Below are 142137 nucleotides of genomic sequence, written 5' to 3' on the forward strand. Positions count from 1 at the left end.
GCAGAAAAATGAATCGTTCAACTACCCACTCATTTGCATTTTTTTGTAAGTTCCAACTCTTCTCTATGCGATGGCATCAAATTTAGTTGCTGAAAAAGTGTCAATGCCCTCCCCCAAGGGCTGGGTATACCCCCCTGTTGGTCATATGATCTTCCAGGAGGCCCAAAAAGTCCTTGCTCTGTACAGTCTCATCCAGGAGCAATTTTTTTTTTTTCAACTTTGAAGAATTCCAGGTCCCTATGTAAGTCACAAGACCCATCAACGGTCATTGGGAAACAAGCGGAACAGTCGCTAGGTGCATTACAGCCGAGGGCCTTGAACACAGGATTTCTCCTATCTAATACCCATATAGGTCCTTAAGGCGAAATGTCAAATTTTTTAAATGGTGAAATAGACATTAAATTTACACTGAAATATGTTTATTTATGTAAGTTAAACATCATAGGAGGATTTTAAACCAGCTCCAGTCATCAGTCGCCACCTAGTGACAAAAATGAATTTTTTCAATGCCCTAATGTACATAAAGTATGGGGTCTGTTGCTTGACTTTCAGCTTTCAAACAACTTGAAATATAGCTTAAAATGCATGCATTTCCTCTATTGTCATTCCGCAACACATTTTGAGTCATTTATAACACATAGTTTTTGCAATGTATTGTTCATTCGTCATGGCATTTGTTGCATGTGCTGTCTTTCACAGCATCCATTCTTTTGTTGACCTATTTTGCAAAATCTTGAATTAAAGGCTTTTTCATCTTGTTTAGTCATAATACATGAAATATAATTATTTTGTGGCCTAAGTACTGTATTTATTGCCACAGAAAGAAGTGGTCCAATGCCGGTGGGTGATACTTCAGACGAAAGGATTCCAATAAACCCACTGCTGAAACTGCCGCAACCAACAATGTATTTCCTGTATGTACTGCACTTGTTGACATGTACAGTAGTTCCTATTTGTGTTTGGGCCATTAAATTTCAATACAAAACACTTTGCAAGGTCTTGTGGGCCACTTAACAGCACTTTTTTCATGTCATTTTCATGCTTTGGAGATAGCCATGATTTCTTACCATTATGCATGTGACTAATTAGCCTCGAATATTGATTAATTGAAACTTTTGTTGTGTCATTGAGCATGTGTGCATACAAATGGGTGTTGCCATGACTGGTGCATGATGTTTCGGTGTAATTTATGTGAACCGCTTAAGGTCGGTGGCATCATTTTCTGCCTATTAGCTGTACTGCTTGTAGCCCTGCTGATAAGGCCATTTTCTGTTGTTTAGGGGGTGTTGGCAAAAACAGCCATAACTCTGGGATCGATGATCAACCAGGTGTGAAACTTCACATTGTGATAGGTGAATGTCCCATATACTTTGCGGCTTAGGCCAATTGGGAATCTGGTCCATTGACCTTCTATTGAAGGACGCATATTGGTATTTCTATGAAAATTAGTTTTGGTGCTGGGAAATGCCCACCGTGTAGACCTGTGTCACAATGCAAAGTCATGCATCACCAAGCAAAGCAGTGACGCAATTAAGTTAAATTTACGGTTGAATGGGCGCACATGTGCGTGCTGTTGTCATGGCGAATTTTAAGGTGTTTGGGGCAGTTTTAGTGTGGTTTTGAGCTATTCCAATTAGGTAGTAACTTGCTGGTGGGTGCTGCTGAAATTTATGTTGAAAATGGAGCAAAAAAATCAGGCTGTGTTTGTGGCAAAATGAATCGTTTAAGTGTCCAATCATTTGTGATTTTATGAAAGATCCATTTCATATCTACAAATTTTGATCAAAATTAGTCTCCGAAAAAATGGTTTAGCCACCCCCCTAGGGCCATTTGCCCCCCTGGTTACTCAATATTTTGGTTAAAAGAGCAAGCAAAAATGGAACTGGATTTTGCAGAAAAATGAATCGTTCAACTACCCACTCATTTGCATTTTTTTGTAAGTTCCAACTCTTCTCTATGCGATGGCATCAAATTTAGTTGCTGAAAAAGTGTCAATGCCCTCCCCCAAGGGCTGGGTATACCCCCCTGTTGGTCATATGATCTTCCAGGAGGCCCAAAAAGTCCTTGCTCTGTACAGTCTCATCCAGGAGCAATTTTTTTTTTTTCAACTTTGAAGAATTCCAGGTCCCTATGTAAGTCACAAGACCCATCAACGGTCATTGGGAAACAAGCGGAACAGTCGCTAGGTGCATTACAGCCGAGGGCCTTGAACACAGGATTTCTCCTATCTAATACCCATATAGGTCCTTAAGGCGAAATGTCAAATTTTTTAAATGGTGAAATAGACATTAAATTTACACTGAAATATGTTTATTTATGTAAGTTAAACATCATAGGAGGATTTTAAACCAGCTCCAGTCATCAGTCGCCACCTAGTGACAAAAATGAATTTTTTCAATGCCCTAATGTACATAAAGTATGGGGTCTGTTGCTTGACTTTCAGCTTTCAAACAACTTGAAATATAGCTTAAAATGCATGCATTTCCTCTATTGTCATTCCGCAACACATTTTGAGTCATTTATAACACATAGTTTTTGCAATGTATTGTTCATTCGTCATGGCATTTGTTGCATGTGCTGTCTTTCACAGCATCCATTCTTTTGTTGACCTATTTTGCAAAATCTTGAATTAAAGGCTTTTTCATCTTGTTTAGTCATAATACATGAAATATAATTATTTTGTGGCCTAAGTACTGTATTTATTGCCACAGAAAGAAGTGGTCCAATGCCGGTGGGTGATACTTCAGACGAAAGGATTCCAATAAACCCACTGCTGAAACTGCCGCAACCAACAATGTATTTCCTGTATGTACTGCACTTGTTGACATGTACAGTAGTTCCTATTTGTGTTTGGGCCATTAAATTTCAATACAAAACACTTTGCAAGGTCTTGTGGGCCACTTAACAGCACTTTTTTCATGTCATTTTCATGCTTTGGAGATAGCCATGATTTCTTACCATTATGCATGTGACTAATTAGCCTCGAATATTGATTAATTGAAACTTTTGTTGTGTCATTGAGCATGTGTGCATACAAATGGGTGTTGCCATGACTGGTGCATGATGTTTCGGTGTAATTTATGTGAACCGCTTAAGGTCGGTGGCATCATTTTCTGCCTATTAGCTGTACTGCTTGTAGCCCTGCTGATAAGGCCATTTTCTGTTGTTTAGGGGGTGTTGGCAAAAACAGCCATAACTCTGGGATCGATGATCAACCAGGTGTGAAACTTCACATTGTGATAGGTGAATGTCCCATATACTTTGCGGCTTAGGCCAATTGGGAATCTGGTCCATTGACCTTCTATTGAAGGACGCATATTGGTATTTCTATGAAAATTAGTTTTGGTGCTGGGAAATGCCCACCGTGTAGACCTGTGTCACAATGCAAAGTCATGCATCACCAAGCAAAGCAGTGACGCAATTAAGTTAAATTTACGGTTGAATGGGCGCACATGTGCGTGCTGTTGTCATGGCGAATTTTAAGGTGTTTGGGGCAGTTTTAGTGTGGTTTTGAGCTATTCCAATTAGGTAGTAACTTGCTGGTGGGTGCTGCTGAAATTTATGTTGAAAATGGAGCAAAAAAATCAGGCTGTGTTTGTGGCAAAATGAATCGTTTAAGTGTCCAATCATTTGTGATTTTATGAAAGATCCATTTCATATCTACAAATTTTGATCAAAATTAGTCTCCGAAAAAATGGTTTAGCCACCCCCCTAGGGCCATTTGCCCCCCTGGTTACTCAATATTTTGGTTAAAAGAGCAAGCAAAAATGGAACTGGATTTTGCAGAAAAATGAATCGTTCAACTACCCACTCATTTGCATTTTTTTGTAAGTTCCAACTCTTCTCTATGCGATGGCATCAAATTTAGTTGCTGAAAAAGTGTCAATGCCCTCCCCCAAGGGCTGGGTATAGGACGCATATTGGTATTTCTATGAAAATTAGTTTTGGTGCTGGGAAATGCCCACCGTGTAGACCTGTGTCACAATGCAAAGTCATGCATCACCAAGCAAAGCAGTGACGCAATTAAGTTAAATTTACGGTTGAATGGGCGCACATGTGCGTGCTGTTGTCATGGCGAATTTTAAGGTGTTTGGGGCAGTTTTAGTGTGGTTTTGAGCTATTCCAATTAGGTAGTAACTTGCTGGTGGGTGCTGCTGAAATTTATGTTGAAAATGGAGCAAAAAAATCAGGCTGTGTTTGTGGCAAAATGAATCGTTTAAGTGTCCAATCATTTGTGATTTTATGAAAGATCCATTTCATATCTACAAATTTTGATCAAAATTAGTCTCCGAAAAAATGGTTTAGCCACCCCCCTAGGGCCATTTGCCCCCCTGGTTACTCAATATTTTGGTTAAAAGAGCAAGCAAAAATGGAACTGGATTTTGCAGAAAAATGAATCGTTCAACTACCCACTCATTTGCATTTTTTTGTAAGTTCCAACTCTTCTCTATGCGATGGCATCAAATTTAGTTGCTGAAAAAGTGTCAATGCCCTCCCCCAAGGGCTGGGTATACCCCCCTGTTGGTCATATGATCTTCCAGGAGGCCCAAAAAGTCCTTGCTCTGTACAGTCTCATCCAGGAGCAATTTTTTTTTTTTCAACTTTGAAGAATTCCAGGTCCCTATGTAAGTCACAAGACCCATCAACGGTCATTGGGAAACAAGCGGAACAGTCGCTAGGTGCATTACAGCCGAGGGCCTTGAACACAGGATTTCTCCTATCTAATACCCATATAGGTCCTTAAGGCGAAATGTCAAATTTTTTAAATGGTGAAATAGACATTAAATTTACACTGAAATATGTTTATTTATGTAAGTTAAACATCATAGGAGGATTTTAAACCAGCTCCAGTCATCAGTCGCCACCTAGTGACAAAAATGAATTTTTTCAATGCCCTAATGTACATAAAGTATGGGGTCTGTTGCTTGACTTTCAGCTTTCAAACAACTTGAAATATAGCTTAAAATGCATGCATTTCCTCTATTGTCATTCCGCAACACATTTTGAGTCATTTATAACACATAGTTTTTGCAATGTATTGTTCATTCGTCATGGCATTTGTTGCATGTGCTGTCTTTCACAGCATCCATTCTTTTGTTGACCTATTTTGCAAAATCTTGAATTAAAGGCTTTTTCATCTTGTTTAGTCATAATACATGAAATATAATTATTTTGTGGCCTAAGTACTGTATTTATTGCCACAGAAAGAAGTGGTCCAATGCCGGTGGGTGATACTTCAGACGAAAGGATTCCAATAAACCCACTGCTGAAACTGCCGCAACCAACAATGTATTTCCTGTATGTACTGCACTTGTTGACATGTACAGTAGTTCCTATTTGTGTTTGGGCCATTAAATTTCAATACAAAACACTTTGCAAGGTCTTGTGGGCCACTTAACAGCACTTTTTTCATGTCATTTTCATGCTTTGGAGATAGCCATGATTTCTTACCATTATGCATGTGACTAATTAGCCTCGAATATTGATTAATTGAAACTTTTGTTGTGTCATTGAGCATGTGTGCATACAAATGGGTGTTGCCATGACTGGTGCATGATGTTTCGGTGTAATTTATGTGAACCGCTTAAGGTCGGTGGCATCATTTTCTGCCTATTAGCTGTACTGCTTGTAGCCCTGCTGATAAGGCCATTTTCTGTTGTTTAGGGGGTGTTGGCAAAAACAGCCATAACTCTGGGATCGATGATCAACCAGGTGTGAAACTTCACATTGTGATAGGTGAATGTCCCATATACTTTGCGGCTTAGGCCAATTGGGAATCTGGTCCATTGACCTTCTATTGAAGGACGCATATTGGTATTTCTATGAAAATTAGTTTTGGTGCTGGGAAATGCCCACCGTGTAGACCTGTGTCACAATGCAAAGTCATGCATCACCAAGCAAAGCAGTGACGCAATTAAGTTAAATTTACGGTTGAATGGGCGCACATGTGCGTGCTGTTGTCATGGCGAATTTTAAGGTGTTTGGGGCAGTTTTAGTGTGGTTTTGAGCTATTCCAATTAGGTAGTAACTTGCTGGTGGGTGCTGCTGAAATTTATGTTGAAAATGGAGCAAAAAAATCAGGCTGTGTTTGTGGCAAAATGAATCGTTTAAGTGTCCAATCATTTGTGATTTTATGAAAGATCCATTTCATATCTACAAATTTTGATCAAAATTAGTCTCCGAAAAAATGGTTTAGCCACCCCCCTAGGGCCATTTGCCCCCCTGGTTACTCAATATTTTGGTTAAAAGAGCAAGCAAAAATGGAACTGGATTTTGCAGAAAAATGAATCGTTCAACTACCCACTCATTTGCATTTTTTTGTAAGTTCCAACTCTTCTCTATGCGATGGCATCAAATTTAGTTGCTGAAAAAGTGTCAATGCCCTCCCCCAAGGGCTGGGTATACCCCCCTGTTGGTCATATGATCTTCCAGGAGGCCCAAAAAGTCCTTGCTCTGTACAGTCTCATCCAGGAGCAATTTTTTTTTTTTCAACTTTGAAGAATTCCAGGTCCCTATGTAAGTCACAAGACCCATCAACGGTCATTGGGAAACAAGCGGAACAGTCGCTAGGTGCATTACAGCCGAGGGCCTTGAACACAGGATTTCTCCTATCTAATACCCATATAGGTCCTTAAGGCGAAATGTCAAATTTTTTAAATGGTGAAATAGACATTAAATTTACACTGAAATATGTTTATTTATGTAAGTTAAACATCATAGGAGGATTTTAAACCAGCTCCAGTCATCAGTCGCCACCTAGTGACAAAAATGAATTTTTTCAATGCCCTAATGTACATAAAGTATGGGGTCTGTTGCTTGACTTTCAGCTTTCAAACAACTTGAAATATAGCTTAAAATGCATGCATTTCCTCTATTGTCATTCCGCAACACATTTTGAGTCATTTATAACACATAGTTTTTGCAATGTATTGTTCATTCGTCATGGCATTTGTTGCATGTGCTGTCTTTCACAGCATCCATTCTTTTGTTGACCTATTTTGCAAAATCTTGAATTAAAGGCTTTTTCATCTTGTTTAGTCATAATACATGAAATATAATTATTTTGTGGCCTAAGTACTGTATTTATTGCCACAGAAAGAAGTGGTCCAATGCCGGTGGGTGATACTTCAGACGAAAGGATTCCAATAAACCCACTGCTGAAACTGCCGCAACCAACAATGTATTTCCTGTATGTACTGCACTTGTTGACATGTACAGTAGTTCCTATTTGTGTTTGGGCCATTAAATTTCAATACAAAACACTTTGCAAGGTCTTGTGGGCCACTTAACAGCACTTTTTTCATGTCATTTTCATGCTTTGGAGATAGCCATGATTTCTTACCATTATGCATGTGACTAATTAGCCTCGAATATTGATTAATTGAAACTTTTGTTGTGTCATTGAGCATGTGTGCATACAAATGGGTGTTGCCATGACTGGTGCATGATGTTTCGGTGTAATTTATGTGAACCGCTTAAGGTCGGTGGCATCATTTTCTGCCTATTAGCTGTACTGCTTGTAGCCCTGCTGATAAGGCCATTTTCTGTTGTTTAGGGGGTGTTGGCAAAAACAGCCATAACTCTGGGATCGATGATCAACCAGGTGTGAAACTTCACATTGTGATAGGTGAATGTCCCATATACTTTGCGGCTTAGGCCAATTGGGAATCTGGTCCATTGACCTTCTATTGAAGGACGCATATTGGTATTTCTATGAAAATTAGTTTTGGTGCTGGGAAATGCCCACCGTGTAGACCTGTGTCACAATGCAAAGTCATGCATCACCAAGCAAAGCAGTGACGCAATTAAGTTAAATTTACGGTTGAATGGGCGCACATGTGCGTGCTGTTGTCATGGCGAATTTTAAGGTGTTTGGGGCAGTTTTAGTGTGGTTTTGAGCTATTCCAATTAGGTAGTAACTTGCTGGTGGGTGCTGCTGAAATTTATGTTGAAAATGGAGCAAAAAAATCAGGCTGTGTTTGTGGCAAAATGAATCGTTTAAGTGTCCAATCATTTGTGATTTTATGAAAGATCCATTTCATATCTACAAATTTTGATCAAAATTAGTCTCCGAAAAAATGGTTTAGCCACCCCCCTAGGGCCATTTGCCCCCCTGGTTACTCAATATTTTGGTTAAAAGAGCAAGCAAAAATGGAACTGGATTTTGCAGAAAAATGAATCGTTCAACTACCCACTCATTTGCATTTTTTTGTAAGTTCCAACTCTTCTCTATGCGATGGCATCAAATTTAGTTGCTGAAAAAGTGTCAATGCCCTCCCCCAAGGGCTGGGTATAGGACGCATATTGGTATTTCTATGAAAATTAGTTTTGGTGCTGGGAAATGCCCACCGTGTAGACCTGTGTCACAATGCAAAGTCATGCATCACCAAGCAAAGCAGTGACGCAATTAAGTTAAATTTACGGTTGAATGGGCGCACATGTGCGTGCTGTTGTCATGGCGAATTTTAAGGTGTTTGGGGCAGTTTTAGTGTGGTTTTGAGCTATTCCAATTAGGTAGTAACTTGCTGGTGGGTGCTGCTGAAATTTATGTTGAAAATGGAGCAAAAAAATCAGGCTGTGTTTGTGGCAAAATGAATCGTTTAAGTGTCCAATCATTTGTGATTTTATGAAAGATCCATTTCATATCTACAAATTTTGATCAAAATTAGTCTCCGAAAAAATGGTTTAGCCACCCCCCTAGGGCCATTTGCCCCCCTGGTTACTCAATATTTTGGTTAAAAGAGCAAGCAAAAATGGAACTGGATTTTGCAGAAAAATGAATCGTTCAACTACCCACTCATTTGCATTTTTTTGTAAGTTCCAACTCTTCTCTATGCGATGGCATCAAATTTAGTTGCTGAAAAAGTGTCAATGCCCTCCCCCAAGGGCTGGGTATACCCCCCTGTTGGTCATATGATCTTCCAGGAGGCCCAAAAAGTCCTTGCTCTGTACAGTCTCATCCAGGAGCAATTTTTTTTTTTTCAACTTTGAAGAATTCCAGGTCCCTATGTAAGTCACAAGACCCATCAACGGTCATTGGGAAACAAGCGGAACAGTCGCTAGGTGCATTACAGCCGAGGGCCTTGAACACAGGATTTCTCCTATCTAATACCCATATAGGTCCTTAAGGCGAAATGTCAAATTTTTTAAATGGTGAAATAGACATTAAATTTACACTGAAATATGTTTATTTATGTAAGTTAAACATCATAGGAGGATTTTAAACCAGCTCCAGTCATCAGTCGCCACCTAGTGACAAAAATGAATTTTTTCAATGCCCTAATGTACATAAAGTATGGGGTCTGTTGCTTGACTTTCAGCTTTCAAACAACTTGAAATATAGCTTAAAATGCATGCATTTCCTCTATTGTCATTCCGCAACACATTTTGAGTCATTTATAACACATAGTTTTTGCAATGTATTGTTCATTCGTCATGGCATTTGTTGCATGTGCTGTCTTTCACAGCATCCATTCTTTTGTTGACCTATTTTGCAAAATCTTGAATTAAAGGCTTTTTCATCTTGTTTAGTCATAATACATGAAATATAATTATTTTGTGGCCTAAGTACTGTATTTATTGCCACAGAAAGAAGTGGTCCAATGCCGGTGGGTGATACTTCAGACGAAAGGATTCCAATAAACCCACTGCTGAAACTGCCGCAACCAACAATGTATTTCCTGTATGTACTGCACTTGTTGACATGTACAGTAGTTCCTATTTGTGTTTGGGCCATTAAATTTCAATACAAAACACTTTGCAAGGTCTTGTGGGCCACTTAACAGCACTTTTTTCATGTCATTTTCATGCTTTGGAGATAGCCATGATTTCTTACCATTATGCATGTGACTAATTAGCCTCGAATATTGATTAATTGAAACTTTTGTTGTGTCATTGAGCATGTGTGCATACAAATGGGTGTTGCCATGACTGGTGCATGATGTTTCGGTGTAATTTATGTGAACCGCTTAAGGTCGGTGGCATCATTTTCTGCCTATTAGCTGTACTGCTTGTAGCCCTGCTGATAAGGCCATTTTCTGTTGTTTAGGGGGTGTTGGCAAAAACAGCCATAACTCTGGGATCGATGATCAACCAGGTGTGAAACTTCACATTGTGATAGGTGAATGTCCCATATACTTTGCGGCTTAGGCCAATTGGGAATCTGGTCCATTGACCTTCTATTGAAGGACGCATATTGGTATTTCTATGAAAATTAGTTTTGGTGCTGGGAAATGCCCACCGTGTAGACCTGTGTCACAATGCAAAGTCATGCATCACCAAGCAAAGCAGTGACGCAATTAAGTTAAATTTACGGTTGAATGGGCGCACATGTGCGTGCTGTTGTCATGGCGAATTTTAAGGTGTTTGGGGCAGTTTTAGTGTGGTTTTGAGCTATTCCAATTAGGTAGTAACTTGCTGGTGGGTGCTGCTGAAATTTATGTTGAAAATGGAGCAAAAAAATCAGGCTGTGTTTGTGGCAAAATGAATCGTTTAAGTGTCCAATCATTTGTGATTTTATGAAAGATCCATTTCATATCTACAAATTTTGATCAAAATTAGTCTCCGAAAAAATGGTTTAGCCACCCCCCTAGGGCCATTTGCCCCCCTGGTTACTCAATATTTTGGTTAAAAGAGCAAGCAAAAATGGAACTGGATTTTGCAGAAAAATGAATCGTTCAACTACCCACTCATTTGCATTTTTTTGTAAGTTCCAACTCTTCTCTATGCGATGGCATCAAATTTAGTTGCTGAAAAAGTGTCAATGCCCTCCCCCAAGGGCTGGGTATACCCCCCTGTTGGTCATATGATCTTCCAGGAGGCCCAAAAAGTCCTTGCTCTGTACAGTCTCATCCAGGAGCAATTTTTTTTTTTTCAACTTTGAAGAATTCCAGGTCCCTATGTAAGTCACAAGACCCATCAACGGTCATTGGGAAACAAGCGGAACAGTCGCTAGGTGCATTACAGCCGAGGGCCTTGAACACAGGATTTCTCCTATCTAATACCCATATAGGTCCTTAAGGCGAAATGTCAAATTTTTTAAATGGTGAAATAGACATTAAATTTACACTGAAATATGTTTATTTATGTAAGTTAAACATCATAGGAGGATTTTAAACCAGCTCCAGTCATCAGTCGCCACCTAGTGACAAAAATGAATTTTTTCAATGCCCTAATGTACATAAAGTATGGGGTCTGTTGCTTGACTTTCAGCTTTCAAACAACTTGAAATATAGCTTAAAATGCATGCATTTCCTCTATTGTCATTCCGCAACACATTTTGAGTCATTTATAACACATAGTTTTTGCAATGTATTGTTCATTCGTCATGGCATTTGTTGCATGTGCTGTCTTTCACAGCATCCATTCTTTTGTTGACCTATTTTGCAAAATCTTGAATTAAAGGCTTTTTCATCTTGTTTAGTCATAATACATGAAATATAATTATTTTGTGGCCTAAGTACTGTATTTATTGCCACAGAAAGAAGTGGTCCAATGCCGGTGGGTGATACTTCAGACGAAAGGATTCCAATAAACCCACTGCTGAAACTGCCGCAACCAACAATGTATTTCCTGTATGTACTGCACTTGTTGACATGTACAGTAGTTCCTATTTGTGTTTGGGCCATTAAATTTCAATACAAAACACTTTGCAAGGTCTTGTGGGCCACTTAACAGCACTTTTTTCATGTCATTTTCATGCTTTGGAGATAGCCATGATTTCTTACCATTATGCATGTGACTAATTAGCCTCGAATATTGATTAATTGAAACTTTTGTTGTGTCATTGAGCATGTGTGCATACAAATGGGTGTTGCCATGACTGGTGCATGATGTTTCGGTGTAATTTATGTGAACCGCTTAAGGTCGGTGGCATCATTTTCTGCCTATTAGCTGTACTGCTTGTAGCCCTGCTGATAAGGCCATTTTCTGTTGTTTAGGGGGTGTTGGCAAAAACAGCCATAACTCTGGGATCGATGATCAACCAGGTGTGAAACTTCACATTGTGATAGGTGAATGTCCCATATACTTTGCGGCTTAGGCCAATTGGGAATCTGGTCCATTGACCTTCTATTGAAGGACGCATATTGGTATTTCTATGAAAATTAGTTTTGGTGCTGGGAAATGCCCACCGTGTAGACCTGTGTCACAATGCAAAGTCATGCATCACCAAGCAAAGCAGTGACGCAATTAAGTTAAATTTACGGTTGAATGGGCGCACATGTGCGTGCTGTTGTCATGGCGAATTTTAAGGTGTTTGGGGCAGTTTTAGTGTGGTTTTGAGCTATTCCAATTAGGTAGTAACTTGCTGGTGGGTGCTGCTGAAATTTATGTTGAAAATGGAGCAAAAAAATCAGGCTGTGTTTGTGGCAAAATGAATCGTTTAAGTGTCCAATCATTTGTGATTTTATGAAAGATCCATTTCATATCTACAAATTTTGATCAAAATTAGTCTCCGAAAAAATGGTTTAGCCACCCCCCTAGGGCCATTTGCCCCCCTGGTTACTCAATATTTTGGTTAAAAGAGCAAGCAAAAATGGAACTGGATTTTGCAGAAAAATGAATCGTTCAACTACCCACTCATTTGCATTTTTTTGTAAGTTCCAACTCTTCTCTATGCGATGGCATCAAATTTAGTTGCTGAAAAAGTGTCAATGCCCTCCCCCAAGGGCTGGGTATACCCCCCTGTTGGTCATATGATCTTCCAGGAGGCCCAAAAAGTCCTTGCTCTGTACAGTCTCATCCAGGAGCAATTTTTTTTTTTTCAACTTTGAAGAATTCCAGGTCCCTATGTAAGTCACAAGACCCATCAACGGTCATTGGGAAACAAGCGGAACAGTCGCTAGGTGCATTACAGCCGAGGGCCTTGAACACAGGATTTCTCCTATCTAATACCCATATAGGTCCTTAAGGCGAAATGTCAAATTTTTTAAATGGTGAAATAGACATTAAATTTACACTGAAATATGTTTATTTATGTAAGTTAAACATCATAGGAGGATTTTAAACCAGCTCCAGTCATCAGTCGCCACCTAGTGACAAAAATGAATTTTTTCAATGCCCTAATGTACATAAAGTATGGGGTCTGTTGCTTGACTTTCAGCTTTCAAACAACTTGAAATATAGCTTAAAATGCATGCATTTCCTCTATTGTCATTCCGCAACACATTTTGAGTCATTTATAACACATAGTTTTTGCAATGTATTGTTCATTCGTCATGGCATTTGTTGCATGTGCTGTCTTTCACAGCATCCATTCTTTTGTTGACCTATTTTGCAAAATCTTGAATTAAAGGCTTTTTCATCTTGTTTAGTCATAATACATGAAATATAATTATTTTGTGGCCTAAGTACTGTATTTATTGCCACAGAAAGAAGTGGTCCAATGCCGGTGGGTGATACTTCAGACGAAAGGATTCCAATAAACCCACTGCTGAAACTGCCGCAACCAACAATGTATTTCCTGTATGTACTGCACTTGTTGACATGTACAGTAGTTCCTATTTGTGTTTGGGCCATTAAATTTCAATACAAAACACTTTGCAAGGTCTTGTGGGCCACTTAACAGCACTTTTTTCATGTCATTTTCATGCTTTGGAGATAGCCATGATTTCTTACCATTATGCATGTGACTAATTAGCCTCGAATATTGATTAATTGAAACTTTTGTTGTGTCATTGAGCATGTGTGCATACAAATGGGTGTTGCCATGACTGGTGCATGATGTTTCGGTGTAATTTATGTGAACCGCTTAAGGTCGGTGGCATCATTTTCTGCCTATTAGCTGTACTGCTTGTAGCCCTGCTGATAAGGCCATTTTCTGTTGTTTAGGGGGTGTTGGCAAAAACAGCCATAACTCTGGGATCGATGATCAACCAGGTGTGAAACTTCACATTGTGATAGGTGAATGTCCCATATACTTTGCGGCTTAGGCCAATTGGGAATCTGGTCCATTGACCTTCTATTGAAGGACGCATATTGGTATTTCTATGAAAATTAGTTTTGGTGCTGGGAAATGCCCACCGTGTAGACCTGTGTCACAATGCAAAGTCATGCATCACCAAGCAAAGCAGTGACGCAATTAAGTTAAATTTACGGTTGAATGGGCGCACATGTGCGTGCTGTTGTCATGGCGAATTTTAAGGTGTTTGGGGCAGTTTTAGTGTGGTTTTGAGCTATTCCAATTAGGTAGTAACTTGCTGGTGGGTGCTGCTGAAATTTATGTTGAAAATGGAGCAAAAAAATCAGGCTGTGTTTGTGGCAAAATGAATCGTTTAAGTGTCCAATCATTTGTGATTTTATGAAAGATCCATTTCATATCTACAAATTTTGATCAAAATTAGTCTCCGAAAAAATGGTTTAGCCACCCCCCTAGGGCCATTTGCCCCCCTGGTTACTCAATATTTTGGTTAAAAGAGCAAGCAAAAATGGAACTGGATTTTGCAGAAAAATGAATCGTTCAACTACCCACTCATTTGCATTTTTTTGTAAGTTCCAACTCTTCTCTATGCGATGGCATCAAATTTAGTTGCTGAAAAAGTGTCAATGCCCTCCCCCAAGGGCTGGGTATAGGACGCATATTGGTATTTCTATGAAAATTAGTTTTGGTGCTGGGAAATGCCCACCGTGTAGACCTGTGTCACAATGCAAAGTCATGCATCACCAAGCAAAGCAGTGACGCAATTAAGTTAAATTTACGGTTGAATGGGCGCACATGTGCGTGCTGTTGTCATGGCGAATTTTAAGGTGTTTGGGGCAGTTTTAGTGTGGTTTTGAGCTATTCCAATTAGGTAGTAACTTGCTGGTGGGTGCTGCTGAAATTTATGTTGAAAATGGAGCAAAAAAATCAGGCTGTGTTTGTGGCAAAATGAATCGTTTAAGTGTCCAATCATTTGTGATTTTATGAAAGATCCATTTCATATCTACAAATTTTGATCAAAATTAGTCTCCGAAAAAATGGTTTAGCCACCCCCCTAGGGCCATTTGCCCCCCTGGTTACTCAATATTTTGGTTAAAAGAGCAAGCAAAAATGGAACTGGATTTTGCAGAAAAATGAATCGTTCAACTACCCACTCATTTGCATTTTTTTGTAAGTTCCAACTCTTCTCTATGCGATGGCATCAAATTTAGTTGCTGAAAAAGTGTCAATGCCCTCCCCCAAGGGCTGGGTATACCCCCCTGTTGGTCATATGATCTTCCAGGAGGCCCAAAAAGTCCTTGCTCTGTACAGTCTCATCCAGGAGCAATTTTTTTTTTTTCAACTTTGAAGAATTCCAGGTCCCTATGTAAGTCACAAGACCCATCAACGGTCATTGGGAAACAAGCGGAACAGTCGCTAGGTGCATTACAGCCGAGGGCCTTGAACACAGGATTTCTCCTATCTAATACCCATATAGGTCCTTAAGGCGAAATGTCAAATTTTTTAAATGGTGAAATAGACATTAAATTTACACTGAAATATGTTTATTTATGTAAGTTAAACATCATAGGAGGATTTTAAACCAGCTCCAGTCATCAGTCGCCACCTAGTGACAAAAATGAATTTTTTCAATGCCCTAATGTACATAAAGTATGGGGTCTGTTGCTTGACTTTCAGCTTTCAAACAACTTGAAATATAGCTTAAAATGCATGCATTTCCTCTATTGTCATTCCGCAACACATTTTGAGTCATTTATAACACATAGTTTTTGCAATGTATTGTTCATTCGTCATGGCATTTGTTGCATGTGCTGTCTTTCACAGCATCCATTCTTTTGTTGACCTATTTTGCAAAATCTTGAATTAAAGGCTTTTTCATCTTGTTTAGTCATAATACATGAAATATAATTATTTTGTGGCCTAAGTACTGTATTTATTGCCACAGAAAGAAGTGGTCCAATGCCGGTGGGTGATACTTCAGACGAAAGGATTCCAATAAACCCACTGCTGAAACTGCCGCAACCAACAATGTATTTCCTGTATGTACTGCACTTGTTGACATGTACAGTAGTTCCTATTTGTGTTTGGGCCATTAAATTTCAATACAAAACACTTTGCAAGGTCTTGTGGGCCACTTAACAGCACTTTTTTCATGTCATTTTCATGCTTTGGAGATAGCCATGATTTCTTACCATTATGCATGTGACTAATTAGCCTCGAATATTGATTAATTGAAACTTTTGTTGTGTCATTGAGCATGTGTGCATACAAATGGGTGTTGCCATGACTGGTGCATGATGTTTCGGTGTAATTTATGTGAACCGCTTAAGGTCGGTGGCATCATTTTCTGCCTATTAGCTGTACTGCTTGTAGCCCTGCTGATAAGGCCATTTTCTGTTGTTTAGGGGGTGTTGGCAAAAACAGCCATAACTCTGGGATCGATGATCAACCAGGTGTGAAACTTCACATTGTGATAGGTGAATGTCCCATATACTTTGCGGCTTAGGCCAATTGGGAATCTGGTCCATTGACCTTCTATTGAAGGACGCATATTGGTATTTCTATGAAAATTAGTTTTGGTGCTGGGAAATGCCCACCGTGTAGACCTGTGTCACAATGCAAAGTCATGCATCACCAAGCAAAGCAGTGACGCAATTAAGTTAAATTTACGGTTGAATGGGCGCACATGTGCGTGCTGTTGTCATGGCGAATTTTAAGGTGTTTGGGGCAGTTTTAGTGTGGTTTTGAGCTATTCCAATTAGGTAGTAACTTGCTGGTGGGTGCTGCTGAAATTTATGTTGAAAATGGAGCAAAAAAATCAGGCTGTGTTTGTGGCAAAATGAATCGTTTAAGTGTCCAATCATTTGTGATTTTATGAAAGATCCATTTCATATCTACAAATTTTGATCAAAATTAGTCTCCGAAAAAATGGTTTAGCCACCCCCCTAGGGCCATTTGCCCCCCTGGTTACTCAATATTTTGGTTAAAAGAGCAAGCAAAAATGGAACTGGATTTTGCAGAAAAATGAATCGTTCAACTACCCACTCATTTGCATTTTTTTGTAAGTTCCAACTCTTCTCTATGCGATGGCATCAAATTTAGTTGCTGAAAAAGTGTCAATGCCCTCCCCCAAGGGCTGGGTATACCCCCCTGTTGGTCATATGATCTTCCAGGAGGCCCAAAAAGTCCTTGCTCTGTACAGTCTCATCCAGGAGCAATTTTTTTTTTTTCAACTTTGAAGAATTCCAGGTCCCTATGTAAGTCACAAGACCCATCAACGGTCATTGGGAAACAAGCGGAACAGTCGCTAGGTGCATTACAGCCGAGGGCCTTGAACACAGGATTTCTCCTATCTAATACCCATATAGGTCCTTAAGGCGAAATGTCAAATTTTTTAAATGGTGAAATAGACATTAAATTTACACTGAAATATGTTTATTTATGTAAGTTAAACATCATAGGAGGATTTTAAACCAGCTCCAGTCATCAGTCGCCACCTAGTGACAAAAATGAATTTTTTCAATGCCCTAATGTACATAAAGTATGGGGTCTGTTGCTTGACTTTCAGCTTTCAAACAACTTGAAATATAGCTTAAAATGCATGCATTTCCTCTATTGTCATTCCGCAACACATTTTGAGTCATTTATAACACATAGTTTTTGCAATGTATTGTTCATTCGTCATGGCATTTGTTGCATGTGCTGTCTTTCACAGCATCCATTCTTTTGTTGACCTATTTTGCAAAATCTTGAATTAAAGGCTTTTTCATCTTGTTTAGTCATAATACATGAAATATAATTATTTTGTGGCCTAAGTACTGTATTTATTGCCACAGAAAGAAGTGGTCCAATGCCGGTGGGTGATACTTCAGACGAAAGGATTCCAATAAACCCACTGCTGAAACTGCCGCAACCAACAATGTATTTCCTGTATGTACTGCACTTGTTGACATGTACAGTAGTTCCTATTTGTGTTTGGGCCATTAAATTTCAATACAAAACACTTTGCAAGGTCTTGTGGGCCACTTAACAGCACTTTTTTCATGTCATTTTCATGCTTTGGAGATAGCCATGATTTCTTACCATTATGCATGTGACTAATTAGCCTCGAATATTGATTAATTGAAACTTTTGTTGTGTCATTGAGCATGTGTGCATACAAATGGGTGTTGCCATGACTGGTGCATGATGTTTCGGTGTAATTTATGTGAACCGCTTAAGGTCGGTGGCATCATTTTCTGCCTATTAGCTGTACTGCTTGTAGCCCTGCTGATAAGGCCATTTTCTGTTGTTTAGGGGGTGTTGGCAAAAACAGCCATAACTCTGGGATCGATGATCAACCAGGTGTGAAACTTCACATTGTGATAGGTGAATGTCCCATATACTTTGCGGCTTAGGCCAATTGGGAATCTGGTCCATTGACCTTCTATTGAAGGACGCATATTGGTATTTCTATGAAAATTAGTTTTGGTGCTGGGAAATGCCCACCGTGTAGACCTGTGTCACAATGCAAAGTCATGCATCACCAAGCAAAGCAGTGACGCAATTAAGTTAAATTTACGGTTGAATGGGCGCACATGTGCGTGCTGTTGTCATGGCGAATTTTAAGGTGTTTGGGGCAGTTTTAGTGTGGTTTTGAGCTATTCCAATTAGGTAGTAACTTGCTGGTGGGTGCTGCTGAAATTTATGTTGAAAATGGAGCAAAAAAATCAGGCTGTGTTTGTGGCAAAATGAATCGTTTAAGTGTCCAATCATTTGTGATTTTATGAAAGATCCATTTCATATCTACAAATTTTGATCAAAATTAGTCTCCGAAAAAATGGTTTAGCCACCCCCCTAGGGCCATTTGCCCCCCTGGTTACTCAATATTTTGGTTAAAAGAGCAAGCAAAAATGGAACTGGATTTTGCAGAAAAATGAATCGTTCAACTACCCACTCATTTGCATTTTTTTGTAAGTTCCAACTCTTCTCTATGCGATGGCATCAAATTTAGTTGCTGAAAAAGTGTCAATGCCCTCCCCCAAGGGCTGGGTATACCCCCCTGTTGGTCATATGATCTTCCAGGAGGCCCAAAAAGTCCTTGCTCTGTACAGTCTCATCCAGGAGCAATTTTTTTTTTTTCAACTTTGAAGAATTCCAGGTCCCTATGTAAGTCACAAGACCCATCAACGGTCATTGGGAAACAAGCGGAACAGTCGCTAGGTGCATTACAGCCGAGGGCCTTGAACACAGGATTTCTCCTATCTAATACCCATATAGGTCCTTAAGGCGAAATGTCAAATTTTTTAAATGGTGAAATAGACATTAAATTTACACTGAAATATGTTTATTTATGTAAGTTAAACATCATAGGAGGATTTTAAACCAGCTCCAGTCATCAGTCGCCACCTAGTGACAAAAATGAATTTTTTCAATGCCCTAATGTACATAAAGTATGGGGTCTGTTGCTTGACTTTCAGCTTTCAAACAACTTGAAATATAGCTTAAAATGCATGCATTTCCTCTATTGTCATTCCGCAACACATTTTGAGTCATTTATAACACATAGTTTTTGCAATGTATTGTTCATTCGTCATGGCATTTGTTGCATGTGCTGTCTTTCACAGCATCCATTCTTTTGTTGACCTATTTTGCAAAATCTTGAATTAAAGGCTTTTTCATCTTGTTTAGTCATAATACATGAAATATAATTATTTTGTGGCCTAAGTACTGTATTTATTGCCACAGAAAGAAGTGGTCCAATGCCGGTGGGTGATACTTCAGACGAAAGGATTCCAATAAACCCACTGCTGAAACTGCCGCAACCAACAATGTATTTCCTGTATGTACTGCACTTGTTGACATGTACAGTAGTTCCTATTTGTGTTTGGGCCATTAAATTTCAATACAAAACACTTTGCAAGGTCTTGTGGGCCACTTAACAGCACTTTTTTCATGTCATTTTCATGCTTTGGAGATAGCCATGATTTCTTACCATTATGCATGTGACTAATTAGCCTCGAATATTGATTAATTGAAACTTTTGTTGTGTCATTGAGCATGTGTGCATACAAATGGGTGTTGCCATGACTGGTGCATGATGTTTCGGTGTAATTTATGTGAACCGCTTAAGGTCGGTGGCATCATTTTCTGCCTATTAGCTGTACTGCTTGTAGCCCTGCTGATAAGGCCATTTTCTGTTGTTTAGGGGGTGTTGGCAAAAACAGCCATAACTCTGGGATCGATGATCAACCAGGTGTGAAACTTCACATTGTGATAGGTGAATGTCCCATATACTTTGCGGCTTAGGCCAATTGGGAATCTGGTCCATTGACCTTCTATTGAAGGACGCATATTGGTATTTCTATGAAAATTAGTTTTGGTGCTGGGAAATGCCCACCGTGTAGACCTGTGTCACAATGCAAAGTCATGCATCACCAAGCAAAGCAGTGACGCAATTAAGTTAAATTTACGGTTGAATGGGCGCACATGTGCGTGCTGTTGTCATGGCGAATTTTAAGGTGTTTGGGGCAGTTTTAGTGTGGTTTTGAGCTATTCCAATTAGGTAGTAACTTGCTGGTGGGTGCTGCTGAAATTTATGTTGAAAATGGAGCAAAAAAATCAGGCTGTGTTTGTGGCAAAATGAATCGTTTAAGTGTCCAATCATTTGTGATTTTATGAAAGATCCATTTCATATCTACAAATTTTGATCAAAATTAGTCTCCGAAAAAATGGTTTAGCCACCCCCCTAGGGCCATTTGCCCCCCTGGTTACTCAATATTTTGGTTAAAAGAGCAAGCAAAAATGGAACTGGATTTTGCAGAAAAATGAATCGTTCAACTACCCACTCATTTGCATTTTTTTGTAAGTTCCAACTCTTCTCTATGCGATGGCATCAAATTTAGTTGCTGAAAAAGTGTCAATGCCCTCCCCCAAGGGCTGGGTATACCCCCCTGTTGGTCATATGATCTTCCAGGAGGCCCAAAAAGTCCTTGCTCTGTACAGTCTCATCCAGGAGCAATTTTTTTTTTTTCAACTTTGAAGAATTCCAGGTCCCTATGTAAGTCACAAGACCCATCAACGGTCATTGGGAAACAAGCGGAACAGTCGCTAGGTGCATTACAGCCGAGGGCCTTGAACACAGGATTTCTCCTATCTAATACCCATATAGGTCCTAAAAACTGTGCAAAGTAATACAATACAATGGCTAACCTCCTGCTAAGGACCAAATGTGGCACATTATGTCTTTGTATCTGTTCTGCTAGGAGTTTGTACAAATGAGACACTTTACAAACAAGGTTTATACTGCAGTTTGATGTAATTTTTGTACACGTCACTTACCTAGGCCACATTTTAAAGCATTGTTGTAAATAGGTTATAGTTTACCTGTAATTGTCCGCTTTATAATGGTTACAAAAGCTGCATGCCAAATTTTTGATTATTTCCCGTCTGGTAATAGAAAAGTGTGCCCAACCCTTTCAGGGCAGAATAACCTTACCAACCATTCCACATGTGCAAGGTAAAAAACTTTTCTGTATGCTATGCAACCAATAGTTCAAATTACAACTGGTTACTATAGTTGATTCCGCTACGAATGCATGTTGATTAAAAGAATGCATTTCCATCATGGGTACTGCATATATCAACCCAACTTTTTGGAATGGGAAACTGTTGAAGATTTTTGTGATAAATCTACTGATATCAATCAGAGGCCTTTTGCTTCGGACTAATTGATACAAATCTTGGTTGTGTTGGTTAAACAAATACCTGACAAAGGTTTGAGGACATGGTCAATTATATTCTAGTAAGTTCCAGTGTTTACGTTCTAACAAGCCAATTTTCTCATTTTGGGATTTTGACATCCAGCACCATATTTGCAGTTTGCACCAGAAGGTCCTGAAACGTTTCAAAAAACTTATTACACATCTTGAGACTTTTTTGGTGAATATATTGTGGATTGAATCAGTACGATAAATCGAGCATACATTTGAGATAACAGCAGTGCAGAGTTAGTGAGATTCGCTGGGGTGAGAGAAAGGAGAAATTTCCATGTTTCTATTTCTACTGCTGGTCCTTGCTATAATTCCTTAATTGAAGTCAATTTATTTTACAAAAGTATAATTTGCACAACAATAAATGGCCAAAACGCAGCACAGTAAAACTTGATTTGCAGTGACAAGCTTTTTTTTTTGTACAACAGTTGCACGTTCTTGTTTTACAACTGCAAACGTCACTAAACCACAATGGCTCATGACGTCACTGTTTACATGTTACGGATGAGTAATTTTCTGTGCAGGTACCCGGGTTTGCAGAGAGAAAACACGCCGTGTATCTGACTCCTATGACTTTTAAAAAAAAACACCCGCACGGGTTACCTTTACGAACTTTTAATTAGCGCAAAAACAAACGACAACACATACCTTAGATAACTACGCGTAAGCACTCAATGCAGCCTTCTCCCCACGGTTTTTCTTACAGAGCGCGTATAACTTGGGCCTTTTCGCTCAGTTCTCTATATTCCTTCTGTGGCTTACGGCCATCGATATATATACGGTTATTGAGATTACACAAAATAATGAATTCGACAGGATTAATAAAAATGTCGATGTGAAATTAAAACCCAAAGCCGAATTGCACATATGTCAGAGATTAGCCGATATGTCGGAGTGAGCGAAGTGATCAACCCAAAATAACATATGCGCACGTACGCGAACTAATCAAATTGCACAATTTAACACAAAATGACATTTAACAATCAAGTTTTGCTGCATCTGTACTTGCCTGGGTTTTGAGTTCCAAAGTATTTTTTTGCATGTTATTCCGCGTCTCAGTGGTTAAAGATTTTTGGAAAACACGACTTTCGCTCTGTTCAATTTCTTCTGTAACATTGCCACCAATGACAAAATATTCTCTGAATTGTCAATGTTAAATGCTCGCTGTTCGTAGTTTTCTATTTAACATTTGTATTTTAAAGGTAATTCAGCAAGCGTTCCAATCAGAACAGGCACCAATTTAGGTGACAACTAGTATATTCGGCGAATTGTGTCGACTGTAGCTTGTCTATATTTTTTGGAGACTGTAGACGAAAGCGCCAATCCTACGTCGTACCAGGGTAATCAACTATTGAAAGGTCACAAAGTTAACTCCTGGCGTATGCAAGTGTGTAGAATTATCAACTCGCGGCCAAAAATAATCGAAAAATCGACAGATAGGCCAACAGACCGCATAAGAGAAACAAAAGAATGCAGTTTAATGAATAAACCCAACTACATTATTTAATGAAAATTTAAACACTGTAACCGAAAAACAATAAAAAAACATTCAACTGCAGCATGGAGAATTTTCCGAATGACAATAATTGATACCAAGCCCTGGCGCGCCAAATTAACAAAAAAACGAACCAGGCATAGTCTTCGCTGTGGGCCACAAGTTTGCCAATATCTGAGATATACATTACGATTGCAACCGTCTTATTTCAGTGTTATGTCCTCAGCGTTGAAGCGTCATCATGGGTTAAGAAGCTCGCGAAAAAAAGTTAGGCAGCGCGCGGAGCCCATTGTCATTTTTGTTCATTCTTCGACGGGATTTTGGCCGAAAACATTACGGAAAAGGCTTTTGTTTATTATCTATGACACCCAGTCTTAGTGTTGATCGAAAGCATCCTGTCGCAATCACCGTAGATGAAGTAACATGCCTCTTTGTAACGAAAATTCAAACTAAATCTGCAAGAAGTTGTGTTAGCTTTTCAGAAACATGCCAGGCACAGAATTATTGCAGTTTTTCGCTGCTACGTTTTTTTAACCCTGAGAAAAATCAGCGAAGAAACGCGGTCTATAGCCTACTGAGCTATCAAACATACATTGCGTTTTGTTCTCCAGTGAAAATTTTGTGTCCATTTCGTACAATACCATTTTCACCTTCTCCTCCACCCTCGAAAAAAGCAACTTCAATTATCCTTTGCAAGGATATGCATTGGAACCGCAGTTTCTATGAACGTAAAGTCCATCTCCGTGGCGCGATTTGTTGCAGTTTCCTGTTGAAAAAACCCTCGTCTTCCAGCAAGAGGCATCAGTGTACCGCTGTGTGTAAACCGGCAAAATGCACATAAATAACTAAAACCCTAACCAATCCTGTCAATGCGTGATAAACAAGCTCTCGGTGAGGTTTAAACTCACGACCCTGGGCTAACCAGGCCCAACGCTCTGCCAACTGAGCTCTCAGTGGTTTCACGGGGTATATTGTGGCCAAAGTACACTGATGTGCAAGCGCACAACTTGTCAGGCAACCTTCATATATACGTAGGGAAACCTGTGCAGTTGGGCAATCATGCCATTCAAATCTCGCTCCGACTTTCCAGGAAAAGTTGCTGAAACATTAGCCTACTGCATTATATTATGCAATGATGGTTGAATATTAACATTAATTTGTTTGATTCTTATAATCCGGGCATCGATTTTTGCCTTTTTCACCATTCTAAGTGTTCAAAATTTGACGCCACTGTTCGACACAGGCGGTGTAAAGAAGTGTTTAGTTACCGCGTTACCGGTATGCAGTACCACAAACATGCCAACTCTATTGTTATTAACCAAAGTCCATAAATTAAACTACTACTGTATATATTCTTCTACACAATAATTGTGAATTTATGGAGCCTAACATATCCGTTATACAAATCCCGCTTCTTCAACACCGATCTTCTCAGTTTTAATTTTTTGAAGGTTTGCCACCAATATGCTAAAACTGACCATTGTTTCCAAACATGGAGCATTGTTAACGAACACATGGTATTGTTACCGAACATTGCCCAGTTGAGAGATTTTATTGCCATTAACGATTCGTCCACCATACGGTGAGACTTCCTCAAGGTTATGTTACAACGATAATGCATCATACGTACAATAAAGTTTTGATGTCGTTATGTAAGATGTTTTTTTTCAGGATATGTTGGAAGACGGCGAATTACGACACTTGCATGTTGATATATACGGTGAATGGAGGATGCTGGTTTTCGAAATACCTTCGTGTGTTGCGTTGCTGACTATTATAGTTTGAACGGTATTTACAACAAACATGTCCGAAAACGCTGATTTAAAATACGACGCATTCGGTGTAACAGCTCCGTTCCAGTGCAGCAGCGACATCATGCGGAAAACGATCCACTATGCACGGTGTGGTGATAAAAAACAAATGTAATGAATTTTATAAGGACAACAGTTACATTAGGTTCGCGAATAAAAGTTACGTCAATTCAATATCAGCGTCAAGTTGTAAGTGCCTCAAAAATGTATCAGGATTCAAAGAAGGCACAACAGCTCACGTAAAAAAATTTACATCGAAGGGCATAGCTTTTTGGTTAACGTTACAGTTTTACAATAGTGATTATGAGTAAAAAGCTGGAAGAACTGTTGACAAAGTTTGCATATGAAGTTTGTTGGTTTAGTGGAGGAACTGTTGCCATGTTAGGCATCATCGTCAGTGTTCACATCAGATTCTGGGTGTATAAGGGGATTCCCAGCGTATGTTGTAAGTTCGACGAAGGCGCGCAACTCCTCGTATCTGAAGATCAGACTTCCACGTTCGTCTCTGACGTCCACAACCAGATAGGTTTCTCGGCCGCGAGTGACGTAATAAATGTCTACAGGCATACTGTTCGAGCAGTTCAACAAATAAAAGTCTGAAAAAAATCAAAGTTTTACTTGTTGTATCTGGAAGGAATCATAGCTGGCTTTAAGAGGTAAAAAGTTTCGTGTGAAGTGATTTTGAAACACCGTGACTTGCTTAACATTTAGAAATAATGCTGCATTGTTCGACCTCCAGACAATGAATAAAAGTTTAATCGAGCCCTCGTAAACCACGTGACTTTATAGCCAACGTCATCTAAACATACTTCTGTCGCCTTGAACTTAAATCCCACACCGGCCGTGGAACTTAAAACATGATTCATAAACAACGTCAAACCGTAACTTTTGACAACAAGCCATGCCCTATAACAAATGAAACACTCTCGAACATATGTGCTTTATAATCTGGGTTGTTGGAATGGTGACCAACGTGATGCACTACGGCGGGATAATAAAGACTGGCCAGGATTTTTGGGCCAAATTCGGTTCCGAATTTATAAGCTCACATTTTCGTTGTAATCTAATATCCTTTACACTTCAGCTACAAATGGCGCTACTAACTTAAATACACTGTATCACCGAAGCAATATATAGTATACTGATCAGGAATATCTCAAACAGCAAGTTGTTGTGGTAACACGAATTTTCTGCATCTGTCCTGTACTTTCTGAAGTGACTCGTTTCAAATTGCTGGGGCAGCCTTCGATCTACCTTATATATGGCGAATCGAGGCTCCAAACGCTTACGTTTTGCGCTGCCGTCTAACGTTGCCGACTAGCGCTGCCGTCTTGCGCCGCCGTCTTGCGCCGCCGTCTTGCGCCGCCGAGCAGCGCTGGCGAAATCCATTCCCAGTTCACAAGTAGCGTTGAGGGAAATTCCGATTGTTACGTCACACAGTGGTTTGTGTAGTAAAGGGCATCATCAAATGCTTTTTCTCAGATAATCGTTTTTGTTTCATCCATTCACAATTGGTCTGAGCTTTAACTTCAGAGACAATGTGGGTGACTGACTGTGAAGCAGAAACAAAAAGCCAGGGCGAGTTGGGCACCAAGCGAGAAACAAACATGCAAAGTGCTTAGCGCCATGATATTGGCCTATGTGCAAAGGTTGTTTCAGGTCGATGTGCCTTTTGTTGACATAGCGAAATGGGGATAGTCATCACGCAGCTATAGGATGTGGGCTTGATTTCGCAAGACCTAACGGAACGCGTCGTTTCTAACATCTAAAGAAAATTGGTTTCGGTTCATTCATAATGCGCTTATGTTCATTTGGTCGTTTGGCTTAGGCCTACACTAGCACTTCCGTTTCCATTGGTAGCAGTGTCAGTTCAGGTATTTGTGACCAAAGCAAAATAAGTTTTTGAGTTATAGAGCAAGGTTGTGGCGCTTTTTCTAAATACCAGGTTTGTCAGAGTTTGGAATTAGTGTTATATTTATATATACCCTATCTGCCCAGAAGCCCTAACCATCCCTACTTATACAGGTCATTGTATGGTAATGGAAATACAGCTTATGATATGTTTAGTAATTAGCAACTTAAATCTTGTGACATGTTGTAATTCTCATTGATTTATAAGGTGTGCTTTTAAAAGTAAACCTAATTTAAAGGGCATATAAGCATTGTTTCAATAGTGGATATCTGTTTTCAAGGTATATCAGGTCAATGTTATAATGGACTTTAATAAAGAACTTATAAAACTAGTCAAAGATTCACCATGTTTGTATGATTGCAAGCAAAAACAATACAGAAGCGTCAAAAGTAAACAAGACAAATGGACAGAAATCAGCCAAAAGCTTGGTCAAAGAGGTAAACCTGAACAGGGTTATCCAGGATTTTTAAAACAAAGAGTTTTGAATGTATTTGAGGAGTTTACGTTTTTTGTTTTTTAAGTTAGAGAAATTACTCTAGGCCATTTCGGATGCCTATGTTGCTTAGACTTACTTGTGAATCTCATACACGACCTACTTGGTGGACAGTTTTTGTGCATCTACCTTAAATAAATACACCACAAAAGTTAATGTGACATAAATACTAAATTGATCATTCCTCCTGTAAAAAAAACAACAAATATAGGCCTACACCTTGTGTTTAGGAAGGTTGTATTTTCTGACATTGCCTGCACGAACGACCAGGCTTTGAGTCATAATTAGTTACAAGCAAAGTTAGTTACCGGCGGAAATACTTAAATTTGTGAAAGTACTTTTTCCATCATTGTGATTAGGTAGAGAATTTTGCTCATAACTATTCATAAGTCCTGTTTCCCATGTTTGGACAATTGACTGGTGATTGGTGCTATTGTAACGTTTTTTGTTTTTTTTTGCTAATTTGCTATGCATGGCTAATAAATTAACTCTGTAAAGAGACTTTGAATAGAAAGATGCCTGTGATATTAAGCGTCATAAATCAAATTGTTCCAGACGCGTTATTGACTGAGCGAGTATATAACTGCTACTTCTGTTAGTCTGAGTGAGTTACAGTTAGTTAGATGAGGTCGGGTCATCAGAAAATACAATCTTTTCAAACAAAAGGTGCAAGTTACATTTGCTGTTTTTTTTTTCGAACATAAGAACGAACATAATTCATCATGCTACAAAACCATTTCACAATGGTTGAGGTCCGACCCCTGGCTCTGGATATACCCAAATTCAAATAAAATACAAGTCACACCAGCTGCACTGAGGAGACCTTTTAGGTCAAAACAGTGGCCATCTGTCTGCAGCTTACACACAAAATACAAGTCATTTATAATTATTTAAAATTTTAGTGGATGTGTGTGAAAGAAGATGGAAAAGTTTGCGTGATCGATTTAAGAAAGAGAAAACGAAGTTGGACAGCTTTCAAAATGATGAAGGGACCACAAATGAATCTAATTGGGAGCATTATAAGGATCTCCACTTCTTGCACGATCATTTAAGACCTAAACTGTGAGTGAGAGGGTAGTGGTTGTAGTCGGTGTGGGATTCACATGCACCTGTAAGAAAATATATAATTCTGAAGTTTGTAAACAAACCATGCTTATTGGTCTTTTATATGCAAGTGAAATGGTTTATCTTTGTGTTACTCTTGTAATTAATACAGCAAACTGGCATTTATAGTGATTTACACAAAAATTATAGCTGATTGGTTTACCTTAGTATTGTATGTCAATCAGTGATTCAAAACTGTAATCTTGTTGTGCAGAATGGTTGCCAATTGTACTGCACACAACACTTGGTCACAGAAAACAGGTAGTAATAACAGTAGTTAAAATTCGTGATATTCTTTGTCAAAAAATATGTTTTTATTCATGTTTCATTTAAGTAGATACAAGTGATGTTTTGGAGGAAGAAAGTACTTCATCCTCTTTTGACCCTTTTGTGATTGGTAAAAAACGAACAGCTTCATACCAAGATTGTGGGGTATTATGGTTTAAGTTTATTAAGGAAATTGTTTTGCAAATTTCATTTCTTCCAGGAAAATCAGCAAAACAAAAAAAGCCGACAATCTGTGGAATCAAAAACCACTCAAACTCTACAAACGTTTTCTACCTTTTACAATTTGATCTTAGAAAAACTTGAAGCTATGCCCACTATTTCTGCCTATAAAGCAATTGGCGCAATGTTAAAGTGTTTGGAGCAATATTGTACTAATCCTAATGAAGTTTCAGGTATGTAACATCAATAGTTATATAATCTTTCTTTTTGTGGATACATTCATTAATGTAGGGGTTCTTAAACTGGTGGGTGTGAGAGGTTGACATGTATTGGGTGGGGATATAAAAGATATTGGAATACCTGACTAGCAACCTGTCAGCCATTTATGTTTGGTTTTTCTATGAAAAGGAACTTGTGACAAATCTTCACAAGCAAGCCTCAAAAGCTCCTTTTAATGTCACTTTTGTTGCAATGGTAACTGTAATGTGATAATGATCATTACATTGACTGAAGTAGTTCTGGCATTCTGACTAGTTGTTTGTTCATATAATATTAATCAAGGATTTAAGGGCATGTGTGTTAAATCCAATTGGATATATTAATAAATAAAGCTATTCTAATAATGTTGTTGTTGCTGGACTGGATGAACAACAACATACAGGTAGCAAACTATATGGAGCATTAGATCAAGGGAATTTGTAATGTTTCAATACGTTTTTTTTTATTTAAGGAAACACAACATCAGCTGAGGTTAACACGGATGGTGCAAAGGAAGAACATGCAGCCACCAGACTCAATCAGCAACATTATGAAGGTACAAACAACATAAACACATATTTTCGTGACTAGTGTATAAAGATACTGATATCAAGTTGCAAAAATACTGTGCAACCCACAATAGCTTCAACATCCACCTAAGACAACACAGAAATCATGTATTTTCTTTTAAATGGTAAGGTAGGACTGCTTGCGGCAAAGACTTCTGTTTGGCGATGTAAAAAATAAACATGTTTAGTATAAATTAACTCTTTCATATTTTTAATACCCACTCACAAAACTAAACAAATGTTTTTGATGATGGAAAATAAATGTGGTCGTCTGGCAATTTGTTTGTATTAATACATTAATTAATGTAACTGGCCTAGGATCTTAAGTTCACACTTTACTGAGATCTATAATTGTAACGTATTTAGACTTTTACAAAGCTTAGTTTTAACATTTTTATACATATATGTATATTATACATTGATTGATAGGGCCCAGAAAATAGTTTGCATTGCCCCAAAAAATGGACACTGTATTATACAGTTGTATAGGTTTTTCCCATTATATTTTTTTGATCTTGTATTGTTTAGATTGCTTGAATAATGGTAAAAGCCTTCAACATCCTTTGAATGGGAATGGTCATGTTTTGCATATCACTACAGCACAGCAACGTGCACAAACCATACCACAGAAGCAACAAACAGGTATTTTAAAAGCTGAAAATAGTATTGTGAAGTTGGGACAGTGTTAAATCATGTAAGTCTGTCCATTTAGCTGGAACCTGTGGGTAGTAGTTCAGTGTGGATAAGGCCTGTCGATCAAAAAATGTCACTTTCTGCAACTCAATTATCATAAGTGGTTGCATTACTTTTTTGCATTACAATACGAGTTTCATTAAAATAATAGTTATGCAAGTGTATTTCTTATCATAATCGGTATAATAGTTATTGTGTAGTGTTACTTTGCCTCTAAATATTTGTTTGTTGTGTACTTTTGCCTCTAAATATTTACTTCTCAAATGTAGACACTGCTTTGAACACAGGTGAACCTGAAAGATACCACAATTTTGTCAGCAATGCTACAGAAAACTTCATGCCAGCAAATCAATCTTCAGTTAATGGTAATGTTTTACCACCACAAACAGGTATTTCACATTGCTGCATTTCCATATGTACAGAAAGGACATTTTGTATCATAAGCCAAATTGAACAACGCTAGACCTTACAGTTGGTTAACATTGAAAATCATGCCAGCATAAACAAGATATGCAAACTGGCTCATTTCGATCTGTGCTTGTTTGTTTTTTTATTGTTGTGTTCACAGACACAGATAATATTCCAAAAAAGGAAATTAGCTTATAAGTTTGTCTGCAAATACAGCTATGTAATTTTTCTAAAGTGTAAGATCCATCTTGATTTTAAATTTGAATTGTTTTTTTATTGAAGTTTTAATGCAGGTTTTACTTCAGTGGGCAAAAATTTAAATCTCTTGACTGGAAACGATGCCTTTACTGCAAACAACTTAACACAGCAACCACAACTTATGCAATTTCTTCCATCAACAACAGGTATTTTAAAAAATCTTGGAAATTTGGCTTGGTGGTAAAAGAAGAATTGAACAATTAAGGCTTAATTTTTGCCTTTTTTTGCCATTCTAAGTTTTCGACATGCAAAGCCACTTTTCGACATGGGCGGCGTGAAACAATGTTGAGTTACCGATATTCAGTAACATGAACAGACCAACGCCATTGTCTTTAAAGACCATAAATTGAATTACTTTAATAACTTAATTATCGGTCATGCCAATCTTGCAGCATTCACTCATCAATCTTACTAGTTTTCTTTTTTCAATGATTGGCATATAGATGCTGGTGGCAAAGTGGTTCAAAGTCATTTAATTGCAAACTGCAAATAACTATTTGGGGAGAAATTTGTATTTTGAGTCACTATTAAACAACAGCATTTACCTGAATAGTTATGTAGTGTTGAAAACTTAATGCAATCATCGTTTGCTATGCCGGGATCCTCATCCAAATTAATTTTGTCTCTTTAGATGGCTAAATAAATGCAACCGCAATAAATTTTAGACAAAATCCATGTAAACACCAGCCAACACTTGCTTTAACGTTCTGTTATGTTTAAAACTAACCATTTACCAAACACGTGCAATGGTTGCAGAACATGTTGCTTTGTTACGAAACAAGTACCGTTTTTTGTTCAATTGGACCTATTTAATGAGACATATCAGCCTACAACATGCAGGTTATTCTTTTGTTTTGTTGCTATTTCAACATGTATTCTAAACTTATTTAAGTACAAGAATCCTATAATGGAAATAAGCCTGGTCGTTCTCATACGTTAGTTACCACATACGGCATTTTTACTATTCAACACGCACGACAATTTTTCTCAAGATGTTTGACACGCAATAAAAATCCGATGCCCTGAACAATAAAGAAAATAATCTGCATTATTAAAAGCCTTAACTTTCAAGTTCCTTATCGCCAATTTAATCCACATGCTAGATATGTATATTTTTTTGTGAGCCTTATCAGAGCACTTAATCTACAAGTTAATTTTTGGTAAAGCTTAAATTATAGAAACTACTTCTATCCACATGTCATTGTATACATATTTGAAGAGTCATAAATTTCTTTTTTGTGTAGATTCTACTTTCTGTAATGGTGGAAGTTCCTATAATACTGTCACCAGTGTCCCAACCAGAAATGGTACTTTGATTACCGCTAACCCAACACAACAACATCGGAATACTGTGCAAACTTTACAAACAGGTATTAACTTAAAATTATTAAGCTTAAAACATCAGAATACTGTGCAACATCGGAATACTGTGCAAACTTTACAAACAGGTATTAACTTGAAATTATTAAGCTTAAAGCCAAAAGTCACACAGAAATGCAAGGAAGAAATTTTCTCCAAAATGATATAAAAATATGCAGTGAATTCATTGCAACTTTGTGACACGAAAAAATCTTTGTGTTAATTCATTTGTGCAACACCTTTTTCTCATGTCTTTTTTTCGTGTCATGCAATGAGGCCATCAGTCCATCCTAGCAAATTTGTTAATATCAAAAACTACGCGAAGAGTATTGACATAGAAAGAAGTTTTTAGTCCCTGTTCACCATCTTTTTTTGTATTGATATGATGTAACATTTATTATGTTTCCAAAAACAGAATTCAGTGCAAACCATGTTGAAATTACCAATAACCCAACAATCTTTGGTGAATACAAAACAAGCAGTGATATTTCTACGAGGCAGTCAGATGCTGCAATGGTGTTGATGCAACTTTCCGGTAAGTTTTCTTGCAAACAAACACTGATTAGTAAATGTGACAAAATTTAACGTTCTTTTGTTTCTTTGGGTTTTTTTGCACATGAATCTTTATGTGACCCTACCTAGGCCTAAATCTTTTCATTTTTTTTGAAAATCTGTGAAGTCTTGTACCGTATTTACTTAATTGTAAGCCACAGCTTGTAAATTTTTTTAACCTACTGTTTCTGCGACGTTCAATCGAGGGCGGCTTATATTCGAGGGTGGCTGTGGCTCTGAGTTTCAATAAAATTCATGTTTAACTTGCTCTGCCTTACCAGTACTTTTTATCAAACACAGTTATCAGTGTACCCGACAATTTCAATGGACAGATTTGTTGACAATTATTGTTATAGGGTACCTAAGGTTGCCTATGACATTTACATGTGGCTTAAATTCGAAGGCGGCTTATATTAACTTTTGAACACCGTCACAATTGAATAAATAAGGTTGTACATTCTCAAGCTCATTTGGAAGTAGTTATTTCAAAAAGTCACCAACTTGCTTAACACTAACATGACAAAAGTATGAAAATATATTTTTGTAAAACCTATTCAAGGTATTGAAGAGCCTGCAACTACTCCCTATAGCCCAAGGTTCACTGAACTATTAAATAGTCAACAAGTATATACTGGGAATATTATCCAGGGAGCAATACAACTAACAGGTAATTTCATTGTTTATTACAAGCCCATTGATTTACATAACACATAGGCAAAGTTATATTTTTTTAAATTACAAAACATCACCAAGGGTGTAGCTTAGATTTATTTTTGTTTAATCACTTTCAAGGCACTGAACAGCATCCAACCACCCCTTATGATGTAACCCATGATCCTTTTTCAAGTGATGAACAGATAAATGCAGGAAAAGTTATGCAGGGACGACAGCAGCAAACAGGTAATAAAAACAATTTGGAAAAAACTATCTGTTGTTGGTAATCCTTAGGAACAAACTGCTAGCACCCCTTTTTGAAAACTACTAGTATTGAAACATGAATAAATTGTTATGTAAGAGGAATGTAGGAATACCATTCAACAGAAATGCAAGCAATGTAAAATGCTTCGAAGAAAGCTGTTGATTATACAGTGGATACAACATTTCATAATTAAATACCACTGTATCGGGAAAGTTCGGGAAAAATGAACATTTAGGACTTTCAAATATCACGTATATCGTGACAAAACATACATAGGTTTTACAGCACATTTGTTGTTTCATGACTACAAATAACGGCGTTGACGTGTATATTCTGTGATTTTTTACGAAACCTAATCAAAATCCCTTTTCTGATAAATTGTAAAACATTAAAAGTACGAAATCTTAAATTTATTTTTCCAATATGTCCCCCTTTTAAAAAAATACACGTTTACCACTCTTTAGCGCCACCAAAAAAAATTCCCCCGAAACACTGACACTTTGAATAGACCGCCAGGGTATGTGATGGTGGGAGGTTGGGTTTATTTTTGTTTAAATTAAATAAATTGTTTTTATTTCAGATGAAAACATCGATTCAACTTTTTTGATCCAAACTTACGTGAATTTGTTGAAAAAACATAAATATTCTGAAGCAAATGAAACAAAAAACCAACTTTCAAGGTTGCTTGAAGGTCGTGGGAAAACTGCGGAAGATTTGGCAACAACTGGACGTGAAAAGAGATTAGAGGGAAAATGTTTGGAATCGATTTTATTTTACGATGTTGCGTCTGAACTTTATGTCAAACGTGATGGAGATGAAGCGTTGAAAGGTGTGTGGAGTTGTGTTAAGGGTTTGAGTCTGACACGCGAAGATTTGATGGAAACATGGGATTCGAATCAAGAACTTGGAAACAAACGAATAATTCGTGATCATGTGATCCCACTGATGGGAACGATGAGACTCAAAATACAAAATATTAAAAACGTGGAAGAAGATATTAAATGCGAGAAGCAAGTGTGGTGTTTGTACTGGATTGAATTGAGTCAACATTCAATCAGAGATTATTCGTCCCAGGAATCAACAATTAAACTTGGACTTGAAATGATGAAGAAACAGTTTGGTGAAAACTCAGCAAAGCATGAAGTGTTAGGAGGTTTGTTAAACGACCTTGGTGTTGTTTACGAGGAAACAAATCGACTGAATGAAAGCGTGGATTTTTGTAAAAAAGCAATCCAAGCTTACAGAACGGCAACAGACATAACTGAAATGGGAAGGAAGGAGTTGATTGAAAAAAGTAAAAACAATTTAAGTGTTGTTGAATCAAAACTTGCACAAAGGAAATAATTATGACATCACAAACACAAAATGTGTTTTTGTTAAATATGTTTGAATTATGCATTGTTTACGTAATTTGTATGAAAATGGAAGGTAGCTACCATGCACTTGAATGAATTTTGTGATTATTCTTTTCATGTCGCTGATGATTTGTAGCTGATAATAAAGAATAAGTAAATGATGTTGACTTCAAGATTAAGCTTTGGTAAAGTGAATGCAAGGTATTATGTAAAAATGCAGAATATTATATGTCAGCTTAAAGAGAAACCAACTTTAGCCAAAGAAAATTAGTGTCCTGGTAAGAGTTTGCTTTTATCTTTAATGAAAGTGCGTAATACCCCCAAAAAAACTATTCAAGCATGAAAAACTTACCAATATATTGGGTAATTTTGTTTGATAAATACGTCATTCGAATGTGCCATAGTTTTTAAGTAGCTTATTTCACATTACTAGCTTTTAGCACATGCATTTGGTGCACCCAATAATAGGTATTACAAAAAAAAACTTTAAACAGTGCCAAAAACTGTGCAAAGTAATACAATGGCTAACCTCCTGCAAAGGACCAAATTTGGCACATTATGTCTTTGTATCTGGCCTGCTAGGAGTTTGTACAAATGAGACACTTTACAAACAAGGTTTATACTGCAGTTTGATGTAATTTTTGTACACGTCACTTACCTAGGCCACATTTTAAAGCATTGTTGTAAATAGGTTATGGTTTACCTCTAATTGTCCACTTTAAAATGGTTAAAATATGTCAAATATTTGATGATTTTTGGACTGTCAATAGAAAAGTGTGCCCAACCCTACCAGGGCAGAATAACCTTACCCACCATTCCACATGTTCAAGGTAAAAAAATTTTCTGCATGCTATGCAACCAATAGTTCCAAATTACAACGGGATACTTTAGACGATTCCGCTACGAATGCATGTTGATTAAAAGACTGCATTTCCATCATGGGTACTGCATATCAACCCAACCTTTTGGAATGGGAAACTGTTAAAGATTTTGGTAACAAATCTAATGATATCAATCAGAGGCCTGTTGCTTCTGACTAATTAATACAAATCTTGGTTGTGTTGGTTGAACAAATACCTGACAAAGGTTTGAGGACATGGGCATCTCTATTGTAGAAAGTTCCAGTGTTTACGTTCTAACAAGCCAATTTTCTCATTTTGGGATTTTGACATCCAGCACCATATTTGCAGTTTGCACCAGAAGGTCCTGAAACCTTTCAAAAAACTTAATACACATCTTGAGACTTTTTTGGTGATTATATTGTGCATTGAATCAGTACGATAAATCGAGCATACATTTGAGATGACAGCAGTGCAGAGTTAGTGAGATTGGCTTGGGTGAGAGTAAGGAGAAATTTCCATGTTTCTATTTCTACTGCTGGTCCTTGCTACAATTCCTTAATTGAAGTCAATTTATTTTACAAAGGTATAATTTGCACAACAATAAATGGCCAAAACGCAGCACAGTAAAACTTGATTTGCAGTGACAATTCTGGTGTGACAAGTTTGTCTTTCTTTGTAAAACAGTTGCACGTTCTTGTTTTACAACTGCAAACGTCACTAAACCATAATGGCTCATGGCGTCACTGTTTACATGTTACGGATGAGTAATTTTCTGTGCAGGAACCCGGGTTTGCAGAGAGAAAACACGCCGTGTATATCTTCTATGACTTTTAAAAAAACACCTGCACGGGCTACCATCACGAACTTTTAATTAGCGCAAAAACAAACGACAACACATACCTTAGATAACTACGCGTAAGCACTCAATGCAGCCTTCTCCCCACGGTTTTTCTTACAGTGCGCGTAACTTGGGCCTTTTCGCTTAGTTCTCTATATTCCTTCTGTGGCTTACGGCCATCGATATATATACGGTTATTGAGATTACATAAAATAATGAATTCGACAGGATTAATAAAAATGTCGATGTGAAATTAAAACCAAAACCGATTTGCACATATGTTAGAGATTAGCCGATATGTCGGATAGAAACGAAGCGATTAACCGAAAATAACCTATGCGCACGTACGCGAACTAATCAAATTGCACAATTTAACACAAAATGACATTTAATAATAAAGTTTTGCTGCATCTGCACTTGCCTGGGTTTCGCATTCCAAAGTAATTTTTGTATGTTCCGCGTCTCAGTGGTTGAAGATTTTTGGAAAACACGACTTTCGCCCTATTCAAATTCTTCTGTAACATTGCCAACAATGACAAAATATTCTCTGAATTATCAATGTTTAATGCTCGCTGTTCGTAGTTTTCTATTTACCATTTGTATTTTAAAGGTAGACGAAAGCGCCACTCCTACGTCGTACTCGGGTAACCAACTATTGAAACGTCACGAAGTTAACTCCTTGCGTATGCAAGTGTGTAGAATTATCGACTCGCGGCCAAAAATAATCGAAAAATCGACAGGTAGGCCAACAGACCGCATAAGAGAAACAAAAGAATGCAGTTTAATGAATAAACCCAACTACATTGTAGATTCCCAAACCAAAATTTCTTTCTTTTTGTTACTGTTTTCGTTATGTTTTCTATGTTTGGCACAACTCTCGTTATTATGTAACAAAGGCTGCGCAGTAGACGTGCGCGTGCAGACCGCATGGTTATGTTTTTCATTGCTAGTTGTGTTGCCAGTTATTGTGGTACATGTAATAATACTGATTCTATTTGAATAAGGATGTTAGTTGCAAAACGCGAAATAGTTTGTTGACTGCTTTGCAACAATTGAAAAGTTTACTGGATGTTGTCACTACTGATAATTTACGGAATAAGATCGGTCGCAAAACAGTTCGGTAAGTGCGATTGAATTTGCCACAGTGTGAATTTGTCTATGTATTGAATGTACAATTGTGTTTCTTTAACTAGAAACCGTTCCATTCCTGGCGCGTTGTTGTGTCGGTCGTTCCTGTATCGAATACAAGTGTCTGTTGTGTTTCGCGGGCTCGACTACCTAGAAGATTGGATGGGACGCGTTTGGGCTAAAGGCCAAAAAACTGCTGTGTAGCGTGTAGCGCCGCCGATCCGCAGAAAAAGCACGTTACATACAAGTTTCGAACTGTCATTGTTACAACCGTTTGTGACGTCACAACATGCCTGTCCTGGGAATCTACGGTTGGCAATGCAAGAAAGCGCAAAAAAACATGTTTCAGGTCATTCTGATGGAATACGTGGGATCTCTACCGATTTTTATTACTTTCACGCTATTCTGCACTCTATCCTTGACAGATACTGAGATTTTAAAAAAATCCTATGAAGCGGAAAGTGGTTTGGCACTTGATTGAAAGTGACGTCACCGGGAATGCAAAAAAGCGCAAAAACACCCGTGTTTCAGGTCATTCTGATGGAATACGTGGGATCTCTACCAATTTTTATTACTTTCACGCTATTCTGCACTCTATCCTTGACAGATACTGAGATTTAAAAAAAATCCTATGAAGCGGAAAGTGGTTTGGCACTTGATTGAAAGTGACGTCACCGGCAATGCATTATAGCGTAAAAAGATTCGTATTTCAGGTCATTTTGCATGTAAACTTGGGACTTCTACAGAGGTATTGGTACGAATTGGTTAACAAGTGAAATATTTTGCAAAATAATGCTTACTGGTATGATATATCCCCACAATAAACTCCTTTGTATAAGTTAAACCTTTTTGTGCAATGCTGCTCATTGATGCGGAACGGATTTCGCGAAACAATAATTTTGGATTCTGCCAGGATGACAGTAGTGAACCCGCCTCATGTTTCTTCTGCAAATTTTAGCAAGAACAAACGTAAAGTATAATTCAGCTGAATATCTATGTTATTCGCAATTTTTTTCGCGGATGCGAAGGACATTTGGTTACCCTTGAGCGATGGCGCGGGTGGAATCACCCCCAAGCAACTCTGTTTGTTGATTTTGTTGGGTTCCTCCTTTTTTCCTTTGTTTGGTTCCTGTTCGAAACCACCAGCGCCATTTTGAAAAGGGGAAACAAAGAGAAACAGTTCTTGTGGAATTCGTTTGCAGGTGTCCTTTCTGTCCTGATTATATAGTGGTAGTATGTCTTCTGTGGAAGAGGTATGTGGAGTTTTACATTCTAATCATACTAGTATTTTCCAAAAAAATTTACTATGCGCCCTTTTCGAAACGTTACCAGGTTAGCCTACCCCACATATCCTCATGTTTTTGATCAGCAATATTGGTAATAGTATCCATCTGTTTATATATGTTTTGTAGTTTCATTTCATCAAAGCCGAGGATATTTTATGTGACCAATGGAATTTTGTTGCTGGAAGTGGTGGATTCAGTGATGTAATAATTGGTTACCATGTTGGTTGGAAGCAATTTGTTGCCGTCAAAGTAATCAAAGCTGGTGGCCGACACAGTGAAGAACTCTTTAAAAAAACGTAAATCCAGCATTCATGATACACTACTGTAACTGTTTTTATTTAAATAACTTTAATGTTGCAGAATTGGTGAAGAGCTGGAAAACCTGCAAAAACTAGATCATATCAACATAGTGAATGTTTATGGTTGGACTAAATGGCCCTTTGCCATTGGGATTGTCATGGAGTTCTGTGAAGGGGGAAACCTATTGGAACTGCTGCTGAATACCTCGATCATTTTGGGATTCCCTTTGCGTGTCCGGTTTTTACTGGATGCTGCAGAAGGTCTCAAAGCTTGCCATGGTTTACCTCTGAAGAGAATGGTTCACGGAGATGTCAAGCCGGAAAATTGGTTGCTTACCAAAATTCTGCGCCTCAAATTGTGCGACTTTGGAAATGCAGAACTCGCAACTTTAACTGGATTGACAACAAAGGATCCTTCAGCAAGAAGCAAGAAGGAAAGACCTCAATACACACCGATGTACACAGCACCTGAAAAACTAAAAGATCCCACCATGAAACCCACCAAAGAACTTGATGTTTATGCTTTCGGTGTGATGGTCTTTACTCTCGTGGTGAGGGCATTGCCATATCCGACCGACAACCTGAAAGCTTTACAGGATTCCATCAAGGAAGGAAGAAGACCAGATTGTTCCATAATAAACCAAAAAAAGTCTCTTCTCAGTTACAGTGACAGAGCAATCGTTGAAAACCTCGAGCAACTGATGAAGCTATGTTGGGATCAAGATCCATCTGTTCGACCAAACATGATCGAAATCTGTGAGAGATTGCAGCAACTTCTTGACCAGCAAAGTCAAGAAGTTATCGAGCAACAATTGGAAGATGTTGCTAGGCAGATGAACATGAAAGATCCCTTTCTTGTCAACAATGCGAAGCTGGTTTCCCTTCCATCATTTTGCACAAATGCCCGAAGATTCCAAGGTTTGTTCTCAAATTTATACAAACTAGCAAAAATTTCCGATCATTAACTGTGACTGTAGAAAAATTGACTCAAATTTGCTTGCTTGTCTCTGTTTGTGATATACGATCCTTCCGCCAAGTACACAATCCTCCAACCTATAATGATGCCAGAAAAGATCATTCATAGCACCAGCAATTACTAAACCTTTAACAAATTTTTCTTCAATGCACAAAAATGTGTGAATGAGAGTATATTCAACTAATACTTCTTAGAAATGATATGTAGTGTATGATGTTGTTTGTAGCAACCATGTATAAATAGAACTCACTGTAGACATAATAAATATAGCACTGTGGTAAATACAGATGCCATAGCTCAGGGCTCGGCAACCTTTTGAATGCTACGGTCAGTTTACAATTTATGTTTAAACTTTGATGACTTTGTGTGCCAACCTATGGTGCACACCAAAGTATGTTGGCCTTTTTTTAACCATTCTCTGCATAGTGACTGCCTAATCATATGGGAATATATGAAGAACTTGTAAAGCACTTTGCACTTAAAAGAAAACTAAATCCTTTAAACATTATTTAGTTCGTTCTCCTGCACTTGGGGATGTCACCCGAACTCATTCTTCCACTGATTCAACTGAAGACCAAGTGGTTTCTGGACGAGCAGGTAGTGTTGGAAGCTGATGTATGCAGAGATTATGTCTTTATATAATGCAAACATAAAATACTGATCACTTTAGTTAAAAACCCATCTTCACTTTAAAGTGCTGATCCCAAAATTTTTTAAAGCAGGTCAAGGATTATCCAATGTGAGGTCACAACAGTATGACTTGAATGCTGAAGAAATAGTGGAGCAACAGCCAGGTATTTTCAAAGATGTATACCCTTTGTATGTTTTGGGTTGGTTTTCTGAATGAAAGTTTAACACTTAACATCAAATACCTTACATTTTGACTTATGAAAGAATACCATCAAATTAGTTAAGTTTTAAAGTAAAATATTGTTGCCATATTCCAGAAATCATACAAACCAGAAGATCTCCAGAGAAAGTTCTCCAACCTTTGGCAGAAAATATACCAGCACAGCATGATAACAATGAATATATTGAGAAACAACTAGGTACTTAAAAATGCTGTTAAATTTGCTAATACAGGTTCCAAAACAGTGTGTCAAAATGCACTAGTAGCAAACTGTATGACCTCTCAGCTGTTGCAGTGCTGAAAAAACGAGTCATTATATTACCAAGTGAATTAGTAACTAAAAAATATTCATCGCTGTAAATAAAGGTATTACTATTACATTTTGCAACAAATAAAGGTATTCTCTTATGTTGAAGTTGGAAGCCACATTGCCTAATGCAAAATTACTCTTAAATAATTTCCCCCTCACAAACCCTCCTTACACATTCGCTTCGTTTACCATCATGGTAAATTCTTTTTCATTGTCTATCTATGGATGAAAAGTATTTATTTAAAACACCTGGAACATTTGCCTTTTATTGAGACAAACCAGCTCTACAATTTGGCACTACCAAACAATCCATATAAAAATTCTCTCAAAAGCATTTCTATTAATATTTATTTTTTGGCCTTTCAAAATGACAAAATTGAGTTTATCTGTTATATGATGTTTGCAATAAAATAATAGTTGACTTTAGCAATCCATTCTCATTCAGCTTTGAAAAGAAAATCAAGCAATGACATTCCAAGCGCTTCCAGTGACAGCAAGAAAATTAAAAAAAATACTGAAGATGGAACATCACGAAAAGAACAAGCAGGTGAAAAAATAAAACTTACGACCTCCGTCATATATATTTTGATATTGTTAATGGAGGGCACTTGTTATGACGTCACAAACTAGTGATTGTGGTAAACATAATAAAAATAAATGTAAATTCATGTTATATCACTTCCAAGACACTGAACAGCATCCAACCACCTCTCATGATGAAACCCATGATCATTTTTCAAGTTATGAACAGATAAATGCAGGAAAAGTTGTGCAGGGACGACAACAAACAGGTAACGCTATGTGTGTAAAAGGTTTTTTACTGAAAACAATTTGAATAAACTGTATCTGCTGTTGGTATGCTACTGATCAGGGGCGCAACTAGGGGGGCTGGTTTGTCGGCATGCCAGGTCCCTTTGTTGTCTGCGTATGTTGGTACAGCGCCAAATCATATTCGCATTTACTAAACGGCGATAATCTTTCGATTGTTACTAAGGATTTACTCCATACGTCACCACAAAAAATGACGTAATTTTTCTCATTTTCTTCGGTGGACAAGACATTGTTATTGAGGCTAACTGTTGTAGTTACAGAAGAAACTGACGCGAAAGTTGGTCAAGCAGAGTATACTATAGTAACCTATATAGACACGTCGAAAAAACGAAACGCGAGAAAATATGCTCAAGCGTGCTAAAGTGTAATTGTTACAAAACAATACCTCTAATAATGGAACTGTTGCATAAAAATGTAATTTCTGGCTCACAATGGAACTATTATTTTTACGTTTTGACCTATTTAAGCGTCGTTTTACTTGAAACAAATGATATCGGTGGTCGTTGCCTGTCCCCTTTAAATACCGCTAGTTGCGCCACTGCTACTGATAGTGGTAAACATTGCATTACAGTGAAGCAATTACTTTCCTAAGGTTTTAAGTTAAATTTATGTAAGACAATACATTGGCAATCACTTTTGAAAGAAGCCTTTTTCCTTGCCAAGCCTTAAAAGCTACATAAAACACTTTTTGGTACAATGTTATTAACAGCTTCAGTTAGTTTAGTGTTTCCCAACCGGTAGTACCACTAGTGGTACGCAAAAGCATTCCAGGTCGTACGCAAGTGCCTTTCCGTAATTTGCGGATATAGTTCAAATTAAAAAAATTGCAAGTGATCTAAAAATGTTTGTTACTTCATCCCCTAGGATACTTTGTAAATTTGTTTTACCTCCAAGTGGTATGCAACCACAAAAATGTTGGGAATCACAGGTTTATGGTGCAGAGTAGTGATGTGGAGCTTCGGTTTGCAGAATTTATTTGGCCAAATCTGCGATTTTGATGAAGATTCAGTTTTGGCCGACTTATACGCTCATGAAAACGTTATGAGATACCAACAATAGCATGTGAACTGTATTAATAATTTCCAATACTTTGAAAGATGATATTATTTTGGGCGCACATCTTATCTTTTCTGTGTAATTGTGCATCACACAAATTTACGAACTGGTCTAAAACTAATGCAGAATCAACAACTCCTTTGTATTGTTCAGTGACATGACAATAAAACTGTTACAGCGGCGGATTGCTATTGTGATACAAGTCTTAGCATGTACGCTCGCTAACAACATAACCTTTAAAAAATGGGAGCGATGGTCTTCAATGAAATATTATCGTTGTGCCCATGCCTGGTACAGAATCGTCAATACAACTTGAAAACTACCGCAAAAACTGAATATTTGGTTTCGACCAGAACCGAATTCGGACAATTCCATGCATCACTAGTGTAGAATGTCAGATTTTGTAAATTTTTAAAATATTGATGTGTTTATTTTATTTAAGGAAACACAACATCCGCTGAGGTTAACACGGATGGTGCAAAAGAAGAACATGCAGCCACCAGACACAATCAGCAACAGTATGAAGGTACAAACGACATAAACACATATTTTCGTGACCAGTGTATGATCATACTGATATCAAGTTGCAAAAATATACCGCTGAAGCAACAAACAGGTATTTTGAAAGCTGAAAATACAATTGTGAAGTTGGCACACTGTTAAATCGTGTAAGTCTGTCCATTTAGCTGGAAACTGTGGGTAGTAGTTCAGTGTGGATGAGGCCTGTCGATCAAAAAATGTCACTTTCTGAAACTCAATTATCATGAGTGGTTGCATTACTTTTTTGCATTACAATACGAGTTTCATTAAAATAATGGTTATGCAAGTGTATTTTTTATCATAATCAATATAATAATTATTGTTTAGTTTGCCTCTAAATATTTGTTTGTTGTATACTTTTGCCTCCAAATATTTGCTTCTGAAATGTAGACACTGCTTTGAACACTGGTGAACCTGAAAGTAACCACAATCCTGTCAGCAATGCTACAGAAAACTTCATGCCAGCAAATCAATCTTCAGTTAATGCTAATGTTTTACCACCACAAACAGGTATTTCACATTGCTACATTTCCATATGTACAGAAAGGACATTTTGTATCATAAGCCAAATTAGACAACTTTAAAGCTTACAGTTGGTTAACATTGAAAATCATGCCAGCATAAACAAGACATGCAAACCGGCTCATTTCGATCTGTGCTTGTTTTTTTTTTGTTTTTTTTTGTGTTCACACACACAGATAATATTCCAAAAAAGGAAATTAGCTTATAGGTTTGTCTGCAAATACAGCCATGTAATTTTTCTAAAGTGTAAGATCCATCTTGATTTTAAATTTGAATTGTTTTTTATTGAAGTTTTAATGCGGTTTTTACTTCAGTGGGCGGAAATTTAAATCTCTTGACTGGAAACGATGCCTTTACTGCAAACAACTTAACACAGCAACCACAACTTATGCAATTTCTTCCATCAACAACAGGTATTTTAAAAAATCTTGGAAATTTGGCTTGGTGGTAAAAGAAGAAATGAACAATTAAGGCTTAATTTTTGCCTTTTTCGCCTCTCTAAGTTTTCGACATGCAAAGCCACTGTTCGACACGGGCGGCGTGAAATAATGTTGAGATACCGATATTCAGTAACATGAACAGACCAACGTCATTGTCTTTAAAGACCATAAATTGAATTACTTTAATAACTTAATTATTGGTCATGGCAATCTTGCAGCATTCACACCGATCTTACTAGTTTTCTTTTTTCAATGATTGGCATATAGATGCTGGTGGCAAAGTGATTCAAAAAAATTGGTGCCAGTAGAAGTCATTTAATTGCAAACTGCAAATAATTATTTGGGGAGAAATTTGTATTTTGAGTCACTATTAAACAACAGCATTTACCTGAATGGTTATGTAGTGTTGAAAACCTAATGCCATCATCGTTTGCTATGCGGGGATCCTCATTCAAATTAATTTTGTCTCTTTAGATGGCTAAATCAATGCAACCGCTAAAAATTTTTTGACAAAATCCATGCAAACACTAGTCAACACTTGCTTTAACGTTCAGCGAATAAGCGCGTTATGTTTAAAACTAACCATTTACCAAACACGTGGCATGGTTGCCAAACATGTTGCATTGTTACGAAACAAGTACCGTTTTTCGTTCAATTGGACCTATTTAAAGAGACAAATCAGCCTACAACATGCAGGTTATTCTTTTGTTTTGTCGCTATTTCAACATGTATTCTAAACCTATTTAAGTACAAGAATCCTATAATGGAAATAAGCCTGGTCGTTCTCATACGTTAGTTACCAGATACAACATTTTTACTATTCAACATGCACAACAATTTTTCTCAAGATGTTTGACATGCAATAAAAAACCGACGCCCTGAACACTAAAGAAAAAAATCTGCACTATTCAAAGCCTTAACTTTCAAGTTCCTTATCGCCAATTTAAACCACATGCTAGATATGTATATTTTTTGCAAGCCTCATCAGAGCACTTAATCTACAAGTTAATTTTTGGTAAAGCTTAAATTATAAAAACTACTTCTATCCACATGTCATTGTATACATATTTGAAGAGTTATAAATTTCTTTTTTGTGTAGATTCTACTTTCTGTGATGGTGGAAGTTCTTATAATACTGTCACCAGTGTCCCACCCGGAAATGGTTCTTTGATTACCGCTAACCCAACACAACAACATCGGAATACTGTGCAAACGTTACAAACAGGTATTAACTTAAAATTAATAAGCTTTAAGCAAAAAGTCATGCAGAAATGCAAGGAAGAAATTTTCTCCAAAATGGTATAAAAATATGCAGTGAAATCATTGCAACTTTGTGACACAAAAAAATCTTTATGTGAATTCATTTGTGCAACACATTTTTCTCATGTCTCTTTTTTCGTGTCATGCAATGAGGCCATCAGTCCATCCTAGCAAATTTGATAATATCAAAAACTACGCGAAGAGTATTGACATAGAAAGAAGTTTTTAGTCCCTGTTCACCATCTTTTTTTGTATTGACATGGTGTAACATTTATTATGTTTCCAAATACAGAATTCAGTGCAAACCATGTTGAAATTGCCAATAACCCTACAAGCTTTGGTGAATACAAAACAAGCAGTGATATTTCTACGAGGCAGTCGGATGCTGCAATAGTGTTGATGCAACTTTCCGGTAAGTTTTCTTGCAAACAAACACTGATTAGTAAATGTGACCAAATTTAACGTTCTTTTGTTTTTTTGCACACGAACCTTTATGTGACTCTACCTAGGCCTAAATCTTTCCATTTTTTTTGAAAATCTGTAAAGTCTTGTACTGTATTTACTTGATTGTAAGCCACAGCTTGTAAAGTTTTTTAACCTACTGTTTCTGCGGCGTTCAATCGAGGGCAGCTTATATTCGAGGGTGGCTGTGGCTCTGAGTTTCAATAAAATTCATGTTTAACTTGCTCTGCCTTACCAGTACTTTTTATCAAACACAGTTATCAGCGTACCCGACAATTTCAATGGACAGATTTGTTGACAATTATTGTTATAAGGCACCTAAGGTTGCCTATGACATTTACATGTGGCTTAAATTCGAAGGCGGCTTATATTAACTTTTGAACACCGTCACAATTGAATAAATAAGGTTGTACATTCTCAAGTTCATTTGGAAGTAGTTTTTTCAAAAAGTCACCAACTTGCTTAACACTAACATGACAAAAGTATGAAAATATATTTTTGTAAAACCTATTCAAGGTATTGAAGAGCCTGCAACTACTCCCTATAGCCCAAGGTTCACTGAACTATTAAATAGTCAACAAGTATATACTGGGAATATTATCCAGGGAGCAATACAACAAACAGGTAATTTCATTGTTTATTACAAGCCTATTGATTTACATAACACATATGCAAAGTTATATTTTTTAAAGTTACAAAACATCACCAAGGGTGTAGCGTAGATTTACTTTTGTTTAATCACTTTCAAGGCACTGAACAGCATCCAACCACCCCTTATGATGTAACCCATAATCAGTTTTCAAGTGATGAACAGATAAATGCAGGGAAAGTTATGCAGGAACAGCAGCAAACAGGTAATAAAAACAATATGAAAAAGACTGTGTCTGTTGTTGGTAATCCCTAGGAACAGACTGCTAGCACCCTTTTTTTGAAAACTACTAGTATTGAAACATGAATAAGTTGTTATGTAAGAGAAATGTAGGAATACCATTCAACAGAAATGCAAGCAATGTAAAATGCTTCAAAGAAAGCTGTTGATTATACAGTGGATACAACATTTTATAATTAAATACCACTGTATCGGGAAAGTTCGGGAAAAATGAACATTTAGGACTTTCAAATATCACATATATCGTGACAAAAACATACATAGGTTTTACAGCACATTTTTTGTTTTATGACATCACAAATAACGGCATTGACGTGTATATTCTGTGATTTTTTACTAAACCAAATCAAATAAATTGTAAAACATTAAAAGTACGAAATCTTAAATTTATTTTTCCAATATGTCCCCCTTTTAAAAAAAATACACGTTTACCACTCTTTAGCGCCACCAAAAAAATTCCCCCGAAACACTAACACTTTGAATAGACCGCCAGGGTATGTGATGGCGGGAGGTTGGATTTATTTACGTTTAAATTAAATAAATTGTTTTTATTTCAGATGGAAACATCGATTCAACTTTTTTGATCCAAACTTACGTGAATTTGTTGGAAAAACATAAATATTTTGAAGCAAATGAAACAAGAAACCAACTTTCAAGGTTGCTTGAACTTGAAGGTCGAGGGAAAACTGCGGAAGATTTGAAAACAACTGGAGATGAAAAGAGATGGGAGGGAAAATATTTGGAATCGATTTTATTTTACGATGTTGCGACTGAACTTTATGTCAAACGTGATGGAGATGAAGCGGTGGAAGGTGTGGGGAGATGTGTTTGGGGTTTGAGATGGACATGCAAAGATTTGATGAAAACATCGGATTCGAATCAAAAACTTGAAAACAAACGAATAATTAGTGATCATGTGATCCCACTCATGGAAACGATGAGACTCAAAATACAAAATATTCAAAACGTGGAAGAAGGATTTAAATGTGACAATCAAGTGTGGTGTTTGTTCTGGATTGAATTGAGTCAACATTCAATCGGAGATTATTCGTCCGAGGAATCAACAATTCGACTTGGACTTGAAATGATGAGGAAACAGTTTGGTGAAAACTCCGCAAAGCATGGAGTGTTCGGACGTTTGTTAAACAACCTTGGTCTTGTTTGCATGGAAACAAATCGACTGAATGAGAGCGTGGATTTTTGTCAAAAAGCAATCCAAGCTTACAGAATGGCAACAGACCTAACTGAAGAGAGAAGGGAGAAGTTGATTGAAGAATGTGAAAACGATTTAAGTAAAGTTGAATCAAAACTTGCACAAAGGACATAATTGTGACATCACAAACACAAAATGTGTTTTTGTTAAATATGTTTGAATTATGCATTGTTTAGGTAATTTACATGAAAATGGAAGGTAGCTACCATGCACTTAATGAATTTTGTGATTATTATTTTCATGTCGTTAGTGATTTGTAGCTGATAATAAAGAGTAAGTAAATGATGTTGACTTTAAGATTAAGCTTTGGTAAAGTCAATGGAAGGTTTTCGGTAAAAATGCAGAATATTATATTTCAGCTTAAAAGAGAAACCAACTTTAGCCAAAGAAAATTAGTGTCCTGGGAAGAGTTTGCTTTTATCTTTAACGAAAGTGTGTAACACCATAAAAAAACACTATTTAAGTATGAAAAACTTACCAATATATTGGGTAATTCTGTTCGATAAATATGTGATTCAAATGTGCCATAGTTTTTAACTAGCTTATTTCACATTACTAGCTTTTAGTACATGCATTTGGTGCACCCAATAATATGTATTATAAAAAAAAAACTTTAAACAGTGCTAAAAACTTTGCAAAGTAATACAATGGCTAACCTCCTGCAAAGGACCAAATGTGGCACATTATGTCTTTGTATCTGGCCTGCTAGGAGTTTGTGCAAATGAGTGACACTTTACAAACAAGGTTTATACTGCAGTTTGATGTAATTTTTGTACATGTCACTCGCCTAGGCCACATTTTAAAGCATTGTTGTAAATAGTTTACCTCCAATTGTCCACTTTAAAATGGTTACAAAAGCTGCATGCCAAATTTTTGATTATTTCTAAGGAGAGTGCCTAACACTGCCAGGACAGATAAACGACAAAATAAACCTTACCCACCATTCCACACGGACAAGACAAAAACTTTTCTGTATGCTACACAACCAATAGTTCCAACTGGTTACTATAGTCGATTCCGCTACGAATGTATGTTGAATAAAATACTGCATTTCCATCATGGGTACTGCATATCAACCCAACTTTTTGGAATGGGAAACTGTTGAAGATTTTTGAAATAAATCTACTGATATTAATCAGAGACCTGTTGCTTCTGATCGATTACTAGAGATATTATATGTGTTGGTTAAACAAATACCTTTACATGTTCTGTGCAAGTGTACACAGGATTTTCAGAGAATGTCAAAACGATGTAAATCTGCAGGTAGGTTTTGTTGACCCTTCGGACGCACATGTTGGGAGGTGGATTTCAAAAGTTAACGATAAACTATAGATAAAAGCTGCCATGCATTTGGGAACAACAGAGATTAAAGTTTGAGCTAACTTAACTAAAACATTTTGAAAAGCTAATTCATCTACACTACGAGAATAATATTAATTATAATGATATGTACATTTGCTGCAGAATATCTCAAAAACGTTGACAATTCTATTTTTGTTGTAAAACTTGTTGTGACATCATTCTCGATCGTCCCAAACTATACAAGTAACAATCAAAGCGTTTTTGAAATTTTCCACAAAAGGCAAAATTATTACTTGTTTTAACTGATGGTTACATCGTATACACGGAGAAATACAAACAGTATCTGCACACAGATGTTATAAAACTTGTTGCGTGACAACAACAACAGTAAACGACTGTTAATAAATTAACAAACATTTGGTCAATAAAAAGAAGGTTAAAATGAACACGAGAACAGTCTCAACAACAGCATGCATACGAAAGCAAACACACAATTTGTTTGGTGGTGGTTCAAGAAAACAGAAAACTTATTTTGCGACTGAATTTAATGAAAACAAAAATCATGGGATTATTTTAAAGCCAAAATTTGAAAAAACGCAGGGAAATCCAATTTGGCCCCAAAAAATGATTTGGCAGGGTTCCTTAGGTCTTTAAAAAACTGCATTGATGCAAACTATGGCTGTTTTTTGGAAGGCCTTGCTTATTTGCATACACCAAACTCAGTTAGGTTATGTACAGATTTAGGTCAGCCATGGAAAAGTTGAACTGTTTGTCTAAAATTGTAATCAAAGTGCATTTCTGCAAAGCCCGGATTTCACAAGTGATCCAAGATGTACAAGAATATAACGAGTATAAATACACAAATTATTCATTTCACTTTTTTGTTGATTCTTTAGGAACCATTTCCTTTGATTGGACATAAGTTAAAAAAATACAATCTATTGCCAACATAGTTCATTAATTTTAAAAACATTTTTTTCAGGTTTCTTATTTTTTACACTAAATCATACTTCATCAAGTTTTAATTAATAAACATGAAAATGAATATGACAGATACACACCCAACATATTTCAACATTTCTGTACACATTTGTGCAAAAAAATCAATGCTGATAAAATGAAGGTGGTAATGTAAATGTTATCAATTAAACATTATTTGTACATCGGGAAAAATTGCTGTTAAAAAATGGTATTTCAAAGTTAGTGATATATGACAGGAAAAATGTGATTCATGAATAAACCAGCATCACAATATTTCCTGCTCCACTTAAGCACAAGCATTGGTTGATACAACTCCATGCATCGAGTTTGGACCAACCTCTACCTAATATTTAATTTTCTTTAAGTTAAGCTGCAAAAAGCCAGGACCATTGACTACACATACATATTGGAATATATGTCTACACAAAATCAAAGAGTATGTACAAATAAAATTGCACAGTTTCGTCAGATGAGAAAGGTCTCTATTATTGCAGAAATTGCAGAAAGATGTAATCCATGGATACTGGTGAAATTAACACTGTATGCTAGGGTGTTGAAGTCACATATTGTAACCATTGTGTACAATTGTATATGAACTGAGCAAGTCAAAGGTGAAGAGTGTCAATTTTTCAAGATTTTGGTCGCGCGTTCGTTGGCTTGGCTAATTCTCATGTTGTTCGATTCAGCCTGCATTAAAAATGAAGATATTGTTGTACGACAGAAGTGCATTTTGTATGTGACTGCTGCAGACGATTCAACAAAAGACATACAATCAATGTAACAGTAGTTGGGCATATGGGGGTGCTGTGCTGTTACAAATGCTTGTACAGAAATGCCTTTTTAAACCGCCAGACCAAACACATAATACAAATCCTACAGACATTTATCAACACTTTATGCAAAACCAAACAACCATTTGCCCCTGAATACAATTATATCCTGTATAGAAAACCAAACAAACAATTATATCAAAGTGATCGTAATCAAAAAAAAAAAAAAGTATGCAGATTATTTGTACAAGTGCCAGAAAAATTGGAGCCTTAATGTTTAAATCAGAAGGGAAAAACCAAACACCTACCTTAGTGTTTATTCTGTCAATCTGTTGGTTCTGAGAGTTAATTTCGTTGCCCATGTCGATAGCCATGTGTTTGAGGTTTCCAAGGACTCCGGCAACTTGGCCGAGGTTTTCTTCCATCTCATCTTCTCTTGCATCGTTGGTGACTCTGCATTCATCGCATACATATCATATTGATGAATGTTCATAACCAGCAAACCAGGTATAAATTTTTTTAAACATTTATACCTACAGGTTGAATCATTTTGTGTACGGGTGAAAGTTTACACAAAACGTTTATGGGAAAATGATTAGGGAATAGTTAGTAGCTGAGGTTATTGTCATGTGTGTTTCAGGCCCTATATTTTTACCTGATTGAATTGTGCATTTTTTTTTATTAAGCCAATGTTTCCCGATTTCAGGACAGTTTGGTGAAAGTATTCATGAAAAATTTATACAGACACTTTTCAACGTGTGTGGTCGTTTTTCGCACCCAACATTTTTATTTAATTGCTTATTGACCAATTTTAACGTTTTCAGAATTTCCTTTTCAGAATAACTGTAGTAGATATGGCCTGACACTGTGACACATGTAAACAGACGAAACATCTTAAATCTCAATTGTTTCGAAAGTACAAAGTAAAATAAACTGAAATTCAGTGCAGGAGTTTCAAAGGTGATTAAGGCCAGTTTTAAGGTAATAATTATATTTTTACCTCTGTATGTAAGCGCCCCCAACTTGTGCTTGTTCTCGTGGGTCTTGTACACGTTGAGGTTGGTTGCTAACCACCTTTCCATCTTCGTTCGATTGCCATGTTTTCTTGTATTCATCACCTTTCTCAAAGTTCTTCGCCCTTACAAAAATGTAAGACTTTTAAGCTTGTTGATGAACAACTGTGGCAAAATATTGGGAAGCCAAGACACATCAATTACGATGGGTGGGATTTTTTAAGTTGCCTTCTTCTGTGGCGGACATATAAAAAACTTTAGGTACATTTTTAAGTAAGAGTCAACAGACTTGTCGATTTTTTTAAAGAAGTAGGTGACCATTAAAAGATTGGAGAGCACTGATTCCAATACAGACCCTACTTATACTTGTAAGGCTCAGTTAACTTTTATCAAGCAGACAACTTTTATTATTTTTTAGTGAGCTGCAGACAGGGGCACTGTTTCGATGCAGCTATGGTGTGACTTTCAACGATCTTGTCAGCTAAATAGCTGGCGACAAAACCTAATATTTATTTTGTTTGTACAAAGTTCAGGTGAAGTTAAAATTCATGGTTATGCTGATGGAGCTGGGGCGGAAACCATCTCACCCACTCAGATACTTACTTATTCCAGGGACAAACACAAAGACCGCAGCACTTTTCAAGTCCTTGTAGATTCTTCTCCGCTTGCTTCATGTCTTTATTTATTTGATCCATGCCCTCCTCGACGCGGTCCAATTGTTCTGTAAACAATATAAATGGAAACATTTTTTATCCACCCTTCATTACACTGGCTTTCCATAGATGTGCATGTACGTGTCATGCAAAAAAAAATTTCTTAACATCTAGTAGTAATTCAAAACAAATTATGGCTATGAAATGACTTCTTCCGATAGCTTTATGTATGATTATTGCATTAGGTTTTTGGTTTGTTTTAAGGCAGTTGCATGTTCATAATTCAGACAGGGTGGCAAAAAAAACTTCAAATCAACATTTCCATTGTGTTTTTCATACATTTCCGATACAAATCTTAAAAAGAAAATGTGAATCGTTATTTAATTTATAAACATAAAAATCACAACAAAAGATCTACACATGAAAATAACCTTATATAAAGTGATTGTTACATGGGTATGCAAAGATCAAATACACCTGGGTGTATTGGGCAGTCTTCTGAAATTGTATAATTTTGAAAGGTTCCATTAATGAGGTAAAGAAAACGGCATCATGTCATATTAGGGTTGCTACCTTATAGAAGTTATAGGCCCATCCCAAGAAGTACATAATCAATTATTCATTACTTTTTACTGCCTCTTGGCTTACGCATATTCATGAAACTAATTGCTCTTCTACGCTGTGGGCACGTAGTGTCATTTCAGTTTCCCTTATGATGTAACAGAAGATCGCAACCCTTTGTATGAGGAAATGATTAAAGCGATATGCAGCCTTGACTAAGTTTTGAGATGGTGCTATTGGGTGCGGCACAAATGACAAAACTTAACATGCTTCACCACAATACGTCATGTTGCATTAAAGATCTACAATATAATGTTGGTTTTAAATTAAAAAAATCGCTCTGAAAGATCGGTAACTGACGTCAACTGAGTCAAACTGGTGGGTTTTGTAACAAGCCAAATTGACGTATCTACTAAACACCTCTGTTGATGATGTTGCAATAAGTAGTGATGTACACGATCATAATAATTTGTGACATTTATGTATTTGTTGGTTTTGATGAACTCAATGTTTAAACGTTCGGATTTTTTGTGTCAGTTAAAGTGAATATATTTGTTGTAGTAAGTATTCACAAAAACCTTTCAAAAAAAATAACTGTAAATGACACATAAATTTGTCCAATACCCACCTCCCTGCTCATCCAACATGACCAGTGTCCTAATGCCAGCATCTTGTGTCTGTGATTGAACGTAACATATATTAAACAGCTAATCAATACACTAGGGGTCTCTTGAGGGCTGTCAATGGGCATTTGGATCAGGATGCGATTATTCAAATGAGTTAAAAGGAAAACAAATATAGCAATACTGCATATGTCTATCAATAGTAATGCCCAACTAACATAGTTTCAAAATGGTAGTGGTCTACACCATATTTTGGTCATAAGTATGTTAAAAATATGTGTGACTTTCTTATATTTTAAAAGAAAACTTGTGGTATATAAATATATAAACATTTAGCATAATCTGAACCTTCCTATTTATTTTATAGAAGATTAAACTTTGGTCTTGAACCTTTCAGGCTCAAAACCATAAATTGTTACACTTTAGTAAGCTTGGTTTCCATTCTAAGGCATGAAAACAATGCCTCAATTAGTTTTGAACTGGCAACTGAGTTAAATGTCAGGATTATTGACTGGATGCTATTCCTTAGGGATTAACTCTGAGAGCACTTTAAATAACTGACCATTATTCTACATCATGCTTGCAGCAAGGAAAAATATAGATTTTTGCTAAATCAATACTTACTTCCTCGGTAAGAGCAACCATCCGACGAGTGCTTTCCAGAGACTGTAACAAAAATAATTGTATCAGTTTTAAATAATGACATTAATTCTTTTATTGGCAACACTTTGGGTTTCTAATCTTTCCTATGTGGTTGCATAACCTACTCATAAATAAACAGTCTTATTCTTTTACCTGTTTAGTTTAATAATAACACTATTTTTGTAACCTAAAAAAGCTATTTTTTTAATAGTTTTTTTAATATTTAAACTAGAAAATATTCTGTTGGTATACATAAAGTTAACCACAGAACATTACAAAGTTGCAATCAAAAATGCCATAAATGCATCTTCAAACATTGGGACTATAAAGGGTAAAAAAAGTTGAGCATGTTGAACAAAAAAAAATTATTTAGGCAAATATTCTGAAGTTTAAAGATCTTTTTTGTGCTTTTTATGTATGAAAGTTTTATTTAATGTTCAAATTAGAAAATATTCTGTTTGTGAATATCCGTACAGTTATCCCCCAAATATTATACAGTTGTAAACCTAAAAAGCCAAAAATTCATTGAACACTAAGACGAGAAACTTAAAGGTGAAAGCTTAGGTTGCTGTAAAAATCAAGCTTGCAGGTTGAATAAAAAAATTGAAGATTTATTTAGGCAATTTTCTCTACATTTGTAATTATGGTAAACACAACACTTACATCATCTGTGATTTGGTTGGCTCTCAGCTGCATTGAAGCAAGTTCATTTCTCACATCATCATCTTCCATCACAAATATTTACTTTTTGTAACAATTTGAGGGAAATTTGTTTTGTATCGAGGTTGTGATTCACGTATTGCACACCCCCTTGCAAACGTCAGTCTGTCCAAAAGACAAGTAACCAAAGAACAGTTTTTTTGTTCTTAGCAATTAAACAAACCTTCCTTTAAAACATAACCCAGATTGGTCAAAATATAGTTACTTTAAGTTTATTTGCTGAGAAAATAAACAAACACAATTATATTTGAAAAATCCGGTCTAGTTCGTGGCCAGATTGGAAAGTTTGTTTTTTGCTCGCAGAAATTTGTTTCGGCGATCGTTTATTGCACACACGATCGCAACTTTTTTCAGATGTTGATGCATTAGATCAGTAGTATTGTGCGGATTATCAGTGAATTTTCGCTGAAGTGTTTTTTCCAATCTGAACTAGTTGTGCAATAACATTCCTTGGAAAAAGTTCTTGACACCTACTGCCACTGAACACCCCAATCACAAACTTTCAAATCTTTAATATAATCTATTTCTTTTAAACAATCCTTCGTTTTAAAAAAAAACTAATGGTAAGACGGTTCACAAAAACGAAGCAACTTTTTTATCAACAAACAGTAAATTATTTATAAAATTAAGGCACATTTCAGGCAAAAGTTATTACAAGAACACATTTTTAGCACATTCTATGTGAGTATGCGAATACTGAATCATGAACAACTACAGCTAGACCTAACTACGTCTCTACACCAGCTGCTTTTACCTTCTTGTTCGGTGCCAATTTCTTCTCCAGACAGTTCGCTCATCCGATCTGACCAATTGGTGCAATTCTTCTGACATAGAAATCTAATCGTTATTTATAGAACTTCTAAAAATAGAAATTCTCGATTTTGAAACGCAAATTGAACAAACAAACTCATGTTAAAGTTTAATACAGAAGTAAATTGTTGCAAAAGATACCAGTTAAAAATCTCACGTCTGCCCTGTATTTGCAATCACAAACTAAATTTAAAACACCACTGCACTGGGTTTCGTGCGTTCAAACACATACTACTAGTCTGATATTTGTAAGGTCACTTTGTTCGAATGATTTACGTAATTGCTCTTTTGATATTGCTGTGTCATAAGAATTACTATACATTAAAAAGACTAAGAAGCGCTGTTTGACCACGACAAGTGTGGTTGCATGTATTCATTTTTGCAGCACAAAAAAAAGTTTACCAAAAAACCACGTGCTTGTGGGCACTTGTGGGAAAAGTCCAAACGCATAACACGGCCTGGTCATATTGTAGAGAGAGTAAAAGCAAACAGGATTATCACAAATAGGCAGCAACTACGTATTAACAACAATTATATGCCGCTATGGCGATACAAGTTTGCTTACAAGGATATTAAGGGGAGTCGGTCCAAGCTAAGTACAAAAACAGCGCAACAAACGAGGGAACGACTTAAAGTAATGGATTTAGTCGAAATTTTATTTTCGGTGTGGCAATACAACCTGAAGATACTACATACGAGCTAAGCATTTACTCGGGGTAACCAAACCACACACAGACACACAACCCCTTCGTTCCCTCTCGATTTATTCAACAAGTAAAAATCCACCAAAAACACCCAAATTAAATTGTCACTCCCAGGGCGGGGGACTGTACCGCGTCATTTCACGGCTCATCGGGGAGGAATAACGGGACTTCTTCGCGTCCGCCCGATCCGGACTCCTACGCCGAGATGGAGAGTCGTTTCTGTTGCCATGGCGACGGGATGAGGAAGTAGACGAGGAGGAATTGGTTTTGCGTCCCAACCGGTTCCGCAGGTCGTTAGGAAGTCTCTCCAGGACGTCGCGCCTACGCGTCGGCGACCTTGGAGGGGAAAAACAGAATTTAAAGATTTTCAACATCAACGCCTGGAAGTCCGGAGGCCAGAGGATAAAATCTTGAAATATAGTTTCCACCCCATCCTCTTAACTTTTAATTCCATTTTCTAAACAACAAATTTCTCAAAACCGAAAGCGCACCAAAAAGAGCAAAGAAAATTCGTCTTTCTTTAACGCTTTAACAAAACTCCCCCCATAAAGTTCCAGTCACAGGTTAAAACCTTTACCTTTCGTGGTTGTCATGACGACGTTTTCCCAACCTAGATTTGACGTTGCTGTTGCTAGTGGTTACGGTCAATTCGCTTCGGTGGTTCCTCGACATGGATCTATTTTGATGTTAAATTACTGTGCATTTTTACTTGTGCATTTTAAATTTTCTTTCTGCAGGTGTTTTTTTTTTGGAAAACTGCCTGGGTTTTATACCACATACATTATGGCATCACAGGGCAGTTCAATGAACTGCTAAATTCAGTTAACTAAACATGCTAAGCAATATAAAAGCTTTCCATTGTCTATTTTGTGGTTACTTAAAGATAAAACAAATACCTTGCTGATTTCAATTGCTTTGCAACTTTGTCTGCAACCATTCCTCCGTACTTTTCATCATTGCCATCCTCGTCAGACGTATTGTCGTCAGAATTTACCGGGATCGCGTCATCCAGATCTTTTGCTAAACCCAAAATTCAAATCTCCAATTCTACTATTATTGAAACGGAGAGAATAAAACCGGTGACAAAGATTTTAACTCGAAACCTTGGATGCTGTTTTCTATCCATCTTAGATATAAAGTAAATTGCTGTTGTATTATACTCATCTCATTAATTCAGTGCAGACATGTTTTTTACATAAAACATGTAGAATGAAATGTATATATGTGCAAAAAAAGTGGAGACTAGTGTGTCTGCTAGTGTGAAAGCTAGCACAGTGCCACACAACAGCTGCACTGATGAGACCTTACAGGTCGAAACAGTGCGTGTACACACCCTGTCTGCAGCTTTGAAATGTATATATATGTGTAAAAATGTAGAATGAAACCAATAGTTACTAATATTAATATAAAAATTATATGTATTATAAATTTACTGTTTACAAAACTGAACCTGAAGTCTTGATCAGCGTTTCATCATCCTTCTCAATATCCGATTTTACAGCTTTCAACATGTTGTCAAATTCACCCCCTCTCTTCTTCCCTCTAGTGTACCACGAACCCACTTTCATACCTTGCAGTTCCTTCATTGCACTTCTCATTTGATATCTGAAGTTCACACAAATACTTTAATAATGTGTCAGAACATTTGCTGGGCAGAATAGAATGAATACATTAATAAACCAGTAATTTTGCATATCCACGAAATCAATAATGGTAACTGTGTCTAAATGATTTGTTTAAAACTAGATCAGTGTTCCTTCACTGTATACAGACTATCGCCAGAGACGTTCCAAAACCAGCGAAGGCAGTCTGGGCCTTTTGTGGAAGATAGGAATTGATGCCTACGCATGCACACATATATTGTTTAAACTGAACTTACTTTTTTCTGTAGGACCCAGAGAAAAGGCCTTTTTCTCCTCCATAATGAGGATTTCCGTACTCAACATAATATTTACTTCTTTTGGCAGCTCCCAATGTTTTTCTGTCACTTCCTGTCGCGAAACGTACTTTTAGGAACTGCCCCTGTTCGTCTTTTACAAACGGTTCCTTGCAGTCAAGTAAAGGGTTAACAGGGACATCTTGTGGTGGATTTTCAGTCTTTGTTTTCTGTAGTGAAAGCGTTCATTACAATGAGGTTAAACTGTAAATAACAAAACACACTTCTGATTGGTCTTGATCCTCAGTCAAGCTTTGATCTATGTCCATATCCAAGTCTATTGAAAACAATATAGCTTCTTTAAAGTACTTGGTTGTAATTTAACAACAGCTATTTTAATAACGTTATATTGAAAATTATTTGTTTATTCTATCTTTGTGTTTTACAAACTAATTTATATCACAATACCAACAAAATTAAGTATGTATACACTATTTTAACATGAAACGCTATCAAGATTAACCTGTTGGTCAACCCTGGTATTGTTACTATCAGCATATTTTACAAGATGCCACAAACACGTAAGTGACAAATGATAATTACTCCTTTGTGCATTTTTCATTGTTGTTAAGTGCCATACTGCATTTTTTTAAACAGTCAGTCTGACCAAAACAATGCACCAGCAATTATTGAAAGTAATATTTTCTAATAATTTAACATCAAAACTTTAATGAAATAAAAATTTAGTACAAACCTAGATCATCGCTGATTTCTGTTTGTTTTTTAACATCTAAAAACACAACAACTGTAAATTTTGCGAAAAATGTAAAAATTATTTGATAATTGTTACAAGAACCTTCTTTATTTTCTGGTTTTGTTTCAGTGACTTTGAGGAGGGAAATGGAAGCACTTTTGTCATCATTCCAAATTACGTTACATGACGTGTCATTGATCCATTCAATGTGTGTAGGATCCATTCTTCCAAAGTATCTAAACAATGTCAAGTAAGCATGATGTTACAACATAATGTTATTCCTAAAATGTGAACCAAACAATAAGCGCAAATATTTCCAAGTTTAAGCTTTGCAATAAATATGAGGGATTTCTACCAAAAAAGAGATAGGCTTTATCGTTAGTTAGTACAGGCTGCTGAATACCGGGTGCCAGTTTACAATTTGTATCAAAATGAACCGCATGCAAGCCTACATGGACACACTAAGATAAGATGACCTTTTTTAGTCAGCAACCACCATTGTGGAATTTAAACTCAAAATTAATTGGCATGCAATCAAAACCCACCCTAAATGGCAAGTTTGAGCTCGCGTACCAGGGGTTGCTGACCCTGTTCTGGAGGTATTTGAAACAAAAAACATTTGTAACTAACAGTTTAACTTACGAAAATATTTCATCAGTACTCATATTGTCCACTCCCTGCATGTGCAAAGCATTCTCCCTGATTACTTGATCTTTATCAGCATCTAAATGTAGGTTTAATATAAAAAATATGTAGATTCATATATTTCGATATATGTCTCATTCATTTTTCCCAAAACACAGAAAATCAGTATATATAGTAATGGGTCAAAACTATGTCCGCAGGTCATTCAAACATCATTGGCATTGTTACTTTTTAAAAAGAGGTTTAGCTGGCACAGGAAACAGAAAAAAGTTACCTGTCAGACCGGAGTTAAAATTTTGAATCCTTTGCAAAGCTAATTCCGCCTTCTGTTTGTAATTCTCCAAGTTCTCTTCTTCCTCCTGTTCCCTAACTAAAGGGGATGCAAATCTTTTAGCTCGTTCCTCTCTCTTCTTCTTTGCCTCTTCAAACGACAGACCAAGCCCTGCTAGTTTTTTGTTTTCATAAAGTTTCTGCACAAACAAACAAACCAGTGGTTGAATGTGGAAAAAATAACCACGACAACTTAATTCATCCCATATGCAACCTGTCGCAACCCATCACCTCACAGTGCGACTGCCTGCGATCCTACAGCAGACGGTGATTCTCCGTGAGGAAATCACCTTTACATGGATGCCTGACTCGATAACCTTTATGGTTTTATCGGTGCCCAAACTATTTTATTTCTTTGCATATTGTTCATCCTTGTTATTGCAAACATAAACATGATTTGATTAGACAAGCATAAGAGCTATGACTGCTTCAAAGGTCTACAATGGTAACAAAAATCAATTGTCTGGTATGTACATATACATCGTGGCTGGAAATCATTTTGTGGATCTTTTCTGGGAAATTGTGTTTAGTTTTCGGAGACCAATTAAGGCATACTTTTTGCATCACTAAACATTCACTGATACATAGTTTTTACTTAGAAATAATATTTTGAATGTCTCATGGCAGTATGCTGATGACGTTAATGTTATTGACATGTACCGTGCCAACATACATGCACATAAAAATAATTTGACCTCTGCAGTAACCACTACCAGGGGAATGGCACCCCTGTCACATGGATAAGTCAGTTACAGTTAATAATGACATTTTTCTAAGTTGAAGTAAATTAACCCACTTTTCGAGGAAATTGGTCCAGATTCAGTTTAACTTCAGCTTTTGATTGATCTATTTCTTTGGAATCCTCGCCTTTGTTTTGTTTCTCCTCTTCCTCAGTGTCATCAGTGATGATCTTTTCATCTTCCTCTTTCTCAACGCAGATTGTGAGGTTTGGCAGGAGTGAATTTGCAGCTGCAACTTCAACCACTTCTACTTCAACTGCCATGTTTGGCACAGCAAGTCCTGTGTAATGTAACACCACACAACTTTTTTCAGGTATTGTACCTTTTACCTATGTGCTAATTATTTACTTCTGCATTAAAAACTTTCAGGTAGGCTTGGGCCTGATAGTGATATTTAAATTCATTTTTTTTTTTGCAAAAGCCAAATTAGACTGAAAAGTTTGATGAATTTTGAATGTTAAACAACGTGATCACAACATAGTTTTTCATCAAATGGCAACGTGCAGTAGTAAGAAGAACAAAACACAAACACCAAGGCTTACAGTTACGCATGAGTGGCCACGGTAGTTGCGGAACAGATATTACGTACTAAACGTGGTGAAACTATTAAAAAAATAACATCAACTTTGTGGTTACCCCAGATTGCAAAACAAAACTACACAACAAGTATTATTTCCATCCAAGAAGCGGTACTGGAGTTTATCTGACAGCAGATCGTGGTACAATATTATATTATTTTGTAAGATTGTTTTAATTTGACTTCTATAAATATTGAACAAAACACAGCTCAATTTTGCGCAACCAACCGCGCAAATCATGTTAAAATCAATAATTTATTGCGACAAAACTAAAAAAACACTGTAAAACTGTTGGAAACAATTTTCTTTATGACGTAACACGGGCGCTTGTATCTTAGAATAGTTTAGGTCGGGTAAGTTGTTAAGTTTTGGTTTGTGTATACTACTCCTATGTTTATGAAGAGACAAGTGATGTAAAAGCAATACAAGGTGAGTCCATTTTTGAGTTCTTACTTAACATATGTGTTAATGTTTACATGTTGTTTCTTTTGCTTGATTTTTTCTTCGGAGAAAACTTTTCTTGTTGCGAATAATGTGTCGAAAGGAGAGCTGGTATGTAAATTACCTCCTTCTGATTAAACAAAGGTATTATGATTATTTGAAAATTGTGAAATAATCCTGTGATGTGTTTGTAGAATATAACAAAGTGAATTATGTTGTGTAGATCAAAAAACATGTATAAGCCATTGGATATAAACTAACCGAGACGGACTTGAAAATTGTTCTTGCATCCCAGAATTACATCAACATATTGAAATTGGGGTGCAGCGAGGCAAAATTGCAACACCAAGTAGGTTTTAACAAAATATTTTGTCTGACTAAAAAGTTAAAATCCCAGATGGTAGGCTAACTTAAATACAGTGGAATTCGGTTGATCTAGAGACATGCGAAATTATGTGGATTGTTCGAAGCCGTTTTGAAACTGTTTAGTTAGTGGGATATCAGTACAAATTTTCCTCAAATAAACACAGCTGAGACATCTTCGTAACAATGCAGTTAAGCAACAATCTACCTACAACTGGTTAAATAAACTTGTTACTATAAACGCGGTTTGTTTGAACGAATGCAAGGGTGAAGCAGGAAAAGAAAACTACACAGCTTTTTCTATTCATTTGAAAAATCAGATCGAACAATTTACACCTGACTTTACAATTGTTCGCTTTGTCGGGGAGTGCAAGAAATTTGAGAAATTTAGCCTGAACAGCAGTGCAACAAGAGTAATACAAAGTTCAGAGTGACAAACCACTTCCTTATCAGAAGCAATCACGCACGAGGAAAGCTCGATTACAGAAAACCCACAAATCTGACCTACTTGTCGGCAGGGAAGTTGCCACGGTTGATTTGCTTCTTTATTCGACGATGGTATTTTTTGGGTTTCAATTTTAAAGAGCATGTGGGCTGTCCTATGGAGGCCATACTAGAGAAGAGCTTTTGATATGTACCAGGAAACGAGTTTTGGGGATTGTAAACGTTGATCATGCTGTTGAAGAGCTGTTTCTTGCGGTCGTATACAGTTTAAAACCATGGTTATTGCTTGCGCAGGGTCGCGAGCACTCTTAGCCTTTAACGGCGGTTTATTTCAGGTTTCGTGGAAGAATACCGCACTATGCAAATGTTAAACCTTTCTCAAGTATTTTTTTACAACAACTTACGCAAAAGGATTTTTGGTCATTCAGCCGATCGATTACGGGTTAAAATCGCTCTACTTAAAATCATTGCACCCACATAAGGTCGCGTAACACGTCCAGCAGTAACCCCTGGGGTTGCCAATAGCGCGGATGCAAATCATTATGATCAAAGGTTCCGGCTGTCAGTGGAGGCTGTTGTTGGTAGCTATTGTCTCGTTTGGTTTTTGACTTCGATGTCGTCAGATGCTTGTTCGTGGCATAGAGAGTCTAAAGACAATTTTATTTGTGTGGTAAAATTATGTATAACTGTAAATATGTGCTGACAATTAACCCAGCCAAACTTTGAAACAACTTGCAGTTTTGAGACCCGTTATTGACACCTACTCTATGCAGTTACTTTGATTTACAACAAAGTTTGCCTTCTTATTTCGGGTGTTGCTCAGCTCAGGGCCATAATCGTCGTTAACAGCAGAAGGCTATAAAAGTGTCTCAGAATAAGCTGGACGGGATATGCTGAATACACAAAACGACAGAATGATAGCCTCGTCCACAGTACTTTGTTTTTCAAGATTAGCTTAACTTATAATGCGTGTTTCGCAATTTATTATCTGTGTAACGGTTCTATGCTTGTACAATCATGTTAGAAAAAGTGTTTGAAGTCACGTGAAAGGTAATTTTTTCACTTGGAATCGCGTCTATTGGCGCAGATGGTAAAAGAGCTGCTGCCCACTTGTTACACGCCTTGCTCAAATACTACAGATGTTTAGAAAACGTTTCGTTTGATAGCAATCAGCAGTGCATTTTCATCAAAATCAGTTGTCAGTTGCACCATCAATATTGTCAGAGTCAATTGTATTGATACAAAGCCATGCTTCTGGTGAGAACACGTGATTCTTTACCAACTCTGATTGTTACGTAACAACGTAAATACCCTAGATTCCAGATTCCAGGGCCTAGAATCTAGATCGATTAAACTGCGCGAGAATATTAAGAGCAAGCCAAATTCCACCCGAGCCAAATCAACGTGATTCGTTAAATGTAATGACGTGCGAGTTTTGTGCTTTTGTGAAACCTTTCTTTTGTGTACGTTTCGCGATTCACCTGCCTTCTTTAGATGAGGAAACTTGAGTTGCGTATAACAAAGGGTTATAGACGTCATATTAGCCATGATGCAAAACAGTCTCATTTCCTGTTATCGATTGCAAATGTGTAGTAATCAACAGACTCTGTTACCAAAAAGAATTTAAAAGAAAATGCGAGCACGTGGCAGTAATATTTACTTAACTACCCAAATACTTCTAGCAACAAGACCAAGCTAACTCTTTGTTGAGTTGGAAATATATTTGTCAGCTCTTTGTAAGTGTGGGTTAGTCAGTCTATCCCTGTCGGAGAGTCGTGTGATAACACTGATATTAACTGACAAGCCACAGAACCTAATGCACCCATATGGTGGATTTCGAAAAGTCCATGCAAGGTCAGGGTTTAAGTGCCATGTTGGCCACATTCCATAAACGAGCACTTGGCTTTTAGTGTTCTGGGTTTTTGACATTTTGGTGCAAGAGAATTGATAAAAGACACGACAAGGTGTCAATCACCGCAAGATTCTCACCAGAAACGTTGCAGGCCTAAGATACAAATGTAATCGCGGTTTAGTGGAAAATCTTTAATTATGAAGAATATCATGTAATTTACAATATAATATTGAAGTTAGAGGAGCCTGTTGTAAACATGTTGTCAGACGATGTTTTCCATGTAAGCATTTTAATTTTTATTGAGCTGTTTAAACGAAAGATTGCTTTGACAAGACACAAAGCATTGCGGGTTGTTCGGTCTAACTTTACAAAGCCATAATTATTCGTCCTCACTGATTTTAATACAGACCTATTGTCATGTCCATGTAAAATACACTACAAAAGATGAACAAAAAGGCTTAAAGGGAGAAATGACATATTCATGCGCGATTATAACGTCATGCAGCTCCCCAATAATGCTTATATGTGTTACACATGGATGCAAGTAATAAAATCATTGATGGGCGGCTTTGCGGGCATCTCATTAATAATGCACACCAACAAAACGTTGCAATCTTACAGCAAGCAACAAATCCTCTTTGTTTCGTCAACAAGCGTCACTGCAAAACCCATTATGTCGTAATAGCAGAGGATAATTCGTCGCCGAACGTATCTTTGATACGCAACCAGGCGTGCTGGTTTAGGGTCGACAGTATTACACATACGTGAGCAGCAGTAATCCTTGAAAGTGTTGTAGGCTTGTTAAAATTGAAAAGGGGCCAACGTTTTGTAATAAGTTCATCCCCAAGGGGTTTTCATGACTTAAAAGCTACGCATGTGACATCTCCATCAACGGGTGTCATTCCACCCTGGTTGTGCCTTCTTCAACTTCGGATACAGCTGGGTTGAACACTGACGCTATGTTAATGGTGCGCAATTAAATAAAAATGAGGGAAAACATGCCATGTTTTTTTTAAATAAACGTCAATAAAAAATTATAACCAAACGCGCTTCAACAATGCTAAATGTTGCCCCTTAACGATAAAACATACATTTTTGTTCATCTGAGAAAACACCATCGTAAATATTGTGAGTCCAATGCACAGGGACATTGCCTATATTTTTAAATAGAGCTACAAGGAGCAAATACTCTTTCTAACAGTTCAATGCAAAACCAAACAACCGTAACTTGTGGTAACGCGCGCCAAAGGAGCGTTACGGTAACTTGAGTCTGGGATCAGTCGACTTGAAACTGGTTTAAAAAAAATTGATTAGTGCGTGACGTCACGGGCAGAAGGCGTGACGCCATTCCTTCAGGAGATAAGATCTGACGGAGAGGTGCAAAGTTGCTTGGCACAGGTTAAGGGGGCTCTCGACCCTTTAAATGGCCGCACTGGGCATTGGTAATGCGGTGACATGATACGGCTTAAGTATAATGATGCGCAATGCGCGGGGATGTTTTCTGTGAATGTTCAGCGCCTTCACAAAAATTATTCTTGTGTTACAAAGCGAAAAAGGTAAGAACACTTCAGAAAGTCTAAAGTGCAACTGATTTGGTGTATTTTTAGTCAGCTACAGACAATACGCTGTATCGGCAAGTTTCAATATAGCTTGGTTGGCGATGTCGCGGCTATTTCATTTTAGCTGTGTGTTTGGAATGGGTTATGTTTTAATATAATACAAATCTTACTGGGAATATAAATGTTATCATTGAGGTTTAATATTACAAGAAATTTAATGTTTCTTGGTGGAGATTTTGTGTCCTGTTTCAGCAATTGGACAAAGACTGTCAAACTTTTCGAATCCAATCCCATACGTTTTATTATTTTCAATAACCACGCGTGGGTCCAATCGGTCACACGTGCGTATGTTTCGATTTCGTTTTTTTACCGCTGTGTGAATGCTCAACGTTTGGTGAAAATCATTGAGGCAGTTTGGGTTAATTTCATTTTCGGAATTAATAGTTTTCTTTTGTTGTGTTTATAAGAAAACAATTTTCAAACAAAATACCGTTGATTTTTTCTTGTTATTGATTTTATCGTAATTTCTATTGATGTGAATAGAGAAGAGATTGAAACGCATGGTGTTGGGGATAAATGGTGACCTTGGACGCTGACACGTTTGGAATTTAATATTCACAACGCTTGGTAAAAGGAGTCCAATATCATCGATTTCACTGTCAGCATGACACGAAAATATAGTTGAGAGCTAATTTACCGTAACTGAAGAACGCAGATCAAAGCTTCCCGAGTTGTTTTCAGTCGAAACCTTTAGGAGATTAAATCAGCAGCAATTGCTGTAAGATCTCGGTTTCAAAGTGGGGTTTTTATTTCAACAAATCATGTGATGGTTGTATGGTTTACTTGCCTTTGTTTACATCATAATTTATATTTAACATATGTTTATGTTGACATTGTCGACTCCTTCCTTACTCTTGCATGGTGACGACGAGCTTCTGTGTTCTGTGACTAGCCGAACCGAATACGAAATAGTATGGACAGATTTGAAAATTCGGCATATTAGCCGCGATTCCTACATTCAATGTGTTTAAATCAAATTTAAACAACTTTAACTGAAATCGCGCATTGTCGTAGGCACGCAAGAGGTATGGCACGAAGCAAATACTAACGCAGAAACAACAAAATACGTTTATGACGTCATTAAAGATTTCAGATTCGGGGGGATATTGGTTTAGGTATTTGGTTTCGGCCAAATCCAACGTTGGTATATGTGTTACAAAGCGCGGTGGTGTAATGGTTTGATGTTATCTTTGGGGACCAATTTACTTGACAAAAATAATCAAGGCTGTTGGCTGTCGTATCCAGATGTTCGCGGTAGCATTTTGACCATCCCTACCAAGGCATGGTTCGCCACACAAGCTATCCATGCTGTGCCCAATCAACGCTGTGGTTGTTGTCTGAACCGCATCACATTGGTTTGCGTTGCAGGAAAACTGGTTTTGCAAAGGTTTTAGGATTCAACATTAAATGTAGTCAATTGTGTTCTGCTATTTTTTTGTTTAAACGTCTATTGTCTGCAAAACTTAGTCATACGCGCATACGGAAACATACATCACACATATTGGTGATGTCAGCTAGTAAACATGTGAGAAACCTTTTAGCTGAAGTTCAGTAAAATTCGTCTGTTCTTTTGTTTGGCCGTCAGTGATTATGTGATTGTCATTTTAAATACTCCCTTCTTGTATACCAATGTGAAGAAAAATGTGCTCTTAATTATCGACCGAATTTCGTTGAAACTTCTGCTTTTTTATCGAATACATCATCCATTTACCATATTTTTCAATTGCTTTCGTTTTTTACATCGACATTTTCGATTGCTGGTGTTTATCGCCTTTAGGGCAGAATATTGGGTATGACATGGGGGCACTTGACGTTTGTCCATGCAATGTCTTCGCACATAGTCATTGACGTGCGACTTGGTGTCACTGAAACAGGATTTGGTGTCAAAAATCGTGAGAATGAGTTGGAACCTAGGGTCATTCGTTGCTCAGTCCTGTGGTCTTAAGGCGTTGGAATTTTTTGCACATTGGATATATCAGCTGTCCTTTGGAAAAATTACCCATTGTCACTTGCGGAAGACAAAGCTTGTGGGTTTTCCCAGTGTAAAGGTTGTGGTTATACCCGGTGGATATAACTGCACTGAAATATAAGCAAACAAATATGAATTCGGGCTCGCCTTTTGAAAATTCTAATGCTTGTCAAAGCTTGATTTAATCTGGTTTTGCCTCAAACCTGTTAGCCGCAAAAACCCAAAGGAAATCCTGCTAAGGACACGGTAATATACCCCTAAGTCGCGCTGTTTTAATGATGTCATGACCCAACGCAACGCGAAAAGGGGGAACACTCACATTAATCGTTATTTTGCCGCGTTTAACCAATGCCTTTAAATAAAGCTTCCACGAACTTCCTTTGTCAGTCCAAAGTTGTACCCTTGTGTGCCATACATGAACATGGAAGTCGAAAAGTATCCTTGCCGGACAGACATATGGTATGAATGTCGTAGTTTGTGAGTTTTGTTGCACACAAAACCAGTGGAGGGAAAGTATATATGCAGTAGATTGTCTGGGCATGTTCCTCTGCAAAGGGCGACGTTCGCAGGATATGTGGTGGTTCACTTGTGGACAATGCCTTTACTGTTGTGTTTGTTTGCGTTCGACGCTCCGTGAGTTGCAGAATTTGTATCATACGCTGTACGTCAGTACCTATAGACACATAAGTGTGAGTTGCGAGTGAAGTCAGTGGGTAAAGTGATTAGTCATTCGAGAAAGTGATTTTTTTCCTTGGATAAATTGATTAGTCATTGTTATCAAGGAAGACAACTAAAAAAGGTAGCGAGTCACACAGCAGTGATTTACTTGCATGCTCACACGTAGGCTACAGTTAAACGAAAAATTAAGGAAAAGTCGGTCATTAAGCGCCAACGCATCAACGCGTGCAATTGCGTTACGCGGTGCAAGGCTGTTTTGTATACAGCACCATTATTGCGTTTGTAACTCTAATACGAAGGTGCGCGTGGATAGCCTTCACTTGTTATATCAGCGTAAATATGGTTTGAATAACAACCGTTTTGCAAGGAACGTTTGCTGATTTCTGCTTACAACGTTTGTCAAATGCAGCAATGCGAAATTCTAGTTGAGAAGTGCGCGTAAAAAAGAAGATGGTCGGGGCCCCGACATGGAAATTTTGTACTTGCAGCCAACCGTATGACGGTGGAGATAACGCGGGATTTGTAACGTGCAATTTGTCGCATTTTACATTCCAACTATTACTCTGTTTGTTATTCTGTGGTTTAAGTTCTCGTTCACAATTTTGTCAAAATAGCCACAAACAAACCTTCAGCATCTCGAATGTTCGAAAGACTACATTTGCAGTTTCAAGAATGCCGTGAAAATATGTAATACATTTAGAATTTCTCCAGGCGAGCTTATTTCCGTCTCCGCGATTGGCCAAAGTTCCCATGACGTCACACGAGCACAGCAGGGTTGCCTGGGAACGGAGGTCGAAATTAGGTGCTTAGTTTAATTGATTCTGCTGATAAATTACGTTTAACGGCAGCGAAATTTAGCCACCCTTCACGATGGTATTAGATAAACATTATCTTTGATGGGTTTTAAGCGAAAATAGACTGTTCGCCACTAAAACTTGTTGTGCATTAGAGCAGGGCTCTGCAGACGTTATGCTGCTGTAGACGAAGCCAGGTGTGCCGTGGTTTGACAACAACCGTACAATTTTTTTTTATTTTTTTTTCTGAATGTGCGAAGTTTTAAGTGTGTCGTAAAGAAGTTGTATTAAAGCCTGTCGCCCGGACAATATATTGACGCTTAGGCACAGGTAAATGATTGTTCTGCTTTCCAAGACCCGTACAGCAGCATACACTCTAGTCGGTAGCCTGTGATAGAGTTACTTTGCCGGACTTTTCACAACGCTATGGGGCAGGGTTGCCATCCGCCGAGACCGTACTTTGCTTATTGATACCGCGATTGAATAAAATTTTTGATTATTTGCTCTACTTTGGCGGATTTTTGAGGTTTCCATAATTAATTACGTCAAACGTAGGCATTCAAAATCGTCCAAGAACTTTCATTACACTGCTTAACCAACAACCCGTATTTGATGCGGTCCGCTGAGATAAAAGTAAACAAGCACGCAGATCAAAAACAAATACGTTTCTTAGAACGAAGCGCATGTGCATTTCTGATCTTAAATACAAAAGCGCAAATCTCAGAAAAGGGCGCAGTATCGCAACCCTGCGTAAAGGTCGTATCCTTTCCATTGTCTTTTGGTCCATTGTTCTGAATACAAGGAAGTGACTGCGGCTCGAGGTGTGACGTTTAAATTCGGCAAGAACCACTTCTCTCGCTTGAGTCATGACGCTGCAACAATTAGTAGCCGAGATGTTTGTTAAAAACGTTTTAATTCCAACGGTGTGATTTGTGTTCTTAGGCCGAACAGATCGATAGGTGGACCCCAGTGAACTGGGAGTGAAAACATCTGATCAATTCCGAGTTTTTTAGTTTTTCTCCCAACCTATAATGTCACAAGAGCAGAAAAAATGTTGCTATTTTATAATTTGGCAGCAATTAACCTTTTGACGTTGGTATCCAGCGGAATGGTTCGTTCAGTTGCTAAAAACAAAAAAAAAACAGATATATAACTGATGTTAGCACTGAAATCGCTTTTGTCGGTAACTTTGTTATAAATGTGTAAGGTTTCGGCCATTTTGCTTTTTAGGTTATTGTAGGCTTGTTTAAGTCAACACAGTGAGGTCGTCAGGCTTTTATGTTTTGTTTTTGCAGATAAAGTTACGTCAGCTTTCAGTTGACAATTGTAACAAGCAAAGTTTATCAATTGCCTGAATAACTGATCCTGGTTGCAGAAAATGCGTTGTTTCTGAACTGCTCTTACCAGTAGTAAAAAAACAAGACTGTCGTCATGGCGTTGCAATGCTGGGCTAACGCCACCACTGACCCCGGAACATGCGTGTTGGACCTCAACGGCACCATAATCTACAGCACTCCATACATACATGCAAAGTACTTGAGCATCGCACTCACTGTGACAACTGTGTACATGGTCTTGGCACTGGGAACCTACGAATATCGGATGAGACGAACAAAAAGACCCCCAGTGAATTTCATGCTTTGCGGAGCGGTCGCGTTTCAATTTATTTACTGTGTGAAGTTGCTTTTAGAGCTCAACCACGTTACCAGCTCACCCGGGGCTTGCACAGTGTTCCGGTACATCGGTGCCGTCTGCTATCCAGGAAGTCAAATACTGATCTACACCATTTTATGGCTCCGTCAGAGAAAGTTCTACTCTGACCCGTTGCTTGCAAGCTCCGTTAACCGATCTCTCAAATACGTGAGCTTGTTTCTCATAATATCAATCTATGCGACGGGGTTGGTGGTACCCGCCTTTATCATTAAGAATCTGTGCTCGATCAACCTTCACATCGGATGTGTTTTGGTGTGGAACCGGCAGCACATTAGAGATTTGGCTCCAGCTTTCATTACTTCACTGCTGGTGTGTTTCCTCTGTCAGTTGATCCTCTTCGCTCTTATCACATACCCACTGGTTGGCGTCGACAGGCTGCACAAAAGCGACCAACACCATTCACGCGTTTGCACCCTGCGGCCGGACATACGCGCTATGCTCATCCGAATTGGAATCTGCACCGCGATTTGCGTCACTTCCTCTCTCATCTTGCACTTGTTGACTTTTCTCGACGCTATTGGACACGTGTGCATATTTTGGCCGGCATTTATGTGTTTTGATTTAGTTCTGAGTAACTCCGCCGTTGTGTGCACGTTCGCTAACTGGCGCCACAGAGTCTTTCCTTTTGTCAAGGCAAAAATATATTACGAAGGCGAACAGTACCGAACGTCTGTGACAAATCTCTGACACCGGTTTACTTGCTTGCTATATTTGACCCCATCAACTGAGCATGAATGTCAAACATCGAGGTTGATCAGGTTCTGTCCGACCCGAATATCTAATTGGAAATCTAATAGAAATTCAGTCCCATGCGATGGGTACATAGTGGTTGTTTTAATGTCTTCTATCGGATGAATTATCGTGAGTAATTCGCTTAATAGACTAGAAACGTGATACATAAAATATAGAAATATCAAAATAATACCACACGTCCAGGATATGCTTTACTCGTCTATTGCTGCATCGCAACCTTGACTTCACTGCAGCGAAATGAAGTCAGACAGAACCTAATTATCAGTGGCTCTATGTGTTACGGTACGATGCATGTTTGGTCAGGATAGGTGGATGTTGAACTCGTCATATGGGTGTTTGATGTTGTAGACACATGTCTGGTTGCAATATTACCAAGAGGTATAAGTTTTCGTTGTCAAAAATTTTGTGGCTTTTGTATCAGGGAATCTTTACCAATATAACGGTTGCTCGAAAAAATTAGTTGCTACAAAATAATAAAAAAATACTTTTAACTGAATCTTGCACTACTGGCGAATTTGCATGTAAGAAATTTGGAACAGACCAACATGATAACGTTTTTTTCGCAATAAAAGGTTCCTTTGCAGGACAAGCGATCTTTACAGCGACCACTTCCTGGTTTTGATGAGCATTGCCTTGTAGACCATATTTTATGTGACAACTTCCCGGTCCTAATGAGCATTTCCTTGTAAGCCATATTTTATGTGACAACTTCCCGGTCCAAATGAACATTTCCTTGTAAGCCATATTTTATGTGAGAACTTCCTGGTTCTAATGAACATTGTCATTATTAAGCGAAACTATGTTCTAGTTGATGAATAAGCAGTAAACAACACAAGTTTATGCAAAATTGCCGGTTTGACGATATTTTTTACACAAATAGTATTTTTTTAAAAGCAGAAATTAAAAAAAAAACATTTTAAACTTCCAATTATGCTGTTTAATGTAGCCATAACAGGCATTCAACGCTCCAAAAGTTTGCCAGCGTTAGCGGTTGAAGGCATAAGTGTGAGATTTAACCACATGCTAAGAGTTGTGTGTACTTCACAAACCATGTACATAATTCTTGTAACCCGATTGACCCAAAATCGCCTTGCGTTACTTTCCTTAATTTTTATTGATGTAAACCGATTTCAATGCTGTGAGACGATCACTGACAGTTCAACGCTTTGCACATGTTGGGACTTTTGCCTATGAAAGCTGTCCAAATCCTTACTTTCGTAGAACAACAGCAAAAATCTCTTTCGGAGTGGGAAATCTATCTGGTGATCGAGAGAAACGACTTGAAGTTGCACCGGAGGTAGGGACAGATCCAGAAATTTTCTTCGGGCTTGAAGGTTACAAACCAAAACTTATTGTGACAGAATAATCGCGACTCATGTATAAGCCAGACAAATCTCGCTATTGATAAACGCAACTGAATACGAGGAAAACTTTTTTTTGAGGAAAATAAAAAAGTTCGACAAAATATGTACGATTGTGCAGAACAGGACCATCATAGACTTACTTTGAACACACCCGAAAAGCAAAGGGGAAAACATTCAATATGAAGGATTTAAAACAACTTCGTCAAATGTTTGCTTGCAATGGTAATAACATAAATGACCAACTTAAATAATGAGGGAGGTTTATTCTATGTTTCACTGATTATCAAGAAAATCATCATCTGGTTTCTGATGTACCACAAAGCCGCAATACGGAGACAAGTAGTTGGATAGCCAAGACTTTGAATACGTTGAAGCTGACTGTGTAACGATCGCAGATTCATGTGAATATTTCCATGGAATGTGAACTGCAGTGAAATACTTGTTTGGCAGTTTTTTAAATCCTCGAGGTATTCAAGAAACCAGAGGATTTTTCCACATCAAGGCCCACAATTACACACAGAAGAAAAACAACAAAATAAATCTATTTTCGATATTTATGACGTCACAGTTGGCATGGTTGCGGGTCAAAGTTTACAAAGGCAATTTCCCACAAGATGGTCTCCGGGCCTCTGACTATTCCTCGCTTTTTGTCGAGTTGCGAGTAACTTGGATCTTTCTTGATAATCCTCTCATACCTCACATTATCGGTGGTGGCGAACAGACGATATTGGCGGTCGTTCAACTGCGACATCTGGCGGTAAAGTAGGCGGCACCGTTTCAGCCACTGGGGGTTTATAATCGGTCCAGGAAGGTGAACCTCAAGACCGAACTGTCTGACGCACTTGTAAAGTCCTGTGTCAAGCATTTCTTGAATAATCTGGAAATAAATCACAATATTTTCTGCTTTGCAGTTGCGTTGTTATGGAAAAGTGATTTTATAACTGAGTTCTTAGTTCGGTCTCCAACTGTAACCTAACAATTCCTTAACACATGTATATGTATCGAAATAATTTACCTATGTTTATTTATCACCTCAAAACCCAAACATTGCAAGTGAATTAACGTAAGAAATAAAAGTAATTTTGCACGACTAACTACCAGAGCCAAAAATAAGCTGCTGGAACGCCTTTTCGGTTAAAGTAAGAATTCAACGGTGTCCCAAATATTTTTGAGAAACTTACATTTGGCAAATTCTCAAGCAAACAAAATCGCTATGGGTTTTTTTCTTGTAAATCAAACCGTTTCGGTAGAAATTTTTCGTGACTTTAAATTCTACCCAATACACAAATCTGCGGCTGGCCAACATGCTTCGAAGTACCCGGAAAAGGAACAAACATTGTGTTGCCCACCTCGTCCTCAAACCCTCCCCCACCCGGCCGGTCTGTGTCCACTTTCAGGTAGTCCAGATATCTTCCACTGTGACCCAGTTCCCTCAGTAAGGAACCTACAAAAGAAATGATACCCTTATGTCGTAATATGATGTAACAAAGGAAAAAAAAAACGTCATCGGTTCTTACGCAGGGTCCTCATTTTCCATCCTTTGAAACCGTTGTCGGTGTCTTCGGCAGCGATGCCAATTTTGTGGAATTTGACTCCGGATTCGCGAATAGTTTCGTCTTCCATTGCAATACCTACAGCATTAGCATGGACATTGATGTTTTGTTCGTATTACGCGTCGCCTTGTTTTTATCTAAACCACTATTTCTTAACAGTGGAGTGGCTTGCTTCAATGCGAATACATTTTTTGCAGAGGTGAAAGCAAAATGAATTTGTTAAAGTAGTTTGTATCCAACTGTTTGGCAATCATCAAACTGCCTGTCGTATCATCTCTATTTGTTATCATCTGTTGTCTTTTGATTTTGTCCCTAAATTTCACTTCGAAAAAGATCTTATTCTGTCTGAAAATGAAATGCAGTCTACAACAGTCATGTGGGTGAATGTAACCGATCCAAGTCAAAAACACTGGATAATTACTGCAAATTTTACAGTTTACAACAAAACGATTTACACGATGGGATAACAAACAAGCGTGAAAACAACTATTTTGTCGTGAAAAGGTTCACAGACAGCTGTAGACAGGGCTATTGGTTCGACGTCACAGGTTTCATCAATGGAACTTGTGACTAACAAAGATCTTGCCAACAAAACAAACAAGCAAGACTTCAACTTTGTGGTGACTATACAGTGGTGAGTATAAATAGACTGGCCCATATTGCTATTAACATTGTCATGTTAAAGACGTTTCGACAAAAACTTTTGTCATCATCAGTTTGACTGACGCGATTGGTAGAGCTCCATCAATATAAGGAGCAGTGGTGATATTGAAAAGATTTACGTTTAGTTTTTTTGCTTATTATCAAACAATCTCTTACTGGGATCAAAGGAATGAACTTCGCATCCTTTTTTCGCCATCGCGTCATCGAAACTGAAGTCTTTGCCGATTCCAAACGAATACACCAGACAACGCATGCCATCGCCAGTGTTTCCCTTCCAAAAATGAGGCATCATACAAACAGGGTATGAACCGTCCCCGTCTTCCAAACCGTTGCGATTTCGACCTCCGTTCATTTCTACGTTCGGGCAGTGGTACTATAAATTATACAGCTGGTATTTAGACTGGTACAATTTGAACGAAGTGCGTTTGGGTGATTGACGAAAGTATTTGAGATTTCGGTAGCAAAATTGCAGACAATCAAATTGCGTTTCGCGATATGCAGTGTTAGCTATTTTTTTTACACTGCTGCACCGGTCAAAGCGTTTTCGGTGGAGTTTACATAATATTCGTAGTTACGGGGCTTATGCCCATGGGGTTCAAGCACCAGTTTCCTTACAAATTCTTGCAAAGACCGACCTGCATTTTGTAAACGTAATTCCACAATCTTTCAAATTCTTCCTCGGGAGGGGAATTCCCCGCCGGTCCAAATTTCAAGTTGGCTTCGGCTGAAATTGCACAAAGGTAAGCGTAAGCGTGGCAAGGTGATGAAATTTCCACCTTTCTCAGGTCGATTATGCAAACAAACGTTTCAACTTAAAGGTAAGAAACGTGATTCCACGCATTACAGATATTCCCAACTTGCTGCATTAGGAGAAAACTATATGTTGGTGTTTTTCATCGTTGTGTAATTTGTTTGTGTTTCGATAGAAACCTTTTTGTGATAACTCACGTGGTATAAGAGCAGGGAGGAAAGGTTCTTCTGCTTTGGGCTGAACTTCTGCGTCCAATTTCTCATCTTCAAACAGGTTTCCATCTTTTAAAAACACCTCTCGGTTTCCTGTTGCACAAACAAATCTTTCTAACATGCACTCTTGGCCCCCTTTTCTCAGGTTATATCACTTACTAATATCGGAAATGCGTGATTACCAATTATACGACCCACAACCCGGCTTATACCACAGTACAGTAGAATAATTTGATCAATTCCCAGTTTACATCGTAGCCCACACATGTCCGTATGGCTGGACTGCGGCTATAGACAGCAATTGGCAATACATATATATAACAAATATAATGTTTTTGTTTTTAGTTATATATATGTAACTTAATAATCTGCTCTTCTGGCACATATAAAAAACGTAACTTTATTCCGACGTTTCGCCTATTATACTCATTACCCTGAGGAAGCCTTGTTGTATAACAGGCGAAACGTCGGAATAAAGTTACGTTTTTTATATGTGACAGAAGAGCAGATTATAAGTTACATATATATAACTAAATCTTTCTCAAGTAACCTACACGTAACTTTCTATTTGAATAAGAACTGATGTTGCTGTTCAGTGGAATACGTTTTCCTTAAAATGAAACTGCATTTTGACACGAGGTTATTTTATGTTGTAATTTTGACACATTATTATGTGCAATATAACCATGCATGTAAATACTATTGTTAGTTCGATGGGTTTTTATGATTAAAATAGCCTAACAGCCGGTCTGTATTGATTGTTACTTCACAATATCAAACCGTTGCTTGTTCCCTGGTTAGAGATTTAATGCCACCAATACAAACAGATGAATAAACTGACCAACAAAACCAACAACATAACCTACCTCCAGTCTTTCTTGGCAATAGTAAGTACAATATACCGATGAAAACCAAAAACAAGCCCAAGAATTGCAGTTTTCTTCTCAGCAGTAACATGGTGACCAGTGCATCGAACTAACTTCGTGTACGCAATCCTGTGGCGCTCCAACAAGCGACTGCCTCTTTATGCCCGGGGGCTTTTAAGTAGCAGTCAGGTAACTTTTCGCAGAGATTTTTTCTTCGACATACTTCCAATGTTGATGCAGCAGCCGACTGCTTGTTGCAGTACAATTTTCTGTGTTATGGGATTTAACGAAAAAAAATATGTAAATACCTTGCGAGCTTTAGCTGTGTGGCAGTTAAAAGTGATTGACCAAGATAACGAGGGTTCGAATCCCGGTGTGGCCAAAAAAATATTTTAATACATTTCTAGTGTGTCTTTCTTTTTGTGCATTATTTGTGGTTTTGCAAAAAAAGTTTATTGTAACATAAAATACAAAAGAAAATAAGCTCTAAAAGCAAAAACACATGAACTTCCGACAAATTAAAAGTAAACTTGGTAAACAATTTCGTCCGCCAGGTGGAGCCACGCAGTACTGTGCACAATAAATGTTGGCTGCATAGTTTAATGAACTTCATCTGTTACACAGAAATGTCTCAGGTTTCATCCCCGTACAAAAACAAATAATACAGCACAAAGTCTGTGGCGTTGAAGAACGGAATATTCCTGCAAAATTTCAATCATAAACTTTTATCTGAAACCCGAAATGTTGGCATGTGGGAGATTCGCAGAAGGCTCTGCAGCTTACAAACGAAGGTGGGTGATTTGCGTTAAATGTAAATATACAGTTGTTGTATGCAAATAATCCAAACAACAAGGATGTTTTAAAATCTCGAATGACAAGTGAAAGTGGAACATATGAGGGAAAAAGTACGCAGCTCACGCAAACGCCGTGTTCGCATATAGGTGATTTAAACATGCGGTGTTCATAGAACCGTGCTATTACCTTAGCGACCACATTGCTTTGCAACACCACAATCGAGAGAAACGCACGAAGCCACCCGCAAAACAGCACAGGGTAGCAAAACTGAATGAACTCACAAATAGCTTTTGTGAAAAACGATCCGGATGACAGGAGTGCATAGAGAGGAAATAAGCACAAAATACGTCACTTTCTACGTCGGCGATTTTATCCACGACGGCAGGGATGGCCTTCTTCCCGGGTTTTTCTCGTCGTTCTTGCCCAGCCTTCGTTCATCCAACCAGTGGCGCAAACACCGAACCGTCGTGACGTCATAAGTGACATCAAACTTGTTGGCGAATGACTCGTGTCGTTTTATGACCACGGGAAGGTCAAGCGAAGAGAATACGCATATGCTGTGGCGAACGTAGCCTGTTAATTTAAAACACGAATCATTAACTTTGAACTTCACGCCCGGTTGAAGTCACGAAATACAAATGTTTGCCGACCATAAACCATGACGTGCGCAGTGCTGTTGAAAAAAACCGAACAAATATCGTCATTTATATCAACGACAAGATTTATGGGATAGAGGGGGTGCGGGGGATGAATAGCAAAAGAGGCCCCACGAATATTGTTTGCTTCAAAACTAGGGGATTTTTATCATAAAGGCTCAGTTCCACCCATAAGTTTGTGATCTCCAAAAGAAAAAAAGGCCCTCGCACCTACTTATCTTTTGCTCCCAAGGGTCATGCTTGTGCACACCACAAATTTGAACAACTTCAGTCATATTTCTATTTTCCCAAAGCTTACTTTGATTTGCCCATAGATGTCCTCAATACCATGACAGTTGAATAACAAGTTTTATTAACAAGATTTTAATTTGCCCCTGTATTTTTGTGTATCGGAAAATATATATAATTGGCACCTGAGTTTAAATGTGCGACCAAACTTTATTAGAACTAGAAATGTTTGAAATCTGCCACTAACAACTATATGGTTTTCCATATGCTAGGTGTACAGCCCCCAGGTCAGCTCTATCGTTTATAACCATAAAGCACAAGCAATTTTTTTCAAAGGGGAAGCTTTTGGCACATGTGATTTTGGGCGCAAGACAAAACCACTCTGGTGTTTAGTTTGCCAGCGTATGTTTAGTTTTACGAATACCTCAATCCGCCTCTGTTACCTTTGCAATTGTTTTGTTTCGGAGACACCCACATGATGTACGTCACGGGGCTCCACCAGCTGGTGAAGTCTCTGGTGCCTCCTGGAGCCCCTGGAAGAGTGTTGACCATCAACCAGTAATGCTCATCGGGACTGTTGACAAAAGCAAACGTCTTTTTAGATTTGTTTGCAGATTTTAAACATATCTTGCTATTGTCAAAACGTGGGAAAACTATTTTAGTTTTTTCTTGATGATTTCGCAAGATATGCTTTCGTTGTATTGGAACTCACAGCAAACATAGACAAGTTTTTACTGTAATTGTGTTGCCCTTTATGTCTTTCACTTTGTTTCGCCGATTGAGTTTGAGCACAACGTACACTCAAGTTTTGCATCAGGTTCGCCTGCACTCCATATTGTTCTTATCGGTTAACAAACATGACAAGAAAAGTGGAACCAAGATGACGAGAAATATCAACCTTCCTGTGATTAAATTAGCATCGAAACACGAACTTCCAATCGATCAAGTGTTTGTTCGAACTCTTGAACTTCATTTAGGATCGCCCCAAATCAACACTTGATATACCAACGCATGATAAGGCAGTCCAGGGTTGTAATTAGCGGTAAAAAAACGTTTGCGAATTGCGAACTGCTAATGCGAACCCTGCAAACCTGCAGTTGCCTATTTTAACACTGACTGACGCGTTGACAACAAAACTTCTCCCTGGCAGTTTACAGAACTTATGCAAATCAGTGCTCGCAGCAATCAAACCTCGTTTGACCATGCTTGTATCATACAACAGTGTGGTGTATGCTACAGGTGTGAGCTGAATGCAGATGGCCACTGTTTCGAACTATGAGGTTTCATCTGTGCATTAGAATCCAAAATTCATATTATTGGCTTCATGCTTATTTGTTTAAATCTTAGTCTTGCCCGAGTTAAAGTGTTTCATTTTTTTTCGGTTGATTAACACGTTTCATGTCGATGAGAAACGCACGACTTCACCTTGCACAATATTTGGCTGATGAAAAAAAATATCGTTAAACTTTTTGATGAGTGTCGATCCATGAACTTCAACGTATTGCAGGCTTTCAAATCATACAGAGCAATTTGACTGCCCTGAACAACGCATGATACTGCAAGTAAATGGCGGATTTGCAGAGAAGCGAAAAAATGGCGCACATTTTGCCGCAGCACAATAGGTTGAGGAACGACGACACACAAGGTACCCTTTGTCTATTGTTTGGTTTGTTTGCCACAGGATTGTAAGGGCAAAAAAAGTACACGACACCCAAGCTGTAACATTTTTGACTTTAAATAATTTAACTTTAAATAAAGAAACAGAATTAATTGCCTTTTCATTCAGAATACAGGGAAAATATCGTCCATAGCCTAGGCATCCAATCACATTTGATCATAAAGTTATAGCCTAATTTACATGATTTAACTGGGATAATGCTTACTGAACATCAGTGCTTTATTTTCTTTTTGTCAGCCACTCCTTTACTGACTTTTGCCAACTATTAACAGAAAATGGAGAGTTTTTCAATATATTCATATTTTTCGACCCGACGCCCACAGGTTTAGACACCCGAGAGAATGTTTTGTTGGGAGAGGAATGACATCTATCGTTTGAATTGAAGAAACTATCATGCAAAATGCTTTTATACACAAACCTGTAGGTGTCTTTCGACCATTCAAGCAAAGCCCTTGCTTCGTCACTGTCGTAAAACGTCCAGTGAAGGAATTTACGAGTGTAGAAGTTGTAAGCCAGATTCTTTCGGATCGTCATGTTGAAAGGTGGGGGTTCGTGTATTTCTGTAGTCCGAAGCATTCTTTGTTCCGTGCGTCCTTCCCCAGTCGTTGCGATGCCGGCTCTGCACATAAAGATGAAACCACAAGTTCGAATTGCCAGACTATTAACAATACAAAAGGCTCTTTTGGCAGTAATATTTATTTTTTCAACGTTTTGTTATATATTGTCATACAACAACATTCATCAGAATGTACATGTAGAAATGTGCACAAAACAGGGGCCCCTTTTTCGACGTTTTTTAGTTTATGTGCGGTGAAATTTTGCCACCCTGTTTGCACATTTTCAGCACATCCTGACGATCACAACTTTTAATTTTGTGAAACACTGCAGGCTAAAATATTGTTTGATGGAGATAGGTGCAATGCCCTTCGTTTGTCTGAGTGAAAATCGAAGACAAAGCCTAATGTTTGTCTACTACCGTATATAAACAGTGCTTGAAAGTAAGTACCTGTGAAAGAATACTAGCAGGTATACGCCGTTTCGGTATGAATTTAACGACTGGTGTGTCCCGAACGGTTGTGTGTAACTTATATTTAGTAAATTCATTTACTTTTAAAGAAGTACCTCATGGCATACGAAAACACAATGATTATTTTTTCGTGAAACTTCAATCGTTCGGGTATGAATTTCTTTTACCTTCAACCCTGAATATGAACCAACCAACACAGGCGACCGCAGAAATAATCGTCACCTACAGGGTCCCTATACACTATAATCGTCCCCTGTATATTCCTAAACAATCGTCCTGTACTCTATATATTTGACACGAATACAAATAATTTTGTTTCTTACTAATTTGGGAAAAATAACAATTGGGACAGTGACGTCATCTCTTACCGATGGACGAATTTAGTTCTAGCTAATGTTGCGTCATCGTTGACGTCACACCCAGGTATGAAGTTTCTTCCTCGTAGAGCTTTTAGTTGTTGGACGAGTTCAAAGTTCGTTCGTAGCGGAAAATCCTGACACAAATGTGTCCGTTTAGAAACAAAAAACACATTTCGCTGGATTTTTTAATTTTTAAAGCACGAAAGTGATATTTAGACGTTTTAATTGTTTGCATCTAAACTTTCAAAATTTACTTGTTTGTTGGTCACATTTACTTTCAAATGCGTTGAATTTTCTTATGTTATACAGTAGCTGTAATGTCCAACATTGATCTCTTAGTGGTAGAGCATTAACACAGAAGTTAATGTTTAACTTGGAACGTTCGAATGTTCTTCGGCAAATAAGTCATGGGGACATTTACCCACCTGCCCGCAGAGATTAACCAAATATTTCCAATCCTGCTTGGCTTCCAACAAGTCCTGCATGCAGTTTATATCAGCCTTAAGTCGCGCGAACGAGGCGTACACGATATACTCCCTCCTTTTCGTGAGAAACACGTTGGGGAAGCATTCCGCCATCATCTGAAACGACTGTAGAACTTCACCGGTGACCTTGGCGTCCACGTGGATGCAATAAAGGTTATTTGGCGAGTAGAGAGCGCTCAACATCAACGCGAACTGATGTGGGAGGTTGTGGACCAGAACCGAAAAAGCTATTGGAAAGTTTCGCTCTTCTTCACTTCCTTGTTTCGTCACAAAGCGGTAGCGCGACTTAAATAAGTCACAGCCGGCGCTTAAGTATTCCACAACCTGATTGGAGCTCGTGTTGTCCCGCGCCACCGTGATGTTGTTCCCATTATGACCGAATAGAAATTTGGAACAAACTCCTCCTTCTGATTCAAAGGCTTCGCTACGCTCTTGGATGTTGCGCAAGATGTGAGATGCCTCTTCCAGGAGGACTCTGTTGGATGCGAGAAGGAGATACTCGGCTGCTACCAGTGCCACGGTGATCATGGTTATCACCAGGAGGCAGATCTTGTAAAATGTGTTCATGATCACTTGTTATTGTTGCAGGATTGCAAATACTTGCGAAGATGTAACCATGCTGGGTGCAAACATTCTACAAAAGTCTCTCTGGAAAAAAAACATGCGTATTCGATTTTTCTTGCAATTGCAAACAAACATTCTGCGAAACTGCGGATTTCGGATAACCAACAATATTATAAGTTTTGCTAGGTGTAGAATTCTAACTACTGGTTAAAAATGTTCTTAATTCCGGTATTAAGGTATGTACCGACTATTCTAATGGCACACCCAGTATAATGTCCACTGTATTGAAAACTACTGACCAGACAACTTTGCTGTTTTTATGTCAAAAACCAAGGTTGTGTTTTTTTTTCGAGCACCAAAATACCATTTTCCTTCTACCTTATTCTAAATGCCGAACCAAAAAACGCTGCCAATGATTTGCAACAAACAATTCTTAGTCATACGGAATACAGCACATTCACCGCCTTTGGTAAACACATTTTCTATCTGTCCGCTTTCGAGGTATTCACGATTCCAATTCATGCTGGTGACAAGTGACAATGTGTAAACAGTCCAGTTGGTGCTTGTTGCTACGTTTTAAGCCGACTCTAAGTTTCCTCGACCATTATTGTGTTGGACCCGTTCGTGGAACAGGCACCATAAACAATGCGCTGGTTTCATTTAATGGTTTTTTAGGTGTAAACCATACCGTGTGCTTTTACAATGTGTGGGGGTGACTTTAAAATTGCAGACAATGAGCGAAGCGCCGACGTTGGCAAATAAGTCCCTTGCATATAATTAAAATTCAAACTGAAATGTTTCCTGGGGCCAAGGCAAACATTTTTCTAAAGGTAAAAACAAGCTTTATTTGCACTGCAGCCAATGCTATCTGACATTTACATTTTGCTCTTTTTGCGTCACATCACCAAAACATATTAAAAAAACAAGCAATAACACCTAATATAGGCTTGTCTGCAGCTAACTTAAACGATATGCATATTTAGAAACACAATATTGCGTGACACCTGTTACCCTGCACGGCATTCGCTAATGATTTAGAAACACAATATTGCGTGACACCTGTTACCCTGCACGTCTCCTGGACAACTTATACTCATGGTCTTACTAAAAGCCGAGATTTTTGCGAAACGAGCTTCCTAATTTTTAAGCATTGCTGATACTATATAGTGTCTTTTCAGTTGGTAGTTATTAAGTAAATGCACATGTAATATTCATGCATAAATGCATAAATGCATACACTGTGCTGTAGCTATGCCCTATTGACCAACATTTTACCATCAGTACCCTGTCAAGCCACGAACTAGCAGGACCTGTGTCCTGACATCCTGTGTTCGTGACACGACGCTTACAGTCTGCACCGTCTGCGCTTCAGTGTCTTTTATCGATTCGCTCGCGAGAAACGCGGTGGGGTTTGAAAGGTAAGATGAACGCACTTAAGCACGATTGGCGACATCGGTCAAGGGCCGTATACGTACGGGATTCGTGAGCAGGATAGCTTGGGTTCTAATCCTGTTATGGTAAGAAATAAATGTTCATTCAAACAGCAAGTGAAAAACTTTACTATCGTATGTAGTAACCCAACGCATATGCAGTGCAAGATCCCAGTTATACCATTGTACGACATTTCACAAGCCTGACATGTTCACACATTCTCCTGGATATCAAAATCAATGAAAGCAAATCAATTTTCTTTAATGAGCCCGTTGAACGTGTGCGGTGGACCCCATACAATGCAGTCATAGCTGAGAGTGGGTTTGTCGTGTTTCAGGCCCTTTTTATTATTGAGAATCATCAAACGTGACCAACTTGCTTTGTACTCGACCTTCGCCAAGGGAGCAACAAAAGTTTTGATAACAGAAGGGCGTAAGTTGAAGTCAGCTGCTAGTTTAGGAAAATAGTGAAACAAAGTTTAGGCCTACAGTCTGTGTTTAGTCAAAGTAAGCTGAAGAAGGTCGTGTGGAAATTGCAAAAAATGAGTCAGGTAGTTAAATGAAGTTTGTCAAAGTTTAGAATTTATTGTATGCATTCCATTTTGCTTTCAGTTGTGCGAATTTGATGCCGAAGATATTCTTTGTGACCTCGATAGGAGCGAAGTTGGTTCAGGAGGTCATGGTGATGTTGTTGTCGGGCAACACGAAGTTTTCAATCAACTCGCGATAAAAATTTTTAAAATTTCTGGTGGACTCAGGGACAAAAGGCTTATCAAAAAAAAGTATAACGATAATTTGTCGAATATGGAATAAAGTTTTTTAACAAATCTCATTCGCAGATTTGAGAGGGAAATTGGACACTTGCAGAAAGCCAGCCATGAAAACATAATACGAGTGTTCGGTCATGTCAAATGGCCTTATGCGCTTGGAATTGTGATGGAATTTTGCCCTGCAGGAAATTTAAGGCAAATGGTGTCTGATCCTGAAATTCCTGTAGGAGTTTCCCTATCCGTTCGAATGCTGTCGGATATTGCGACAGCAATTGCCTTCATTCACAACTTGTTTGAGGACCAACGCCTTATCCATCTTGACATAAAGCCCGAAAATATTTTGCTTTCAGATAGACTGCGGTGTAAGGTCGCTGACTTCGGCAGTGCCGAACTTGCCGCATTGAGTGGAACAACAACAGAAGTGGCTTTAGGTCATTCACCAAAAAAGGCCGTAACGCCATTTTACACGCCACCAGAAAGGCTAATTAATATTTCTATTCTTCCAAGGAAGGAGCATGATGCTTATGGTTATGGAGTAGTGGCATATGTGGTCATTGCTCTTGTGCCATCACCCTACCCTGTAGGAGAACAAGAAGCAATTTTGAATTCGATTAAAACTGGCGCCCGTCCCAACCTTGAGGCGGTGCAGGAACGAGTCAGAAACCTTGACGGCCGCGACAAAGCGTCAGTTCAGAAGCTGGTGGAAATTATGAAATTATGTTGGCACCAAATTCCTGACCACAGACCAAACATGCTCTCCGTCAAAGACGACATGTTGGCACTGTTGCGAGACCAATCACCGGATGCAATCAACCAGCAGGAAGCTACAGCTTTACGTCAAATGGATTTCAACACCCACGCATTTTCCAATCCAGATCGACTCGTTCCACTTCACACGTATTCCACTCACGATAAACGATTTAGAGGTGTTCTGACAATTTATTTATGTTTGTTTGTAGTTATAACTAATAGGCCTATACTCCCAAATTTACAAGGGTCATTTTTTTCAGTTTGGTTTCCATAGCTATGACTTGTGTTTGTTTATTATTTGATATTAATATTAGAGTTTCATGGACAACAAGTTTCTCAAGAAACAGAAGAAGATCACCGAGACGACACGTTGCCTTTACCTGTCCAAAACAAATTACAACAAAGGAGAGACAACGCTGAAAAACCAGGTTGCGTTTTCGCAGTGTAACCGCGTTCAATATTTGCATTGTTTGTTGTAATCCTAACACATTGTTACTCATAACATGTTATGTAGCGATATGTGAAACCAAATATTGCAAAGTTTGTGGTCTGTTGGCAATAAACATGTCTGCTTAAATTGCAGGAAATTCAAATCGGTTTTACTTCATGCTGGCGCTGATTATAGTTGGACTTGGAGTGATCATATCTGTTTTCTATCCCTATGCGAAGTCCCCTGTTCCACCAAAACAACCCTCTAACAACCTGGAACCGTCACCCTTCCTTTCCTTCAATTTAAGATTTATGTTACAACTAAACTCTACTGGTAAGCATTTGTAGCATTTTCTAATGTGGCTATAATTTATTAATGCAACAATGTGCTCTTGTTTTATGTATAATACATTTCACAGAGTTTTTCAACGATAGCAAGAAGGCAGCAAAACTTCTTGGAGAGTTCACACATTTTTTGAACCACTCATTTCTACAGGAAGCTTCTCTCGTCAAAGACGATCTTCTGTTGCTGGTGAAAAAAGAAACTACAGCTTTCCAATTGCTATCACACGTTGACAAAAACGTACGAAGCCAAAATGTTTTTCAAGCGGTTGTTTTTTATCAGTTGGCATTGCATTTTTATGCCAGTCATCCAGATATCAATCACAGAGCTGAAGGGTTTTATCATTGTGTGTCAGGTTTAAAATACGCTGCTCTTTTTCTTATGTCATCTTTGAAAAAACGAAATCTTGCAACAAATTATATTTTGCCTGCAGTAGTAGATATTGTGGTGCAGTTGCATAGTTTTGAAAAAGTAAATAAGCTTAAACAAGGCGAAATTGAAGTAGACTGTTTAATTTTACTTCATGAAATTTACAGTGCCCTCAATGACAAGGATAATGCCAACAAACTGTTACAGAATGCATTAAATCTGTTAGATAAAAATTATGGTGATGCAGAAAAAAAACATGAAAAATACGGCATACTATTATTTAAGCTCGGGATATTGAACGCAAATAACTCAAACCGCAAAGAGGCAAAGGTTCTTATTGAAAAAGCAAAATTTGCCTTCAAAGAAGCAATAAACATAAGCGACGCACAAAGATACGAACACACAAAGAGATGCGATGACGTATTAAAACATTTAACTTAGAAAAAACAACTTTTAGTCGGCGCAAATTTTAATACAATTACCAAGGAACACTTTGTCAATCTTCTTCGTTTTTCAGGTCTTACAACTTAGCATTCGGGTTATTTTGCTAAAGATAATTATATTGATGTTTTTTTAGCGTTTCCAGTGATATTGGTAGTAATGCATCCTTACAAAATGTATATATTTACTCTTGTTTTATTTTGTTCTTCGGTGTTGATATTTCTCTTTCTCTTTTAAAATGTGTGAACATAAAAACGCCTTAAGTTTTTTACAATGCATTGTTTCTATTATATATTGCTGTGTGTGCATGAACAAAATGTCTTACGATGCTTCGCAAATAAAACTCTTACTACGTTTTGCAGACTGGGGGTTGCTAAGTAACTATTTGTTTTGATCGAACAAACGTGGAAACTGGGTGGGGTTTTATAACAGAGGCCTATTGTTACGTTTTCAAAGCAGGTGTGTGTGTGTGTGATCCTACCGCCAATATTAAATTTCTCCTTACCTTTCCGTACATTGTAAAAACACAAGTGCTGTCAGACAATGGGAGTGATTTGCTATGTATTAGGATTGTCTGTTGATGAAACTGAAACTTCCAACTTTTTAAATCATCCAAAACAGAGCAAAGTTTGTAGAATAAAAATATCAAAAACTTTTTCTACCCATCTCTAGAAAATTGCGTTCGCCTGCTACATGTAATTACCACGCATGTCTTGTTTGTATTGAAAGGTTCGGGCCCATGGCTTAATATTCTATAAACGCGTGGTACGACTTACAGCACATAAAACTGGTAAAGCGACAAAAACTCAATCTTCACCTCATGACATTTCGACACTAAATAAATGAAAGAAAAGTAAGTGCGAAAAAATATTTCTGCAGCCCATTTGATATTTACTCGTCGACTCATTTTTCTTACAACACATAATAAGTTGCTTATTTCGCAATAATTTAGTCGTATATTCGCGAATGTCTGTGTGTTTCAATTATTCCCAGTACTTTTATTTACAATATATGATTAAACCGAAGTCAAGAAATGTGGCGGCATATTATAGATCACAATTGGAGATTACAAACAGTGTTCGTTTTTATTTGTGTGTGGGGCTTAGCTCAGAAGATAAGGCGACATATCGGTCATAATCGTAGGCCTGAAATATGACGAGTTTTTTCACCAATGGCCAACCATAAACCCCAGAAACAATAGCTCCAAATGAGAGCACATATTACAACAGTACCATGCGGTATGGCGCAATACCCGCAAATCACGACACTCACCTTGTTCAACCTTAAATATGCCACTGGTCTTAGAGTCAACTTACATTTTGCAGATCGGAATTTTTTTTTATTAAACAAAGGTGGAAACCGGGTGAGGTTTTTTGACAGAGGCCTATTGTTACGTTTTCAAAGCGGGTGTGTGTGACTGCACATATCAGATTTTGTTGCACTATTCGTACATTGTAAAAACACAAGTGCTGTCAGACAATGGGAGTGATTTGCTATGTATTAGGATTGTCTGTTGATGAAACTGAAACTTCCAACTTTTAAATCATCCAAAACACAGCAAAGTAAGTAGTATACGATATCATAAACCGCCTTTCATTCTACCAATCTACAGAAAATTACATTTGCCTGTTACATGTATACTCCGCGTATGTCCTCTTCGCCTTGAAAGGTGTGGATCGTTGGCTTAATATTCTATAAACGCGTGGTACGACTTAGGGAACATAAAACTGGTAAAGAGGCAAAACCTCAATCTTCACCTGATGACATTTCGACACCAAATAAATGGAAGAAAAGTAAGGGTGAAAAAATACTCACCAGGTTAATATTTCTGCAGCCCATTTGATATTAACTCGTCGACTCATTTTTCTTGCAACACATAATAAGTTGCTTATTTCGCAATAATTTAGTCGTATATTCGCGAATGTCTGTGTGTTTCAATTATTCCCAGTACATTTATTTACAATATATGATTAAACCGAAGTCAAGAAATGTGGCGGCATATTATAGATCGCAATTGGATGTTACAAACAGTGTTCCTTTTTATTTTGGGGTAGGGCTTATCTCAGAAGATAAGGCGACAAATCGCTCACAAGCGTAGGCCTGAAATATGATGAGTTTACCCACAAATCCAAATGAACATATCCGGACACATCCAACACGAGAAATGTCAAGGCATCGGATGAGTATAAAGAATGTACACGAGGATGAACCCAACCCCCAATTTTTTCCCTCACGACCCTCTTCAAATTTTTCCACAGCTGCCCCGTGTTTAAAACTAAACCTAATTTTTTTATGCTTTATTCAAACAGCAAGTGAAAAACTTTACTATCCTATGTAGTAACCCAACGCATATGTAGTGTGAGATCGCAGTTATACCATTGCACAACATTTTACAAGCTTGACATGTTCACATATTCTCCTGGATGTCAAAATCAATGAAAACAAATTCATTTATTTCAACCGATACCGTTCAACGTGTGCGACCAACCCCATACAATGCGGCCATAGCTGAGGGTGGGGGTGTCGTGTTTCAGGCCCTTTTTATTATTGAGAATCACCAACCATGACCAACATGTTTTGTTCTCAACCTTCCTCAGCGAAAAAACAAAAGCTTTAATGACAAAAGGGCGTAAGTTGAAGCCAGCTGCTAGTTTAGGAGATAATGAAACAAAGTGTAGGCCTGCAGACCGTGTTTGGTCAAATTAAGCTGCGGGAGCTCGTGTGGAAATTGCGAAAAATGAGCCAGTCTAGTGGACAACAAGTTTCTCAAGAAGTGGAAGAAGATCACCAAGACGACACTTTGCCTTTACGTGTCCAAAATGTATTACAAGAAAGGAAAGACAACGTTGAAATACCAGGTTGACTTTTACCATAGCAACCTTAATCTGCATTGTTTGTTTTAATCCTAACACATCACATTGTCACTCATAACATGTGCTATGTAGCGATATGTGAAACCAAATACTGCAAAGTTGGTTGTCATTAAGGAAATAATGTGCCTGTCTATGTTGCAGGAAATTCAAATCGATTATACTTCATGCTGGCACTGATTATAATTGGACTTGGAGTGATCATATCTGTTTTCTATCCCTATGCGAAGGCCCCTATTCCGTCCAAACAATCCTCTAACAACCCGAAACCGTCACCCTTCTTTCCTTCCAATTCAAGATATGAGACACAACTAAACTCAACTGGTAAATATTGGTAGCAATTTCCTAATGTTCTTATAAGTTACTAATGCAATAATGTGTTCTTGTTTTATATCTAAAATTTTTCACAGACTTTTTTAATGACAGCGAAAAAGCAGCAAATCTTCTTGAAATTTTCACATATTTTTTGAACCAATCTTTTCTACTGGAAGCTGCTGTCGTCAAACATAATCTTCTATTTCTGGTGAAAAATGGAACTACAGCTTTCCAATTACGGTTATACGCTGACAAAAATGTACAAATTGAAAATATTTTTAAAGCGGTCGTTTTTTACGAGTTGGCATGGCACATTTATGCTGGTCATCCAGATATCTATCACAGAGCCAAAGGGTTTCATACTTGTGTGTTAGGTTTAAAGGTATCTGCTGTAAGCTTGCTTGAGTCATCTTGGAAAAACCGAATTCTTGTTACAAACTATATTTTGCCTGTAGTAGAAAATATTGTGGTGCAGCTGCACAGTTTTGAAAAAGTAAATAAGCTTGAACAAGGCCGAATTGAAGTAGAGTGTTTAATTTTACTTCATGAAATTTATCGTGACCTCCATGACAAGCATAATGCTAACAAACTGTTACAGATTGCATTAAATCTGTTAAATGAAATTTATGGTGGTGCAGAAAAGAAACATGACGTATACGGCATACTATTATTCAACCTCGGGATATGGAACGCAAGTAACTCAAACCGCAAAAAGGCAACGGATCTTATCAAAAAAGCAAAATTGGCCTTCAAAGAAGTAATAAATATAAGCGACGCAAAAAGATACGAACACATAAAGAAATGTGATGACGCATTAAAACAATTAAATCAGAAAAATAACTTTTAGTCGGCGCAAATTTTAATACCATTACCAAGAAACACGTTTGTTTGACGTCTTCGTTTTTCAGGTCTTTACTTAACATTTGACCTTTGCTAAAGATAATTACATTGATGTTTTTTTTTAGCGTTTACAGTGATATTGGTGGTAATGTTTCCTTACAAAATGTATATATTTACTCTTGTTTTATTTTGTTCTTCGGTGTTGATATTTCTCTTTCTCTTTTAAAATGTGTGAACATAAAAACGCCTTCTGTCCTTTACAATGCATTGTTTCTATTGTATATTGCTGTGTGTGCATGTACAAAATGTCTTACATTGCTTCGCAAATAAAACTCTTACTATGTTTTGCAGATCTGGGGTTGCTACGTAACAATTTGTTTTGATCAAACAAACGCGGAAACTGGGTGGGGTTTTATAACAGAGGCCTATTGTTACGTTTTCAAAGCAGGCGTGTGTGTGTGATCCTACCGCCAATATTAAATTTCTTCATACCTTTCTGTACATTGTAAAAATACAAGTGCTTCCAGACAATGGGAGTGATTTGCTATGTATTAGGATTGTCTGTTGATGAAACAGAAACTTCCAACTTTTTAAATCATCCAAAACACAGCAAAGTTTGTAGAATAAAAATATCAAAAACTTTTTCTACCCATCTCTAGAAAATTGCGTTCGCCTGCTACATGTAATTACCACGCATGTCTTGTTTGTATTGAAAGGTTCGGGCCCATGGCTTAATATTCTATAAACGCGTGGTACGACTTACAGCACATAAAACTGGTAAAGCGGCAAAAACTCAATCTTCACCTCATGACATTTCGACACTAAATAAATGAAAGAAAAGTAAGGGCGAAAAAATATTTCTGCAGCCCATTTGATATTTACTCGTCGACTCATTTTTCTTACAACACATAATAAGTTGCTTATTTCGCAATAATTTAGTCGTATATTCGCGAATGTCTGTGTGTTTCAATTATTCCCAGTACATTTATTAACAATATATCATTAACACGAGGTAAAGAAATGTGGCGGCATATTATAGATCACAATTGGAGATTACAAACAGTGTTCGTTTTTATTTGGGTGTGGGGCTTAGCTCAGAAGATAAGGCGACATATCGGTCATAATCGTAGGCCTGAAATATGACGAGTTTTGTCACCAATGGCCAACCATAAACCCCAGAAACAATAGCTCCAAATGAGAGCACATATTACAACAGTACCATGCGGTATGGCGCAATACCCGCAAATCACGACACTCACCTTGTTCAACCTTAAATATGCCACTGGTCTTAGAGTCAAGTTACATTTTGCAGATCGGAATTTTTTTTTATCAAACAAAGGTGGAAACCGGGTGAGGTTTTGTGACAGAGGCCTATTGTTACGTTTTCAAAGCGGGTGTGTGTGACTGCACATATCAGATTTTGTTGCACTATTCGTACATTGTAAAAATACAAGTGCTGTCAGACAATGGGAGTGATTTGCTATGTATTAGGATTGTCTGTTGATGAAACTGAAACTTCCAACTTTTAAATCATCCAAAACACAGCAAAGTAAGTAGTATACGATATCATAAACCGCCTTTCATTCTACCAATCTACAGAAAATTACATTTGCCTGTTACATGTATACTCCGCGTATGTCCTCTTCGCCTTGAAAGGTGTGGATCGTTGGCTTAATATTCTATAAACGCGTGGTACGACTTAGGGAACATAAAACTGGTAAAGCGGCAAAAACTCAATCTTCACCTGATGACATTTCGACACCAAATAAATGGAAGAAAAGTAAGGGTGAAAAAATACTCACCAGGTTAATTTTCTGTAGCCCATTTCATATTAACTTGTCGACTCATTTTTCTTGCAACACATAATAAGTTGCTTATTTCGCAATAATTTAGTCGTATATTCGCGAATGTCTGTGTGATTCAATTATTCCCAGTACTTTTACTAACAATATATCATTAATACGAGGTAAAGAAAAGTGGAGGAATATTATGGATCACAATTGGATGTTACAAACAGTCTTCCTTTTTATTTGGGTGTGGGGCTTAGCTCAGAAGATAAGGCGACATATCGGTCATAATCGTAGGCCTGAAATATGATGAGTTTTGACACCGATGGCCAACCATAAACCCCAGAAACAATAGCTCCAGATGAGAGCAAATATTACAACAGTACCATGCAGTATGGCGCAATACCCGCAAATCACGACCCTCGCCTTGTTCAACCTTAAATATGCCACTGGTCTTAGAGTCAAGTTTTCGCAAATCTTCATCGAAATTCATTGACAGTTAACGCAGTTAACGACTTCGACGTCATCGGAAAATTTGGATCTACGCCTGACCCAGATGAATTTGTCTTTTCAATTGATGCGATTTCTCGAAAAATAAGAATTTCAGGCTGTTATCACCCAAATGAACATGTCCGGACACATCCAACACGAGAAATGTCAAGGCATCGGATGAGTATAAAGAATGTACACGAGGATGAACCCAACCCCCAATTTTTTCCCTCACGACCCTCTTCAAATTTTTCCACAGCTGCTCCGTGTTTAAAAGTAACCTTATTTGTGGATGTTTCAAACAGCACGTGAAAAACTTTACTATCCTATGTAGTAAACCAACGCATATGTAGTGTGAGATCCCAGTTATACCATTGCACGACATTTTATAAGCTTGACATGTTCACACATTCTCCTGGATGTTAAAATCAATGAAAGCAAATTAATTTATTTCCACCGATCCCGTTGAACGTGTGCGACCGACCCCATACAATGCAGTCATAGCTGAGAGTGGGTTTGTCGTATTTCAGACCCTTTTTATTATTGAGAATCATCAAACGTGACCAACTTGCTTTGTACTCGACCTTCGCCAAGGAAGCAACAAAAGGTTTGATAACAGAAGGGCGTAAGTCGGAATCAGCTGCTAGTTTAAGAAAATAGTGCAACAAAGTTTAGGCCTGCAGACTGTGTTTAGTCAAAGTAAGCTGAAGAAGGTCGTGTGGAAATTGCAAAAAATGAGCCAGGTTGTTAAATGAAGTTTGTCAAAGTTTAGAATTTATTGTATGCATTCCATTTTGCTTTCAGTTGTGCGAATTTGATGCCGAAGATATTCTTTGTGACCTTGATAGGAGCGAAGTTGGTTCAGGTGGTCATGGTGATGTTGTTGTCGGGCAACACAAAGTTTTCAATCAACTCGCGATCAAAATTTTTAAAATTTGTGGTGGACTCAAGGACAAAAGGCTTATCAAAAAAAAGTATAACGATAAAGTATATCCAATATCAAGTAAAGTTTTTTAATAAATCTTATGCGCAGATTTGAGAGGGAAATTGGACACTTGCAGAAAGCCAACCATGAAAACATAATACGAGTGTTTGGCCATGTCAAATGGCCTTATGCGCTTGGAATTGTGATGGAATTTTGCCCTGCAGGAAATTTAAAGCAAATGGTGTCTGATCCTGATATCCCTGTAGGAGTTTCCCTTTCCGTTCGAATGCTTTCGGATATTGCCACAGCAATTGCCTTCATTCACAACTTGTTTGAGGACAAGCGACTTATCCATCTTGACATATAAAGCCCGAAAATATTTTGCTCTCAGATAGACTGCGGTGTAAGGTCGGCGACTTCGGCAGTGCCGAACTTGCCGCATTAACTGGAACAACAACAGAACTGGCTTTAGGTCATTCACCAATAAAGGCCGTAACGCCATTTTACACGCCACCAGAAAGGCTAAGTAATATGTCTATTCGTCCAAGGAAGGAGCATGATGCTTATGGTTATGGAGTAGTGGCGTATGTGGTCATTGCTCTTGTACCATCACCCTACCCTGTAGGAGAACAAGAAACAATTTTGAATTCGATTAAAAATGGCGCCCGTCCCAACCTTGAGGTGGTGCAGGAACGAGTCAGAAACCTTGACGACCGCGACAAAGCGTCAGTTCAGAAGCTGGTGGAAATTATGAAATTATGTTGGAACCAAATTCCTGACCACAGACCAAACATGCTGACCGTCAAAGACGACATGATGGCACTGTTGCGAGACCAATCACCGGATGATATCAACAAGCAGGAAGCTACAGCTTTACGTCAAATGGATTTCAACACCAACACATTTACTAATCCAGATCGACTCGTTCCACTTCACACGTATTCCACTCAGGATAAACGATTTAAAGGTATTCTGACATTATATTTAATTCTTGTTTAACTAATAGGCCTATACTCCCAAATTTACGAGGGTCATTATTTTCAGTTTGGTTTCCATGGCTATGACGTGTTTATTTCTTATTTGATATGATTATTAGAGTTTCGTGGACAACCAGTTTCTCAAGAAGTAGAAGAAGATCACCAAAACGACACGCTGCCTTTACGTGTCCAAAATGTATTACAAGAAAGGAAAGACAACGTTGAAATACCAGGTTGACTTTTAGCAGTGTAACCTTCAATATTTGCATTGTTTGTTTTAATCCTAACAGTAAACCCTTACTCATAACATGTGCTATGTAGCGATATGTAAAAACAAATACTACAAAGCTTGTTGTCTGTTATAAATAAACATGTCTGCTTAAATTGCAGGAAATTCATTGCGATTATTCTTCAGCCTGGCGCTAATTATAATTGGAGTTGGGGTGATCATTTCTTTTTTCTATCCCTATGCTACCAACTTGGGAAAGAAAAAGCAACCCTCTAAAATCCCTAAGCAATTGCCCCCCTTTCCCTCCGATTTAAGACTTGAGTCACAACTGGGATATACTGGTAAGTATTTGTAGCAATTTTCGAAGTTACTAATGCAGTAATGTGCTCTTGTTTTATATCTACAACATTTTACAGAGTTTTTCGACAATAGCCAAAAAGCAGCAAAACTTCTTGGAGCGTTCACACATTTTTTAAACCACTCTCATCTACTGGAAGCTTCTCTTGTCAAAGACCATCTTCTGTTGCTGGTGAAACAAGAAACTACAGCTTTCCAATTAAGGTCGTACGCTGACAAAAACGTACTAAGCCAACAATATTTTCAAGCGGTTGTTTTTTATCAGTTGGCATTGCATATTTATGCCAGTCATCCAGATATCTATCACAAAGCCGAAGGATTTCATCGTTGTGTCACAGGTTTAAAAAGCGCTGCTGTAATTTTACTCAAGTCATTTGTGATAAACCGAAATCTTGTTACAAACTATATTTTGCCTGTAGTAGAAAATATTGTGGCGCAGTTGCACAGTTTTGAAAAAGTAAATAAGCTTGAACAAGGCAGAATTGAAGTAGAGTGTTTAATTTTACTTCATGAAATTTACCGTGCCCTCCCTCACAAGGATAATGCTGACAAAGTGCTACAAAATGCATTAAATCTGTTAGATGAAAGTTATGGTGATGCAGAAAAAAAACATGAAGTATACGGCATACTATTGTTCAACCTCGGGACATTAAACGCAAATAACTCAAACCACAAAGACGCTAAGGACCTTTTTGAAAAAGCAAAATTGGCCTTTAAAGAAGCAATGAATATAAGTGATGCACAAAGGCGCAAACAAATAGATAAATGTGATGACGAATTAAAGAAACTAACACGTTTGTAACAATTTTCGTTTTTAAGATGCTTTACAACTTAACATTCGTGGTATTTTGCTAAATATTTTTTATTAATCTTTTTTAACTTTCCAAATGTTAGTGGTGGTAATGTATTCTTGTAAACTGTGTGTATTTACTCTTGTTTTATTTTGTTATTCCGTGATCTGTTTTTTGTATACCAGACAAAGATTGTCTCCGGATGAGTTTAATAACTGGGGGAATGTAGGCCTATTGTACGATTTCAAAGCAGGTGTGCGATCCTACCGCCCATATCAAATTTCGTCATACCATTATTCTGTACATTGTAAAAATACAAGTGCGTCATATAATGTGGAGTGATTTGTTATGTTTTAGAATTGTCCTCTTCGCCTTGAAAGGTTCGGGTTGTTGGCCTAATATACTAACGCGTTGTACTACTTGCGCCACTTTAAAAACTGGTAAAGCGGCAAAAACTAAATCTTAATCTGATGACATTTCGACTCCAAATAAGATGAAAGAAAAGTAAGGGTGAAAAAATATTCACCAGGTTAATTTTCTGCAGCTCATTTGATAATTAGTCGTCAACTCATTTTTCTCACAACACAGAATGTGTTGCTTATTCCGCAATAATTTAGTCGCATATTCGCAAATGTCTGTGCAATTCAGTTTTACCCAGTTCGTTTAGTTACAATATATGATTAACCCGAGGTCAAGAAATGTGGCATATAATGGATCATGATTGGATGTTACAAACAGTATTTTTTTTGTTTGGGTGTGGGGCTTAGCTCAGAAGATAAGGCGATATATCGGTCATAAGCGTAGGCCTGAAATATGACGAGTTTTGACACCGATGGCCAACCATAAACCCCAGAAACAATAGCTCTAGATAAGAGCCCATGTTACAACAGTACCATGCAGTTTGGCGCAATACCCGCAAATCACCGCTCTCGCCTTGTTCAGCCCTAAATACGCCCCTGGTCTCAGAGTTCAGTTTTCACGAATGTTCCTTGAAGTTCACCGACCTTCGATTGCATTTCCCGAAATTCGCATCTTTGGAAGATGGAGGTTGGGCAACTCTCATGGCTGACAGGGAAGATCACTACAGTTAGATGAGTAGATGGTTTGTGTGTCGTTATACGCGCCCCATTTTATACATTTATGAAAATGCAAGTGCTGCCAAATATTTGCTTGTGTTGTTGTCTAAATTCGTAAGATCATATCTTGCTTACTGAAGCATTCTGTTCGTCTTACGTTATTAGTAAAAAACTATGATGTCGTGTATGAATAACTGCCAAATACAGCAGTGTGGTTGTGATGCGACCTGGAAACCCAAAATTTCCTATCGCTCCAACATTCAATGCGCCTTCTACATTTATAGTGGACACAGATGAAGGGTTTGGGTCGTTAGCTTAATATTACTAACGCGTCAAAAACTTATTCTTCATCTGATAACAGCCCGACTCTATAAATAAGGTTAAAGAAAAGCAAGCGCGAAAAATGCTCACCAGGTTAATTTTCTGCTGCTCATTTGGTGGTTACTCGTCAACTCATTTTTCTCACAACACAGAATGTGTTGCTTAATCCGCAATAATTTATTCGTATAAAAAGCGAACGATTCACTTATACCCAGTACATTTATTTACAGTTCATGATTTACATGTGGCGTCTAAATATAGAGTACGGAGATAAAAAAGAAAAGGAAAGTTTTAGAGTTAGGACTCGAGGTTCAAAACAGTAGTTGTTTTCTTGGTACGGATTAACTGGTTGATTACAAACCACAACGAAAGTTGAAGGACAAGAAAACTACATTATAAACCGACGGTTTTAAATTTGGACATAAAGTGACAGATCTGCGGTTTAGGTAAACTAGTAACAAAACGTGGTTTATTGAAACAACAGTTAAAATCACAGAAAGTTGAAATGTTATTATTTTAAATCTCGAAACTCTACAAGCACTTTTTTTGTCTTATTTTTTTCCCTCAGTTTTTATTTATTTCTTTTTTTCTATTTGCGAAGCCCATGCCCTCTCTCTTTTATTTTGAGGTTGTTTGTTGCTGCTTCCGTCCGCTTTTCTTCCATTTTTGTTTCTTCTTGCATTTTTGTTTCTTCTTTAGAGTAATACTTTCCAGCAATTATCACTAAACCAGCGATCGCCGCCAAACCTAAGGCAACTCCTGGGCCCACAAGGAACGCCAGCCCAAGGGAAGTTATCTTAAAAGAGATATCATCAGGCATATCTTGACCTTTAATCCTACAATAAAAAAGATTAACAACGTCATGGCTCTGAGTCAAAAATGTGCTGGGAGAAACCTATTCCGAGATCAGATTATAATTGATTGTAAAGGAGGAAATTACGGAGGAAATGTTTGGCTTAAACGACAAAGTTATAGATGCGACATTCAGTGTTTTATCAGAACAGTTTCCGGCGATTGACGGAATGCAAAACGCTTCAGCATACCCGCGTGCAATGGTTAAGTAAGGACTTAAACCCCACAGCAAAAGTTCATTTAAACATTACTGGTTATGATAATCATTGGGTTACAGTTTATAATGTTACGAGCAATACTTGATTGAGTATAGCAAGTGTAGAAAATGGTATCACCCAACATGTTTTGAGCGCGCCATACCGGATGAAACTAATAACTTCATTTATAAATCCACGGCCCCTACGTTCCAACAATACTTCATTAAATTTTATACTTTTTTGCTGATAACTCCGCGGCCCCAACTAAACCTAAACCATTGAAGAACTTGTTGAAATACCTTTCAAACCATATGTAACTAGTTCAATATTACGAGGGAATGCATGTCTACCGACCGAATATTAATCATAACTATTATTACAAATTACGCTATTTCGTTCACAACTCTTTTCACAACTCTGTGGCCCCAACTACACCTATATCATTGGAAGGCCTGTTAAAATACCTTCCACTATCCCACCCAAACCAACACCTACAGCTCAACAAACGCGAAATCACTATCTCCCCACAAACCTCCACCTACAGCTCAACAAACGCGAAACCACTATCTCCACCCAAACCTCCACCTACAGCTCAACAAACGCGAAATCACCATCTCCACCCAAACCTGTATGGTTGGTCATCGGTGTCATGACTTGTCATATTGTACGTTTCTACACGTACTTTATTAACCTTTGTACACGTTATTTAAAGCCTGGCCGACAGCGTCATAAGCGTAGGCCTAAAATATGACGAGTTTTGACACCGATGGCCTACCATAAACCTCCACCAATAGCTCAACACAACAAGCAACAGAAGGTAGAAACAAAATGGCAAAAAATAACGAACTCTGTCTGAAAAGTTCTATGGGTATTTTTTGTGACGGTTATGATCGGTATATTCGTATATTCGGTCGGTAGACATACATTCCCTTGATTTTTTTAACGAGTTAGGTATGGTTTGAAGGGCATTTCACACGCTTTCCAGCAGTGGGGGTCGTGGATTCATCGATGAAGTTATGACCAATTTTTGTCAATGTATATTATATCTGTTTCAAAAATCGTCGATAATTATTTTAAAACTACGCGTCTTTCTATGCAATTTGTGCGAAATCATCGAAAATCATCGCTGGCTCTTGCCGACAAAATCATGGCCGACAACCCGGTATGGGACGGGTAGAAAACTTTCGTCATTACTTGCAAGTATGACGTCATAACAGTACGTCACAACATGTGATTTAACAGCTTTGAGAAAACCTTGCTCTTCGTATTGCAGTTTTTTTGCCGCTGTTTATTTCGTTAATTTTACTTCCTCTGTTTTAATTTTTTTTGCCGTTACCTCACAGGTTTTACTCCCTTTTAACCCTTCTACCGGAATAATTGTGAACTATTACATTTGTTTAGCTTTACTCCAGGTTAATACTCGCTCACCGCGTACAAACTGACACCTAGCGGATACGAGTGTGGACGTCAGAACACGAACAAGGGTATAACGATTCATTTGTCGTTTGGTGAACTACTCGCTGGTAGTTAGAGGGTCGTTACCTATTTGTTAAGGTCAGTTTACATTTTACACATCAGTTCAGTTCAGCACAAATGTTCTCCAGACACAATCCTGAGTACACTTGTCCATCAGTCTTGCAATGAGATAGAAATTAAACGGTATGTCCCAACCACGTTAAAAATTAACAGCAGATGAGAGCACATATTACACCAGTACCATGCAGTATGGTGCAATACCCGCAAATTCTTTTGTTTGAGCTTCTTGACCAACGGGATTGTGTTCTAGATAAGGGTTTCAGGCGGATTTAACCCTTCTCTTTTTATAACTTTTGAGGTGTTTAGACGCGAAACTAAGGAAGAAATAGACTGGTGCCCTAACTCACTACTGGTGCCCTAAATTGCTAAACTTGTCTATATTTCAAAACAGGGTTGCACTTTCACTAATTTACATTTTCCAGATCTTGTGTGCTATAAGATCAAATTTACTAGTTTTGTTCAGTTCGCATTTACGTATTCTGCACCGAAAAGTTTAAACTAGTCAGTGATTATCGCAACAAATATCCGACAACTTTATTCGACAAATCATTTTTTAACATTTAGATTTTCATGGATATGAGAGGGCAAACTTTGAGTCACAAACATGTTTTGTGAGGAGTTTAATAATTCTTTCAATGCAAACCCGAAAAAATCTAGGCAGACTCATATATGAACAACTATGTCACAAAGCCAATCAGGTAACTTTCGTCATTTAAAGTTTTGAACTTTAACTTGCTTCGACGCCAATTAAAATATCCTGATTGCTCTACTCCGCACCCAGGGGAAACACCAATTGGTGCTCCCTGTGGACTCGATCGAGTCTTTCAACTAACGCTTGTGTGCGAACCTGTTCGTTTGAAACTTTCGATATCCGTGTGGACAAAAAGAATTCAACTTTATTCGTACGTGATATCAAGTGAGTTTTGTGTTTCAGACAACGGCGCTTGTTGTAGGAAGAGCACGAACTTCCAATTGAAAACGACCAAATATCAAAGTACAAGTTTTGTTATCCTTTGTTCAACCCTGTTAGTAATAAAAATAACGAACTGTTGAAAACAGATGGAATAATATTTATTAAGTGGGAATACAAAAGGTGTCACCGAGAAACCAGTCTATTCTTTTGTGACCGTCGGGTCTTATTGTCGCGCATAACTACCATGATTCTGTGTTGTATGGTTTGTAGTGCTGGAGTTACTTATTTCGTTTTCGATAAGTTAAACCACAGACTGTTTTTGAAGACAGAACGTTTTTTGAAACATATATTATTGCAGGAGCTCATATACTGATTAAGCTGAAGAATGGAGCTGGAAGAAAACGTAAGCTTAAAAAAAAACCTTTTATCGTTGAAAGTTTTTACGTGACTTCCTTTAACACTTAGAATAATGGAGTTCTTGGTGTTTTTTTCAGTTTGTTGAGATCTCACCTCGTGACATCTTATGCGACCCAACGAAATATGAGGCAGGATCTGGTGTATTACGTGATGTTGTGGTCGGTTTTCACAAAACAACAAACCAATGTGTTGTTATTAAAGTGATCAACGTTACTGAGGATCGTCAGGACAAAACTTTCATGAAAAGAATGTGAGCAAAATATTTTGAATTATATTGTAGTTGATTTTCGTGATGTAAGAATTGCATTCTGTTTACTGTAGACTGAAAGAAGAATTGGGTAATTTGCAAACGATAAACCATCCAAACGTAGTGCGCATATTAGGATTTGTCGAATGGGAATTCGCATTTGGAATTGTGATGGAGTTTTGCCATGGTGGAAATTTACAACAACTTATTTTGGATCATTCGATTCCACTTGGATTTTCGCTTCGTCTCTGGCTTCTAACAATGATTGCGAGAGCTTTGTCAGATTTTCACAGTTTACCTGGTGGCAAATGTTTGGTTCACAATGACGTCACACTCGAAAATGTGCTGCTCACTCACAATTTGGTTTGTAAACTGCCATATTTATGTGGTTCTAATGCTGTGATTATTGATTCAGCGAGAAGTGGGTTTGACCGCAAACTTGCTTATATTGCACCGGAAAAACTACAACGTCTTAATATGAAACCAACAACGGAATTAGACGTGTACGCCTTTGGTATAATGACGTATACCGTCGTATTCCGTGCACTTCCTTTTTCAGAAAACACGTCACCAAGCGGTATAATTGCAGGGCTAAGACCAGACTGTAGTTTGATAGAAGAACTTAAACAAACACTCAGTGACAATGAAAAAGTAATATTGGATTTGTTGGTGAAAATTATGAAGCAATGTTGGGATCCAAATCCCGCTGCAAGACCAAAGATGGCAGAAATTACGATGAGGTTGAAAAATCTCCTCGAGCAAAACTCAGAAGCAATCGTACATCAACTGGAAGAAGCAAAACGAGCGAAGCGAATTACAAGTCCTCTGCAATTTTCTGCAAGGGTCAGAAGATTTAAAGGTACCGTAAAACTTACAACATGTATTTTTACATTAGTTTTCAACATCGAAAGTTGCACAATAGAGTGACAGATAATTCGAGCCTGTCTCATCTTTCATGTTAAACAAAACACATTAATATATTTTTATGATCGCACTGAACCTGATCTTTTACTCACTCTTTGTGAGTAATTTTGAATATAGTAAGGACATAATACAAGGATCCGTCGGTCACCACCAAGCAAAAATGCACTAATCTCATCACGTTACGAATTGCAGAAACTAAAAGGGGACATGACGTCACAAACGATTCGTCGTCTTTCGTCGCCTGCAAAAAAAACAAAACCCAAGTGGAATTGCCGGTTTTGCACGAAGGTAACCGACGTGGACTTATTTTTTCATTATGTTTTAATGTTAATGCTATTTGTTGCAGACACAACTGTTGGTGATCAAAATCTGATATCACGGTACCGCAAACTAATGAAACACGAGCGTTTCAAAGAAGCTGACCACGTAAAACTCGAATATTTACGCTCACTTCAAGGTTCATCAATTCCAACTGACGTTTCTTTGAAGAAAAAAGCTGACGAATATTTCAAAGAACAGAAATACTGGGAAGCTATGATGTTTATAGAATTGGCGTCGGACATTTATGCGAGGGGATTTCCCCGTAAGGAATCTGTGACCGGTATAACTGCATGTGTTGCAGCACTGAACAAAGTTGCCCGGAAACTGATTGTGGAGTCGCCAATTGTTGGTTTGGAAAAGCAAAGAAGAATTAGAGTGGTCGAAAACCACGTGATACCTTTCATGGAAAAATTGAAGGAGAAAATATTCTGCTTAAACTGTGAGGATCAGAAAGAAGCATGTGAGACTGTGGTAGTTTCTATTGACAAATGCCAGGGTTATATTTTGGGGCAGAATGGTCGTCGTTCTGAAATGTATAACGATGAATGCCCGACGATTAGTGTAGGCAAATAATTAATTGGATCACACAGAACCGGAATTGGCGTGCAAAAAATTGTTTGAAAAGTGGTTCGTTTTTTGTATTCTTGTATTTTTAGTTTAGTAATTGCTTGTAGTTTTTATTCAATTGCTGATTTCAAACTCACTATGCACACAGAAATAAAAATTATCCACATGCTTTGTTTGCACATCAAGTGCCTCATGCTATAGCATTGGTTCTTAACCTTTTTCTTTCAAACCCAATTTAATGCGGTTACAGTTTGGCGACGTGGTGCTTGGTTATCATGTGCTATAAAAAAAGAGGCACTAGACGGCACAAGAACGCAGTAATGTTTCATGCAACGGTTTGATTAGCATTGGCAGGGTCAAATCTCGTTCCGGCTTGTCAGGAAAAAGTGACTGATCCAATTAAACTGCAATACCTGGGTTACGAAGCCTGTAAACCTAATGGAGGCTACAAGAGGCCGGGCACGCGGATTCCATGCGAAACATCACTAACGTTTACCAATGTTTGAGGTCATTCAAGACGCAGCAAACCATTTTTGATCATCTCAACTGAAAATGAAAATAACTCATCAAGCAAATAAGTTTAATTTTTCTTGAAATCGATTATTGTTTATCATCGTGCAATGCGCAAAAATTGGTACTGGTACACACTCTTTTTCCAAATATTTGTTACTACGAGCCTAAGCTACAGAATGCATTTGAAACTACACAAATCCTAAAGCGATTGGCAAAAGATAAATAACGCAGAAATGTAAAAATTAGTTATGCTCCAAAAACAGAAAAAATCCGGATTCGGCCGAATCCAAATAGTTAATGACGTCATAATTTTACACATTGATTGCAAAAAATCACAAGCATCGTTTATATATTTTTCTTTAGCAGCTCGTCCATTCTAAAATCGAAGGCCGCCTTTTATCCAACCGATACCAAAATTCATTTGACCCATTAGAGCCAATTGTTGTTGCCTTTGTTGTTCCTCCAACTTTCTTTGTTCTTCTGCTTTTCGTTTCTCAGCGTCGTAATACATTGCAACAATAAACACAGCTGTAATAGTCGTCACAATACAAATGCCTGGGTTTTAATTCCTAGGTTTCAATGCGTGGGTTGCAATGCCTTGGCTGCGAAGCCTGTAAACCTAATGGAGGCCACAAGAGGCCGGGTACGCGGATTCGATGCGAAACATCACTAGCGTTTACCAATGTTGTTGTGATGCATTGCAACAATAAACACAATTGCAATAATCGTCGCAAAGCAAATAAAGACAAACCCGTTTGAAGAGTAGAAAAGTTGAAGGCCATCTACAGTTAACCAGATCTCAACGTTACCCGACATAATGTTTTCCTTAAAATACAAAAAGAATATTGTTAACGTCAGTTTCATAAAGACACAGGAATATTGTGGTGTGAGGCGTTCGTTTTTAAGTCGTTAGATTTAGAATGTATGTAGGAACGTCAATAACACTTTGCGGTAAAACATCCTTAGTTTTTAAGCTTCTCTGAATAAAAACGCCCAGTTTGGCAAACGATTGATGCCAAAGAAAAATTGAAAAGTACCATAACATAATAACTACACTTTTAAGCGTATTTCTGGTCGTTGGTTCTTTTCACGCTAAACTAACAAAGAAGATTCCTTCTCAACATTTTCCTGTTATGTCTTCTCGTGCTTAAATTTACTCACTCTGAACTTGTAGGCCTAATCTAATTTTGGTCACAAGCTTTTCATGTAAAAACTAAGAAATTTTACAACTTTTTTTTTACAAATTAAAGCAATGCTACAAATCAAATTAGGACCAGTCTCAGTAATAAGAGCATGGGTAGAAACTCATTATCCGATGACAGCCACAACTGCTTGATACAAAACATGCACCCCTGTATCAACTTTGGAAAATGATTCCCTTGGCGAAGAATTAATGGCTGCGTTGATAGGTAAATATTTACCCTGTAGAGTCTTGTGTTTAAACTGTGCGTAGGCTATAAACTTGGCAAAAAACAGTAGAGCAGTATTTTATAGAATAATTTTTGCTGCAACTCTTTGAGTAAAGGCTCGTTGATCGACACTTCATCTATTACTTGATTCAGAATGGCGCGAATAAATAACTTCAAGGTAACGATAGGACCCTCACTATTACATCACATTTCGTACTGTGTAAACCAACTTGTGAACAGCTATTCATTACTGAAAAAATAATCTTGCTTTGCTGATCTGTTTTTCATCGTCTTCCTGCTGGTTCTCACGTTCACGTCGGCTGTGCTGTGAATGCAGACAAGTCTTTCGTCGAGTCAAGGTTTAAACGGCCTATTTACACTTGGACTTAAGGCAATATTACCTCACGTAACAATTCGTGTATTACGTGCACACTAAATCTACACAATGCGCATAGAAGAGCACGTACAATCAAACAATCAACCTCTTTTTGCAAATATTTATTTCTACGAACTTAAGATACAAACTGTACAAGTAACTATAAGTAACTAACAAGGCTAAAGCGGCTTAAATAGTGCCAGGCGATAAATGGCGGCAAAGTAAAAATACAACTTATAAATAAAAATTTGAAAAAAGATAATATTTCACAACAGTAAAAAAGTAAGAGACGTACGTGGTCGATTAAAATAACTTTTGTTTTAGTTTTGCACCAAAAGCGTTTTTTCAGTTCAAATGCGACATACGCCGCATATTTTCTGTACATGAGAACTTTATACTGAAATATTTAATTTTTGTGACCGGAAATTCTAAAATCGAAAGCCGCCCTTTATCGATCCTATACCAAAATTCAATTCTGCTTCTGCTTGTACGTTCCAATCATTTCTGCTTCTCTCCTCGCCCCTTGCTTTTAAAGCTAAGTGTGTCTTATTTTTTTCTTTTTCCATTTCCAGTTCCATTTTTCTTTTCTGGCAATCCTTGTGAGCCTCCAAAGCTAGTTTTCTTCCTTCATATTCCTTTTCCGTTTGTAAAACCAATCTTTTCTCATCTGCTTTATGCATTCTTATTTCTTCTTCCAGTCGCATTTTCTCCAGTTGTGCTTGTTTTTCTAATTTCTTTTCCTCCAATTTTCTTTGTTCTTGTGCTTTTTGCTTCTCAGTGGCGTGATACATTGCAACAATAAACACAGTTGCAACAATCGTTGCCATGCAAATGATGACTTGTTGGCTCACAAAGAAAGAAAACCCAAGAAAACCTAACGAGATACCCACGTTACCCGACATTTTTTGTTGCCTCAAAATACAAAAATAAATGGACGTCAGTTATTTTGAGACACAGGAATGTTGTGGTATTCACACACGAGATATATATTATCCTGCCTGAATTTGCGGTAGTTTATTCACCCAAATGTCGTAATTTAATTGTGCTAAAAAACTTTATGAGCAAAAATAATTAAGTATAACCTTTCCACCATTTTTTTACAACCAGAGACTGACACGGCAAGTTGAAGAAATTGAACCATTTTTTTAGCAATGCCACAAAAAATTAAAAATTAGGATCAGCCACATCAATAAGGGGATAAATAGGAACTTGTCCGATGTTAGACAAACTTGTTGTAAAAAACATATACCTAATACCTTTTATAGCCAATGCAGTAATAACGTGTTTTATGCTGCACCCCTTTAATACAATTTACACTTGGGTGAATGATTTACTTGGGGAAGAATTAAATGGCTGAGCAGGATGGTAAATATTTATCTAATAGAGTGTTTGGCATGGATATCGTCTTCTAGCTGATTTTGTAATGCGCTTTTGACCAGTCACCGTTATCACATCAAAGTCACATTTAATTCAACGTGTTTATGTTGTGTGTTCATATGCTGTATGTAGATAAATACGAATTCACTCTAGGCTACTTGTACAACAAAGAATCAACTCTGTGCCTTTAAGGATTATGCAGACAAGCATATTTATAAGCTTATATACTGCACGTATGCTATAATCTGCCAAAAACATTAGGGAAAGAAATTTGGTTCACCTTTTGCCTCGCCTTTATAGCCGTAAGGGTCGTTTATTGACTCTTTACCTAATGCTTGATTCAGAATGGCGTGTATAAGTGACTTCAATGCAACGATGAAACTCCTCGCATTCCTCACTATTACATTGCATTTCGCTGCAGGAATCCAATTTTACTTTTTCAAAAAAGTATTGCTTCCTTGTTTTCACTGTCTTCCTGTGCTATGTTGCGCAACGCAGGCCAGGCTCATCAAGTTTAAACGGCCTGTTTAAATACATGGAAGTAAGTCAATATTACCTCACGTAGCAACTCATGTATAAACGTGTGTAATCACTGGGTTGCTGGAAACTAAATCATGAAATATAGAAGTCTCGAAACGTTACTTGAAAAACAAACTGCTAGTTGAGAATTATTTTGTTTTTTTAACTTGGACTGAAACGTTTGTGTTTTATTGAAATATAATCTTTCGTTTTTGATATTTTTTCGTCATCGCAAAGACTTGGATAATTTCTTCGGAATATATTGCTAACATTTACTAAACACCGTTGCAATTATTTTATTCTGCTTGCACGTTTGTTTATAACCTGGCAAAACGATTGTGGTAAAGGTGAAACCAGAGTCACATAAATGTTCAGTGGGTTTTGGGTGAAACGTACTGTGTAAACAAAGTATGTATAAAATTGTCATACTTTGAAATAAGCATCTCATTGCACTTTATTTAAAAGGCGCTGAACATAAAAAAAAACATTTTTAGTTAGGGGCAGCACCATAAAACGCATGACGTCACAAGCATCGATATTTTTGGAAAAAATACTTACGTAGACAAGTCAGGTAAGACTCGCCTTTTTCTCGTCTCTCTCTCTCAGACTTAGTAGAGAAGTCGGGTATCAGACAAGTCAGGTAAGACTCGCCTTTTTCTTGTCTCTCTCTTTCTCTCTTAGACTTACGTAGACAAGTCGGGTATGGTTTGGTGGGAACGTATTAGTCGCAGGACACCAAAACGTTTCTTGTTGCAAAAATAAACCTTTGTCTATGACGTGCAAACTACTAAACATTTGTTTGTGTTGGTTTACTTTCAAGAAAATGAGTTAAACACATGTAAGTTTCCGCCAAACATGTTAGAGAGAGAAAGACGAGAAAAAAGCAAGTCTTACCTGACTTGTCTACGTGAGAGAAAGAGAGAGACGAGAAAAAGGCGAGTCTTACCTGACTTGTCTACGTAAGTATTTTTTCCGATATTTTTGAGTTCAAGTTTCAAGAGCCCTTCTTGAAAAACTGCCTGGACAATGAAGGTTGATCACAACGGATGGATTTCGAAAACGTCTGCAAAGCGTAGCAGCAGCTTAAATTGTGCCAAGGTGAACTACTACTGTAACTTGTTAAAGACTATTTGTAAGTTTATAATGAGGTATTTTTGTTTCATATTTTTTATTTATTTTAAATATGTTGCGATGTAGCAATTCTCGGTAAAACATGGAACAAATAAACCCCAAGTTTAATATGCATACCCACTTTACATATTATTATGTTAGGCTGAGCAGCAACATCTCTGTAATTATTGCCTAACCAATATTATGTATTACCTTTTGCAGAAAAAAAGGACTCCAACAATTTCGAAGGTGCGTTATGGGGCTCTGAAGCATTTACAATTACCTGAGGAAACTGGATTGAAGCAAACCAAATTGTTTCAGTTTACAAAGATTGTTCACAGCAGGAAAAAATGTAACGTCCAAAAAACATCTAAAAAAACTAATTGCAATGCTTCTGATCTTGTACAAAGTGATGCGGAATGTACAAATGCTGCAACAGGCTCTGTCGTACGAACTGGTAATGATAAGGAAAACTTACAAAATTGCACAGCAAAAGTGCTCCATGTTCAGAAGCACAGCAAACTTGTTAAATGCCCAGAGTCAGGTTCAGATACATCAGAGCAATGTGATAAAGACATTTCTGTTGCTACTTGTGCTAATATAAGGTATGACACAGGGACAATCTCACTTCTAAGTGAGAATAAACTTCATGAAGAAAACAAAAATAAAAACAGTGACAATTACGATTTGACAATGAAATATGTTGTTGACTCACAGGGTGACCAAGTTTTTGATTGTTTTGAGTCAAAACCTGAATGCACAGAACAAGAAGTGGAATCTCAGTTGGATAGTGAGATGTATTTTAATTTCAAAAATGGAATTGTTGTGCAAAGTACTCTGAACATTGAGTAGCAAATGATGCTTTGTGTGACTTATATTTTTATTGTTCTTGTACATTTTGCAGTCCTATTTTACGTTCTTTATTGGTGTACCTTTTTCTTGAATATCCCCAAAAACGAAGCAGTGTCAACAACACAGTTTATTGTAATGGGTGCAAATTGCCAACATTTACATGGTTATGCTTGGTGCATGTGTGAAAATAATATGCTTGGGTGACAACTGACAAATACCTGTTATTGGATGATATTTTTTATGTACTATGCAATCTTTCTTTTGTATTTGTTTTACAGTAGTTAATTAAGGGTTGGTTGTGTTTCTGTGACAATCAAAACTTGCCACAAAATGACTGCATTTGAAAACTTGGGTGTGATGCCTGAGATTGGCAAAGTGGTGACTGAATTGGGTTGGAATTTACCAACCGATATTCAAGTTGAGTCCATTCCCCTAATTCTTGGCGGAGGTGATGTTTTGATGGCCGCTGAAACTGGCTCTGGAAAAACTGCAGCCTTCAGTATTCCAGTCATTCAGATTGTGCATGAATCGTATACTAGTAAAGGCACAACTTCAAAACTCAAGGTAATAACTAATCATCTTTTATAAACAACATGCAGTAAATTTTGCAAAAAAGTGTTTGTACATAAAATATGTCCAGTTTCTTAACTTAATCAAATTCTACATATAGTTTCAACGGAGGGTTGCCAACCTTTATCTTAAATTTGTTATGTTTTCTTTTATATGCAGACTTGCTTTTTTAACAAATATAATAACACCCCATTTTTTTCAGGCATCTGGTCCAGTTTTTCAGAAGTGGCAGATGAACCCATTTGACCGAGGTTCATCTTTTGCCATTGCTCCAAATGGCTTGCTGTGTCAATGTCGCGAGTTTAAAGACTGGCATGGTTGTCGTTCAACAAAAGGAATTACTTCTGGCAAATATTACTATGAGGTACATTTAATAATGTAGCCATTTTTCCTGAATAGTGAGGTCATTTTTGACACATTATGAACTGAGTTTAAGCACATTTTGTTTATTTTCTTTGTAAATTTGACTGTGACCAAACATATTTTGCCAACATCCATAATGTCACTAAAACTTTTATGAATATATATATATATAAAAATAAAATGTCACCAATTTTTATGTTTATGAGTTTTATATAACACCTTATTGGTTATTAGTCTACATTTTGCAGGTTATGGTTTCGTGTGTTGATTATATGATCTTTTAACCTGTGTATGAGTATAAGTATAACTCTGTTGCATCCAGGCCACATGTAAAGATGAGGGGTTAAACCGTGTTGGTTGGTCAACCGCACATGCTGATTTAAACCTTGGCATTGATAAACTTGGTTATGGGTTTGGTGGAACAGGAAAGAAGTCCAATGATAGACAGTTTGATACTTACGGAGAACCTTTCACCATGCATGACACTGTTGGTTGCTACCTGGATATGGATCAAGGTCAGTAGAGTTTAATTATTACTACTGGTTACTAGCTATTTTGTGTGTCTGTTTTTTGAACAAGGTAATTTACAAAGCAGTATGTTATAATTAATTTGTTGGATCAATTACTATTCAAAAAGTAGATTTTTCTGGTCAATTTGTACTGTCAAATTTTACAAAAACAAAAATTTATTTCTTTGTCTGTTTTTTTTTTATATGTGTCAGAATTGAGCTGTTAATTATGAATTTTTTTCCTGCATGATTTCATTTTTTCAAACCAGCTTTTTTTCTTGCAGGTTTGATTAAGTATTCCAAGAATGGACAAGATCTCGGTCATGCGTTTGACATACCGGGACACACAAGAAAACAGGCCATGTTTGCTGCTTGCGTGCTCAAAAATGCCGAAATTCAGTTTAATTTTGGTGATGAAGCATTTAAGCATCCTCCTGGTGATGGATATGTTGCGCTTGCAAAAGCATCTGAGAGTGACTCGATCAATAGTTCGTCTACAGGAAGTGCAACAGTTGCAGTGAGTATTGTTTCTATCCGTGTCCGAAGAACTTTTCTGAAACTTTCCTTTTTTTGTGTACGTTATTTCGGAAATTGAGAGCATTTATGTACATTGTGAACTGGTGTTCATGATTTTTTGTTTATGTTGACATTATCTAATTTTCCAGGTTTTACTTTTATTTATCTAAATGTACTTTCATGATGTTAAAAAGATGGTAAGGTGTTCAACCACTACAAATAATAAAATAAAAACATTTGCATTGGATACTTGCTCAAAAAAACCTTCCCAATGTTTGCACAGAAACAAAGCAGCAGAAAGAACAACAATGCTCCTTATGCAATCATAATCGAACCGTCTCGTGAACTGGCTGAACAAACCGCCAATATTATAAAAACCCTCAAGAAAAATATTTCAAAACCTGGACTCAACGAGGTTCTCGTTGTGGGGGGAGTCCCCGCGTCTGACCAGCTAAGGCAAATCGACCAGGGAGTCGATATTTTAATTGGAACGCCCGGAAGAATCGACGACTTTATTTCCACGAGAAAGGTGACGAGGCAATCCTTGTTGTAAATCTAATTTGTTGTTGGTTGGATTTGTGGTTGACAAAAAAAGCCTTAAAGTTGTAATCTGCACAGGTTGATTTGGACCAAGTGAAGTTTCTGGTACTGGACGAATGTGACGGTCTTCTCACTGCTGGAAGTGGCGATTTCATCAAAAGAATGCATTCCAAATGCCCTCAGGTAAACCAATGGAAGCCTGCTGTCATGTGTAACCACACCACTTAGTAATGCAGGATTGGCGCTTAATGTAATATCAAAGATCGCTCGAGACAAAATACAACACCGATGTTGTTTTATGTGCTTGGTTTAGGTCAACTAGTGTTGATTGCAATAAATTATGTAACGATTATCTTTCTTAAGGCTCGTAGGACCTACTTAAAACCAGTAGAGTATATATGTCCTTATTAAAAACGTAAAAACCAATCAAGAGTCAGTGTTCAAACAACGAGTCCTTCGCGTTGCAGCCACGCATGCATAGTCTCAGGTCAGGTCACCACACCCAGAAGCAGTCATAGATAACATATCAGCGGACGCTAGAGGCGGTAAGGAGATGACGGTAAAAATATGTAATAAATATTTCACGTTTTAGGTTGGGAGTGACGGAAAGCGGTTGCAAGTGATCGTGTGTTCGGCAACTTTGCATAGTTTTGATGTAAAAAAACTCGCAGAGAAAATCATGCACTTTCCAACCTGGGTCGACCTGAAGGTAAGCGGGGGAAAAAACTGTTCATTTTCCTTTAAATCATGTAAAAAAAACGCTTTAATTGTCTGGATCACGATTTACAGAAGAAAAACACTTGGCATTGGTTTATTTCGCTGGGCCAGTCTTTTTGATGACTTACTCTAAAAGTAAAGTCACTGAATATTATTGACTTCACCACAAACGGTTGTCAGTTACTGTTTAAACCACCATTCTAATATAACACATTTCACATAATACATTACTGCGTCATACATTTACCTATCGAGGGTGAAGACTCCGTACCCGAGACCGTACATCACGTGGTTGTTCCGGTCAACCCCGTCCTCGACCCGAGTTGGATGGGGTTGAAGAAATATGTACAAACAGACGGAGTTCACCAACAAGATTATTTGAAAAAAGATTCGCCCGAAAAGTGGTCTGAGGCTGTGAAAATACTCAAAGGTATTCTTTAAACTCAGTATTGTACCCAAAGGATCGACGTTGACCAAAAGTTACCACACAATGGAATTTAGTGTGCCCGCTAGTGTAAAAGCTATTACAATGTCACAGAAAACAGATGCACTGATGAGACCTTACAGGTCGTAACAGTGTGTACAACCCTGTCTGCAGTTTGATTTTTGCGTAAATTATCCGACTCTCAGAAAAACAATTTTGCCTATGGTTTTGTGTAGATAACTGTCATAAAAACATGTTTATTGATGTCTGGAGTTTGGCGTTTAATTGCAATGGGTTAATGTAACGAAATAGTTTTTAGAGGAAAGTTAATAAGTACGTAACCATAGTTGACGAATGTGGAATGCTTCTCGTAAATCAAATTTTTCTTTTCAGGTGAATATTGCGTCAAAGCGATACGTGAACACAAGATGGATCAGTCGATCATATTCTGCCGAACCAAACTCGACTGCGACAACATGGAACGTTACTTCATGCAGTTGGGCGGCGGACCAAAATCTTCCACTCATCCGCTTTCGTGCGTCTGTCTCCATAGCGACCGGAAACCCCCCGAACGGAGAAGTAATTTGGAGCGGTTTAAGAAAAATGAGGTGATTGGTTGAATTTTATTTTAGCGAAATATATTTGTCTCATACGAAAGCCCACGGGTTTTAACCTCAGAAATACATGTTTCCAAAACTGTGGTGATTGGTTGAATCTGAAATACTCAGGATTTATGTTGATTTACTGTTTGTGCAGGTGCTTCATACAGCATACTGAGCATAAATCCTGCTGTATGCGTCAAGCCCAGTTGCTTAAGACTTCACTAAAACTGACCATTACCAAAAATCTGTTGTCTCTTACTAAATAATTTCCAACTCATCCTTTTCGTCGGTATATCATTTTACGCGTAACTGTGACGTAACAGGTACGTCATCTCATCTGTACCGATGTAGCGGCGCGCGGGATCGACGTCAGAGGAGTTCCTTTCGTCATCAATGTGACGTTACCGGATGACAAACAGAATTACGTTCATCGGATCGGTCGAGTTGGTCGGGCCGAAAGGATGGGACTCGCCATCTCGCTCGTTGCTACGAAACACAATGAAAAGGTTGGTGCTGCTCGTGTATTGTGGCTAAATGCCTGTTTGGTTTAAATGTGCAAATATACAAGCTATATAGGTTCCCGTGTTTATCCGACCGTTGCTGTCATTTAAGGTTTGGTATCACAGCAATTGCAACACTAGAGGTCGCGGTTGTTACAACACAGAACTTACCGATCGAGGTGGATGTTGCATATGGTGAGTGAAAGAGAAGTTTTGGTGTTTTAAAATACCTTCATTTCGACGTGGCCATAGACGGGTTATTAACGACAAGTTCTGTTGAGGTTCATACCCCCAACCTTGAGGTATTGTCTTTATATTAGGTACAACGAAGGGAGGTTGCTAGGTGATATCGAAGATCATTTGAAAATTACAATCGAACAAACTTCGAATAAGATGGAAATTCCCGTGAATGAGTTTGATGGAAAGGTAGGAATGTGTGTAACTTACATAGTAAAGTTTTACTGCAAGAACGACCATCATTGGCTTCGTTTGACCTCAACAAGCAATCAAATCTTACACTAACTACATATCCTTTATCGCGAAACAAGCACATTGTTTTATTGTCTGTTTTGTAAAATTTTGTGCGTTGCCTCGCAGGTCGTTTACGGGAGCAAAAAATCGTCGGTAGGTGGCGGCACATACAAAGGTCACGTCGCAGATTTGGCGCCGACAGTGGCGGAATTGCAGGAACTGGAAAGATCAGCCCAGACCTCGTTTCTCAACATGAAGAAGTTTTCGTTTTTGACAGCGAAATCATAAAACAATATTTTGATTTCTACTATTGTGACAGTAGAAGTTTATAAACGGTAGATATTGCTGAGCGAAGTAAAAATAACAGTAGTTGTGCAATAGCTCTCAACGCACTGTCACTATATGGTGTCAAAACCCATCTTTTTGCTGTTTTGTAACACGGAAATATTTTTAACATAACAAGATGATGTAGAATGTGTTGTGTTGACGTTCTTAATTTGTCATAACTCCGTTCCTGTTCGTAGCAAACATTATTTTGTTGTCCTTAAAGTTCATTAAGTCCGTGGTGCTCACCGTAAATTCGTAAATTACATTTGGTTGTGGAGATGATGTCTGCGCATAAACGAGTTGCAGCTTTATTAATTTCAGTCATTGCCCAAATGTTTCAATGTCGGAACAACAACAGAAGCAATCTCGTTAGATGCCGCAACAGAAGTTGATTTAAGTGCAATTTTTTTAAAACACAATTGTAGTTTAACAGACTGTTTATAAAAACAACAAAATATGCAGGATAATTTTCCGAGAAACTGAATCACAAAAGTACCTATTCATTATTCTTCCGCCTCAATACCTTTCTGTACAATTCCCTTAAAAAACCTTGCCCTATGATCGCTTAGCAACTCCACAGCTCTGTGTATATTTCCCACAGCACCAGATTGCCAGTAAACCGTTGCAAAGCCTCATTGCGTGCTGTCCTACTGCACCTGTACTCATTTTTTTCAATTGAGCGATAGTAGTTCCCATTCTTGAGTCACAAACCCAGCAATCACATTTCACACATTTATTTCATTTATTTTTCTACTTAAATATATACATTTTTAACTAACACTATCGGGTGATTTCCCTAAAACCAAACTAGTAAACGGATATGAAACATCATGGATGGTAACAATCGTACGTTCCCCAACACTCTGCTCCCTCAAAGTTGTATTTCCTCATGCACATACAGCCATGTTCACACATTTTACATACTGAGGGATTTTCATCGCATGTGCCTTTGCACAAACATTCGTCCACCTTCACTTTATGGTCTTTCACACATTCTGCATGTAAATAAAACACTTACGACAGAGTGTCAAACAACGTCAACGTACCAGTAAAACTGATGACTCGGCTACAAAGCCATGAAATTGCTACTTGTAAGACATACGTCAGCATGGCAATGACGCAGTTTTTTGCATGGAATGGCCAACATGGTTTTAATGGAAAAATACTTATCAATAAATGTTAAAAAAATGTAGAATCTTGAAACATTGACATTGCCACAATGCGGCCTTTAACAATTATATATTACCCTAATGATCAACAGGAAAAAAAAAATGAAATAACTTTTTTTACAAACCTAATGAGCAGTCGTGGGCAGACATGAGTTTTCCTTCGAGATAAAATTCAGCGTGGCAACCTCCACAAATGCTAACTTTGCATGAAGTTGAGTTTTCATATCTCCAACATTTGTTATCCATACACGGATTATATAGGCAGTGTCCAAGGGAGACACCTGATGGACACTTTTCTGCAGTAAAAACAATTGTTTTCCTATTAGAATATTTAAGGCTAAAAAGTATTTTATGTTAGAATCTAACGCTAGTTATCACTAATTAGTCCATAACGAACAAGTTATAAACAAACTGACCGCATTGATCAACACATTCCAACCCATTTGAATATTGACCTTCAGGACATCCACATTTTTTATCCGAACAAAGAACTCGATCAGGATTTTCGCAATTCCTCTGACATGGAACGCCATCCGGGTAATAGACTTCACTAAGCTTACATTCTACCATAAAAAAGGGAAGGACTCTTTGTTTCTCATGTTCTATGTTTCGTGTTGAAATGAGGAAATTTAGCTTTGAAACTTACCACATTGATCCTGATTATACACTACGAGATTGTCGACAAAAATGTGTGCGCAATAAGTTGCCCTTGTTTCAATCCTGCATTCAGCTTCCGGGTGTTGGATGCATTGTTTTGTCAATTTGCACTCTCGTATGCAAGCAAATTCAATTTCCTTACAAACATTCAAATCACCACCTGCAAACAACGTTATTAGGGTTAGGCCAAACCGAAATTCGGCCGAAAAGTAGATGTATGTCAATATATTTTAATTTAGACATAGGCAAAGCGACTTTACTATGCAAATCTTCCATATAGGGTCTAATGCAGTCATCTCCTTGGATTCGTTTTTCTCTGCACCCACAGAACAAAATTTCATTTTCTTGGCATTTAATGGGTATATTGGAGTATTTTGTACAGTGGCATCCAATGGCCCATGAGGTGGGGTTATTTGATTCCATCCAATTCTCTGTTCGGCCCTCTGCAGACAACAAGACAATTATAGTGCTGGATTTAAGCTTACGAATATTAAAGTACCGTCGTAAGTATCCCAATAACCTTGCCAATACTCCACAAATTCCTCATCTACCTTGTAACTATGCGCAACAACTATCACAAAGAACATGAACTTCCACATGGTACAGCTAAAAAGGTGTGAAAAAGTTCAAAATTGTATTATTTTGTTAACTGAAGGCAAATTTTGATGAAGCTGCAACAATAAAAATAACAATTTGGCAATTCGATCTGTACTGAAAAAATCAATGCAAGTCAACGGTTTGGTGCCGCCCTAAAAATAAATGAAATTTCAGTTTGAGCAACCACAACAAAACATCAATTGCGTAATCAGGCAACAGTGTATTAAGTTGCACTCATTCCAACAAAAACACCATGTTAATTTCCAATCAATAACATAATTGTATATTAAATCCAAAGCAATATTATACCTAACGGTGGTGAATAACGAACATAGTCGCCATTGCTTGTGAAAAACAGAACATAAGCAAAAAATGCCTCGAAAATGTAACTTCACTGGGCAAAAACAACCAAGCCATATTTTAAAATGAGTAACACGGCAAGATCTCTACGCAGATCTACGAGTCAGGGAAAAGAGCCAATGTTATATAACACTTTCAGTGTAACCAATCGCCGGAAAGACGCCAGTGAACAAGAAAGGATTTCGCTTTACAAGAACGCTGAAGCTGCTGAACTCAACTGTAACCAATAGCAACTGTACTTCGCGTCACACGAAACTGATAGGTTCCTGATTTGGACTGGAACCAATAGCAACTGTAACCAACACCTTCTACTGTACAATATCCCAAAGGTAGCTAGAGGACGAAAGGTGTGTACGTAGTTCACATCACAGATTGCTACCTTTTTCAGTTATCAGGAACCTCGTTGAAATCACAAAGCATATTTTGCACAACCTTTTGAAATTGTTCTAATCCGCGACTTTTAATTTAGCATCCGCACATATAACCCCCAGGTCGTCTGGTATCAAAAAAAAATTCTGTGTATATTTTACAAAATCTTCTTTATCACTTAGAAAATCCAAATATGATGAACAGAAAATTAACAAAAACATACCTCGAAAGTGTACAAGCATTCAAGGAAGAGCGATAAAGTTGTATAACACGTCCAGAGTAACCTGAAGCCTAAACGACGCTAGTGTACAAGAAAGGGTTACGTTAAGCCGTGGAATTCGACTGTAACCAATACCTTCTACTGTAATCAATATCACAAAGAACGCAAGAGGAAAAAAGTCTGCGCGTGTTTCACATCAAAGATTCTCAACAATTACTGGCCAAGACCCAGTTGACCCCGTTGACGCCAGCCCTAAAAAACTTTCGCAGCCCAAACCCAATTTTGAGCTGAGCGTTTGTGGTTTTCCGATAGAAATTAAACCGACAAAGGTGGAGAAACTTCCGATCGTCACGGAGCTATTCCAATCAGAATACGTCATCACCACGCTCTCTAATTATAACAAATGTTAGGGGAAGGATGTAGTAAGGCACACGTGAGTAGGTGAATTCTTTGTAATGGACATAAATTGAAAAATGGGTCGTACGGTTGGGAAAAGTTGGTTTCAAACTTTTGCGTTTTACGTAAAGTTTTATTTCAAAATTCTTTAAATGCAAGAACTCGAAGGAATGTAGAGGATTTGTAACAACATACTAATTTCTTGGAAGGTTGGTTGCATTCACCCCAGTGTACGTTGTAATTTCAACCACCATTCACACTCATAAATTGCGGCACATTGCGCTTGGCACGTGGCAGTGACATGCGAGTGCGATAAATAACTTCGTAGGAAAAGTGTTTGTTGCGAAACCAAAATAAATATCACCCCTGATCGTCTGGCATCACAAAAATATTCTGCATATTTTACAAAATCATCCTTATCACATAGAAAATCTAAAGCGATATTCGACCTCACAGTGGTGAACAACTGCCAACAAACATAAACGTTATCGGTTTATGATAAACAGGACGAAGTCAAAAATGTACCACGAAATTGTACAAGAACTGCAGTCAAGGAAGAGCGGCAAAGTTGTATAACACTTCCAGAGTGACCTGAAGCCCTGACGACGCCAGAACAAGACAGGTTTTCGCCCTAAACAAAAGCAACTGTAATCAATATCTCAAACGACACTAGAGGACAAAATGTGTGTACATAGTTCACACCAGGGATACCTTTTTATTTGTCAGGAACCCTTTCGAAATCACCAATCAGTTCTTATTCATACTCTTTTGAAATTGATGTGGGGCGCTAATTATGTTAAATATTTACTCGGTTTACAAAGTAAGTGGCAGTTGAACCCATTTAACCTCAGCTTTTTCGATTTCACGAGTGGGTTTTGCTGTGTGAAGACTGGCACGTCGTTCAACGGGGGCGTACCTTCTGGAAAATATTACTTTGAGGTAATTAATATAGGGTTTCGTAGACTGTGTCCGTGGCCCACTGATGTACCGCAGCCGACTCCAGGGTGCCGCGAAAAGAGATCAAATACGGACCGAAGGATACGGACGGAGTTAGGCTTTCCGGCAAAACTCGCACAGTATTCTGGTATCCGGCTCGACGACTGATTTTTTTTCATTGTAACTTCTTAAGTACCCGTTCGCACTTTACTCTGTCAATTTGGCTGTCATTCTCTGTCATTCACGCTGCCACTCAACTAGTCTCGGACACGTGCTAAAAGTTACTCGCTCAGTCACTAACGCGCTTGGTATAATTTAAATTTACACCACCTGATTTTGCAAACGTGTGTTTCAACTAATCAAAATAAGTTTGCTCGCGGAGTTTTAAATTCAGTAGTCTACAGCAAGAACACACAAGCAGACTTAGCTTCATTTATAGCAACCGCCCGGAATCATTTGGTACTGTTGAACCTGTCCGACGTGATCACTTTTGCTATATCAGATTGGAGTGGATTTCGTGGCGAATGGTAGACAAATGGTTCTTCGCTCCATTACCATGACGGACGCTAGCAAAGATGTGGACGTCATGACTGAACATCAATTATAACCCGGTACTAACTGAATAATATTTATAACCCGGTACTAACTGAACACTATTTATAACCCGGTACTAACTGAACACTATTTATAACCAGGTACTAACTGAACAATATTTATAACCCGGTACTAACTGAACACTATTTATAACCAGGTACTAACTGAACAATATTTATAACCCGGTACTAACTGAACACTATTTATAACCAGGTACTAACTGAACAATATTTATAACCAGGTACTAACTGAACACTATTTATAACCAGGTACTAACTGAACAATATTTATAACCAGGTACTAACTGAACACTATTTATAACCCGGTACTAACTGAACACTATTTATAACCCGGTACTAACTGAACAATATTTATAACCCGGTACTAACTGAACAATATTTATAACCCGGTACTAACTGAACACTATTTATAACCCGGTACTGTATTTGTAATGTAAAATTCTTAACACAATATTAATAAGTCACAACGTTTAAAGTCAAACTAATATAAAGCATGTTTTGCTTGTGATACTATATGGTAAGTATGCTATGCAAGTGAATGCCTATCCTTCTTATGCATGTGTGTATTATATTCTTTTTATTTCAAGAAGGGGGTTCTAGTTTGAAGTTAATCATCTAATCAAGATGTTGATTATTTTATTTTTGGCATGCGTGTTTAACGTTACTTAATGGTGAATTGTGGACCCTAGCCTAAACATTTTGTCCGCTTAGAAAGTCCTCCATATGCACAACAGCAGAGGCGCGGCGCAGTTAAGGGACCTGGCGTCTTTCGTGTAGCAAGGTCACACAGATACAATTTCCAGTCCTTATGTCGGAATACCTCAGACCTTCCCTGGTCTTGACGGCATGACTTCTATGCCAATGGCATTTAGTCAAGCACGACTGACGCCCCTTTAGGAGAAATCCTTGCACTATTTTAGCTAGGGTTGTTATGGCTGGTTGAAACTGCTGATTAACCTAACTCACGTATGATTTTAAGTTTTGGCTCATTTTTTTGTGACATGAATTTACCTTAAACTGAATTACCACTTTAACGTTTTATGGTCTTTGTTGCTGTCTAATCCGAAAACATATTTTTTACTACTATTCGTGCCACAAACTTAGTCCTCGTCTACTTTTGACATTTTCTTGTAGCGTAAATTTTTACGAGGGGACCCCTAACTCTTGTAATCCATTATTTTAAGGAAGATCACCTCCAGTTTTGAAGTATTAAGTGTGACGTGTCTTAAAACTTGACATTATTCCAAAAAGGGAGGTTGCTAGGTGATATTGAAGATCATTTAAAAATTACATTTGAACAAACTTCGCATAAGATGGAAATTCCCGTCAATGAGTTTGATGGAAAGGTAGGAATGTGTGTAACTTACACAGTAAAGTTTTACTGCAAGAACGACCATCATTGGCTTCGTTTGACCTCAACAAGCAATCAAATCTTACACTAACTACATATCCTTTATAGCGAAACAAGCACATTGTTTTATTGTCTGTTTTGTAAAATTTTGTGCGTTGCCTCGCAGGTCGTTTACGGAAGCAAAAGGTCGTCGGTAGGTGGCGGCACATACAAAGTTCACGTCGCAGATTTGGCGCCGACAGTGGCGGAATTGCAGAAACTGGAAAGATCAGCCCAGACCTCGTTTCTCAACATGAAAAAGTTTTCGTTTTTGACGGCGAAATCATAAAACAATATTTTGATTTCTGCTATCGTGACAGTGGGAGTTTATAAACGGTAGATATTGCTGAGCAAAGTAAAAATAACAGTAGTTGTGCAATAGCTCTCAACGCACTGTCACTATTTGGTGTCAAAACCCATCTTTTTGCTGTTTTGTAACACGGAAATATTTTTAACATAACAAGATGGTGTAGAATGTGTTGTGTTGACGTTCTTAATTTGTCATAACTTCGTTCCTGTTCGTAGCAAACATTCTTTTGTTATTCTTAAAGTTCATTAAGTCCGTGGTGCTCACCGTAAATTCGTAAATTACATTTGGTTGTGGAGATGATGTCTGCGCATAAACGAATTGCAACTTTATTAATTTCAGTCGTTGCCCAATTGTTTCAATGTCGGAACAACAACAGAAGCAATCTCGTCAGATGCCGTTGTAAAGCCTCAGTGCGTGCTGTTCTAATGCAACTGTACTATTTTTTCAATATAGTAGTCTCCAATTCTTGAGTCACTAACCCAGCAACCATATTTCACACATGCAATTTATTTGTTTTTGAACTTAAACATTTATAACTGTAACATTGTCGGCTGATTTCCCGAAAAGCAAAGAAGTAGATTGAGCTGTTTGAAGCTCATCCCAATAGGAGGGAGCAATCGTACGTTCCCCAACAATCTGCTCCCTCAAAGCTGTATTTCTTCCTGCACCGACAGCCATATTCACACATTTTACATACTGAGGTAGATTCAAAGCATGTACGTTGGCAGAAACATTCGTCCACCTTCACTTTATGGTCTTTCACACATTCTGCATGTAAATAAATCACTTACGACAGAGTGTCGAACAACGTCAATATTGCATTAAAACTGATGACTCAGCCATAAAGCTATAAAATTGCTACTTGTAAGACATATACGTCAGCATGGCAATGTCGCAGTTTTTTGCATGGAATGGCCAACATGGTTTTGATGGAAATATACTTTTCAATAAATGTCAAAACAATGTAGAATCTTGAAACATTGACATTGCCACAATGCGGCTTTTAACAATTGTACATTACCCTATAATAAACAGGAAAAACAATATTTACAATGAAATGATTTTTTTACAAACCATATGAGCAGTCGTGAGCAGACAGGAATTTTCCTTCGAGATAAAATTCAGCGTGACAACCTCCACAAATGCTAACTTTGCATAAAGCTGAGTTCTCATATCTCTCACATCTGTTATCTATACACGGATTTGTAAGGCAGTGTGCAAGGGAGACACCTGATGGACACTTTTCTGCAGTAAAAACAATTCTTTTCCTATTAGAATATTAAAGGCTAAAAAGTATTTTATGTCAGAATATAACGCTAGTCATCACTAAGTAGTCCTTAACGAACAAGTTATAAACAAACTGACCGCATTGATCAACACATGCCAACCCATTTGAATATTGACCTTCACTACATCCACATCCTGGTTTAGCCGGACAATTAACTCGATCAGGATTTTCGCAAGTCCTCTGACATGGAACGCCATCCGGGTGATAGACTTCACCGGGATTACATTCTACCATAAAAAAGATGAAGGACTATTTCTTTCTCATGTTTTGTGTTGAAATGAGAAAATTTAGCTTTGTAACTTACTACATTCATACTCAAGATATATCATGTTTTTGTCGACAAAAATGTGTCCGCAATCAAATTCCCATGTTTCAATCCTGCATTCTGCTTCCGGGTGTGAGTTACATTGTTCTGTCAATTTGCAGTCTCGTATGCAAGCAAATTGAACCTCCCCACAAGCGCTCAATTCACCACCTGCAAACAACATTATTAGGGTTAAGCCAAACCGAAATTCGGCCGAATAGTAGATGTATGTCAATATATTTTATATTAAACATAGGCAAAGCGACTTAAGTAAATTTACTATAAAAATCTCCAATAAAGTGTATAATGCAGTCATCTCCTTGGATTCGTTTTGCTGTGCAACCACAGAACAAAATTTCATTTTCTTGGCATTTAATGGGTATATTGGAGTATTTTGTACAGTAGCATTCTTTGGTCCATAAGGGGGGGTCATTTGATGCCATCCAAATCTCTGTTCGGTTCTCTGCAGACAACAAGACAATTATAGTGCTGGATTTAAGCTTACGAATATTAAAATACCGTCGTAAGCATCCCAATAATCTTCCCAATACTTCACAAATTCTACCGTGTAACTATGCGCAACAACTAACACAAAGAACATGAATTTCCGCATGGTACATTTAAAAAAGTGTGAACAAAAGTTCAAAATTGTATTTTGTTAATTGAAAGCAAATTTTGATGAAGCTGCAACCATAAAAATAACAATTTGGCAATTCCATCTGTACTGAAAAAAGCAAGTCAACGGTAGATTTTTCAAGCAAATCTAATAATTGTATATCAAATCCAAAGAAACCTAACTGTGGTGGATAACGAACATAGTCTCCATTGCTTTAGTGATGTTCCTAGTTCCAAATTACCCGGCCCGGCCGGATCCGGATAGTTATCAATCAAATCCGGCCGGATAATTTGGATCCGGCAGTTTGTTAACACCGATTCAAGCGTGTATTTTACCGGTATGGCAAAAATGTTTGATTGCCAAACAGAATGCTATGTTAAGGTTAGCTTATCGTGAGTGGAACAAATCAGCGTGGGCATTTATTAATATGGTACAACACGTCACGAAATACATTAATAACAAACAAGCGAAAAATCGTTAGTCTAGCATGACAGCTGGGTCCAAAAAACGAGTAATTTGCGAATTGTTTGTCCGTTTTTAGGACAAAAATGCTTTCTCAACTACCCGGTAAAAAAAAAGGGAATATCCGGCCGAGTCCCGGTATTGAAAATTGGTCAATATCCGGCCGGGTCCGGGTACCCGGGTCCGGCGCAAGACATCACTATTTCTTTATGATAAACAGAACATAAACAAAAAATACCTCTAAAATGTAACTTCATTGGGCAAAAGTCACCAAGCCTCATTTTAAGATATACAAGAACTGAAGTCAGGGAAGAGAGCCAAATTTTTTCTAACACTTTCAGTGTAACCAATCGCCTCAAAGACGTTAGTGAACAAGAAAGGATTTCGCTATACAAGAACGATATAGCTGCTGAAATCAACTGTAAACAATATCAACTGTAGCCAATAGTAACTGTGGCCAATAGCAACTTAAATTCCCGTTACACGAAACTGAAAAAGGTTCCTGAATTCGACTGGAACCAATAGCAAATGTAACCAACACCTTCTACTGTATTCAATATCCCAAATACGTAGTTCATATCACAGATTGCCACCTTTTTTCGCGGGAACCCCGCTGAAATCACAAAGCATATTTTGCACAACCTTTTGAAATTGATGTAATCCGCGACTCTTAATTTAGCATCAAGCGATGCATTATCGTTGACATAACACTGAGGAAGTCTCGCCGGATGACAGACGAAATGTCGGTTTCAATAAACAATTCGGAAACCTAAGTGCCAGAAGTGCAATTTCCATTAATTCGACTTAAACGTTTGTGTTTTTATTGAAATATTATATTTCGTTGTTTTTGATATTTTTTATTCATTGCAAAGACTTGGATAATTTCTACAGAATATCTTGCCTAACAATTACTGAACACCGTTGCAATTATTTTTGGTAAAACGTGACTTTGAGTGAAACATACTGTCTATACAAAATAAGCAATAAATTTGTCATACTTTGAAATAAGCAATCGCATTGCACTATTTACATGGGGCTGAACATAAAAAACATTAAGTTTTGGTTAGGGCAGCACCAGGAAACGCATGACGTCACCAGTATTAACGCGCGGCGCATCGATATTTTTGAGTTCAAGTTACGAGCCCTTATCGAAAACTGCTTGGACAATGAAGGCTGATCACAACGGATGGATTTGGAAAACATTGTTTTGACAGTTATTGAGAAGTATTTTTCCTTTAAAACCATGTTGGCCATTCCATGCGACATTGCCATGCTGACGTATGTCTTACAAGTAGCAATTTCATGGCTTTATAGCCGAGTTATCAGTTTTACTGGTACGTTGACGTTGTTCGACACTCTGTCGTAAGTGTTTTATTTACATGCAGAATGTGTGAAAGACCATAAAGTGAAGGTGGACGAATGTTTGTACAAACGCACATGCTATGAATCTACCTCAGTATGTAAAATGTGTGAACATGGCTGTAGGTGCAGGAAGAAATACAACTTTGAGGGAACAGATTGTTGGGGAACGTACGATTGCTCCCACCTATTGTCATGAGCTTCAAACAGCTCAATCTACTTCTGAAAAAATGCCTCTACTTTGTAGGGTGGCCGAGTAACCCGCGTTCAAAGTTTTGTTAACAGGCGATTCTTTGTCATCTAGCATCTGTTGATCTTGTTTGTGTAAACAGTTATTTTCCCATATGTCTTTCCAAACATTCACGTGATGTCGAAATCGTCGTGATTAAAAGTTTGTTCACATCGTTACAAATGATTTGTTCAAACTTAAAGCGTTGGCCGAGCAAACATGTGGCGAAGGCGTTTGTGTTTGCAGAGTGCGGTGATTTATCGAATGGGGAAAAGTTCTTACAAGGGAGTTAGACTTGCCTTCATCGTCTTCTGCACGCGGGGTCAAAATATATTTTGTCGACCTAGTAAGTCATGAAAACCACATCTCAACTATGTGGCGAATGCATTTCGTTGCTCGCTTTTTTAGTTGATAAATATTGTAAAACAGGGCCTTGTTAAGGTCATTCACGAACCGCCAAGTTTAAAGCAGGTCCTTGCGTGCAAAGTTATCGCTTTCAGAAGCGTTTATCAACCTGGCAACTATAGTTTAGTGTGGTAGCCTTTTCAAAGAGATACAGTTAATAATACGTATACTTATAAGTGGTTGTAAAGCAATGAGAAATAATTTTTAAAAATTACAGAAGATATTTGTGCGTAAAATTGTGGAGTCTTCAAGTTTTACAACAACCTGTTTGCATATATCATTATCACTGGACCTTTTAACGGAAAGTACAACAAGTAATTGGCTTCAGCATCAATTTCCTTAACTTCTGCATTAAGCTTATCTGTCAACAGAAAGATTATGGATGCCCAGCAGTCCCAAGTAAGTGATTAGGCCGGTAATCTTCACTACTATATTGATTATTGGTGCATCATTGTTTTATTTGTACCTGTGATAGTCTTTTATTTTTAACAGTTACAGGAGTTCCACAGTGACGAGTTTATTTTTGATAATGAAAATCACGAGGCCGGTTCCGGAGGTTATGGTTTCGTGTGGTATGGTTGCCATAAGGGATTAAAAATGAACGTCGCTATCAAAATCCATAAGGTCTCAGGTGGACCTCGTGATAAGAACCTTCTTATAGATTCGTAAGTATGTGGTACCTTACTTTCCGCTGCATAAACCTAAACCTCCGTTTCTGTAGACTTAGGGAAGAAATGGATTATTTGAGCAAAGTTAACCATCCAAACATAGTGCGGGTTCTTGGCTGGGTAAAGTTGGATTTCGCCATTGGAATAGTTATGGAATATTGCAAAAACGGAAGCTTGCGTGTCCTTCTATTAAACAAAAGGATATACTTGGACGTCATATTGCGTGTCTGGTTTTTACTCAGTATCTCAAAAGCTCTTAAATGCTGTCACGGTCTACTGCACAAGCGTTTGGTTCATGGAGATGTTAAACCAGAGAATATCTTGATTTCGGATTTGTTGGTTTGCAAACTATGCGACTTCGGAAGTGCGGAACTAGCAACTTTGACTGGTTCAAACACAACTGATTCATCAGCAAGAAGTAAAAAGGACAGGGTACAATATACTCCTTATTATACTCCACCCGAGAAGTTGAAGGATTTGAAAATGAAACCAACAAAAGAACTTGATATTTATGCCTTTGGTATTGTGATGTACACCGTTATTACACGTCAAATGCCATACCCACCAAATACCCCAACGGATGAAATCAAATCGGGTTTTAGACCAGATTGCCACGTGATAGATGAATTGAAACATGATCTCAACGACGGCGACAGAGTAATCGTTGAAAACCTCGAGCAACTGATGAAGCAGTGTTGGGATCAAGATCCATCTAAACGACCAACGATGATCGAAATCTGTGAGAGATTGCAGCAACTTCTCGACCAGCACAGCCCAGATGTGATCGAGCAACAAGTGGAAGATGTTCTAAAGCAAACAGAAGCTCTCTGCCCAGTCCCGGCCTTAAACCGACCGATTTCACTGCGTCATCTTTGGATGAACCAGTATGTATCAAACCGTAAAACAACTGTCACTCTGAAAAGAAAACGAAGCCAAAGACCTGTTACACTTCCAAGGGCTGGCTTAATGAATTCACATCCAGAAAAGCAATTAGGTATTATAAAAAGCTAGTGAATAAATGTCGTCGGAAAAATAGGTATACAAGTGTTTACTTGTTTTAGAACTTTTCCCAAGCTACAAGGAAAGGAGAGCAACCCCCAACACTCCCGCCCTACCCAAAACTCACGACAGGCAAGAGCAAAAAGGTTTGTAAAAAACACAAATTAAAAAAAAAACGTTTTCCCTATTACAAATAAACCGGTATAATTTACAACTAAACAAAGCAGTAGTAAACTGTAGTTTAAACAACATGACTTTTTCAGAAGTAGAAGTAGCCGGCGTTTTTAGTGACGTCACCAGTGGCCAATCTACTGACGTCACTGCGGAACAAAGTGAAGACATCAAACAGCCGATACCAACGAAACCAGGCACGACCACACGAAAAATTACTTTACAGACCTGTTTTAGAACTTGACCAAGTAATGGAGTTGAGAGTAGAAAATAATTTTCGCCCAATCAAGAATGCTTGTTTTTCAATGACCCACATTAAGTAAATATATATTGTATTGCCCAACCACGTGATCATCGACTCCAAACAAGTTGTACAAAAACCTTTTTCATGCAGAAAACACAGAGGAGGCAGCGATGGCTCAAAAGCAAACAAACTCACAGCTGTCAGTTTCGCCGAAACTATTTCCACACAAAGGTACCAAAGAGTGTCCCGTGTTTTCGTATTGTTTAATCCAGCTTTTACAACATTGTTTTTATGACTTTTAGGCAACGGCCTGTCCGAACATGTCAAATTGCTCTTTATAGCGCAAGTGTATAGGCTGATACAAAGGCCAATAGTCGCAAAATAAATTCTTTTTAGATTCGATGCTCAATGATTCAAAAGGCAAAACCGGAATGAAATTCCTGAAAACAGCTTCATTCTATCGTTTGGCATCAAACTTTTATGAACAACACACAAGAAACCAAGAAAGATTGGAAGGTCTTGCAAGTGTCACTAAAATTTTTTTCTTACGTTGTAAGCCATAAGTCTTGTTTACGCAATTCACTCACCGGTATCACAAAACATTTAGAAATCGTCACCAGTGTTTCCACAAAGAATAAAGATGATGTGAAGTTTATCACTTCTGACAAGGAAAACAACGAATACAAACAACACGAAATCAATGTACAGCGAAAGTCGTCGTCAACACCAGGTTTCTTTTAATTTGAAGTTCCGTATCCAACAGTTTTAACAACAAAACGAAATTGACTTTGGAATGTATTCGCATATACCATAAAAAAAAACCTTCTAATTGTACGTTCGACTTGCAATGTACAGAAAACATCACTGTTTCGACAAGTGTCGACAAGATTGACAATGAAAAGGACTTCTTAGCTGCCTCTGCACTTATTGACAACATCGTTGCACAACGTGAATTGAACACAATGACAAGTTCATTGCACCCTGAAGGTAAACTTTAGAAAAGTTTGGAAATCTGTAAAACCCAACATAAAATCTTGGATAATGTATTTACGGCGTTGCTTGACAGGGACTGCCTTTCCAACTGCTGAAGATAACCCTACTGAACAAAGTCATACCGTTCAATGTGCATCTTTGTTCGATTCAACAACTACGCATCAGGTCGACTTTGAGCAACGACATTCACACAAAGAAGGTAATCAATACATTTTGTATTATTTAACCTGGGCAACGAAAACATATTTTAAAACTGGCCACTTTTCCACACGACCATGACTATCAATTCACGGTAAACCGCGTGTGACTCCGGTCACAAATTCCTTAAAACTTCAAACAAAGGTCCAAGATAAAAATAGAATCACGATTGCAACACTAGAAAGAGAGCTCTCTCTGATTAACAATAGAAGAATTTTTTTTTTACTTCTAATCAAGACCGGAAGGCTCTTAAGTAACTGTAAGTATCTCCATGCAACAACTCCCCATTTGAAATGCACACGCGAGAGAACGGAAAGACTACTCTTTCCTGGTGTCTCCCAATTAAAAAGAGAATCTAAGAGAACCTCAAAAAAAGTCTCCCTGTCCTCTACTCGTCAGCTACATACTATACTACACCAAAAGTTTAAATTTTTGTTTGTACAAGTGTTAACCTCCTTTTATTCAATTAACACAAACGCAAGTTCCTACATCAACAAACAAGCAAACAAAATCCAGTTTAAATTACATTTTATGTACAGTTACTTTTTAGATGTTGTCCGAATTTTACATAATATAGAGTAGGAACGACCAGAGGTTAATTGTGGTAACGTTTTGCTTTTTGTAAAATTGTTTTGAGATTATTTGTTATTGCCACAGATACTGAGCAATCCACGAACATCGATATCCATCCAACATTGCTACCAGACTCTGGCCTTTGTTACTGTTCGTCCGACACCATTAAAGAAATGAACGTAGACATCAAATTTGCCCTGAATGGAAAGCAAAAGCAAATACGTAATTAGCAGAAACAACTAAAAACAGCAAACAAAAATAAGTTGTTTACATTTAATTACAAAACACCTCTAAGAATGTATTGCAAAAAGTTAAATGCGACCAACAAGAATTTCGTGGCCCGGCCTCCTGTCGAAATAAATTCGCAAACCTCCTTGCAAACTTTTAAAAAAAACTAAAAAACGCATTTTCACATATTTGAAATTAACTTGCTTTGGGTCAAGGTACGAAAACAGAGGGCCCTTGTCTGCAACATGCCTTTTGCCCGATAAATTGGTGTCCAACATCTGATGGTAACGGGAAACGGTAACTGTGGTGAAAAAGTATACTGTCAATTCAACTTTTTGTTTAGTACTACAAGAACAACAGCGACAGGAACATAAAGAACAAGAGCAAAAAGGGGAGGAAGGAGAAAAACATCAACAGCAACAACAGCAAGCCCAACAACAAGAAGTGCAACAACAGCAAGCCCAACAACAAGAAGTGCAACAACAGCAAGCCAAACAACAAGAAGTGCAACAACAGCTAGCCCAACAACAAGAAGTGCAAAAACAGCAAGCCCAACAACAAGAAGTGCAACAACAGCAAGTCCAACAACAAGAAGTGCAACAACAGCAAGCCCAGCAACAAGAAGTGCAACAACAGCAAGCCCAACAACAAGAAGTGCAACAACAGCAAGCCCAACAACAAGAAGTGCAACAACAGCAGGCCCAACAACAAGAAGTGCAACAACAGCAAGCCCAGCTACAACAGCAAGCCCAACAACAAGAAGTGCAACAACAGCAAGTCCAACAACAAGAAGTGCAACAACAGAAAGTCCAACAACTATTAGTGCAACAACAGCAAGTCCAACAACAAGAAGTGCAACAACAGCAAGCCCAACAGCAAGAAGTGCAACAACAAGAAGTGCAACAACAGCAAGCCCAGCAACAACAGCCAGCCCAACAACAGGAAGTGCAACAACAGCAAGCCCAACAACAAGAAGTGCAACAACAGCAAGTCCAACAACAAGAAGTGCAACAACAGCAAGCCCAACAACAAGAAGTGCAACAACAGCAAGCCCAACAACAAGAAGTGCAACAAAAGCAAGCCAAACAACAAGAAGTGCAACAACAGCAAGCCCAGCAACAAGAAGTGCAACAACAGAAAGTCCAGCAACAAGAAGTGCAACAACAGCAAGTCCAACAACAAGAAGTGCAACAACAGCAAGCTCAGCAACAAGAAGAACAAAAACAGCAAGCCCAACAACAAGAAGTGCAACAACAGCAAGCCCAACAACAAGAAGTGCAACAACAGCAGGCCCAACAACAAGAAGTGCAACAACAGCAAGCCCAGCTACAACAGCAAGCCCAACAACAAGAAGTGCAACAACAGCAAGCCCAGCAACAAGAAGTGCAACAACAGCAAGCCCAACAACAAGAAGTGCAACAACAGCAAGCCCAACAACAAGAAGTGCAACAACAGCAAGCCCAACAACAAGAAGTGCAACAACAGCAAGCCCAGCAACAAGAAGTGCAACAACAGAAAGTCCAACAACTATTAGTGCAACAACAGCAAGTCCAACAACAAGAAGTGCAACAACAGCAAGCCCAACAACAAGAAGTGCAACAACAAGAAGTGCAACAACAGCAAGCCCAGCAACAACAGCCAGCCCAACAACAGGAAGTGCAACAACAGCAAGCCCAACAACAAGAAGTGCAACAACAGCAAGTCCAACAACAAGAAGTGCAACAACAGCAAGCCCAACAACAAGAAGTGCAACAACAGCAAGCCCAACTACAAGAAGTGCAACAACAGCAAGCCCAACAACAAGAAGTGCAACAACAGCAAGCCCAGCAACAAGAAGTGCAACAACAGAAAGTCCAGCAACAAGAAGTGCAACAACAGCAAGTCCAACAACAAAGAAGTGCAACAACAGCAAGCTCAGCAACAAGAAGAACAAAAACAGCAAGCCCAACAACATGAAGTGCAACAACAGCAAGCCCAGCAACAAGAAGTGCAACAACAGCAAGCCCAACAACAAGAAGTGCAACAACAGCAAGCCCAACAACAAGAAGTGCAACAACAGCAAACCCAGCAACAAGAAGTGCAACAACAGCAAGCCCAGCAACAAGAAGTGCAACAACAGCAAGCCCAGCAACAAGAAGTGCAACAACAGCAAGCCCAACAACAAGTAGTGCAACAACAGCAAGCCCAGCAACAAGAAGTGCAAAAACAGCAAGCCCAACAACAAGGAGTGCAACAACAGCAAGCCCAGCAACAAGAAGTGCAACAACAGCAAGCCCAACAACCTTTCGATGGTCTCTGTTGCGGAATGGCCATTTGTTGCTCTGAGTTCTTTGGAGTAATCGGTCGATCGTGTTTGTTTGAAAAGAATTGATGGTCAGGTTACCTAACAAATACGGCAACTATTCGATGTGCTTGTTGTTTAGCGTTATTTAACTGCAAATGCTGAATTCCTTTTGTCTGATATTAACCATGCAGGAAAAGTGACACTAACTGTGGGTCAGTAACATTTGTGCATATTTTTACCCCATAGCGAACAAAGCGGATACTATATTTTCATATCTTGAGTGTGTTGCATTTGTGATTGGATTCATTTGAATCCTGTGTGCCATGTGATGAGATTTAGCGGGTTCATCTCAACTTGCTATACAGCGACAGAAAATGTTTAGCGGGAAACAGACTTCAGAACCGCTTCAATGGACCATTTTAGTAAAATAAAATTTCCTAAAAAAAAAGTAAGCGAGCCTGGTGACTTTGTGATGGCAAGTTTTTTTCTCTTTTCTTCATTCATTTTTCTTTTTAGCATCAACTCTGAATCTATTTTACGAATTCGGTCTCTGCCAGGGTGGTTCCCAAAAAATTTAAGTTTTTGCCTTTGATGTGAATACAAGCGATGCTGGTTTGTCGAAAAAACTTTTTCATGAGTTTGAAAATAATCACGTTCAGCTTTGAAGTCGGTGTATTCATAGCATGGTTGTGTTGTGAAATTGTACAGCATATTCAAACCTTTGCGCGGTATTTGAGCATATTCCTCCGCCATTCTCCTGACAAATCAACTGTTACACAAGCTACACCACAGCATAATTTTAGCAATCTATTTTAATTGCAATGTTGTTTTGACAACAGATGGTAAAACGTTGGGATGTGTTTATTTAATAAAAGACGAATGTTTTAATTTTTGATGGAGGGATGAGAGGTTTAAAAAGACGAATAGAAAAAACCATGCTTGATGTGTATTTCACTATTTCACTTAAAAGGACACAATTCAATTTGTCTTTAAAGCTTAAAAACAAATTTGTCCAAATAGGTTAAATGTTCGCAGGACCAGGTCTGTTTGTTGTGGGTAGCATGCATGCCTACTGTGCTTGCAATAATCTCCAATAGAGCTGATCGTAAAGCATTCTGAGAGGCCAATAATACATTTGTAGAAACTACAGTATGAGCAGTGGTACAGGATATTACAGACATATGTACTAACAAGCTAAATATTACTCATAGCTACAAGTTTGGTCATGCCATAACTAAATCACGCAGAGAAAAAAAGTTAAAAGTAAACTTAATGTGTGACAGTGTGCGCCAAAATATGCTGATGTTTTCCAACTTACCTCGACAATTTTCTTGTAAATGTGATTCAAGTCCAGTCTCCCCTTCTCGCCACCAAACAAATTGAGATTCTCAAACGGAATAAAAGCGGTTGCAATCTTTTAAAATTTAGATACCGTATTTACTTATAAGGTTTTTAACCTACCGTTTGTATGGATTATAATCGAGGGCGGCTTACATTATTTAATGTCACGCCGATGTTTTGTCTACGTTCTGTGTTTTAATAAAATTTACCATCAACTCGCTCCATCAGAACAATACGTTTTATCGCCCATGGCGTATCAGACAATTTTAAACGACAGATTTGTTGCAAATTATTGTTGTAGGACAACTAAGTTCAACTTGAACATTTTCGACCTATCTGGAAAGCGTCGCATGCGGCTTACAATCGAGTAAATACGGTATGCACTCCACAAGATTGCATGATAACTTTTCTTTCTGCGGGATGGCCATCGTTGGTTGTTAAAGACGAATACAAGAAATATTTTTTCTAATGTGCTTCGGCGATATTTGTGACATATTTATTTCCATGTCAAATGTTCCATTAAAGAGTTATTGCAAGTAGTAGGGCGCAAACATCACACTGATTGAAGTGGTAAATTTGAATATATGTGCAGAATGAAATAAACTGGAGCTGCCTTAATTACTATAAACTGCTATATTCATTGTGATTTTGGTTGAAAATCCTCAGGGGTTTTTAATTTAAACCGATCTATAATGACGTCATCTATTTCGTCACCGGACACCATGGTCTTTTTTCTTTTCATCATCAACTCTAAATCTATTTTAATAAAGTCGGTCTCTGCCAGGGTGGTTCCACATAAATTGAAGCTTTTGCCTTCAAAGTGAATACAAGAGATGCTGTTTTGTCGAAAATAGCTTTTCTCATCACTTTGGAAATACTCATATTCAGCTTTGAAGTCGGTGTATTCGTAGTAGGGTTGTGTTGTGAACTTGTACAATATATTCCAACCTTCTGCGCGATATTTTGAGCTCTTGTAACATGGGTTGCAGTCTGATGCTTGTATGCCGTTACCTATGAAATATGAATGTTCAAAATTTGTGATGTGTTTGTGCAAGAGAAACGTTTTTCTACACTCACCTTCTGCATCCACCTGGTTTAACCACTTGCTATCAAGGTAGAAAGAATTTTCATCGTCAGAATTTACTCGGCGAAGCCTGCAGAGTAAATTTAATGTTGGAGCCATAAAACGTTTGGTTTAAAGAAAATCGTGTTTGTAACAACAAAATTTAAACTCCAGGCAATGCTTACACTTAATTATAGAGACATACTAAAACCAAGTAGGTACAGCTACATAAGTGTGGACCCCCCAAAAACGTATGCATTTTCCCGCTATTCCTCATACCTTTTTATACAATAGTCCGTTATTTGTAAGGAATGTTGCAACATGAATGTGAAATTTGTGAGCGAATAACTAAACTTTTAAAGCTTGTTGCATTTCGGGGAAATTTTCGAAAGCGTATCTGGATTTTAGCATGAACTTTGCCTGAATATTCCGTTAGGTTGTTCTTGTTCGATGTGTTCTTTTAGTGCGATTGGATAAAAACACGTATGTTGTCCGAAACCTGCGTCGCACAAAAACTTTTCTCCGCCTTCGAGCGAAACCTGAATGAATATCAGTATACTGTAAGCACGGATGTCCTCAGAAACATTTTCGGGTTAAGGGATAAAAAGGTTATTTTTGTGTTTTCGCCAAATGCCGCCTTGTCTCCCCCTTGCGGACTACATATTTTAGTACTAATTTACTCTTTGGGGAATTGCAGAAACATACCATTATCAAAAGTTTACCAGCACATATTTTATCATAATTTAGTAAAAACGCAACAAGTAATAACATAATGTTTTTTTGCATTAAAGCGTGTTTGACTCACCAACAGGAGCAAATGACTCTTCACGATGTCAAACTCGTCCTCACTTGTCATGTAAACCTGACTTTGAAGAATTTTCACATTGAACTTGAGTTGCCGAAGCAACCAACAGAACAATGCGTTTATTTCGCAGCAAATTCCACCGCTCTTCATCTTTATACCAGGACATGTTACAAAATCAGATCAATCATATGTATTTTGTGCAAAAAAATAACTCCCCCAAACAAACAATGGCGAAAAGAAATAAAATAATTGGTTTCCGTTAAAACCCTAAAGGTTAGCAGGTCGTAAGTCAATAAAAATATTCCAGTCGAATGCAAGGAAACGTTTACAACTACAATACATGTTTTACTCATTTTCCAATTCATTACCTCGACAATTTTCTTGTAAATCTGATTCAAATCCAGTCTCCCCTTCTCGCCACCAAACAAATTGAGATTCTCAAAAGGAATTTTACACAAATGAGCCGATTGCAATCGTTTCAAATTCTCCAAACTCGGTTCCAAATCACTTTCTTCTATTCCCAAACGTTTTAGGTAATTCCCCACATCCATGACAGAGGCAACAGTAAACACGAAATTCTGATCGTTTTTAAGTTTGCAGTCTTAGTTGCAAAGAAGCTTCAAATTCAAGTCTGACATTAGGATGTTGCCATTTCACTTTGCATTTGTACAAAGAAGGCCCTTGTAAGCCTCTAACCACCACGATGCATCTGCTCAAAAGAAGCCGGGTTCATAAAAAAGGCTGCAGATCACCTCAAATTAATTGCCAGAATAACAAACTCTTCCACAAAATAAATTTGATGACAATGTATCTGTTTTGCTTCAATATTCAGCTGAAGTTCAATTTACTTTAGTACTCATGTGCGCATGTACGTAACGCTGGTCTGAATACACTCACAATCTGATTTGCGGCGTTTTAGAGCAGGTACGCTTCCTCGTGTTAATATTTAACTGTGACCAACGCGCAAACGCCCTGGAGCTGTTTTACTCAACCCTTTTCCCTATCTTGGTCACGCCTATTTGGTTTTTGTGTTCAAACACTTTTTATACCCAGCATTGCTGCCCACTTAAAAACAGCGTCATGGTCCACTGGTTAAAAGCATGACGATCCTAGAGCGATGTCCCCCAAACTATTTTGGTTGGCGATTTGCTTGTGTTAATAACTACGCCAAAACTGTAACAACAATTATATTCAGTGCAAACGTCAACAAGCAATTGTTTTGTACATAAGCTACCACATACCACGTAAAGCGCAACAAATAATTACACGCAAAAGCACAATGTATCTTTGACTTTCAACATTTAAATTCCCACATCTGATTATATTTTACGAACAATAGACGATTTAGTAAATCTGTCTTACAGATCATGCAGCTGGCGTATAACTGCGGGAAAATATTTCACTGTGATGTAGGCTTAAAATCTGCTGGAGGTTTCAACCTAAACCGATTGATGATGACGTCATTTGTTTCGTCACTGGTCAAAGTGGTCTTGTTTCTTCTCAGGAGCAACTCCGTATCTCTTTTGACGAATTCGGTTTCTGTCAGGGTGGTTCCCCACAAGTTGCAGATTTTTCCACAGTGGTAATTTGAGGTGAAGCTGTTTTGCCGAAAAAAGCTTTCTTCGTCAGTTTGAAAATAATCGTACTCGTCTTTGAAGTCGGTGTATTCGTAGCAGGGTTGTGTCGTTAACTTGCACAATATATTCCAACCTTCTGTGCGATATTTTGAACCCTTGTAATATGGATTGCACTCCGATGCCTCGGTGACGTTACCTATGTAGAGCAAAAAATATTATTTCGGTATCTTTTTTGAAAACTGTTTCACATGTTTTTATTAAATCATGTGTATTTTGCGCAAAAAAACAACTACGCAGATGAACAAAACCCAATAAATAACATGGGCACCGATAAAACCATAAAGGTTATCAAGTCAGGCGCCCAATGTAACTCACCTTCTGCATCAATGTGGTTCAGCCACTTCTCTTCAAAGTATAATGTATTTTCATCGTCAACATTCGCTCGGCGAAGTCTATTAAAATATAATGTTGGTGTAAAAAATCTTTGCAGTTTTTGGAACAATATTTTGTTCATGAAAGCTCGTTCTAATTGAGTATTTTTGCAAAATGCCTGCGTGGAATTTTTACTATAACTGACTGACCTGAAGATTCCGTTAGGTTGTTCTTGTTCGATGTTTTCTTTCATTGCAATTGGATGAACACACGTGTACTGACCGAAACCTGCATCCGCCAAGTATCTTTCATCATCATCAAATCTAACCTAAATGAAAATGTGCACAAAAGTTATTAGGCTACAATAATTTACTGAATAAGCACAAAAAAGGAAAAGAAATCAACAAAACAACAGTAAATGATGCATTTTTATCTTATCTTTTCCATGTTTCTCATCGCTTCCAACCGTTATAGGTGGCAGGTTTTTAGTTGTGTGTTGTGAGGTAGTGATGAGCCTTTTCATTTTAAAAACCCACTTCCTGTATTGTTATTTACAGACACTGTAGAAGCTTTTTGTTAAAATCGATGATCGTTTTAGATAGAATTTATTTATCGAGTTAATAAAACGTGTTTGACCTACCAGAAGAAACAGATGACTTTTGAAGAAAAAGAAATCGTCCTGATTTGTGTTGTAAACTTGACTTTGAATAATTTTGACATTGAACTTGAGTTTTCGTAGCAACCAAGAGAACAATGCGTTTATTTCGCAGCATATTCCTCCGCCTTTCTCCTGGAATATAAACAGACGGTTACACAATCTATACCACATCATAATGCCAGCAATCTGCCTTAAGTTGCACTAGTGGTTTGACAACATTAACCATACAGTTTTGTTAATTTTATTATTTAATATACTGTTGTTTAATCAGAAAAAAAAATTCGATTGTGATATTTCTTATTTGTTGTGGAGCCTGTGGTCCAAGAAAACACAAGGCCCGATAATAAACAATAATGTGATGCCTATGTTTTAACTAAAAACAAATGAATTTCACCTAGAAACGAAATTACTTGCACTTACCTCGATAATTTTTTTGTAAATGTGATTCAAGTCCAGTCTCCCCTTCTCGCCACCAAACAAATTAAGATTCTCAAAAGGAATTTTACACAAATGAGCTGATTGCAATCGCTT

At 37.8% G+C, this 142137-nt stretch overlaps 13 protein-coding genes across 16 annotated transcripts; 8 read left to right on the top strand and 5 right to left on the bottom strand.

Annotated features, from left to right (window-relative positions):
- Window positions 1–27229: 27229 nt before the first annotated feature.
- On the top strand, window positions 27230–30566 carry LOC145889750 (uncharacterized). Its single transcript, XM_082980771.1, has 7 exons — window positions 27230–27324; window positions 28283–28442; window positions 28699–28745; window positions 28819–28916; window positions 28972–29164; window positions 29662–29745; window positions 30287–30566. Exons 3-7 carry the CDS (start codon window positions 28700–28702, stop codon window positions 30445–30447), a joined length of 582 nt encoding a protein of 193 aa, XP_082836897.1. The 5' UTR covers window positions 27230–27324; window positions 28283–28442; window position 28699; the 3' UTR covers window positions 30448–30566.
- Window positions 30567–39044: 8478 nt separating this feature from the next.
- LOC145889895 (uncharacterized) lies at window positions 39045–49323 on the top strand. The gene is made up of 16 exons (XM_082980944.1): window positions 39045–39363; window positions 39523–39692; window positions 39757–40613; window positions 41185–41268; window positions 41391–41465; window positions 41619–41720; window positions 42277–42378; window positions 42518–42622; window positions 44161–44244; window positions 44649–44768; window positions 45095–45193; window positions 46320–46445; window positions 46773–46892; window positions 47459–47566; window positions 47692–47796; window positions 48389–49323. The coding sequence occupies exons 1-16, from the start codon at window positions 39346–39348 to the stop codon at window positions 49156–49158; spliced, it is 3045 nt and encodes a 1014-aa protein (XP_082837070.1). The 5' UTR covers window positions 39045–39345; the 3' UTR covers window positions 49159–49323.
- Window positions 49324–50546: 1223 nt separating this feature from the next.
- On the bottom strand, window positions 50547–56498 carry LOC145890371 (synaptosomal-associated protein 25-like). The gene is made up of 7 exons (XM_082981363.1): window positions 56253–56498; window positions 55572–55613; window positions 54953–55001; window positions 53714–53831; window positions 53098–53235; window positions 52406–52550; window positions 50547–52014 (listed from the first exon to the last, which is right to left on the bottom strand). Exons 1-7 carry the CDS (start codon window positions 56319–56321, stop codon window positions 51949–51951), a joined length of 627 nt encoding a protein of 208 aa, XP_082837489.1. The 5' UTR covers window positions 56322–56498; the 3' UTR covers window positions 50547–51948.
- A 961-nt stretch (window positions 56499–57459) lies between these two features.
- LOC145890370 (uncharacterized) lies at window positions 57460–62514 on the bottom strand. Its single transcript, XM_082981362.1, has 11 exons — window positions 62225–62514; window positions 61373–61568; window positions 61096–61177; window positions 60556–60689; window positions 60454–60489; window positions 59984–60036; window positions 59703–59929; window positions 59274–59428; window positions 58720–58843; window positions 58401–58499; window positions 57460–58159 (listed from the first exon to the last, which is right to left on the bottom strand). The coding sequence occupies exons 1-11, from the start codon at window positions 62429–62431 to the stop codon at window positions 57928–57930; spliced, it is 1545 nt and encodes a 514-aa protein (XP_082837488.1). The 5' UTR covers window positions 62432–62514; the 3' UTR covers window positions 57460–57927.
- A 9683-nt stretch (window positions 62515–72197) lies between these two features.
- Window positions 72198–73867, top strand: LOC145889593 (uncharacterized). Its single transcript, XM_082980573.1, has one exon. The coding sequence runs from the start codon at window positions 72338–72340 to the stop codon at window positions 73304–73306; it is 969 nt and encodes a 322-aa protein (XP_082836699.1). The 5' UTR covers window positions 72198–72337; the 3' UTR covers window positions 73307–73867.
- A 1091-nt stretch (window positions 73868–74958) lies between these two features.
- On the bottom strand, window positions 74959–78882 carry LOC145889151 (putative methyltransferase-like protein 24). 2 transcript variants are annotated; one of them, XM_082980032.1, is made up of 7 exons: window positions 78782–78882; window positions 77901–78008; window positions 77588–77676; window positions 77109–77325; window positions 76254–76367; window positions 76086–76180; window positions 74959–75613 (listed from the first exon to the last, which is right to left on the bottom strand). In XM_082980032.1, exons 1-7 carry the CDS (start codon window positions 78870–78872, stop codon window positions 75299–75301), a joined length of 1029 nt encoding a protein of 342 aa, XP_082836158.1. In that variant the 5' UTR covers window positions 78873–78882; the 3' UTR covers window positions 74959–75298. The 2 variants fall into 2 exon arrangements, with proteins under 2 accessions (XP_082836158.1, XP_082836159.1); XM_082980033.1 differs by having other exon boundaries at window positions 76254–76346; window positions 77085–77325.
- Window positions 78883–79931: 1049 nt separating this feature from the next.
- LOC145889650 (N-acetyllactosaminide beta-1,6-N-acetylglucosaminyl-transferase-like) lies at window positions 79932–84576 on the bottom strand. Its single transcript, XM_082980643.1, has 5 exons — window positions 83950–84576; window positions 83534–83658; window positions 82557–82757; window positions 80904–81034; window positions 79932–80149 (listed from the first exon to the last, which is right to left on the bottom strand). Exons 1-5 carry the CDS (start codon window positions 84574–84576, stop codon window positions 79932–79934), a joined length of 1302 nt encoding a protein of 433 aa, XP_082836769.1.
- Window positions 84577–86415: 1839 nt separating this feature from the next.
- Window positions 86416–89358, top strand: LOC145889501 (receptor-interacting serine/threonine-protein kinase 2-like). The gene is made up of 6 exons (XM_082980466.1): window positions 86416–86554; window positions 86616–86785; window positions 86843–87699; window positions 87838–87951; window positions 88107–88286; window positions 88372–89358. Exons 1-6 carry the CDS (start codon window positions 86546–86548, stop codon window positions 89103–89105), a joined length of 2064 nt encoding a protein of 687 aa, XP_082836592.1. The 5' UTR covers window positions 86416–86545; the 3' UTR covers window positions 89106–89358.
- A 2360-nt stretch (window positions 89359–91718) lies between these two features.
- Window positions 91719–93480, top strand: LOC145889487 (uncharacterized). Of its 2 annotated transcripts, none has more exons than XM_082980447.1 (3): window positions 91719–91963; window positions 92120–92299; window positions 92386–93480. In XM_082980447.1, the coding sequence occupies exons 1-3, from the start codon at window positions 91768–91770 to the stop codon at window positions 93135–93137; spliced, it is 1128 nt and encodes a 375-aa protein (XP_082836573.1). In that variant the 5' UTR covers window positions 91719–91767; the 3' UTR covers window positions 93138–93480. The 2 variants fall into 2 exon arrangements, with proteins under 2 accessions (XP_082836573.1, XP_082836574.1); XM_082980448.1 differs by having other exon boundaries at window positions 92402–93480.
- A 2541-nt stretch (window positions 93481–96021) lies between these two features.
- Window positions 96022–97290, top strand: LOC145889784 (putative mitogen-activated protein kinase kinase kinase 7-like). Its single transcript, XM_082980815.1, has 3 exons — window positions 96022–96149; window positions 96211–96380; window positions 96440–97290. The coding sequence occupies exons 1-3, from the start codon at window positions 96141–96143 to the stop codon at window positions 96696–96698; spliced, it is 438 nt and encodes a 145-aa protein (XP_082836941.1). The 5' UTR covers window positions 96022–96140; the 3' UTR covers window positions 96699–97290.
- A 6551-nt stretch (window positions 97291–103841) lies between these two features.
- LOC145889625 (receptor-interacting serine/threonine-protein kinase 1-like) lies at window positions 103842–106194 on the top strand. 2 transcript variants are annotated; one of them, XM_082980611.1, is made up of 6 exons: window positions 103842–103880; window positions 103939–103983; window positions 104075–104247; window positions 104319–105103; window positions 105361–105456; window positions 105515–106194. In XM_082980611.1, the coding sequence occupies exons 2-6, from the start codon at window positions 103966–103968 to the stop codon at window positions 106060–106062; spliced, it is 1620 nt and encodes a 539-aa protein (XP_082836737.1). In that variant the 5' UTR covers window positions 103842–103880; window positions 103939–103965; the 3' UTR covers window positions 106063–106194. The 2 variants fall into 2 exon arrangements, with proteins under 2 accessions (XP_082836737.1, XP_082836736.1); XM_082980610.1 differs by having other exon boundaries at window positions 103860–103983.
- Window positions 106195–110968: 4774 nt separating this feature from the next.
- Window positions 110969–118023, top strand: LOC145890413 (ATP-dependent RNA helicase DDX1-like). The gene is made up of 14 exons (XM_082981405.1): window positions 110969–111348; window positions 111583–112776; window positions 112985–113146; window positions 113468–113660; window positions 113939–114171; window positions 114454–114699; window positions 114789–114893; window positions 115303–115419; window positions 115683–115857; window positions 116245–116459; window positions 116777–116959; window positions 117066–117148; window positions 117274–117379; window positions 117551–118023. The coding sequence occupies exons 2-14, from the start codon at window positions 112543–112545 to the stop codon at window positions 117710–117712; spliced, it is 2214 nt and encodes a 737-aa protein (XP_082837531.1). The 5' UTR covers window positions 110969–111348; window positions 111583–112542; the 3' UTR covers window positions 117713–118023.
- A 19745-nt stretch (window positions 118024–137768) lies between these two features.
- Window positions 137769–139675, bottom strand: LOC145889896 (arylamine N-acetyltransferase 1-like). Its single transcript, XM_082980946.1, has 5 exons — window positions 139368–139675; window positions 139000–139149; window positions 138615–138733; window positions 138209–138285; window positions 137769–138142 (listed from the first exon to the last, which is right to left on the bottom strand). The coding sequence occupies exons 1-5, from the start codon at window positions 139548–139550 to the stop codon at window positions 137769–137771; spliced, it is 903 nt and encodes a 300-aa protein (XP_082837072.1). The 5' UTR covers window positions 139551–139675.
- Window positions 139676–142137: the final 2462 nt, after the last annotated feature.

Source organism: Ascidia mentula, chromosome 2, assembly GCF_947561715.1.
Source record: "Ascidia mentula chromosome 2, kaAscMent1.1, whole genome shotgun sequence".
NCBI classification, from domain to species: Eukaryota; Metazoa; Chordata; class Ascidiacea; order Phlebobranchia; family Ascidiidae; genus Ascidia; species Ascidia mentula.

Bases quoted from the DNA above. Each gene is read 5' to 3' on its own strand.
- LOC145889750 (XM_082980771.1), top strand. From the start codon at position 28,700: ATGGTTGCCAATTGTACTGCACACAACACTTGGTCACAGAAAACAG. The intron at 29,165-29,661 runs GTATGTAACATC...TTTTTATTTAAG, and splicing joins TAATCCTAATGAAGTTTCAG to GAAACACAACATCAGCTGAG. The intron at 29,746-30,286 runs GTACAAACAACA...TGTATTGTTTAG, and splicing joins CAATCAGCAACATTATGAAG to ATTGCTTGAATAATGGTAAA.
- LOC145889895 (XM_082980944.1), top strand. The intron at 46,446-46,772 runs GTATTAACTTAA...TTCCAAATACAG, and splicing joins TGTGCAAACGTTACAAACAG to AATTCAGTGCAAACCATGTT. The intron at 46,893-47,458 runs GTAAGTTTTCTT...AACCTATTCAAG, and splicing joins AGTGTTGATGCAACTTTCCG to GTATTGAAGAGCCTGCAACT.
- LOC145890371 (XM_082981363.1), bottom strand. From the start codon at position 56,321: ATGGAAGATGATGATGTGAGAAATGAACTTGCTTCAATGCAGCTGAGA. The intron at 55,002-55,571 runs GTAAGTATTGAT...GTTCAATCACAG, and splicing joins TGGTTGCTCTTACCGAGGAA to ACACAAGATGCTGGCATTAG. The intron at 53,236-53,713 runs GTAAGTATCTGA...CATTTTTGTAAG, and splicing joins TGTGTTTGTCCCTGGAATAA to GGCGAAGAACTTTGAGAAAG.
- LOC145890370 (XM_082981362.1), bottom strand. From the start codon at position 62,431: ATGGCAGTTGAAGTAGAAGTGGTTGAAGTTGCAGCTGCAAATTCACTC. The intron at 60,490-60,555 runs GTTCTTGTAACA...TTGTGTTTTTAG, and splicing joins AAAACCAGAAAATAAAGAAG to ATGTTAAAAAACAAACAGAA. The intron at 60,037-60,453 runs GTTTGTACTAAA...TGTTTTCAATAG, and splicing joins AGAAATCAGCGATGATCTAG to ACTTGGATATGGACATAGAT.
- LOC145889593 (XM_082980573.1), top strand. From the start codon at position 72,338: ATGGCGTTGCAATGCTGGGCTAACGCCACCACTGACCCCGGAACATGC.
- LOC145889151 (XM_082980033.1), bottom strand. From the start codon at position 78,872: ATGTTACTGCTGAGAAGAAAACTGCAATTCTTGGGCTTGTTTTTGGTT. The intron at 76,347-77,084 runs AAAAAAACTAAA...TGGAAGACGAAA, and splicing joins GAGATTGTTTGATAATAAGC to CTATTCGCGAATCCGGAGTC. The intron at 76,181-76,253 runs GTAAGAACCGAT...TTTCTTTTGTAG, and splicing joins ATGGAAAATGAGGACCCTGC to GTTCCTTACTGAGGGAACTG.
- LOC145889650 (XM_082980643.1), bottom strand. From the start codon at position 84,576: ATGAACACATTTTACAAGATCTGCCTCCTGGTGATAACCATGATCACC. The intron at 82,758-83,533 runs GTAAGAGATGAC...CTTTATGTGCAG, and splicing joins AGAACTAAATTCGTCCATCG to AGCCGGCATCGCAACGACTG. The intron at 80,150-80,903 runs GTAACAGAGGCG...TTAAATTAACAG, and splicing joins GAAACAAAACAATTGCAAAG to GCTACGTTCGCCACAGCATA.
- LOC145889501 (XM_082980466.1), top strand. The intron at 86,786-86,842 runs GTATAACGATAA...TCTCATTCGCAG, and splicing joins AAAAGGCTTATCAAAAAAAA to ATTTGAGAGGGAAATTGGAC. The intron at 87,700-87,837 runs GTGTTCTGACAA...TATTAATATTAG, and splicing joins TCACGATAAACGATTTAGAG to AGTTTCATGGACAACAAGTT.
- LOC145889487 (XM_082980447.1), top strand. From the start codon at position 91,768: ATGAAACAAAGTGTAGGCCTGCAGACCGTGTTTGGTCAAATTAAGCTG. The intron at 91,964-92,119 runs GTTGACTTTTAC...TCTATGTTGCAG, and splicing joins AGACAACGTTGAAATACCAG to GAAATTCAAATCGATTATAC. The intron at 92,300-92,385 runs GTAAATATTGGT...AATTTTTCACAG, and splicing joins GACACAACTAAACTCAACTG to ACTTTTTTAATGACAGCGAA.
- LOC145889784 (XM_082980815.1), top strand. The intron at 96,381-96,439 runs GTATAACGATAA...TCTTATGCGCAG, and splicing joins AAAAGGCTTATCAAAAAAAA to ATTTGAGAGGGAAATTGGAC.
- LOC145889625 (XM_082980611.1), top strand. The intron at 104,248-104,318 runs GTGAGCAAAATA...TGTTTACTGTAG, and splicing joins AAAACTTTCATGAAAAGAAT to ACTGAAAGAAGAATTGGGTA. The intron at 105,457-105,514 runs GTAACCGACGTG...TATTTGTTGCAG, and splicing joins ATTGCCGGTTTTGCACGAAG to ACACAACTGTTGGTGATCAA.
- LOC145890413 (XM_082981405.1), top strand. From the start codon at position 112,543: ATGACTGCATTTGAAAACTTGGGTGTGATGCCTGAGATTGGCAAAGTG. The intron at 112,777-112,984 runs GTAATAACTAAT...CATTTTTTTCAG, and splicing joins GCACAACTTCAAAACTCAAG to GCATCTGGTCCAGTTTTTCA. The intron at 115,858-116,244 runs GTATTCTTTAAA...TTTTCTTTTCAG, and splicing joins GGCTGTGAAAATACTCAAAG to GTGAATATTGCGTCAAAGCG.
- LOC145889896 (XM_082980946.1), bottom strand. From the start codon at position 139,550: ATGGATGTGGGGAATTACCTAAAACGTTTGGGAATAGAAGAAAGTGAT. The intron at 139,150-139,367 runs GTAATGAATTGG...CCTGGTATAAAG, and splicing joins TTTACAAGAAAATTGTCGAG to ATGAAGAGCGGTGGAATTTG. The intron at 138,734-138,999 runs GTGAGTCAAACA...ATATTCATTCAG, and splicing joins AGAGTCATTTGCTCCTGTTG to GTTTCGCTCGAAGGCGGAGA.